This window comes from Nipponia nippon, unplaced genomic scaffold (assembly GCF_047370975.1).
Source record: "Nipponia nippon isolate SJK-2023a ecotype South Korea unplaced genomic scaffold, ASM4737097v1 scaffold_5, whole genome shotgun sequence".
Taxonomy (NCBI): domain Eukaryota; kingdom Metazoa; phylum Chordata; class Aves; order Pelecaniformes; family Threskiornithidae; genus Nipponia; species Nipponia nippon.
In genome coordinates, this window is record NW_028262369.1 from 57,564,691 (window position 1) to 57,704,462 (window position 139,772).

At 55.1% G+C, this 139,772-nt stretch overlaps 3 protein-coding genes across 12 annotated transcripts; 1 reads left to right on the plus strand and 2 right to left on the minus strand.

Moving 5' to 3' along the window:
* Positions 1-2,229: 2,229 nt before the first annotated feature.
* PCBP3 (poly(rC) binding protein 3) lies at positions 2,230-65,373 on the minus strand. 7 transcript variants are annotated; one of them, XM_087731478.1, is made up of 16 exons: positions 65,339-65,373; positions 53,783-53,863; positions 52,556-52,661; positions 33,810-33,881; positions 33,480-33,503; positions 32,451-32,483; positions 31,608-31,724; positions 31,070-31,201; positions 30,634-30,762; positions 27,792-27,866; positions 24,728-24,769; positions 20,407-20,485; positions 19,575-19,634; positions 16,592-16,644; positions 13,441-13,610; positions 2,230-2,340 (listed from the first exon to the last, which is right to left on the minus strand). In XM_087731478.1, exons 3-16 carry the CDS (start codon positions 52,619-52,621, stop codon positions 2,295-2,297), a joined length of 1,098 nt encoding a protein of 365 aa, XP_087587604.1. In that variant the 5' UTR covers positions 52,622-52,661; positions 53,783-53,863; positions 65,339-65,373; the 3' UTR covers positions 2,230-2,294. The 7 variants fall into 7 exon arrangements, with proteins under 7 accessions (XP_087587604.1, XP_087587598.1, XP_087587601.1 ...); XM_087731472.1 differs by lacking the exons at positions 53,783-53,863; positions 65,339-65,373 and adding an exon at positions 47,725-47,815 and having other exon boundaries at positions 33,810-33,959; positions 52,551-52,566; XM_009461073.2 differs by lacking the exons at positions 2,230-2,340; positions 65,339-65,373 and adding an exon at positions 11,611-11,654 and having other exon boundaries at positions 53,783-53,858.
* A 2,867-nt stretch (positions 65,374-68,240) lies between these two features.
* SLC19A1 (solute carrier family 19 member 1) lies at positions 68,241-73,755 on the plus strand. The gene is made up of 6 exons (XM_087732454.1): positions 68,241-68,325; positions 70,847-71,157; positions 71,902-72,649; positions 72,922-73,114; positions 73,197-73,338; positions 73,441-73,755. The coding sequence occupies exons 2-6, from the start codon at positions 70,981-70,983 to the stop codon at positions 73,627-73,629; spliced, it is 1,449 nt and encodes a 482-aa protein (XP_087588580.1). The 5' UTR covers positions 68,241-68,325; positions 70,847-70,980; the 3' UTR covers positions 73,630-73,755.
* A 151-nt stretch (positions 73,756-73,906) lies between these two features.
* Positions 73,907-114,882, minus strand: COL18A1 (collagen type XVIII alpha 1 chain). 4 transcript variants are annotated; one of them, XM_087732453.1, is made up of 43 exons: positions 114,806-114,882; positions 114,365-114,432; positions 87,601-88,145; positions 84,624-84,707; positions 84,471-84,530; positions 84,150-84,288; positions 83,927-84,030; positions 83,812-83,838; positions 83,545-83,715; positions 83,409-83,435; positions 83,252-83,314; positions 83,059-83,145; positions 82,847-82,900; positions 82,623-82,772; positions 82,411-82,473; positions 82,153-82,197; positions 81,050-81,190; positions 80,892-80,963; positions 80,750-80,776; positions 80,576-80,620; positions 80,368-80,430; positions 79,917-79,952; positions 79,762-79,851; positions 79,549-79,578; positions 79,416-79,442; positions 79,131-79,193; positions 78,904-78,978; positions 78,775-78,810; positions 78,599-78,652; positions 78,330-78,404; positions 78,040-78,111; positions 77,787-77,829; positions 77,585-77,647; positions 77,444-77,487; positions 77,214-77,336; positions 76,976-77,120; positions 76,761-76,834; positions 76,552-76,680; positions 76,333-76,368; positions 75,956-76,228; positions 75,675-75,872; positions 75,369-75,484; positions 73,907-75,275 (listed from the first exon to the last, which is right to left on the minus strand). In XM_087732453.1, exons 1-43 carry the CDS (start codon positions 114,814-114,816, stop codon positions 75,062-75,064), a joined length of 4,062 nt encoding a protein of 1,353 aa, XP_087588579.1. In that variant the 5' UTR covers positions 114,817-114,882; the 3' UTR covers positions 73,907-75,061. The 4 variants fall into 4 exon arrangements, with proteins under 4 accessions (XP_087588579.1, XP_087588578.1, XP_087588576.1 ...); XM_087732452.1 differs by lacking the exons at positions 114,365-114,432; positions 114,806-114,882 and adding an exon at positions 92,614-93,299; XM_087732450.1 differs by lacking the exons at positions 114,365-114,432; positions 114,806-114,882 and adding an exon at positions 91,918-93,299.
* Positions 114,883-139,772: the final 24,890 nt, after the last annotated feature.

Sequence of the window (139,772 nt, forward strand, 5' to 3'; positions counted from 1 at the left end):
TGGCCCGTGGCTTGCAGGGAGGCCGGAAGGGAGCCCTGAGCCAGGCTGGCCCATGTTTCCCAGAGCATCGGTCTCAGTTGGTGACACCCTGCTTTGGGAGGGTCTCCATGGTGCTGCTGCTCTGAGGAATGGGACAGGGGTTTTTCTCTAAACCAAAGCATATGACCAGCTGCTGGGGCACAAGAAACCCAGAAAACCTGTTTTTTAGTGAAAAGTGGGTGCCAGGCCTGGCACTGCATGTTGCGGGTTGCTTTGTGGCTTGCCTGAGCCAGGCACCGAGCCGGGCTGGCTGCTGGCACCCCGGGCACTGACACACCACAGGAGCCAACACAGGTAGCAGTGTGCATCCTCAGTCCCTGGCAGACATTACCTTCACTGTGTCACGTCATCTAAAATAAAGAGATTTGTGAAGGAGAGCAGGAGCAAAATAACTTTTTCTAGGCAAATTCCCATGTTGGGCATGATAACAGCGTGCTTTTAAGGATGGCACCAGCTGACTTTTTACTGCAGAAGCTCCCTGGCTTTCTGCAAGCTGGCAAGGGTGGCTTTTCCTCCTGAGGATGTTCTGGGGTACAGATGCTGGGATGATGGCACGTTTTTTGCCTGTGGGCCCATAATGCTAACTACGAACTGACTGAGACATCCCCAGATGGTGCCACAGGCTGACACCTCTATATAGGGCCAGTGCGATCTGCCATGGGGCTGGGCCCCCAGTGAAGGGAGTACCAGGGATGACACAGATGAGGGGAGGACAACTTCCCACTCGGAGGCACTTGAGGCAAGCACCAGTGTCCATACAGAATTGGGGCTTCTGCTCCCTGGGGAGCAGGTTTAGCAGGGGTGAAAAGCAGGCTCCAGCAGCAGCACTTGGACTCGGCCTGCTGCTGAAACCAGAGGGCCTTCCTGCCTGCCCGCAGCCCCTTTGCAGTGCCAAATGGGAGCAGGGGTGATGTGCACTGTGGAAAATACAACCCCAAATGGAGAAAAAGGTCTAAATGGGCATTTTTGCCTTTGTTTTCCCACAGGGCAGAGGCCTGGGCAGGTGGCGCTGGCTTCTCCTTGCTGCCTGGCTGCATTTCAGACCCGGGGCTGGACCAGCTGGGGATGGAGACCCCCAGCTGCGTCGGGGTACTAGGCAGAGTGGGGAGCTGAGCTGGCAGCTCCATTTCTGATCATCACGGGGCGACACCCCCTGCTCAGGGCTGGCTTTACCCAAGGCTGTGGGCACGGGTGGGCATGGAGGGGCACTGCTGGGGCTGGTCACGTGGCAGGGAGGGACAGCACTCTGGCATCGCTTCTCAAGTGAGAAATGAAGCATCCCAGAGAAAACACATGCCCCGATGTGGCCCAAAATAGCGCTGGGTCTGCTCCAAGGTCCAGGGCTGGTGCGTGGCGGCCCGGGGGGGGCTAGCTTGAGAGCTGCCATTCTGTGGGGCTGGATGGGCAGCCTGTACCCTGTCCGAATTGCTGGCGGCCCCCACCATGGACTGCTCCCTTCCAGGGGCCCAGCAGTGACTCACGCCTGCTATAAACACATCTCCCGACGGATAATGAATCCTGGCCGTCGCCGCCTTCAGGGAAAGCTCTGTATTTTCTTCACAGTGCTCCCCCCGTCCCGCTCCCCCTCACCTCCTGGCAGCCCCGCTCTCGCACGCGGGATCATTTCCTGATGCCGAGCAGAGCCAGGGCTCTGAGGCCTTTTTTCCAGGCAGTTGTGGTTTGCTTTGCGGGCTGTGTGGGCTGAGTTTCCCCATTAACCCTTCTGGGGGGACAGAGGCCCTGTGCTGCTGGGCATCCCACAGCATCCCACCACCCTCCCTGTGGACGCCCCGCTGCCCAAGCCACGGCTGTGCCAGCTGAGCAGCGTGTGCACCCACTGGGGACCGACCGCCTTTTTTCCCTCACCCCAGCCTCTTCCTGCTAACCATGGAGGGTACCTCAAGCAACAAAAGCTTTATTGCAATTACACAAATAAGCCACGAGATACATTGCAAAACGACAGGGGAATGAGGGGTGATAAAGAAGCGCAGAGAGGGGCAATGGGGAAATGCTTGCTTGCAGAAGCAGGTACTGCTGCACGCTGGCTGCAAGCTGCTGTCCTCCTGAGAGCTGCTGCTCAAGCCCCCTGGTCCCACTGCTGCCCCATACCACAGCCAAGGGAGCAGGGTCTGTGCAGCCATGGGCAGGAGGCTTTGGGCAGCCGGCCTGAAGGGAGCCATGGAGGAGAGGGAGAAGCTCACGGGAAGCCAGCAGCGTCTTCTGAGGAGGCTCAAGCATCCACTGCGGCACTCCGGTCAGGCGGTGAAGGTGTTCCTCCCATGGGGATCAGGGTCTGGAGAGCTAGGGGGACAATCCAGGGAGATGGTCAGGGCTCAGCTGAGGCTCCGGCACTGGTGTCTCCCCCTCCCAGCCCCAGCCATGCTTTGGGCTACGCAGACACGTGGTCCCGCACAACACCCTGAGCAACTCTTCAGCATGATGCTGAAATCACCCACACGCTGAAGCCAAGCCTGGGCTCTGCTACACCAACACAAACCTGCCTTTGCCACTGGAGCTCGCACCCGAACACATCCTATGCGAGCACCCTGGGCTGCTGGGTAAGCGGGGGTGGTTGCCCAGCGTGCTGCGGGTTTGTCTTGTGGGCTCTCACTGGGTGCTGAGAGCAGCTTTTTGGGAGCTCCAGAGGAGCCATCTGAATGTATCAAGGCCACAGGCTCTGTGCAGGGAAAACAGCTTGACTCCATGCTGCATACAGTGGGCTGTCCCGAGGCTGAGCATTGCCCCTGCCTGCCTGCCTGCATCTCTCTACCTGCATCTCTCTGCCCCGCAAATGTGGCTGCGAGGATGGTAACTGAGGAGAGCTGGTGCTGCTGGTCCCCATCAGCCCAGGCAGCGAGGTTTGGGAGTGATGGTCAAGGGTGAGTGCATCAAGGGGCTCGGGGTGATGGGCAGGAGTCAGCAGCCGGGAGAGAAGCACTGGGGAAGGGTGCACACCCTTGCCCCACCTCTGCCTGTGAACAGCAGAAAGCCTGTGTATAGATTTTGTGTTTGGTGTTGTGCTAAGCGAAAAAAAGCACACCCTGCCTGTGTTCTAGCCGACAAGGAGCCGCGGTCACGCAGCCCCAGGCTGTCCCAGCACAGGGGGGATGAGCATCACAGGTTGAATCTTGCATCCCAGGTACACGAGCACACGAACATGAGCCAATGCTTTTTTCAGTCCAAAAAACCCCTCTGAGTATTGCTGCATTTAAAGATGCACTGCACCATCCTATGCATCTTGAAATCATTGCATTTCAGCCTGAAATATTTGGAGGGGCAATCTACTTTAAGCAAGAAAAGAAATATTAGTATGCAACTGAAAATTTGTTTTAAACACAGAGATGGCCATTTCTCTGGGGTGTCACGTTTGCATCTTTAACTGGCTTTTTATAGGCAGTGAGAAGCAGCGCATCGTTCCTCTGCAGTGCTCCCGTAAGAGATTCGGGAGCATGGCTGCGTGCTAAGTAGCACACACCAACGTCCCTTGGGAAAACCACAGCACCGGCTGCAGCAGTAGCCTCAGGTTACGTCATTGCAATGTCTGGGTGGGAGCTCTTCCCTGAAGGACCCCACCAAGAAAAACCCCACACCACTAAATGAGAGCTTTTGGGTGAGCGTGTCATGAAGCTGTCTTGCTCTCCTTTGCCCTGGGAAATCCTGTTGGATTTCCATCGTGGTTTGACCCTAAGCCATGCACGCAACCCTGAATTCAGGAGTAATACTACTCCATCCCTTCAGCCCACTCTCCCCGAGCTCTTTGTGCTTGGCCATGCTGCCAGCTGCCTGGTGGCCCACCACTGCCGCGCCACTATGCCTGTGCTTCCTGGAGCATCCCGCTCCCCGGAGTCTCATCTGAAGCATCAAAACCCAGAGAGGCTCTAGAGCCAAGTGTCACTTGTCCCCTGTTTGGTCCAGACGCAATTGCTCTTAGACACAGGCTTTCCTCCAGGAATAAATAATGCCGTTGAGATGCTGCCCACAGGGAGCCAGAATACAGTGCTCTGGGAGTGCTTCAAATACTCGAGTCCTCATGCACATCCCGCCTTTCCCTTTCGGGATCAAAGCAGTTCCTTCTAGAAACAGCATGCGTGTTTTAAATCACCGACAGGCCACAGTTCAGCATGGGGCTCAGCAGCAAAGCCTCCTCCTGCTGCTCCATTTTTAACTCGCTTGTCTCTGAGCTGGTTTTGTTCCCCATGTGTGGAGCCAGCATGAGCATCATTTCTGGGCAGGGACATGCTTGCGGTTAAACTGCCTAAACACGGGTGTGGGAATCCAGAGCCAGTCTGGTTTCGCACTTGGCTAGATTTAGTCTGCAGAATGCTTTCTGAGCAATCTGGTATCTCTTGTTCCTCTTTGCAGGACAACTGTGCTGAGGCGGAGCAGGAGGGGGCGGTTGCACATCTGGAGTCAGCGGAGTTGCACATCTGGTACATTCAGTACTTCCTAAAAGTCACTGCCACGTTACCCTTTGGATAGAGGCCTGGGGCTCGATGCATAGCACAGCGGATTAAGATCCGCAGCTGCATTTTTTTTGAAGGGAAAGCAAAAATAACCCTTTCAGCAGAGGCCCAGCTCCCTGTGATGTCTGACATGGGAGCAGGGGAATTGCACCGAGAACGTGACCTTTCTGCAAGTCATTCCACCCTAAGCTCTGGGCTTGTGCCAGCTGCAGACACTCCTGCCGCGAGCCGAGGCACAGCGCTCCCTGCCTGTGCACACCGACCTCCTTGGGGACAGCGAGGGCTGAAGACCCTCGGGACCTCTCCGGCAAAGCCTTGTCCTTCTGTTGCGAAACGCTGGGCCAGGGAGACTGAATGGGCTTGGGCCAGTGTAAGGTGTGGGGGCTTGTGCCACCAACCTCGTTCCTTGGTGCCACCGGTATAACTAGAGAGTGTGGGAATGCCCATGGCCAAGGGAGCTGCTAGCCATGGTGCTTGCCCAGATGGGCTAGGTTGTCTCCATGAAGGTCCTAGCACTGATGGAACCGTTCCTGCAGCGGGACACAGTGCCAGCCACCTGCTAGGTGGACATCACCGATGGTCACTGGTGGGGGGAACACAAATACCCACCCCCTTCTCAAGTCCAGCAGCATGGCACGGCTTCTGCAAGCGGGTGGAGCAGAGGCTGGGAGCACCCCACACCCAAATGCTGCCCACAGCCTGGCTGGAGCAGGATGTCTGCAAAAAGCTGGTCAAGAGGGACATCTAGTGACCAGCCTGGGGGAGCCCAGGGCCGGGGAGCAGGGGTACCTCCCCGGAACTGGGGGCTACAGGCCCACGGTGTTAGAGGAGATGGGCTGTGGGGCTCAGCTTCTGCAAACAGCTTGAGAAAGGTGTCAGAGAGGGTTTGTGCTGAGCCTGCACCATCCTTCCACCCCTGTGGGCAAGAAGAAAATGAGATTAAGGATTCATCCCTTCCACAGCACAGAGTGATCCCCCACCTCTACCCACCCTACCTCTGCTGGCACTGGAAGGGGGAAATTACCCTTGCTAATGAACCATGAGCTCAAAATTAGCATAATTAAAAGTGACTAACATGAATACATAAAAAAACCTGAATTACAACTAAAAGAGGTATTAAATTTAAAGAGTCTCCCTGGTGAAAGTCACTTTCCCTTAGGGCAAACAATCTATTTTTTCCAACCCCATTTTGCAAATCTAGTGATTTGCAAATACAGTCTAGGAAAAAAATGCACATAACAATACTCCAAACACTTAATTTTGGGGTCATGACCTGGGAAGGATATGAGGGGGAGTGAAGACCTCCAGCTGAAGCCCACGGGGCCGAGCATGGTCTTCAGCTGGCCCCTCTCTGATGGAGAGCCACCGTGCTCCAGGGGCAGGGGGAGGCATTGGACCAATACTTTCCTGCCAAAGTAACAATTTCCCACAAAAATAACACATTCCTAAAGAGTTTGACTTAGTGATACCGAGTTGGTTACTTCCAGAAATGTTGAATCATTCTGTATGGATATAATGAGAGAGAGAAAAGCAATGCATTAAAGCTATTCTGTTGATTAACTGGGACGTTCACCTTGTATTGGATATTCATTCCAATATTAGAGATGTGCATGTATTTTCCCAGTGGTATGGCTGTGGATGCATCACTGGAGCATTTTAAGTTCATATAAAACATAAACCCGAGACACATGACAAGTAAAAGCAAAACATTGAGGCTCCTTCCAAAGAAAACAGCAAATCTCCTTTTGAGCAATACCAAAGAAATCAAAGCTGAATTTGATACATTCTTTGTGATTTTGTTGTTGTTGTCATCAACATGTTCCCAGGACATGTTGCAATTGTTTAAACACCTCTTTCTCCAGGCCTCGCTCAAGTCCAGATAATGATGGATAAGCTGCTAGATTCCCACATAACACTGGAGTTTTGTTTCTTTTTTTTTTTTTTTAATTTGCAAAATAACCTGGGAAATGTGACCCCAAAGAGAAGTCGCAAAGTCAAAGGTAATGTCAGAAGGAGGGATGCCTCAGCCACGCCAGTGTGACTGCATTCTTCACTGCACCCTCTCCTTCAGGATCCCACCCGATGCTTTCCACAGGCTCCCCTCTCTCCAGCCCTACAGCAAAGGGCTCAGCTCCTTCCCACTCCCTCTAAAACCTAAATTCACAGGGAGAAGAGGCAGCAGGCTGGGCTGTATCTCTCCCTCTGCCAAGGAGGGGATTCCTAAGCAATGGGAGACAAATAAGCATTTGCTTTGTAGGGGCCCAGTATAGATTTATCATTTTTTGCATGCCCAGTTTGAGAAATTCCTGGCTTCCTTTGCAGGAGGACTGGCATTTCCCAGCTAGAGCTGCTCAAGTGGCTTTTTCTATAATAAATGGTATCCAGATAGTTAAAACAAAAAAGAATCATAGAATCATAGAATCATAGAATCATAGAATCATAGAATTGTTACGGTTGAAAAAGACCCTTAAGATCATCGAGTCCGACCGTTAACCTATCACTACCAAGTCCACCACTAAACTATGTCCTCGAGCACCACGTCTACCCGTCTTTTAAATACCTCCAGGGATGGGGACTCAACCACTTCCCTGGGCAGCCTGTTCCAATGCCTGACTACCCTTTCAGTGAAGAAGTTTTCCCTAATATCCAACGTAAACCTCCCCTGGTGCAACTTGAGGCCATTTCCTCTCGTCCTATCGCTTGTTACTTGGGAGAAGAGACCGACCCCCACCTCGCTACAACCTCCTTTCAGGTAGTTGTAGAGAGCAATAATGTCTCCCCTCAGACTCCTCTTCTCCAGTCTAAACAACCCCAGTTCCCTCAGCCGCTCCTTATAAGACTTGTGCTCTAGACCCTGCACCAACTTCATTGCCCTTCTTTGGACATGCTCCAGCACCTCGATGTCTTTCTTGTAGTGAGGGGCCCAAAACTGAACACAGTACTTGAGGTGCGGCCTCACCAGTGCTGAGTACAGGGGCACTATCACCTCCCTGGTCCTGCTGGCCACACTCTTCCTGATACAAGCCAGGATGCCATTGGCCCTCTTGGCCACCTGAGCACACTGCTGGCTCATGTTCAGGTGGCTGTCAGCCAACACCCCCAGGTCCTTTTCTGCCAGGCAGCTCTCCAGCCACTCTTCCCCAAGCCTGTAGTGTTGCATGGGGTTGTTGTGACCTAAGTGCAGGACCCGGCACTTAGCCTTGTTGAATCTCATGCAGTTGGCCCCGGCCCAATGATCCAGCCTGTCCAGGTCCCTCTGTAGGGCCTTCCTACCCTCCAGCATTAGAGCAAAAAGCAGAATTGTGATCAGTTTGGTACATTGAGGCTCCTTTGCCTGCTCAAGTCCCTTGGAAATACCTCGAGATTTAACGATCAAGCAAGCAGACATCATTTGGAAAAAGTGAGCTGAAATATCATGGGGAGAAGGCAAAACCCAGGCCCAGGCTCTGACCTCCAGGATGGCACATTTCAGCAACAGTCCTTAAAAACCACGTCCTGAGCAGCGTTGTTTTTATCTAGGTGCTGGAAGATTTGTAAGACTCTCCCGCTGCTCCACGCCAAGCCGAAGCAGCAAGGACACAGTGCTCCTGTAAGGTGGCCGCTACTGCTGGGACTGTCCCTTTCCCCCCCATGGCCCCATGCACTGTTCCCCAGAGCGCTCCCACAAGCCCAGGTCCTTGCTGCAGTGTGTGGCTTGACACAACAGCTCGGATACCTGGCTGATGCCAGACCGATGCTCGTATCTGACCTCCGCCCCTTCACCATCGATTCCTGTGGTGGCTTTACTGGCAGGCCCAGTCTCGCTGGGTGATGGACATATCGCAGAGGGCTGGGATGGGGATGGTACCCAGAGGGGGATGTTATCTGTGGGTTCACTGGCATGGAGATGGGTGTAGAGGTATTGCTGCAGTCTGCTCCTCCTCTCTAGTAGCCTCTGAGCTTGGTTGCATCTGGCAGACCCAATCTGGCATTTGCTATTTTGGGCAGTGCTGTCTCAGGGGAGGTGGCGAATAGCACAGGGAGCCCGACACACACACAGCAAAGAAATTCAGGGCAACCATGATCTGCAGAAACCACAGGTCCCTGTGCAAAGCCATTTCCACATTCATTGAAATTAGCACACTATTAAGGTCTATTACGTTCAGGGCATAAGCATACAACAGATGTACAAGCCGCACAAATGCGTTGGCTTGTGACGGATTTCTCAGTCTTGGTCGACATGCTGCTGCTGCTGATTTCTGACGGCACCCTATGTGCCAGTGCTTTAAAGTGCTCCTATGTGTCAAGAAAGCAGTGCAAGAAGAGGCAGGCTGCTTTCTATGTGCCTCCATCCCCTGCAAGATCTGCTCATGCTCCAGCTTGTCCTACAGCCCCATGGGAGAGCTGAGCCACAGCAGGACAGGCTGGCTCCCTCCGTGCACCATTGCTGTCCAAGGGGGGCATCACCCGAGGCCGCTGGCTGCCATTGCTTTGCTTGGGGGTGGTGGCAGTGGGCTGTGGAGCTTTTGCTGGCTGGCACGTGCCCGGGCTCACCACCCAGGCTGCCGTGGTGGCTCTGGCATGCTGACAGTTGAGTATTTTCATGCTGGGTCTCACACACAGATATTTTGTTCTTTCAACAGGAAAAATACTTGGCTAGATCAGAGTGAGGAACAGGAGAAGATGAGGAATGCCAGTTGCCCACAGATGACTTACCACCTTGGCAGGTGGCCCTGTGCTTGCTGTGGCCAGTCTGCAACTTGGGGGAGGCAATATTTGGTGCCTGAGCCCCCTCCCTGCTCCAGCATCAGCACAAATACAAGGGAGGATGCTGCCCCTCCCTGGGGGAGCTTACCAGCTCCACCTGAGCCCCAGTAGCACTGCCCAAAGCACTTGCGCTCCCTGGACAGGGAATAAGAGGATGCTCTTGAGCATGTTTAGATGTTGAACCACATGGAAGGCATGGCTGAATCCAAACTGCCAGGGAGAGCAGAGCAACAGGTTGGGAACAGGCAGCAAAGCATCTTATGAAGTAGCTGGAAGCACCTTTAAATGCAGAGGCTCGAAACGCTCCAGCGAGCTGAGCACACATGGGTTTTATGACACCTAGGCTGAGTGACTTGCTGATGCTCAGCGGCAGGGGCTGGCAGCCACCTCCACCTTTCCAGAGCTTTGCCAGCAGTGGACTCCTGGGCTGGGGGAAGGGACCTCTAAACAGAGGTGACAATGCTGCCTGCTACATGCAGGGAGCAGGCACGTGCTGTCTTGCTCAAGCAAACTCTCTCTGCCCTCTTTGAGCTGTGCTATCATCCCTGCCAGCTGCTGAGCAGCTGCACTGGCCCCTGCACTGGGGCTGGAGGCCATAACCCCCTGCCCATCCCTGGATGCACTGATGCAGTGGCATCACCTGGGGTCCGCACCGTAGCCCAGGGGAGCTCCGAGTGTGCTGCATGAGTGCCAGGCAGTCAGCACTTAGAGCCAGGAGGAGAAGTCGCCTAGCATCCCAGCAGGAGAAGGGAGGGGAGCTGTCAGTGGTGCCTGCCGGCACTAGGGGAAGAGGAGAGGGAAAGACCATGAAGTCTTGGGGCTCAACTGGAAAAACAATGTATTTCCCATGTGGTACAGTGCAAAAATGTATTGTGTGGCTGCTTTAGCCGCCTGGGGACATGGTGTATCACGATCCCCTCATTTGCAATATGGGAAAAACAGGTACCATACATTTTGTACAGTAGGAAATTAACTGATGGAAAATATATTTGGTTTCCCACTTGAGAGGCAGGAGAGAGATGTAAAGCCTGGAAGCAGAAGGCAGGGCTGGGTATAGAGGGTCCTGGGGAAGGGTGTGGGGCACAGACATGGCAGATCTGTCCAGACAAGGGGACAGTGGAGGATGTTTGTTGTCATACTGTAACTTGTAAATTAATCTCAGGGAAAACCAAAGCATTGTGCAAGTCAAGCACCCTCCCCTTCAAAAAAAAAGCAAGCCTAGAATCACTCAGGAAGTGCATTGCGCAATGGGGACCTTCTCTAAATAAAATAACAGATGATGATGACAATAATATTAATAATATTAATATTAATATTAATAATAATAATAACAACAACAACAACAACAGCAACGAAGGTTTTGTATACAACCCCCACTTTCCCTCCAAGCAGCTGAAGAGGTGTGGAAGGATGCAGAGGGAAGGATGGGGCTGGACACAGCGGGGCGACCCAGGAGAAGAACAGTCGGAGCCCATCGGTAGCAGAGCTGCACAGACATTTATTGAACACAAACAATGACAAACACAGCTGGCTCACAGAGCTTCCTGAGCTATTGTCCAAAGGTTTTGCTTGTTGGGGATTGTCAAAAGAATGCTTTCAAAGGCCCCTGGGGGTGTGAATCCGGTAGAGCTGAATTCTTCTCACTTCCAGTTGCTCGCTAGTTAAAAAAGAGGACCATTTGTGTGTGTGTGATTCCCTTCATTTAGTATGAAAATGACTTGTCTGGACTCTGCCACATTGCAAAGACAGATGTCTGCATGCGCATCGGCTTGGCTCCCACACATTCTGCTTCCCAAACAACATGGGGTGAAAACTACACCTTACCCTGAGGGCAGGGATGGGAGGTTGCAAAGGTGAGCCAGGACAAGCAAAGCGAACGAAGCAGGAGCATCAAAGGAAGAAGGGTGAGAAAAGTAAGTACTCTGAAGCACGCACAGCTCTGAGCGGCGTCACACATCCATAGGCTACAGCAAGTACCGCCAACGTCAACCCCAATGTGTAAGTAGCTACGCTAGACTGACACTAGAGACCCCATCATCTTCTGAAGTCTTGCCAGCAGAAAAAAAACAACCCCCCCTTCCTACTCCGAAAAGCAGATGAAGTAATAACACCATACGCTGAAAACAAGGACCATAACCAAAGAGTTTGGGAGCAGCCTCAGGAGCACAGTAAGGAGCTTGTAAAGAAACGTTCCACTGTGTGCATATGCATGTGTATTTTTATATATATATATATATATTCATTAGTAAAGAAAAGAGTATCTGTGGAGGCAAAGGGAAGACGGTAAATGTACAGGCAGTACAGGCTGGGTGGAGTGCCGGTGGCTGGAGAGGGTCGGGTGGTGCGGAGTGGAGGATGGTGGGTGGAAATTAGAGTGCGCCCATTCCAGTGACCTCAGACGTCAGCCTAGAATAGACAGGGGCAGAGAGAGGGGTGGGAGGGAGACAAAAACAAGCACTTAATATCTGGAGCAGAAAAGAAGACCCTGGGAGGGGCATGAAGACCCTGCAGGGCAGCGCTCCTCCTCTTGCCTACGCCCCGCTCAGACGGGGGGCAGAGCATCACTGCGTGGCTTGAGTGCATGGGGCTTGGGGGTCCCAGTGGAGGGCATGAGGGGCTGGAGCATAGAGCCAGCTCAATGGCTGGCTGACTTCCCCTCTCATCACTGCTGCCAGGTAGTGCCCATCCCTGGCACTGCGCTGTGGCAGAGGTGCCACCCAGCAGGGGTGCTGGCAGGAGACATCCCAGCACACGGCTTCTCTTCTACCAGCATCCCTCCCATGCAGGACAGGCAGCTGTTCCAGCTCCTCCGGCTTCTTCGTTTTGTTCTGGTTTCTGAAACTATGGGAGAGGCTGAGCTATGCCCATCCTGCCCCGCCATTGGGTCATCTCTGCCTCCGCCACAGCACAGGCTGCAGCTCAGCCAGCTCTTCCCAGTAATGAAGAGCCACTCGTTTTTCTTTTCTTTCTCTTGTCTCAGGAGGTGGGGAGGATTTTCAAGGAGCTGCAGGGAAAGCTGCTCAACCATGCCTGCGGGCACGGGGCTGGCCCTGTCCCTCTCCTGAGTGGCTGGAGAGGTGCCATGGGTGTGGGCAGCGGGACAGGATGGGATGGTGGAGGTCTGTTGCAGGTCGGGGCTGAGGTGGGTTGGGTGCAAGGAGGAGAAAGCACGTACAGACCTCACTGGTGCTCCTAGTCCACACACCAACGAACATCAGAGTCACTGCCAACAGCCCCCCATCCTCAGGACCCTGCCAGCAGCCTCCCTCAGCCGCACACGTCCTGGGCTGGTGGCAGTCTGGCATGGCACCAACTCTGCCCGTGGCAGAGGGCATGGACAGGCAGATGGCCTCAGCTTGCACAGCTGTGCCAGGCACGCACGAAGCCAGCGAAAGGCCCTGTCTCCCCTTAAGCTCCCCAGCCACGAGTCTGTAGATGCAGGCATACAGGTCTGCATGAGCACCCTGGACACGGCTCACCGCCAGCACAGAGTTGGTCCCCCACCCCTCTCCAGCTATGCCTCCCCTATACACTCCTCTCACAGTCCCTTGCTGGACCGCCGGTCTGCCACGGCACAGGAAGCATCGCATCCCAGCTGGAGGCATCGTCAGGAGCACTCGGCCCCTGCAAAGTCCTGATGTGCCAAGCTTTTTAGCATGAAAAGGAAGCAATCAGGCTGTTCCCATGTCTTGTGTTTATTGGACTGATTATTTTCATTGGATGGAGGAAAGCCTTTGGGAGGCCTGGAAGCACGCGGAAGAGGCTTTGAGGCAGCAACAAGCAATGCTGGGATCCCAGAAAGCAGGTCCCAAGTGATGCCTCCCCACCACCAGCTCAGCTCTGTCCCCGTCCCTTGCCTTGTCCACACGGAAAGACAGCAGCAATTTTGCCCACCCACGAACAAAATCCTCAAATGAGGGTGACAGGTGGGCAGGCGACTGGCGCAACCCGTGGCTGCTCCACTGGCAGCGAAGCATCTCCCGGTCCCCAGCCAAAGCACCAGTGGGGTCAGAGGTCCTGCTGGTGACATCTGGTCCCCACTCAAAGGTCTCAGCAAGCCACCATCCGTCCCAGCTGGCCTCAGGAAGCCCCTCCTCGCCTGTGGTGCCAGGAGCGAGTGCTGCTCCCACCACACTGGCAGGATGTGTTCGGCCGTGGTGGGAGGTGGTGGAGTTCGGCGGGGGGGTCTCACCTGGCGTTGATGAGGTACTGCGCGAGGCTGATGTTTGCAGGGGTTCCTGTGATGGTAATTTGGCGCTCTGATGACCCTTCCGTAGCATTGGCGATTTTGATCTGCGCTCCTGACATCTGCCGAATTTCATTGATTTTGGTCCCTTGGCGTCCGATTATGCAGCCTATTAGCTAGAAAAAAAGCACGGAGGGAACGTCTGAGAAGCAGCAGCTCTGGCAGCCACCGGCCACCAGCAGGACGCGAGCACAACTGCACAGCGCTGGCCAGAAGCCCTCCTCCCTCTGCCCTGGAGCACGAGTGACCTTAATGCTCATGAAAACAGGAGAGGGACAGCCTCCCACCTGCATGGGAGCACAGTCCTCCCAAGACACGTCCAACAGCCTGCCCTGCTCTGCTCCTCGTGGGGCAAATTTCAATTATCCACACATGATGTCTGGCATCTCAGAGGGCTTCAGTAAGGATGAGGCATTATACCGGGCTCATTTCAGCAATAATAATTTTCATGGTCTAATAGTTGGTCCCTGTTTTGCAAGGGTCTAAGGATGGGAATAAATCATGTTTCAGACTGTGCTCCGCACTTATCCCCTCACTAATCACAGCGAACCTGAAAATGGTTATACAGGACGCGTTACTGGAAGAAAACAAGCCTGCTGCCTTCCCTGGGGACAGCCCAACCCCAAGTGCCCCCTCATCAGCCAGTGCAGCCACACATCATTGATAGCTTCATGTTGTTCACCCCATCCCAGACTTCTTCTATCTTGCTGGGACACCCTTGCTGCCTCTGTTACCCACTTCAGCTCTTTCAGTGCAATGCAAGGGCTCACTGGCATTCACACCATTGACAGGAGAGCTCCATGTGGCTGTGGCACCAGCAGAAGAGGAGAATCCTACTTAAAAACATGTCTTTCACACTCTTGTGAAAAAATTAGAGCCAGCTGGAGGCTTGAATTTCCTCAGTTGCCTGCCCCTTGAATTTCCTCAATGGTCCTCAATGGCTTGAATTTCCTCAGTCGTCTTCATCTTTGCTTTCACTCATTTGTGCATCAAACTATGGTTCCCTGAAGCACCTCCGCACCTTGGTAACATATACCGAGATGTTCAGCTTTACCAGCACAGGCATGAGGTGTTTCTGTATACCTTTCTTGGCCATCAGCATTTGAGCTCCTTTCCAAGGTTGCACTTGGGAATTTTATATGTGGGACATTAATTTTGGCAGCTGCTAGATTTCTGTCACTGTAGAAGTGGAGACAACTACTCCTTCAAATGTTCACTGGTCCTGTTGTCAGACCATGGGGCTACCTTAGTGGTTTGTCCCATATGGACCTGAATATACACCCCACTGCAGTGCTGGAAGGGTATCAACTATCTCAGGGGCTGCAGCATGATGTTCAGCCCAACAGCCACCCAGTCTGGTCTTCACTGCACAGAAATAACTCAGAGATGCTTCAGCAAATTAAAATCCCTTACAGCTGGAACCTGCTGGAGAGCCCTGAGGAGCCAAACCTATTTGGAGAGATGTTCAGCAACATCCAAGCAACTCTGCACAGCGTTCAAGTTTCTCCTGACAGTCAGAGGAGTGACAAGATGAATTTCATCATCAGCTTTCCTCCAACTCTCCTCTCTCTGCAGCACAACCACAAGCTGATCTACACCACTAAAACACACCTGTAGACCCTTTGCCTTACAAAACCCAAACCTGTCCTCTGCTTCCTAGGAAGGTGGGAATGAGAAGTTAAAGAGCCTTCAAAATGACAGAAAGCAGAACCGAAGAGGCATTTTTCAGCAGGCAGAAAGATGCAGGCGATGACATTTAACACTGTGCAGGCCTGATGAGAGCCGGGCTTTTAGTGAGCGAACGCTCTGGGTGCTTCTGGGTCCCATGGTGGGTCCCATGGTGGGTCCCTCGGCATGTTAAAGGGGAGGAAAGGCCCCTTTCCAAGGGGTCACTTGATATTCCTGAAGATGCTCTCATTGCTGCCAGGGCCACAGTCCCCCACACTTGACAGACATGGCTGTGGTAACCTTGGGAGTGCTTGCAGAGCTCCCCACAGCCTGCCAGAGGCGGCTCCTCGCTGGATGGACAGAAGCAGACCCGGGATCAGCCCTGCTGCCATCTCCCACGGGTTCCTCTGCAGAGCCCTTCTGCAGCGGGTTGACCCTGGGGTGAAGCATCTCTGAGGGCTTCAGCTGGCAGATGCTCAGAAGCTGTTTCACTGCCACATCTCTCGGGTGGAAGGAGGCCTCACAAGTGCCCTGGAGGAGCCGAGGTGCCTGGCAGCCGCAGCCAGGCTCACTGCCCTTCCCTTGCACTGCTGCGCGTGGGTGAACAGCAGGAAGAAGTCGCAACAGCTGCCAGACCCGATCCAGATACTCCTGATGAAGATGGGCTGAAGGTGTTTGTAGGTGATGGAGACAGGGACAGAGACTGGAAGTCATCCCTCCGTTTGCCCTGATCCTAATTTGAGTGCCCGCTGGTTATCAACTCATGGAAACTGGTAGGCCAGTCCAGAAGCAAGTGAAACCCTTGGATCCAGGTGCTGGCTGTGTTAGGCTCTCCATGCCACCTCCTCCCACCTGAGCATCCCCAAGCAACCTTTCTCGCACCGCTCAGTGCCCAGCGTGACTCCAGCCTCCTCCCAGTGAATATCCCAGTCCAACATCCAGTTTACCACGATGCCTCCATCTATAAGACCCAAAAGCTGCCTGCCACTCATACTAAGGTGAGACGCACCATCCTTCAGATGCTTGTGTGGCACTTTGTGGCATCAGAAACACTATTTACTTACCTCTTCTTCACCACCACCCACAGTAACTATGCTTGAGCTAGATTAAGCAATTATAGTTTAATCAGGGCCAGCTTGGGAGCTCTCTCCCCTTCCCAGTGCTGTCAACTGGGCATGTTTCATGAGCACTGAGTTCACTTGGAAAGGGAAAAGGAGCATTAAGGAGGATTGTACCTAGGAAAGCTATCAGTGGGGTAAAATCCAATGGGTGATTTTGTGCTGCAGGCCGATCTTCGACAGGCTGCATATGGCATGAGTGAACCTGATGAAGGGGTACCTCTAAACATATTTAACAAAGTCATATGCCTGCTGCTTATACACACACACACACAGAGACACATGCTGAGGAAGCACTTGGATTTACTTACATCATTGGGAATGGTGAGTTCATGAGTACTGGCCGGGGGACTGGCATCCAAACCTGGGCATATGCAAGGGAAAGTGGTTATAGCTTGCAAAGGCAGCATGGTGGAGCTCCGCTGCTTTCCCGCAACAGTCAACACTGCAAAGGCTGCGTCCTGCTCCGGGGCTGGGAGGGGAAGGGGATCACACACTCTGGTACAAGGAGGAGGAATACAGTTGCTACCTGACTCTTCTGGAGCTGGGTCCCACCTTCCCCTGCATCCCTCGAGCTGGCCTCGCAGGTGCTGCCCCATGAGTGCCTCGCTTCCCACCCTCCATCGTCCCACTGGGAATGGCTTCAGAGGAGGGTGTGTGACAGCGCAAGGATGCAGCATCGCTGGGGAGGGTCTGACAGAGGTGGGAAAAGCACCTTCCCTCCTCCACACAGCAGCAGACAACCTGCTGGCTGGGAAACCCAACCCTAGAGGCAGACAGCCTGCTAGCGGGAGGGTTGTCCACACACCCTCCAGCCCTCTCTCGATACAGCAGTGCAGAGCTGTTTGGTTACAACAGCAGCTTGGTGCCCCAAAACCGATTTCCCCAGGGGATCCAGTGGTGCTAAGCACAGGGCAGCCTGCAAAGAACTGTGCAAGTGAAAGCCCCACAGACTTGCACGCTGAATTTAAGCCAGACTGCTAAGACATGCATGCTAGCTGGACCCAGGACTGATGGTCCCTCTTACTCTCAAGGTAAAGCATGGCAAACAGTACGCAGCCAGCAGACTACCCTGTGTGTGCAGCTCCAGAGGCAAGAGGACAGCATGCCGCAATGCTCCTAGGCCAGGCTGAAGCCTGCCTCTCCCACAGGTTTCCATATTAAATCACCTCAATGCTGAAGCAGGGATGTCCTATTGCAAATCTGCCAGACAGAAGCTGTCTACTGGCTAACAGGAGTTTGCAGTAACCTCAAAAAAACCCTTATCCATATGATATGAACTACCAAGGAAGGCTTTTAAGAGCAGTGTGTGCAGAGTAAGGGGGTGCAGAGAAAAGAAGCACAAGGAGACTGGAAGTGCTGGGCTACTACAACACAAGACAGCAGCAGCACTGAATTCCTAGTCACCCAGTCCAGCAGGGCCTTCTCACGCTGCATGGCGCTATGCTGCTGCCTTAACCATGCTGAGCAACTCCTCCAAACAATGGCCAAGTTTTGATGGTCTGCATTTCCACTGAGGCTCTCTGTAGCGTGGAAGAGGAGCTCCCGTCCAGTTTTGCCAGCAACAGCTGCCCAGGTTTTAAAACCCAGCAGGTCTGACCTGATGTTGGTTTGGGTACTGGCACTGTCAAAGCAAGATTTCTAACATACTAAAATGAAGCCTTAGGTTGCAATCTCGTTTGGGCATCACCCCTAGAAAGGAGAATATCAGGTATCCTTGATTTGCTCTTGCATGATTCCTGCCCTTTCCCACATACGCCTCCCTTACCGAGATGCAATGCCTGGGTACACCACCCAGGCACCTGCTTGCAGGAGGTCTCCCTACCACATTTTTCACTGAGCAGCACACAGAAAGGCAGGGAATAGGGACGCAAATCCTCCACTCAGCAGCCCTACACCCTCCTTCACCCCTGCTGGGTGCAATAATGCCAAAGCCTGCACAAAACAGCTCCTGCCCAGGTTTTACACAGCCCACAGTTTTACAATGCTTAATGCTGACTTTATACACACTGCACTGGAAGAGACATTTTACCAGCCCCGGACCATCTTTCACACTAAGCCTCCTCGCGGTCTAGGGCAAGAGGGACTGCACCTAACACAGACATGTCCCCCAGGGTGCAGATGTCCCCACCTCTCAGCCATGTGTTACAAGGCTCAGCTCAGTAGCAGCTTGAGTATGGCAGAAAATGTCTTCTGAAGATACCAGAGCACTGGGGATGGGCTCAGAGCAACACTGAGGCACCCAGGGGTCTTTGGAAAGGCAGGCTGGGCTCTTCAGATTCATAGATAGGGGTCTCCACCCCAGGCTCAGATGCCGCAGGTGCTGCTAAAAGCCCTTGGGGCACGTGGTGCCATGGTACTGCATCACCCCCTGCATCATGATGGCCATCGAGGAATGGCCACATCCTTCTCCATTTCCTGGAGATTGTTTACTTTAGCATACCAGACCTTCCTTCTCTGCTATGCACATGCAGTCCCCACGGCTGTTATGCAGGGGGGCCAGGGCAGGATTAGTCCCATGGGTGATTGCAAAGGGCAAAGCAGGGCATGCAAAAAAGAAGGCTGTGGAGGTTGGTATCATGATTTTTTTTTTGCTTTAGTCTTGTGGGGTCTTGGGCTACATTTGCTTTCATAGTTAGGAGATGTCCCCAAACTCTTTTGAGGCATGCATGTGATGCACCTCAGCTGGCTGCAGAGCACGTGTGTGCCCCAGGTACATCCAAAGGAGGTCTGGCTCACATCGCCTATGAACCTCCAGGTCTTAGGATAACCCCTCTAAGCAATGGTAGGTTATAAAAGATAAGCATGCTCAGCACATATGAATGCATGTGAGGGACATTTGACATCAAAATTACTCCAGGATTACAGACATGCTTTGGCTCCTCAGGGTCCTGTCCCACTAAAAATGCAGCTCACTCTGAATGGCTTAGCGATGGCTAAAATTGTGTCGTTTCCCTTGCCACAGGCATTTTTCTACTGTTCTGAGCAAAGTTTATACAAAATTAAATGAAAGAATAAGGGCAATGACTCTGACGTCTTTCTGTTATATGGATGGCAGTTATACGCAAACATCAAAAACCTAGGCAATAAACTCCAGACATTTTTCTTTTGACATGCTGTACAAAGGAGAATGGCAGGCACAGTGCTGCCCAGTCTCTCCCTGCCAACCAAGAAAACCTCCCATCTTCTCCACAAATATCACAATTTATCTAGGAGCACAACAATGGCACAGTCCTATTTAAGAAATATATTTCAACAGAAGCCTGCTTATTTCCCTGTATCTTTGTATTTTACCTGATGATTGGCCCATCAGATTTTGAGCTTCTTCGGAGGAATGTAAGGGCAGCTTTTCTCCTGAAGAGCAAAGAAGAAACAGGTTTAATGCTTTTGCCTTCAAGGAGATAAGCAATGTCACTTCATCTAGGAAGCTCAAAATATGATGAACATACTGTCAGAAAAGGCATTTCCAACTGGCATTTTGACCACCGAGTAAACAAAGGTACTTTAAGTATCTCCATCCCCTGCACTCTATCTGCTTTACAGGTCACCGTGAAATGCGTTAACTGCAACGCCAGCCTTGGGGACAAGGCTGCTGAGCCACGCTGGGGCTGGCTGTCCTCCCATCAACACGGCTCCCTACAGCCGCAGCTCCTTCCCATCGCTTTCCCTAGCACACGGGTGCCATCCTGCCCAGCTCAGCACCACTCCCCGCAGACACCGGGGCAGCATCCCCGGCTGGTGCTGAGCCGTTCCCCCTGGGAAAGTGGGGATGTCCCACTGGGGTCCGGATTTGTGCACAGCAGGGGATGCTACCTCCTCTGGGCAGGGAAGGATGGGAGACTGGCACTCACCACTTCCGCTGGGAAAGCCAGCAAAGCTGGTAGCAATGTAAGTGCGGCTCGCAGGAGCAGTCCAGGCGTGCACAGATAACGGCTGAGAGCTCACCCGTGATGACTGTAACTCCCAAACATCCATCCTGTCTCCCTGTTAACCTTTCCCCGTGGACATTGCAACTTCTGTTTTACTTGCCCTGCCTGTTTCCATTAAATAGCACGAGTTTAGACAGAGAGAGAAACTCTACAGGTAAGAAGAGAAGGATATCTAGAAAGGGCGTGTGGGTACGTACCAGGGAAAGCGGGGGTGGTCTGTCCAAGGGGAGTAAAGGGGGTTTGCTGCATAGCCAACTGGTGGAGCTTGGTCAACTGCTGAGGGGTAGGAGGGACATTAGAGCTAAGAAGGTTATTGTCATAGAGTACAACAAGTCACACTGAAAATCAAGAACAAAATTATAACGGAAGAAAAAAAAAGAAAAGAAAAAAAAAACAAACCAGGAAGCCATGGTGAGACATGGCAAAAACATTAGCAGAAGGACTTGGCCTGGGTAAAATGCAACAAAGCCCAAATCTTTTGCAGAAGTGCTTGGTCAGGGTCTGAAGTACGATACCAGCACGAAGCCCATTCTTAGTTTCCGCCCCTCATCAAACGGTTCAGCTCCTTCGTGGTGAGTGAGCGGCCGCCTCAGCGCACGGCCGGCTGCTGCAGCAGCACCAGGGCTGCTGCCTACGGTGCTTCCAGCCCGCTGCCTTCCCCTCCTGGGCTTCGCAACCTGCAACCAGAGGCTGCTGCTCGTTTCAGGGTAGCTTTAGAGCAGACGAGCCATCTCAAAGGCACTGCCAGGCTGGTGGCCATCATGTGCCAGCAGCCAGAAGACCCTCTTTGTGCTGCTAAAGCCGCATCGTGACTGCTTGTCCCCGCAGCAAACGCTCTTGTGCTGCGCCTCCGATGGGAAACGTCTCTGGGAGACGGACAGACTGCGGCTCTTAATGTCAGCTCGTTACGAGTTCAAGCTCCTTAGCAGTGCATGAAAATATGGGCTTCAGCCATGACCAGTAGGTATTTCAGATCCTTGTATCCCTTGTTGTGCTGGGTGGGTTTTCGTGCCCCGTCAGGAAGTGGTTGCATAGAGGACTTTGGAATACATTTTGTGCTCTGTTTTACTGCTCCAAATTAAAAAAAAAACAAAAACAACAAAACAAAAGAAAACAAAACAAACTGAGCTGAAGTCTAGCAGTGAGCAGGAGGGAGGGTCTTTATCACCTCCTGCTCAGTGATTTCACAGGTGCTCAGAGGGCTGCCAGGATCACATCATCCCCCAAACACAAACCGTTGGTTGCACCCATCCCCTCCCCGGCAAGGGAGAGGCAGGAGTTACAATTTCCACGTTTGGGGGAAAACAATACTCAAAAAACTCCTTGCTCCTGCAGCATGGCTGGGGAGGGAGCGCAGGGAAGTCTGGCTGGCAGCAGTGAGGGGGAAGCACTGGAGAGAGCAGACCTGGGGGGCTGAGCGCACCATGGGAGAGACTGGAGGGCAGCAGTGGGGAGGAGAAACGTCTGCAAGTCCCCGGAGAGGTACCCGAGGGAGCCCTGCCCGGCAGAGGCGTGAGGACTTCCAGCCTCCTCCAACTCGGGGGAGAGGTCTCACCGCCCTGTGAGAAGAGGCGCCTGCACACATCTCCCTGTGCAGCACCGAAAATAAGCCGAAGACAGCCTACAGAGCGTTCCTGCCGAAACACAGTCACCTATGGATAGGACTGGGCACGCCACCGCTCCTGCAGGTAGCAGGGACATCAGCATCCACCTCTTTTTAATTTAAGAACTTTCCTGTTTTCTACAGGAAAATTAAGCCCAGGCACACCCTGTTTGCGGAACTCCTCGTTACAACCGGTCCCACCGGCAGGACTCCAGATGAGACCTCCTGCCTCTTTGCCAGCACTGCTGAAGAGCACCAGGAAGGCAGAGCCCCTCGGGCTCCAACCATGCGCCTTTCTAATGCTGATCTAGCGTATTTTTAAGACATAGTTTGGATAGTGCTATTTAGCAAACACCCATAATTACAGCAATGAAAAAAAGCCTGCAAGAGGAGAGGATGGCCATGCCATCCTTTAACACACTTTATGTGTTAAAGTGAAAGGTGTTACGTGAACACTTGCAGTGCATGAAACACCTCCTCTCCCGTTTCCTGGAAAACACTGAAAGCAAAAACCTGAGACCATTTCTTTAAACTCTGGTTTTCCACGCAGACCAGAGGGGAATTCCTCTACTGGTGCTGCTGGGAGGGACAGGACAGGGCAGGACAGCAGCGCTGGGACCAACATACAGTCACGCCGAGCATCGCTAGGCACCCACAGTAATGCCTGGTTACATCTCATCGGCTGCCAGCCTGGTGCGTACCCAGAAGCGGTGCCCTGGTTGGGGAGCTTTCCTGTGCTTGACATCTATTTCACTCCCAAATGCCCCTGACTCCCAGCTGCCACAGCTGTCCTTCCATCTCCCACTGCAAATTTTGTGAAAGCAGGTAGTTACACACCACATCCTGAACGGCTTACGAGTGCCCGAGCAATGCTGAAGCCCTTCATAAGCCAGAACTCCTATTGACCTGGGTTTTTTCCCCAGGGGAGAACATCAAGACAGGAGCTTGCATTTTAGCTTTGGCATTCAAAATTCTGACCACTCTGCAGCCACGGGTCTGCAAAAGGCATCTGCTAAACACAGATACCTGTGAGAGTGAGGGCAATGCCCTAAAATCACGTTCAAGACTGGTTTCTGCACTGAGCAGTGTTTTAAATGACCGATCCTTGTAAGAGAGCTACAAGAGTAAGGATGAAGTGTGTGGCCCACACACAAACAACCTTTTCCAGGTCTCAGCAAATCTGCTGGGAGTAGGGCAGAGTGCAGCCAGCAAATGTATTAAATGTATTTTATTCCTGTCAAACAGAGGAGTATAATAACAAGGACAACACTAAGCTGTCGCCACCACTTGCAAAGGAAAACTGGGACAAAGCATATATTGATCTATGCTCTCTAAATATGCAGGTGTGTTTATTTATATTCCACTTAGGGAGAAAAAGTGAAGCGCACACAATTATGAATATTTCTGAACAACCATCACAGCAGGCTGTTCAAAGTACATGCATGCTGGTGTCACATGGAAAGCCAAAGCCTGGCCTCCACTAAATTGGGTGAAATCACTGCTCCTAAGATCAAAATCCTGCCTACAACTCCTAATCATTCCCATCGGGAGCGTGCATTCGTGGTATCGAACAGCCTTGCTCTGTTCTAAATTATGCAAAAAGTATCCCATGATTTAATACCCAATGCACCCATCAGAAAGAGGAATACTGAGCCATGTCAAACTCTTCCCGTGTGTGGGATGGCTGGAGAGGGCTTTCCACCCAGACCACGCCGCTTACAATTAAGCCGTATCCCCAGCGTGGCACGTTGTGCTCAGCTCCCACTACGGATCCGACTCACAGGCGTGCCAGCAAGAAGGGGCCTCTGCAATGGGACTCACTGGGTATTTTATCCCCACTGAAACACATTTAGAAAATCCCAGCTTTTTCCAAGAGGTCCCCAACACATGTCAGCCGTGACAACCCCAGAAGCCGAGCAGCTGTCTGCTGCTGGCAAGGAGCTGCTGGCATTGCAGTGCTTCACTGCTGCTTTTGATGGAGAAATCCTTTAAAATAGACTCATTTTCTATTTCTGTTGGTAGTTTCATGCACAGACATGCCAGCAGATGTTCCCTACACATCCCCCTGCAAACATCCTGTGGCTCCCTGACCCACCCGAGGCACGGGAGCCTGGCACGAGCAGGAGGATCCAAGCATCAGCAAAACCCATCTGTGCTGCAAGCCTTAGCGGCGCCTGTCTCCACACCAAGGAGCGCGAGATGAAGCGGGGACCAGGGACCGTGCCCACGATGCCCCCCCGGGGCGACAGAGAGCCAAACCCAGCGAGACAGCCGTCAAACCCAGCGTGACTGCTTCAGTCTGGGGTCCAGCTCCCGTGGGGAGGCACAGAGCCATCAGCAAGGTGAGACCCAGCAGTGTGGCAGACGGCCAGCCTCTCCATCCCTCCGGGGGATGTAGGTCGCATTTTGCCCAGCCTCAGGGCCTGCTTCCGAGTCAGCCAGAGGAGGACCCCCATAAAGGCACATCCCCCTGCCCAAGCTTCAAGCAAGAAACCATGCACCGCTGCAGCTCCGCCTTCTCCCCACCCCACCAAGGCACTCAGCACCTAAAGAAGCCCTTGGCTTATGAATACTTAAGGATAAGGGGGAAAATAGAGGGGAAAGTCTTTTTTTTTTCCCTTTCTTTGTGCGTTTTGATCATTTTGAGGCACAAAATGCATAGAGTATAGTTTGTCTCAGAACAAAGGGATAGCACTGAACAATGCAAACAATTTAGCATCAGGCCAAGTCCTCAGAATTAATCAAGTTTAGTGCTAACAGGTTAAAAGGCTATTCAAGGTATTACAGATACTACACACGGCCAGTTACTTTGAAAATGTGCTATTAATATTATTGTCTAATATTAATATTATGTGAATTAACAGTAGCATGCAGGTGACATAAAAGGGTATAAGAAAAATTAGGGTAAAACTCACATCCGGGTGTGGAATAGCGTATTGTCCCTGAATTGTATAGGCCTGCAAAAGAAAAAAACAGACGTTATTAGGGCTGGCAGGAGATGGCAGCAAAGCCCTTCGCCTCTGCAGGGACTGCTCTCCCCAGGCTTTGCTCCTTTCTGCCTGACGTGGGGTAAATGTTGTGAATGCAGGGGCTAAAGAGGAGCTCAGCCCCCACCCTGGTCTGGCCAGGACCCTGTGCTGGTGAAAGCCGGGTGCGGGATCTTGAATTTTGACTTAACCTGCTTAATTTTGAGGCTGGAGGGGATGAGGGAAGCACTTTCTGTGCAGCAAGCAGTTGCCCCCCCCACACCCCTGGCTAGCCCAGGGAAAGAGCCACCCTGTGCTGCATTAAATTTGCTGGCTCAGCAAGTCCTTGGGGAGGGAGGGAGACGTACCCCTCTGATCAAAGCCGGAGCACACTGAGCTACCTAGCTTGAAGGGCTTGGGCTCATTTTGGCTTTTCCAAAAGGAAGGAGACAGCTCTTTAAAGGTGCCAGAAGCGCATGGAGTGGGAAGACTGGGCTTCGCTGTACAAAACATATTCATCACACCAGAATTATCTGTGTAGCAGATGCACAGTAACATCACCACTGCCCTCTGCACCTAAACGTGATCTTAGAAAGCAAGCCAGTGCAGTGAGTCTCTCCACATTTTCAGGTGCACAACTCAACATGCTTTACATCTACCCAGTATATTCCAGTGCCTTCCTGGGGGGAAAGGCATTGCCATGCAGAAAGCCAGCTGGTGCTGATGTCTCACCAAGTGTGGCGAGGGCTCAGGGACAGGCTGCCTGCACTGCAATGCCTTTCACCAGCAATAACTGACAAATCCATGCAAATGTCTGCTAGGCAAATTGTTTAGTGTTTTTCCCATTGTTTGTAGCAATTCTTTCTTTTTTGTAAATAACCTGACAATAAGCACTGCTGTGGGTAAAGAGCCAGACACTAGAGAGCCCAATATTTTGGACCTAACCAACTAGCAAAACGTATCTCATTGGTTGACACATTATTCAGATGATTCTGAAAGAAATGGCAAAAGAGATGGATAACACTTTAAAAAGGGAGAGTAAAGATAGCCAAGAAAAAGAAAAAAACCACTCTGAACCTCCTGCAAATTCGCCATGTTGTTTGCAAACAGCAAAGTGCTTTGTGTGAGGAAACCCCAAAAATACTGGAGGAGGAAGGAGGCAAAGCCCTGCACGCAGAAACAGCAGTCCCAGTGCCTGCTGGCATCCCGGTGCAATGGGGACTGGTGTGCCCGTGGGGACGTGGCAGAGGTTGCTCTAAGAAGTTCACTCTTTCCTGGCAGTTTAATTTGGTCGTTGTTTTTTGATTAGAACAATTGATTAGAAAAAACTAATTAAAGGCAGGAAGGTGTCTTGGACAGATGCAACCCAACTCTGACAGCACCCGCCTGTGTGACGCCCAGCTTTCCGCAGAGGCTGACATTGCACATGGACGACACAGCTGAACCCTTTGGCAGCTGCCACTGGCCACCGCGTCCCTCAGCCTGCTGAGCTCTTGCAGGTTCAACCCACCCCAAAGCATCTCGCAGTACCACTGACTGTCACCTGCTGTCCTCTGCCCACCCGCCCCCTGCCACCCCTTGGGCAGAGCCAAGGGGCTCACCAGTGCTCCCTCAGGGGTGGCAGGGAAGAGGTCTCATTTCAGAGATGCTTGCTTCTTCCCATGATGTCACTTCTGTGCAAGACACCAACTGTTCGCCAGCAGGAGAAACACTACCTCCATTTTACTCTCCCTTTTGAGAAGATAAGTCCACCAAGCAGCTGGACTCAAAGCTCTTTTCCAGGATGGCTGCTAAGACCAAATGACACACTCCTCCTGATGCTGGCAATGACTAAGAGATACTAATTCAGCACGCTGCCTGAAATAACCTGTGCTTCGGGCTTTGCTCCCATCCTTAGTTTGTCCCTCTGCTATTTATTATGATTGGGGAGAAACAAAATAACTCGTGTGGAGCTGCTCTGGATGGCATTAGCTGTAGCTTCCTTGGTGCTGGCTCTACCTGGCTGCTGGAGCTCCTGGGAAAGTACCTCTCCTGCTAGATACTGGTGCACGATGGCATGCTGGCAGGTACAGGCAGGTCCTCGGTCATGAGGCGAGGTGAGTGGATGAAGTAGAAAAAGCAATGGTTCAAGTCCCCTCTTTAAAAGCAGCTGCCTGCTCAACTGCTCGTTTCATAAATCACATGCTGCGAGAGCTGATTTTTGTTTGCAGAACAACCGCCAGCTCCCATGGCAAGTGCGTGTGATGGTTATCCTGCAAAGAAAAAAATCTGCCATGGCTTCCCAAGGGTCGCTAGAAATACCACATCATGACTGCAAGCCTGCAGATTGAGAACTGTGCAATGTCACCAAAGGCAATGCAATGCAGGCTCTCCTGCAGGCAGAGCCGAGACCAGCTTTGCAGCAGATGTTATGGCATTTTGGGGGGAAGCAGCACCCCAAAACCAGCCGAGCACCAGTGATGGGGATGACCCTTTCATGGAGGCTGCCCTGAACAGAGGCTCAGCATGGTCCTGGAGTAGCTGGGATGAGCCCTTCCTATCGCAGATCAATTACAACTATGCAAAGTTATTTTTAATTGGACTAGAGATGCCAGAAAATAAACACTTGCAGCCACTGTGAGAGCATGGTCACAGCCTCTTCTTCAATGAGGCTTTTCTCATTTTGTCCTTCACACTGGTAACTGTTGGCAAATACTGAATTTGGGTCTAATGAAGCAAACTCCAGCCTTTTCTTGGTGCACGAGTGCCTGGCAGAGGTAACACCCTGTTTCCCCGGGCTGGCCCTTTCTTTATCCTCCAGCAGCCATCACAGGAGTTAAGCAGTCTGCCCGGGCTTGCAAACTTCTAGCGGTTCTGCAAAGAGCTTTTAGTCCACCTGCCGTGGGACACAACGGATGGGATGACACCATGCAAGTCAGAAGGCAAGAAACCTGAGTGCACTAACGGGCAGCGGCTGGTGCTGCAGTAAAAGGCTGAGGTTGGCAGTGGAGGCTGCAAGCGGGTCGGCTCTTACCTGACCACCTGCAAAAATGACAGGGGTGGAGGCGGGCTTTGGGCGGTAGGGAATGGTGGCACCTTTTGGTGGGGACTAGGAAAAGGGACAAGGAGAGGGAGAGAGAACATTAGAACAGCTTTCCTGAAACAGCGGCAAAAAGAGCGTTAGAAAGCACCCGACGGAGCACGGCCCCCGGGGCCGCCACCAGCAACACCCGCACCAGACAAACCGTGTTTCTGGACAGGAGGACACAGGGGAAATCAGTGTTTAATGGACAACGAGGACAACCTGGGGTACAGGAGATCCCCTGCCAAAGCACACGACCCTAAATCGCTTCTCGAACCTCTGCTGCCTCCGTTGCCTTTGCTCTGCTCTCTGCAAACTGCATCACCTGGTCTAGACTCGAGCCTGACACTGGAACACAGCGCCCTCCTCAAAACACCCCAAGGAGACTCTCAAGGTGCAGCAAGATGGGGAAGTACACCCATGGACCAGACTTTTCATTCCTGGCTGCCAGGAGCCTCCTCGTGCAGTGTGGCTTTCTTTGCAGCCTGAGAGCTCTTGCACATCAACAGCCCTCCCCGGAGTTGTACCAGCCCTGCCGAGCACAAGGAGCTGTGGCATGGCATCGTGAGCACTGGCATCAGAAGGAGTGAGCAGCCCATCTGAGCGACCCGGCATGATGCTCAAGGTCTTTGACCACTCTCATCTTCCTCACCACCAGAACAAGGTCACCTACAGGACTTGGTTTGGTCTATCACCATCCAAGCTGGGAGGTGGATGTGATCAAGACCTCCCATGCCCTTGTGGGACAAGTGGCAGTGATCACTTTGGCCAGCATGCTGAGCTCTGGAGGAGCCAGATGCTGGAAACCCTTCTCAGATGGCAACACCAGCGTTTCCAGAGATCTTATCCTATAGCTGCATCGTGGTAGCAGTCCATGTGAGCAGCCAGACAGACGCCAGCATCAGAGGCACCGACCCGTATGCACTCCCAGTCCTCCTCCTGTGGCAGTGTGACCTGGGGCAGACTTGCTCCAGCTGGCCAGGACATCTTGCTCCTCCCTGCTGTGGCCTGACTGGTACCTGGGTAGGGCCAAGCAGAAGCTGTAGTGATGCACATCAAACTGTAGTGATGCACATCAAGCTGTAGTGATGCATCCCACTGCGCGGTGCATGGGATCTTCTTACCCAAGTTATCTCTATTGGTTTTCTCTTGAACATAACTAACAGGCCATAGAAGAGATTTTTGAGGTTTCTAGAGATCAGGAGAGATATCAGATAAAAACTTCCTGGTTCTACCCGAAGTGAAATGACCCAGTTACTGCTATGTAAAGTTAGGCAATATAAATTACCCTATCTCATGGAAAATTCTTCATTTTTTTCTGTACTTTCTTTGAGATGTCCGCTTGTAGCCAAGTGGCACATCCAAATCTTCCTGCTAAGCACAGGTCTGCAGGAAAGCTGTATGATCAAAGCACAGCCTCTATAATCACAAACTTGCTTTTTCTTTTATTGCATTATAAATCTTGGAGGGGATGAGTGAGGATTTCTGCAGTAAGATAATTTAAGACTGAAAGGTTATAAGGAGCATCTCTGCGAACTGTCAAAGTCAGGGGACTTCCCAATTTCAGACTGCAAGAAAACTCATGGGGTTTTCTCTTTCCCGTTGCTGAGTCGTGCAGAGGAGCAGCAACCCTTGCTTTGGTCGATGAGAACAGCAGCTACCAAAGACTTTATAACACACCTGCAAGCATCACCTGGGGCCCATCTCTGCCACAGTCCAGAGCATAACCTGGAGTCCCCATGCAGCTAAAATTGCTCTCCTCTGGCAGCAGAGTGTACCTGCCTGAGCATCACTATGAGCAGCACCGGGTAATGTGGCTCATGGAAATTCCTCCTTAGCCATGCTGCTGCCAGACTGAAGTTGCTTACATTTTGATTTGCTTCACCTCCACTAAGCCTTGGCATCCTCATCTGAAGCTCTTGCAGCGGCAAACGCACTCCTCCCTGCCATGAAAGAGCAGTGGTGGGTGGGCTGTGCAGCAAGGCAGAGAGGCCTGATGTGGGTCTGTGCGGGTCCACCTCTGGGAGGCACCAGAAGCGGAGGGTGTCACCGTACTGTGTCCCAGGGGGTTTCCTCCTGGAGCTTCTCCCATCTGAGATGGCAGGTGTGGATGTGGGGTATGTGGCTCTGGTCATCCCTGGCAATAAGCCATTGTTACAGCAGCATCTCTCTATAGCAGAGATCTTCAAGCTCTGCTCATTAGCATGTCTCCCAGAAAACAGCACCCTGGACACATGTCCATGCACCCTATGGGGCCTGCTCTCCACCAGCCTTCCTCACTACCTTTCCCGCTGTGCCTCGCTGGAGCCTGGGTTTGCACTCCCAGCCCTGGCTCCCCCAGCACAGCAGATGCACCGGCGTCCTCCTCCCATCCGTGGTCCTCATGGGGCACTGTAAGCCCCGTGCAGAGGGGGCCAGGTGCTTGGTCAAGTGGCTGCAGCCCCCATCCCCTTCCCACGGCACCCTTGGCACTGCTGAGACACCAGGCTATGGCTGTCCCAGCCCATCTGACCTCCTCTGGCACCCTTCTCTCCTGAAGCCACCCTGTGCTACGATACAAACCATCTCCTTTGGGGCACCTGACCAGGCAGGTTTCCAGTGTGGGAATCTAGAAACAATGTACGAAGATGGTGGGCAAAACACACTGGGTGGGTTTCAGAGGTACCAGGAAATGAGTGGTCCAACAACATGTGGTGAAGGGTATGAGCGACACGCTCCACAGCTCCCAGCATTGTTGTGGTGCCAGCTGTTTTTTTTTTCCTATGTACTTTACCCCCTTTGTTACAGACTGTACCTCCAGCATCACCACACAGATCTGTTTGACACACTGGATAATTGCGTCGGGTGTCCCCGAGATTGTCACCGCCCGCTCCGTGGAGTTGGGGAGCATGTCCCCCGCCACTTGAACCTGAGCACCTGTTGACTGAAGACAGAAAGAGAGAGGAGGAGAAATCCCACAGCTGAATGCCTTGCAGCCAGCTCCAACTCTGACGCCACACGCTTCCCGAGAGCTGCACTGCCCCGTGCGAGCTCAGATGCGGCAACCTGCCTGCGTCCACAGGAGCATGCTGGCAAGGTCCCATGGGATGCTGCTTGTCAGCAGGACCATCCTGGGAAGCAACGTGATGCATGATGCTTGCAACATAAGGATCCCCCTTTCCAAGGCAGCTCCCGCTCCTCCTTGGTTGGAGGTGAGATTACATGCAATAACAAAACCAGGTCTGCCTTACCTCCCTGATTTCCTTGATCTTGGAGCCTCCTTTGCCGATCAGCGAGCCGCACTGACTAGCTGGCACGACCAGTCTCAGCGTCACCGGAGGTTTGCTGGTAGCAGTGCTGTTGCTCATTGAATTGGTTATGTCCTTGGGAAGGAAGAATGCAAACACATCAGCCCTTGGTACCCAACCAGACGCCTGCCATCCAGGCCAACCCAAATGCCCTGGGCCAGAGAAGAGGGGTCATGTCCCCAGACCCTGGCTGGTCTGCAGCTGCATCCCTGCAGTTAATTAACTGCAAGACCTCTGGGACACTTCACTGAAGCTCAGTTGTTGCCTAGTTAGAGATGTCTGGAAGGTTTTGTGCTGAGGTTGTGTACCAGTTAGGCAAGTCCAACCAGACATGCAAGGGTTGGAGGTACCCAGGCCCATCTGCACTGCTGGCCCTGGCAGTGGGCATGCCGGAGCTCTGCTTGGCCGGTTGGCCACCCAAGGGTCTGGATGCAGACCATTTTACTCTGCCCTCCTGGGGCAAAGGGCTTACATTGCTTACCTCCTCAAATTTGTAGGCAATCATGGCGAAAGCCTTGAAGATGGCATCAGTGGGGCCGGTGATGGTCACAATTCGCTCAGGGCAGTTCCCCTCTGAGATGTTGATCCTTGCCCCGCTCTGGAAAGAGAAGGGCAGCCCTGGAATAACGACAGCCAAGCAACCAGCGGGGATGCACCAGAGGTGCAGCCCTTCCTCCAGGTTGGATCCTGTCCCAGCCTGGGAAGGTTCAGCACCCAACAGCAGAAGCTCAGAGAGTCCCAGGTGACCAGCAAATACATCACTCACGTGGTCCCTGGTCATCACCTCTGCCAGCCTCTCAACATCCCATCTAACCTTAAAAACTCCCACTCCTTCCCCCTTTGGTGCTTCCAGCACTGTCTTACCCCAACCATCTGAAAGGGTCTCCGAGCAACCACTTTGGGTCTTTTACTGCAGCGCAAACCCATGCGATCAAGGCAAGACCAGCTCACAGGGTCATTGCTTGTAAAAAGAAGTGTTGCTTACTGAGCTGGTAACTTCTTGGTAGCTGCAGGCACAAAGACCTTGGGCAAACTCAAGCATCTTACGAGTGACTTCATTTCACTGTTTCATTAAGAGCAAATTCTTGGCTCTGGAAAATTCCCATTAAATGTTATAGGAGTTTGTTTCAGTGTGGAGTGAGAAAACTGGGCCAAAGAGCTCTGGGCATGGCCAGCTTGTGTGTCCTGACCCTAGGGGTTACTGCACATACTGCACAGGGCAATGTGCAGCTCTGGCTGCTGCTGCTGGGCAGGAGAGTCTGACGGCCCTTCCCGCTCCTCTCCCCTCCTCCTACAAATCCTTCTACAGAGCAGGGTTGCTCACCTCCTCACGCATCTTCTTCACAGTCTCTCCTTTCTGAAAAAGGAAGCAGAAACACAGGCTATTATTAAAAACTCAAGACTTTCACCTTCAAAACAACCCTTCTGAACATGCATCTCTCTAATACGTGGCAACATGTAGCCAAACATTTGGGCAGCTCTGTGATGCCTGGCCCTCCGTCCTCACACGATGGGCAGGCTGAAGAGCTGAGGGTGTAAGCCATTGCAGCCCTGCTCTCCGTGTCTGTAAGACATGACAGACAAACCAGCTACACAACTGCAGCTTCCACCTCCATTTCTATGTTTTCCATTAGGAGGAAAACTGCATGGAAAAAGCTCAGAAACTGATCAGATGTTGAGAAAAGCTGGCACTTCAGAGTGATTTCGAAGGGCAGTTACCTAGTATCTACAGAGACATCTAATATCTTTATATTCAGATATAAAGCAGGTACAACTGTGAATCTTTCCAGGGCTGGACAGGGTGATGGAAAAATAAGATGCAAGCATATATGAGAAGGTGTTCATGCTACAAATCTCTGCTGCCACAAACCTGCCTTTTAAAAACACCAAAAACCCAATCCTGTATAGCCAGGAATTTCCAAACCACCACGGCAAGCGCCAAGGAGCAGAGCACCTCATGAAGCTTTTCTGCACAAGCTAAATGATATCCTGTGGCCTCAGAGACAAGTGCTGTAGAATTTAAATGGGTCTGCATGACAGTTCTTAATCTCTCTTAGTGAATCTATTTGATTAAAATGTCAGGGCAACATGATCATAAACACCTATTCATCACCGCAGTGAAGGAGCTGGAAATGGCACTAGATAAGTTTGGTGGTTGGGGTTTTTTTAGGGGAATAGTCTTTAATCCCTCTGTGGGTCTCTCATAATTTCTGTCTCACAAATGCAGCAACAAGCTCATGCACACCAAACATTTAAGGATATCACAGGGAAGAGGTGACTGGCATCTACCACACCATAGGCAGCAAATGGTGCAGGCAATAGCATTAAATACACATTCAAAAGACATCCTTACCTTTCCAATGATGCTTCCAACTTCCTACAAAAAAAGGCCAAACACAAAGGAATTGACATTACAAAATATGAAGACAATCTAGCCCAACCCCATAATGAAGGAAAGACCTGGTGCACACTCCCTCCAGCAGAAGGGCAAGGCGGGGGGCGGGCATAAGAGGGGCCACGAGCACCGTGCCACCATGCCACCCTCCCCATCAGCAAGAGGACACCTACTTCCGGCAGCCCGGGGCTGTGGAGGCAGTGTGTGGGGCTGGCCGGACTCGGGCACAGCCAGAGTGGAGGCGGGAGAAGTAGCTGTGAGGAATCCCCTTTGCAGGGAGCCCCTTACCTTGCCATGCATCAGCAGCCGGATGGTGAGGGTGACGTTCAGGCCGCCTTCGGAGACTTTTGACTCCATTTCCTACCGAGGGATGGGAGACGTGTGTTAGCTGGGAGGGCAGCCCCAACGCAGAAGGAGACAGCACAACGGCCTTATCACCTGGGGACAGAGAGGGGGAAAGGTTTTCTCTCAAAACAGGCAAGTTCCTCAACATGGGATGGACCCTGCAGAGCAGCCAGGGCATGAGAAAGCCACAGCTGGAGGAACTGCGGGGAGATGTCATGGGCTGAGCACTTCATGGGTGCAGATGGCGCTGCAGGGACCATGTTGGGTGCGAGCCTGGGAACAGCCCGAAGCTCTGCCACGGCTTTGCCACCAGCTTTATGCAAAAGCCATCATGGGATCAAAGACTCAATTGTCCAAGGTGGCACAGCTAGATGGCTAGCCCACACCTGCATGAGCCAAAAAGCAGCCATGCCCAGCTGAATGTGTGGATGTGGGAGCAGGGAGTTGGCAGAGCAGCCTGGCCAAAGACCAATGGCTGAACTGGGACTTTAAAAGACCCAGGGCACCTATCTAGCAAACCAAAATTCACCATTTCAAGTGTGAATGGGTACTCAGAAAATCAAAAGCCATTTTTTCAGTAACTAGGGTATCTATCTGACCCCAGGAGCACAGAGCAGGAAGAATGGAGCTGGTGTCCCGACTGCTAAACATCTGCGTTTTTCATCTCGACCTGTGAACACCCTAGCTGGGCACTGCGTCTCAGGACCACGCCATTTCCAGCCATTCATGCTTTGCATGTATCTAATGAAACCTCTGCGAGTTTTCCTGGTGCTGTTGTGTTCCTTTCCCTTCCTATTCTCTCTCTTTCCTCCTCCGCCCTCTAGAGGCAAGAATGCCACTGATATTTTGAAGGCGGGGGGAGAAAAATCACAGAACGGCAACAAATTCTTTCCTGAAACCTCTTTAGTAGCATGTCTGCGTGAGGACCAGGCATGTGAAATGTCTCTGCAGCCTACTGCATGGGGAGACCAGTCCTGTCTCAGAGGGAGGTGCCAGCATCCTTCTACATGCAATGCGGAGAGACTTGCAGCAATTCTCCCCCATGTTATTTAATCCCTCAGTATATATCGGATGGGAGATTCTTCATCCTGGTCACGAGCATCCGGCATTTTCCTTTGCTCAGACGGGGACTTATGTGACCAAAAAATGGGAGGTAAACCAGTTTTTAAGTATTATTTTAACGCAAAGAGGCAGTTGGGATGAATAAACAGGCAGAAATGTACAAATCATGGCTGGGAGATAGGTTTGATGTAAAACCTCCTCTTCCAAGAGGTTCTTATGAAACCCAAAATGGATAAAACATACGTGGTTAGCAGGGAGATGGTGTTCCCACTGAGCTAACAGGAGACAGGCTCATTGGGAATGAGGTTGCTTATAACCTACTTGCAAATGCTGAGCTTGAGGCTGCTGGATGTTACAAATGAAAAAAAAGTAAAATCCTCCCAAGAAGGATAAGAAATGGAATGCGTTGAAGATGTCAAGCCAAAAGGCACTGTTAAGGGTGGGGAGGAGGAGAATGTTTCAGAGGAAGAAGGTGATGATGTTGGGGACCAGAGCAATGGGAGTGGCCTGACACACAATAGCACAACACGCGAGATCAGGAACTTTCTCTTTCAAGAATGAGCCCACTGCAGGCAAACAATAAAGGAAAATAAATAACTGGTTGTGTTGGTTAACCCAGTGCTGATTTCTGTGCATGGGAAGCAATGCTGAAAAGGATGAACGTGCTGATTTGTGGAGGTCAGCGTTGCTGGTGCTTCTGGTGTGCCAGGAGATAAAGTGCCTGCATGGAAGAGGTGCCCCATCACACAGGGGCACAGCCATCCCCAGGGATGTCCTGTCCCAGGAGCAATCTAGCCCTGCCACAGGGAAAGAAACAAAGCCATGACACCACTGCAGCCACCCATGAGGCTGGTGCATGCCCATATAGAGGCGCAGCTCCCTTTCCCAGCTGCTCATCCTCTGACAGCAGAGCTAGAGGAGGGTAGAGGCTGTTCACAGCTGATGGTCAAGGCATATGCTCAGGCAGTGGCTTTCATGACTTGCAGAGGCAGTACTCACAAAGCCATCCCACTCTGCACACCACTCCGAGGGCTTTCTTTTGTAAACTGCCCAACCGTGGGCAGCTACAGCCCAGGTGCCAGCCCCACGGCTGGGAGCTGGCAGGTGAGGTTGGGACCCTGGAGCAGTCTGGGCTTTGCCACTGGGGCGATGGACCCCAAAGCCCAGCTGGGTAGCTGAGGTGCTCTAAACCTGGGCACATCCTTGTGGCAGTGGGAGAGCTGGCAGTCCCAGTGAGGTGGGTCACAACTTGCCCACTAAGGACTGGCCAAATTCGCCGTTTTGCTTTCACCAAATGTCCTACAGTGGCAGTGCTTAGTGCAGGGGTGTCTGCCATCCCCTGCTCCACATCCCTCACAGGAGGAACCCTGCATCAGGCCATTATGTAAATGTTTCCAATTGATTGAAAAAGTGGGTCATGTGTTAGCCAAATGCTCCTGGCTTTAAGATTTATCAGCATTATTAAATTAAACACGCTTCACGCTCCAGTGAGCGGGAAAGCTACATTGGCCTTTTCTTAATCATACTAGTGAAAGGTAAGTCTTTTATATGGGAGTTCATAAACTCAATGGAAATGACGGGAACAATAGAGCTGAGGCATTTACCCTGGGCGTGTGCCTCCCTCCACAGCTCTCATTCTTCACGGACAAAGGGCTGGGAAAAATTATCCCCCAAACGCCATTTTGAGCATTTCCAAGCACTCCCTGCCTAGAGAGAGACCCATCTTGGACCCTTCCTCTTTACCGTCTCATTCTGCCTAGTTTACAGCAGCTTTGAAATGGCTTCTTTGTCCATCTACTTGAAAGCCCTGAAGACACTATTACATCCAGTCCAATGGACAGAGTAGATCCAGAGCCCAACTCCAGCCCAGTGCAAAGCAGGTGCAGCCCCGCAGAGGTCAGAGACGCAGCATTAGGAGACAGAAGTGTTGAGTTTGGCCCCGAAATGGAAGCTGCACAGTGAGCCAAGCAAGGCCCTGCCGAGTATCATGCCTGGGCAACCGCAGATGGAGGACTGGAGCAGCACCCTGCCACAGGCGGCCATCGCGGGGAGCAGCCAAACGTCTTTGCACCACAGTGAGGGGAGCTCTGCAGGGTGGGGAGCACGGTGCCTGGTGCTGAGCTGTCCCAAAACAGCTGAGTAACATCTTTCCAAAGGATGATTCCGTTGCAGAGTACATAGATCTTTAAAACGCACCTGCCTTTTGGGAGAGTGCTTGGAGGAGGCATCGTCATTACTCAGAGCAATTCAGTTCTTCCCTCTCCCTTGGTTTTGAGATTAAATATATTAAATTCTGGGAAATTTCCTTAATCTATCAGGAATTCCCCGTGTCTGAAAAAGCAGGTCAGGCACCAGTGACCATGGAGAAGAAGGAGAAGAGGAAAGAACATGGAAACCCAGAATAGCAGAAAGACTCCTGTTCCCCACACGCGAACATACACACTCCAATTTTCCTCCTTTCCAGTTTTTTGAAAGTTGGAGCAACTGCCTAAGCTGGCGCTCTTGCCCTTATACTTGCTGATACCTCAACAAAAACTGACACTCTCCTAAAATTTGAGCAAAATCTTCTAATTAAGGGAATTCTCAACACCATGTAGTAAATTAATTTAATACCGTGATTGTCTCCCAGATGGGAGACAGCACATGAAGCAGAATAGGGGGAGGGAGACCAAGCTCTGGGCTGGACTTTGTTCTCCAGCCTGGTTTCCAAACAGGAGCTGGAAAAGCGGATGCTGGGATCCCCGCAGCCCCCTCTGGACAGGCGATAGCAGGGGGCTCAGTTGAGCTCTGGCAGAGCTGGTGTCCCTGCAGGGGCTGGGAGACATTGCTGGCTCCACGCTTGCTGATGCCAGCCCTCCTCCTCCTCCTCTTCCTTCTCCCATGCATCCTCCTGGGCTCCCCAGGCACATTAGCCACACGTGAGTGAGTCCTGAAGCGGAGCTCCAGCAAACGCTGCCTATGCCTCCTCTGCAAATGCCCAGCAGAGAGCCAAGGCATCTGCTGCCAGTACTGGGGGGCAGCTCCCTCGAGACAGCCCCTGCCACCACAGGGCGCAGTAGCAGCAGCTTGCGTTTTGGAGAAGGTGGTTCAGGCTCCATCACAAAACTGTTCTTGTCTTGGCACTAGCATTGCAGACCCCAACTCCAAAGGGAGGGTCTCTCTTATCTGCACTAAAGTCACCCTGGTGCCTCTGAGATGGACGGTCCTGCCAGAAGACAGACACACAAGGTAGAGTTTATTTGGTAGATCTTGTCATGGAATATTCTCATCAGCATTACGGAGATCAAATTTCATTGCTTTATCTAGGTATTTGTTTTGGGAGACAGCAACTCTTTGTTTAAGCTGTCTGAAAACAAATAGAGAGGACAACTCAGTACAAAAACATCCCACAGGCATAACCACCCCCTCCCTGAAAGGTTTGGATGGAAAGTTCACAGGCACTACCAAGCAAACTCAATGAACAAAGTCTCCATCACCCCCCTCACCCATCACATGGCCTCCGGAAAATCACACATTCTTGACAGGTTTGGTCAGTGCAGGCTGATAAACTCCAACACCTTGGAGCCCTGTTGACCAAGAGCCCTTGCCAGCCCATGCAGATAAAGTGCAGGGTGGGTGGGGCACCGGTCTGGTCAGGGATGTTGTGCCACCTGCCCAGAGGACCACCCCTGAGACCCTAACCGGGAGCATCTGGACAGTTGCTCAATGGCAATGCTATCCTGAAAAGCATCCAACACGCTTCCCGGGCTCTTTGGTGCTTCAGGAGCCCCACCAACAGAAAGCCAAGTGTTAAAGATGGACCACAAAGCTTCAATGTCCTTCAGTGTCCACCGCAACAGGCGATGGCATGGCCCAGATTTCTAATGTGGTTGGCAGACTTTCATGTTGGGGATTAATATCTTGGCCAGAAAGTCCATCACTCAAGACAACATTTTCCACTGCGAGGGAGGAAATGTTTAAACACCTCTGACCTCTCAATATCCCCTTCACAAAACTCAAGCCAGTATTTTCTTACCCTTGGAAAATGAAAGATGTGCTAAATGTAGAGAAAAGCAGGGGAAGCCAAGAAAGAAGCTGCTTTTCCGACATTTTATGCTTTCTAGCTTGCTTTCCCAAGAAGCACTGCCTGTCCACCTGCGTAAGCAGGAGCTTTCTCCCCACTCATCTCCCAGCAGCTTGATCCTGCCATTAAGACCTAATCCGGTGATTTTCAGCATTGAGTTTTAGCGGCTGGGAAGCACCGCAATGCAGCCAGCTCAGGATTATGACGACAACGCAGTCTGTCCCGGTCAGGATGGGGGTGGAAGGAGAAAAAATGTTACAGCAGAAAACCAAAGTCAAGCATTCCCTTAAACCCAGGCTCCAAATGGAAATGCATCCGCCACCGGCAGGCTTCAGCTGTCATAAGATGAAGCCGTGAGAGGACAGTAGCACCATCTACATGAGTGACACCAAATGCCATTTTGCAATACAGCTGCATTTCCAGCTGCTGCCATTTTCCACAGACTGTAGTCATTTTGGTTGATGTTTCCTCTGCTTACTCTTCAGCTTGAGTGGAAATATTTTAGATATCCCTAACCAAAAAAGAAAAAAAAGACACCCCATGATACCTGGGTACATCAGCTAGCAGTATATCGCTGCTTGTCATCTGCCCTTGATCTTTTCAAGGATCATGGGAGACAAATGTCCCTGCTCTTGTCCTCACAGCAGGCATCTCTGGAGGCTTCATTCTCAGTCACCTGCTCCCATTTCCCTGCACTCCTCTAGGTGAGATGTCTCTGCTCATGGCCCAGGATGTCACTCGTTGGCTGCTGACAAGCAATTATAACCTGCCTTCCCCTCCTTGCTCACGTGCACCACAGGGCTCTTCCAGTCTCACTCACCTCTACACCAATTACCCCAATTACTATTGTGGGGATGCAAATGCACCTTCCTCTGGAGCCTCTGCTCCCTCCATTCCCCTCTCTCTTCTGCTGGCTCCTCTGCCCACAAATTCAGTCCCAGGGCCATCAGAGCAACCTCTCCTGCTGCCTTGTTTGTACCTCCGTGCTTCAGGTGGTCTTGTAACTCCTGCTTCTACCACCAACCTCTTTGCTGGCTGCAACTCTTGCAAGCTCTTCTCTATTTCTAAACAATCATTTCCTACCACGCTTCATGTCAGCATGGCTTTCTCCCTAGATCCTTTGCCTGCTAGAGAGCAGGGTTGGTTTTTTACACTGGGTGGCCCTCCAGCGAGAGATATTGGCTCTAGATATTGGTATTAGCTAGAGTTCAGGAGCAACTGGTATGATGACCCATAGCTCCAGCCCTGTCACAGCGTGGTAGGCTCAGCCACATCCCAACCAAATGCACAGCTCTGCTCTCAGACCAGCCCAAAGCTGTGCTAAGCCTGCTCTCCCCTCCAGGAAATTCCCTGCTGCTTTCCTGGGTTTCTACTTCATCTGCTGCACCCACAAGCCGGTATCAGGCTGTGCATCCTGCTTTGGGTGTCGACTGTACCAGCCTCATTTGCCTCTGCTGAACCCACCTTACATTTGTAGGTTTTCAGAGGGGTTTCACGCATTTCAGAGCAATTTCTGACCTGATGGATAAAGCAAGAGGAATAGCAATGCAGCACCACATTCCTCCAGCACAGACCTGTCCCAGAGGGCGAGGAAAGCTGGCAAGTCTCTACAATGACGAGCAGAACAAACCCCTGACTTCAGCCTGTGCACAGTGGAAACCCAGGGAGGGATGTCCAGTAAGAGTCCCTGCTCATCCACTGAGCACTGTGTAGTTCATCACAGCCTACTGCACCTCAACAGTTAACCAAGACAAGCAGCAGCCACCCACAGAAGTGCAACCCTGGCATGGCTGGTGCACGGATGCACAATCACGCGTGAAATCAGAATCGGGCCCTGCATGTCAGATGGTGTTAATCTCCACTGTCTCTACAGCAAGCCTGGTCTGAGGAGAACGACTGGTTTTGTCACAATGGCAGTGCTGTCATCGCAATCTTTTGTGTGAAGGCTAGCAAACGAAGCTGCAGCTTTTCCCTACCAATCACCCCAGGATGAAGGTCTTGCATGCAATAACTTCATCCCACACCACAGGCCAGCAGAATGATAGCATCTACCTCTTGCCCTGACACATCTGCAGAAGACATAAAACCTGGAGGCTTATGATAGTTACCAGGTTTAGGGAAAATTTAGGTAGCTGAACCTGAGATATTATCTGCGGAGATCTACAGGATGCAGAATTTCCATTCATTCACACGAGCTGCTGCTGTGTTGCAAGCAGAGGCTGGACACACGACAGTGAGAGAAATTCAGTTTAGCAGGAGCAGGCTATTAGATGCCCTTGTGCAACCTAGAAAACCCTGTCTGGGCTGGTTTCAGGGCTCATTGATTGTGGGACCCTGAGCAAAATCAGTGATTGGAACCTGTTACACCACTGTCTTGACTGAGACAACCCTGCTTGGAATAATAATGGGTCTTCATTGGATTTGTTTAATTCTGTAGTGAATTAAAGCTTCTTTTGGAAGGCTGGGGTGAGCGGGTGGGTGGGAAAAATGCACTTTAATTCAGCCACTTCCAATTCACCCCGTTAGTTATTTTTGGAACAATTTGCCAATAAAAATAGTATTTTCAGTGAATGTCAAACTGCTTAAGTAGATTGGAGATTTTGACCCATTAGGTGATGAGAGGCAATGCTCTTGGCACTACTCAGTTGGCTCCATTACAACTCAGTGACCAAGAGCATCCTCAGATGTCTGTGAGCCTTTAGCAAGTGCTGGGTGGACTCAAGACCCTGTGCGCTGAGAAAATAACATTTCCTGGGATAAGAAAGGTCACTCTGTCTCCTCCATCACAGCTTTTTGGTCTGCCAGCAGATTAAAGAACAGATTAAAATGATCCATTACAGTTTTTCCTGCAATACTGGCTGTTCCTCCATACCCAAGCCAAATTTTTGGAGAGGCTGGGAGTGAAGGCCCCAGAGGAGCTGCTGATGGACCAGCAAGGACCAAGTGTTGGCTTGGTCTCCTCTCAGCGTAGGTGCCCTGGTTGTCTCAGGAAGGCAGAGCCAGCAGCACTGCATTGCAACTCCAGCCTGGACCCTGCCGTGCAGCTCAGTACTGCAGAGTGGGGTAAATTCTGCAGCAGCAACTGAGAGACAGAAAAAAATTCCAAAGCTTTCCTGAATTAGCTGAAACGGCACTGCCTTCCACTGTGGAGGCCGGGAAAATGACTACTTCAGTGCCACGCTCCACATCTGCACCCCTGAATGTGTGGTGGGACACACGGAAACACCACTAGCAGTAGTGCTGCAGAGGGTGGCTGGACCAAGCTGCTGGAGAATGGAGAAAGCCATGTGATGTGAAGGGAGCCAGGGCAGCTCATCCAGCATTTCTGCAAGCACCAGCAATAAACAACCCTTGAGACGAGTCTTCATAGAGGGGGGATATGCCCTAACTGGTAGTACAGGGGTGGCAGTAACAAGGCTATTCATACTGTCCTACGTGGCATTGTCCTGAAAGAGCCAGGGAAGCCCGGGGCAGATGGAACCATTTGAAGATGGCTGGGAAATTCTCTAAACCCCCCCAAAACATTTATCAGTGGCACTCCTGTTAAACTGCCAGGTGACTGCCCAAGTGGGGGAAGCCAATATAATGGAGAGCAGGGCAAGAAGCCAAAAGAAGCTTGGCAAAGGGGAGAAAATAAGACACAGTTCAGCAAGGCAAAGCATTGAGCTTGGCTGTGTGCAATTAAGTGCACAGAAACAGAGGAAGAGCTCCCCATCCACCTGAAAAGGGATGGGAGAACAACTCAACTTGCAAACTCAGGATCTGCAGAAGGAAACCAGGAATGACAAGGTGGGTCTTCACAGGAGATCCAGCCAGCAGAGAGCAACTCCAGATCCCTGGGGCCAGCAAACATGCCCCACCCACGGGAAAGAGCTAGAGGAACCAAGACTCTGCAGGACAGGAGAGTGGGGGGAGACAGGGCAACAATCTTGAGTGAGAGGCTTAAACTGCAGTGAAGAAGATCCAGGTCAGGTACTGGAAAACAGCTTCCCCACAGCCATGTGCTGTTGGTGCCAATGTCATTCTGCCAGTCATTGTTGTTTAAATCTTAAAATATTAGCGTATTTGCAAATAAAGCTCATCTCTGTTGGACAACTGCACTTCTAACCTTGACAGAGCTATGCCCAGGGTCAGTCATGCTTCAGGGATGCACCTAATTTAGCCCTTTTCCCCCTAGCCAGAGGCTGAGGTACGGGAGCCAGGAGACACCACCTCACACTGGGAGATGCCTCAACAGATGCCCCAGGGATGCTCTGCTGGGGCCATGGACCAGCTCTGAAGCACCCACATCTTCCCCAAAGGATGCCAGTGCAGCCAGCATTGGAAACACACCCCTCCGGAGATTGAGGGGTGAGACAATCAGACAGCAGTCCCCTATGTGCCAGTTTTTACATGCCATTTTTCAGGGGAAGGCCAAAGGACACCCAAAAAAGGATGCTCATACCCATAGGTCCATGTCAGCTGCTCGTAAAGGACGAGAGACCACGGAGAGCTGTGTGGACCTTGGAGGACAAGCGGCTTGTCCTCCAGCAGCCTGGAAATGACAGAGCACAGCTCTGCAAAAAGTGCTCCAGGCACACTCCTGGCATCCTTTTAACTGAGGGTGCAGCTGAGAGGAGAGCACCTCCGGGGCCTCAGGAAAGCAGAAAGCAACGGGCATGTTTATCCCACTGCTGTGCCAGAGACTGTACAACCTTAACCGTAACCTCGAGGAGGTTAAGTCAGTCCTCACCTAAAAGGGCTGAATGGACTTAACCAGCACAAGACTTTTGCCCATCCTGTTTCTACACCACTGCTGCATGGATGCACGTGTGGCCGCAACACCTGCAGACACTTTCAGGCATCCTGGAGAGCTGGGGCCAGGGGGTATCCACTTCCAGTGCATCCTCCAAAACAGATGAGGATGCAACCAGGAGCATCTCCCACAGCTCAGAGCAGCAGGCATCCTGCAGTCCCCCTATCCACAACCCCCCCTCTTTCCCCTCCTCCAGAGCCTGCTGGCTGCCCTGGCTTTAATCCCACAGGCAGCATCATCCCAACAATTTCCCTCCAGTTTCAATCTACTGATCTGGGGGCAGTCCACAAATCCCTTCATCCTGAGAGCGAAGCAATCTACTGCCTCATCTCATCCTATCTCCATTTCTCTCTCTCTAATCCTTGGAAACAGGGATGAGGCTCTCAGTGCATGGGCTGCCCTGGAGGGGTCTGTCCAGGTGCCAGTGGACAGACAGACTGACTGACCCAGAGCACATGGGGGCAAACAGGAGGTGCCAGGTCAAGACAGACAAGAAGCATGTTATTTTGACCATGCTCAGTCTCTACAAAACCCACATGATTTAGCTGATGATTTATTTAAAAAAAAAAAAAAAAAAAAGTAGATGGCAGCCCAATGTCAGGCTGAGCAGGATGAAAGATGAGGAGTTTGGGACTACTCTCATGAATGCCACCAAATTTCTCAAAGAACCTGGGGTAGGTCCTAGCCCCTCCTGATCCAGGGATGGGGGAACAGGCAGGTCTTCTCATTCCCCCCTCCCTCCCCACCCAGGCTGGGGACATAAGGGACAGACTGGGTACAGCATCATTCTGCTGGTCCCCTCCACATTTAGGAAAATGCATGGCGACCAAGCGAGACCAATGGGGGAACCACGACCAGCCTGGTCCCATAAATCCCAGCTCCTCCGGGCATAGGGCTGGATCCAGTGCTCTGCCTGTGCCGTTTCTCCACAAGCCTAAACCCGTGACTTAACAAAACCTAAAACCTAATCAGCCTGAATCCTGGCCATAGATGGGAATGGGAGACTGATGGGAGACATGGGAAGGGAGACCCTTGGGGTCTCTCCCTGCCCTGGAGAAGCAACTCGGAATCGCTCAATCAGGACCGAGTGGATCGGTCAGGATGCAGCAGTAACCCCATCCTTCCTTTTTCAAGCATCCATTTGCTAAAGGCTGGAGAAGGCAGGGGTGAATACACGCTCAGTGGCCACCACAAGGCCATGTCCTGCCTGAAACTGTTCCCAGCCAAAAGCACCGCAAGGAAGGAAGATGCAGGGATGGTGTGTGACAAAGCCAGCCAGCGGCCGTGCCAGCAGTGGAGCCGAGATGCACGGCCCCTGTCCCACACTCGGTGGTGGTGGCTTTCCCTGCATTCGGCTGGTGAGGAGGAGGAAAGGGGCCCTCGGCAGCCAGGGGTGGATCGCTGCCATGCCACGCTCAGACCCTGACAGCAGGCTCCAAAACTGTCATTCCCGATCTGTTTTCACTTCAGCTAAACCTCAACCCTGATTAAAATCAAGGAGAACCGCCGCCTTCTCTCTCCTTCTCCCCGTGGTAGGTCCTCTGTAACCTCGGGTCTAAACACTGAGAAAAATGCACCAGCGAGGGAATCAGTGAATTTGCTTGGCTGGAAATCAGAACTGCTGGGGAAGGGCCATGACCACCCCTGTCCCCAAACCTGGCCCTGGCTGCGAGGGCATGGCCACTGCAGTGGTCTCATCCCTGTGGGGCTGCGGGTCCCTGCTGAAATCCAGGGTGGGATGCGCCACCAACACCCTGAGCTGCCTCTGCCGTGGGTGGGTGGTACCTTGGCAGCTCCAGTGGATGATGCATCCATGGGGTGGAGCAGGTCTGGTGTCAGTGGGGTGCCCTGTACTGGCACCCGCTGCACGCTACCAAGGCCAGAAAAGCATCCTCTGCTTCACCAAAAGCAGATACGTTGCTTCGCTACAGATAGGAGCTGAGGCTGCAAGTGCTCCATTGCCAGTGGGATTGAGCATGAGCCCCCCTGCTGCAGGGAGCCACGCTGGCCAGCACCGTGCCGCCAGCAAGGTGCCCACTCCCCTTGCTGCACAGACAATGCCCATTTCCCAAGCGGGTGTGCAACTTGGAGGAAAAAAAATAATCACCGCCTGAGAAAAGCAGTCCTGGGACCACCAAACCATGGAGGGTAAAAGCATCGTTGGTAGTTACCCAGAAGAGCATCCTACAAGGTGGTGAGCATCTCCCCGTGGAGGCATCCAGGACCCCTCCGCTTCCACCTCAAATCGGTGCTGGACACCACGGAGGCAGTTTCCTAGGTCTGCTCTGCACAACCCATGCCACCCATTCTGACAGCATTTGTATTTTCTGATACTTTGCACTAAAATCCCACAGCTTCTGTAATGCATTCTGAAGGCAGAATTTGCACCCATTGCAATATGAACATTAAAATAATTTTGAAACCACTTAAAGAGGTTATTTTTCCCTTGGTCATGATCAGTAGCCTTTTTTTCCTCACCCCAAAATGATTGATTTTCTTCAGAAAGAAATGTCCTCTTAAGTCAGCAAGATTAAAAGAACATTTTTTACAGCTATTTCTCAGGAAGAAAGAATTTCAAATTTACTTTTGTATCTGAGAATACTAAATATGTTTATATAAATTAATCCATAAAAGAGGGGGAAAGTCTGAGATTAAGATCTTCAGAAATATTACTGAATTATTTTGAAATTCTGTATTAAAAGCAAAACCCCAGATATTAGGAAAAACTGCTGTTTTTCAGGGTTTGGTTTCTGTATCAAAATGCAGGCTAGCATCTGTCTTTGCATCTGTCAAAACAAAGGTCAATCATTTTATGGAAACTTAAACACAACACCCTTGATTCACTGTTTCTGGTTTATTTTTAAGCTGGACATGACTTCTGACTAATAAAATAAGATTTTCTAATATGGTTCACATTAAAATTACATTATCCCGGAAAATTCAGATTACAAGAAAAATACGTCCAAGAACATTTTCCCTTTATAATAAAGAGATGATAGTTTGGGATTGATTTCAACAGCATTTACGTCCTCTATAACCTTTGCAACTAATATTTCACTTTTCTACTTATAAAGCAATGGTGTAACCAAAGAAGATGCAACAGAAATGCGACAATATAAGAAAGAATTTAGCCACCCTGAGTAAAATGGTTATCTGAAGGCAAACTGAAAAGAAAACAAAGCGACCCTCATAATAAAAGGTATTCCTCTCTCCAAATCAAATTTTCTCATCGCAAGGAAAAAAATTAATGGAAATAATAGAACCAAAAGGTAAAAATTAAATCAAATAGGGTTGGGGGTTTTATCATTGTTGCCAGACTAAGATGTGATTAACATCTATGTTATTTCAGTATCAATTTCTTTAAGGCTATTTGATTTGTACTATTCCCACTCTGAGCGCATACATAAACAATACTGTCCAAAGCCTGCACTGTAAATCACACAAATTAGGAATGGCTGAATATTCTGGTTAACGCAGAGATGAACGGTTCCCTACCCAGAGATACGATCTTTGGCGTTAGCCACAAGGCACAGGTAAAACTGAATGTTATCAAAATAAAGCACACACTATAACAGACAACAACAATTTTGCAAAAATATTTTGCAAAACAATTTTGCAAAAATATTTTTCAAAACAATTTTGCAAAAATTTTTTTGCAAATATTTTATAGGACAGAATTGAGGAGCAGCCGTTAACTTAAGCTAACCCCCTTGCTCACGAACCTATTTCTCCCATAAGCCCACCTCCCTCTGACACAGACCTAAATTTCCTCTACAAGAGATTCACTTAAGATGGCTCTTAAGTGTCCAAAGCTCTTTTAACCCATACTGGAGCCCCAGACCCAACTCATTTCATGATTCTTGCCTGATTATCATTGGTAGGAAAAGTTGCACGCGGCAGGTGGTCTTCCACCAACACAACATTTTAAATCTTCTTACCTTCCCCAAAGAGCCGCTTTAGTGCCTATTTGGCGTGAGGGGGGTCCGGACAGATGGCCCGTCTTTTCACGTTTGGAAAGGATGAAAAATGCTACGAGGGAAAAAAAAACCCAGTGATTTTTTCACTGTACGGCGCAGAGGGCTCCAAACCTCATTGGCCCTGGGAGAGCCACCACGTGGCATGGGATGAAGAGCACGTGACCCATTTTCTCCCAAATCCCTCGGTTTGCTGGAAAGGGGGATGCACCCACCGCTGATGTTCTTGTCATTGCAGTGGGCTTTGATTTTTTTTTTTATTTTTTTAAAGGCCACTGAGCAAATCAGGTTGCCTCAAGGCAATGAGGGCAAACCAGCCAACGCTTTCAACATGAAGGAGAAAGGAGGTCGGGTACGAGACGAGCACTGGGGTGCTGCCCGTGTGCACAGGGAAATTTGGAGATGCTTTAGCAGGGTACTGGCAGAGCAGTGCCTGCCCACCTGCTCCAGGGACAGAGCCTCTGGGAGGGAGAGGATGCACAGCAACAATTTGGCTGCTGGTGATGGGCTGTGCTAAACCATGCATCTCAGAGGCAGGCAGCAGTAGAAGGAAGGACCAGGCTGAAGCCCTGACTGCAGACCCCAGAACTCGGCTGGCTCACTGAGCCTTGGAGGAAGGGGATGTGTTACAACTGCTCCATCACTAAAAAAGCGATTGCTCCTGACGCCCCCGCAGGCTGATCCCATCCTCTGCTGCCCTCCCGGCTAATGCACAGTGGTTGCACCAACCACCTGCTGCAAGAGATGACAAGTCTCCTGCTTTGGAGGCAGAGGGTCCGCTGAAACAGCTTTCTTGGAAGAAGGACCAAGTGCAGTGGAGGGAGCATGGCACACTCCGGGTGGGCATCACCTGCTCCCACCGCGGTATGGCCATGCCAGGCTCCCTTTGAGCATTTCAAAGTGTCCCCCGCAGACACTCACCAAACCTAAAATGCAGCACAATTCTGGGGACGTTCTGCTCCAGAAGGGGCCCTGAGGCCCCATGGAGCAAGGCAAGAAAAGCCACAGCTCCCAGTGCCTGGGGGTCTGTCCTTGCCCCAGCTCTGTATTTCCCAGGGGACAGCAGCTCTGAGCCACCACATCCCAGACAGCCATGGTCCACAGGCCAAGCAGCTCCTGGCCTCCCCTTGGTAACCGCAGGTACCAGCCCATCAGCGTCAGAACACTCAGTTTGGGGAAGGGAAAAGGAATTTTTGTAGCCCAAGACATCCTCTTGTTTTTCCTGTCAAAGCTCAAGCCCATAGGTCGCACCAGTCAGAAGCTGCATTTTTCTGGCAACCTGAGTCTCCACCTGGAAAATCCCTCAGCTGTGCCATCTTGTCGTGCCAGTGACATTCGTCCAGCCTGTTCATCACCCCTGCCAATGGAAAGCCCCAGGCAAATCTACCTCTGGCATCTGCCCTTGAATTTCAGTGATGTTACTTCTGCAGAGCAGCTGTCCCCAGCCATCCTATCATCCAAGGGCTTGAGTTCTTCTTATCTAAGGGTAACTCCTAAGGCTCCTCAAAGAACCAGCTGAGCTTGGGCTTTGGTGAGAAAGCACAGCTCTGGCCACCTCCATGCCTTCTTGGCATCACCACCACGTCCCGACCTGGTACTCAGCCTGGCTGCTGGTTCTCCATCACAGCTCTTCTGCACGGGGATGGGAGGCATCAGGAGCACAGTCCCTATTTCCAGGTCCTTCCTGAGGCTGGACTGTCTCACCACGCTGTTATCGAAGACAGAAGTACAGCTATAAAACGCCCCAACGGTGTAGAGGAGTGCAGGGTTTCACCTGAAATCCTCTCTGGCTCAGAGGGTTACACTTCTCCAGCCACCAGCCAGATGATCGGGCATTTTATTCCAACAAATACAAGCTGAGGGAGAAACTTGCCATACTCAAATACAAACTACAGGCACAGCAAAAAGAGCTTAGCTCACTGCTTTCCCCTCTCACATTTTGTGATGGCCAACATGCAAAGGGAGAGAAGAAATGCCCCCCACCTTCACAGCCCCCTCATCCTTCCCCAGCAATGCCCAGCTAAATCTGGCTCCCAAGTAATCTTCTGAATAATTACATAATAGAAAGGCAGGCGGAGAAATAATTTTAGGCTGCTCTGTCGATAGAAAGCAAGCTGGATTAAAAGATCAGAACAAGCAATACTTAGATTAAAATGGTTTGTTATTTTCAGCTGCGTAAAATCTGTGGCTAAAGCACAGAAGATGTTGAGGGAAGGCACATCATCTTTCTTTCCCCAAAAAGAGCTGTGTACGTATTAGCCAAGGCAAGTTCTAGTTTTCCAACCTACGCTCAGGTTTTGCTTCCCAATGGGTCAAAGAAATACAATTTGCCAGTTTTATCTAAAGACGTAAGAGCACCGCAGAGATGCTTCAAGTTACATTTTGCTCTGCAAGCCAAGTTTGAATTGAACACCATCAACGCATCACTGCTTGTTAAGACATCAGACCCCTTGACTCAGGAGAATCGGCATGTGGCTCGGCAGACAACTTCATTACCTATGAGAAACGTGCCTCCTGGCACGGAGCATGTGTTTTATTGGCACCAACACCTTTGCCTTTAGCATGTGCCTCCCTGCACCCCTGAGCTGATGGCAGGCAGATGACAGGGTTCCTGGTGGTGGGGAGGTGTCCGTGCCAGGGAGAAGCCCATTAGACAGTGGGGTCACTCTCTGCAGGCGCCTATATGGCGTCCCCCTGGCCCCTAGCAAGGTCGGTGGTGCGGGGTGCGGTGCCAGGCCCCTCTCTGACTGATGGCTTTGGAAAGGCGTGAAGGGGAGGCAGGAAAGAAATGGTGAAAAGGGGACCCAGCATTGGGGGCCAAGCTCTCCGCAGGGCACGGCCGCTCATCAGCCGCATCCCGGATCAATGCCGCTAGCTTTGCTCATTCACCTTGAAGTTCAGATTAAGCAGAAGGGTCAAACTGGGAAATCATTTGCTGCTCGCAGGCACGTCCCCCTCACCACCCAGCAGCCTCATGTTGCACTGTGGCTAGCTTTTCCCCTTGCCAGCATGGTCAGTTCCCACCCGAGCACCTTGCTTGCCCCACAGCACCTCCAGCCCCCAGCATCAGCCGTGACCACTCATTGCATTGCCTGGATGTGTGATGGAGCAGCAGCAGTTTCCCAGTGCCAAGTGGTCTCCAAAAACAGAGTCCTCTTCCAGGTGTCCTTCACACCTGTAGTTTTTCTATAAAATAGTCATGGTCCTACATGCACAGGATCAGCTCTGAGTTCAAAGGATGAAATCCCATGGGGCAAGAGGTCCAAGACACAGCCTTGAAAGGGGCTTACCATTTAAAATGGAAACCAAACCTTCCTTTGCATTTTGAGCTGCTGGCTTGCACAGAGCTGGGCACCAGGCTCCTCTCCTGCCTGAGGATGTGGGAGAGGGGCCAGGGCACAGGTCTGGGTGAAGGGATGGGACGTTGGACAGGGAGCACAGGAAGGCAGAAAAATAAGGTCAGAGACCTTCCTGGAGGGAGGTGCGAGCTGTGGGATGTCATGATGTTCATCTAAATGATGCTTTAATAACCACTTATTGCAGAAAAGTGTCTTCACTAAAGCCAGAGAATAAAACGCACTTGCTGGACAGACTGGGGTTATGAGCACTTGTGGGAGGACAGTTTGGGGACTTGGTGCCAGGCTGGACACTCAGTCCCCCCAGCAAGGCCATGCCCTGGTTTTCCTGGAGTTGGCTATGGGGAGCCCTTCCCCAAGACCTGCTGTGCTCAGAGGGATGCCAGCAAGCGAGGAAGAAGCAGAGCCCTCCCTTCATTCAGCTTGTGGCCTCCAAGCTACCAGCAGGAAAGCCAAAACCGCCCTCCACTCCCCCAAAAACCCCTCTATAGATGGACATGTATGTAAGAAGCTGCCCATAGCACACAGGATCCGGAGACGGTGACAACAGAGACCTCAGATGATGTGCACTCAAAACCAGGCACAACCGGTACCCACCACATCACCAGTGACCTTGGACAAGCTTCTTCACAGGTTGTTGGGCAAGTTCTACCCTTGCTGCCCCTTACTGGGTCACCTGCAGCTCCTCTGAGAAACCCTCCATCCCCTTATCCAAAATGCACCATCTTGTCACAGGTACAGGGTGTTGCTCTGGCTGGTGTCTCCCAGGGTTTTAGGTGTGGAAAACAAGGATTAGCAACATTTTTAAAATGAAAGGGAGAGAGGAGAGGTGGGTTTGTCTGTCGCTACAGCATTTCTGCTTTATGGAGCTGTCTTCTCACTCAGAGATGTGTGTCCTCTTCGCTAATGGAAAATGTTGTCCCGCCATCCATTTGCGATAGTCAATGCCTAGGACAACACGATAGCCCCAGGCCAAAGCAGATCTATTTTAGTAACAAAAGCAGAATGGCTGATGAAAATGACCCTGTCTATGCACTTCCCAGCTTAGCTCTTTAGCTGGTTTTAATGGACCCCTGTGACCAACAGTGGAAAGCGGGCAGTTGAGTGCAAGGAGGGCAGAGGCAGCAGGATGGGAGACCTGCACGGATGCAGGACTGTGCTGGCCCCTTCGCAGAGAGAGGTCCCAGCAGCAAAACACACCTCTCATAGAAGCCATTAGCAGGATTGCACTGTGCAGGGAGCAAAACCCCCTTCCCTTTTTTGCCCACGTCACAGTATTGCCCCTCACATGGGGCTGGGTCGCTGCAGTGCAGCAATATCCCTGTCTGCAGAGCCCAACCACATCCTCCCTGCAGGCATTTTATAGCCTAAGAGAGACTGTGGTGCACCTGCAAAGAACCCACAGGATTTGGAAAGGGACTGATCTCACCTTACCTTACCCTGCAGGCTGGCCTCGAGCTCCAGAGTGATTCCTCAGAGGGTCCGGTTGCACCAGAAAAGGGCATGCTGAGCACAGGGTGGAAACTGGGGGTCCACGGCACAAGCCTGCAGACCAGGACACGGCAGAGGTTAGGCACAGCACAGAGGAAGGACACCTGATTACCATCCAGGAAAAGATTTTCAGAGAGAAATAAAACATGTTTTGGGTTGGGGGGGACAAAACGATCAGGAGCATCACCTCCAAGTTGTTTATGGGGCAGGCAGCACAGCCCTGTCTATACTTTTCTCTACATTCAGACCAAGTTTGGGCAGGTCCTGCCCCAGCATCTACTGACCAAAGGAAGTCATTCAAAGAGCCAGGCTGTGGAGGAGGGGGGTCCCTGGGACACAACCCCAGCAAGACCCCTGAGGTGACCACAGACCACCGGTCCAGCTGTGGGAACTGCCCTCACGGGGGGAGCGCAAACCCCAGGTCTCCTTCATCCAGAAATCACACCACCACAGCAATGGAAATAATCCAGCTTGTTTCCGTGACATGGGCGCAGGGCTATTTTTATTGCTTTATTTTTTCTGCTGCTCCCAATAAGTTAACTGGGGCATGCATTACCCGTCAATAAAATCAATTGAGCAGCCTGAGCCGTTAATAAGCTGAAGGCCAGAGGGCAGAAAAACCTCTCCATCACCCAAAATATTCTTCAGGCAGTGGGGTGGGCGAGCTGCAGGCCCCACACATCGCTCTGACTCGGTGCTGTTCTTGATGTGCCGGGGCACCTTGTGCATTACAAGAGGAAACCTTCCTCTTCCCGGTGACTTGGCAGCCACCGCGCTCATCCCCAGCAACCTGGGCACAAGGGGCTGATGCCACTGCCATGGGAAGCAGCTCATCGGTGGGAGGGGAGACCATGGGACCCCTGAGGTCAGTCTTCAGTCCTGCCTGCTGCTCACAGCAGTGTCAGCACTAAGATCAGACCAAGTTGCCCAAGGCTTTATCCTTTTGGAGCTTGAAAACCTCCCAGGATGGAGACTGCGCAGCCTCTCTCAGTGACCAACTATCCTCAGAATTAATGTTTTTTCCCCTACAAAATCTTATATGTCTCTCTGAACAGCAGACATGTCATCCAAGGTAGCAACTGCATCCCCAGCTGGTGTCACCAGCAAGCAGGACAGGTCCCAAACAAATTGCCAAAAAAATTTGGAAAGGATGGAAAACCCAAACGGTGACTCACCGTTGGAGGAGCCGCGGGGGCAGGTCTGGGAGGCCGCGGGGCAGAGGGCCGGGGTCAGCAGTGCAGGCAGCAGGGTAGGACCTGAAAGGCAGCACAACTTCTCAGCACCCCAGGGTGCCCAGCCAGCACCCTACCCGAGAACCCGCAAGAGCATCCTCCTGGCACTGCCGCCGTGGCCGAGGGAAACCTGGGAGATGGGGAAGCACATGGGTAAAACAGCCCCAAGCAGAGGAATCCTTGGTAATTTTTTTATGCTGATTAGCACAAACTTCTGGTCACTGATTCCAGTATTGAGAAAAAGAAGGAAAACCCCCGACCATGGCACCAGCTTCATCAAAATACGTGTGAACAAGGGGGCTTAGACAAGGATTCAGGATGCTGGAAGGACAAGGGGTCGCAAGAAAACCCCCCGTCCTGCTCCCCAGCGCCAGTGCAGGTGCAAACCCCTCTGTCCCAGCCCCACGGGCACATCCTGCCTCCCCGCTGCCCACACAGACGCAGAGCAGTGACCCACAGCAACGCAGCCCATGAATTCACGAGGAAAGGAACTTTTGTCTTTCAGGTCACAGGTTTGAGTTCATCTCCAGAAAAGGCTTAGCATTCAGGAAATGCGTCATTAAAGAATTTGTCAGCAGTTTTCTTAATCAAATATTGGTCCATCTCCCAGCAGCTCTGCTTCTTGTTATGTTACAATTCTTCCGCCCTTACACTAACATGCTGCACGGTAAGATCCCAACTGCAACCCCATGGTCTTGCACTGTGCACCATGTGCACACCCATGCACAGAAACTCCTGCTTCCAGCACAGCTTTTTCCTCTAAATATTTGGTGTAGATAGAATTGTAAGCCAGTCTCAAAACCTGCTATTTCTATGTCTTGCAGCCCCCTGAGATGCACAGGAGCAGGTCAGTCAAACCGCACACTTGTCTAGCCATGTAACTCTTGTTTTCTGCAATTAAGGTGCAGGTCACCACCAGGTACGGACACGCTTGCGTTTCCCAGAGGGCTGGTGCAGTGATGGGTGCAAACCTCAGTTCCAGCACGAGTACGAGTGCACCTCAAATAATCCCAAAGCTGCCTTCAAGCGGAAACCTCAGCACTGCAAAGCACGTCTTGACGACAGCTGCTTTAAGCATCCCCCAACACCTCCTGCAGGGCTGTTTCCAGAAGACCTCTGCCAGGCGCAGCCATCCAGCAGCAACACCACAGCTGTGGCGGCTGCCTGTGTCCCTACATCACACAACAGCGGGGTCTTGCTCATCAGTGGCCAATGCAGGGCAGTCAGTTGTCGTCTTAAAAGGCATCATGACAAACTTATGGACAAGCAACTTTTTGGTCTGCTGGTAGACTATCATCCTTGCCATCATCTCCCAAATCCTCTCTCCAGCATGGCTATAGCCCCTGCACCTTGTGTCTGCTCTGGCAGTACAAGCAGAGGAGTCAATTATTTTTTTTCCTGGTTGTTTCTCTCCAGTGAAACACACATTGGTGCTGCAAGAAAGACACCAGCAAGCTTATCACACCAAAAGCTTTCTGTCTCCTGATCCATGGCAGTGGAGAGCATGGCTCCATCCCTGCATGGCCAGCTTGCCTGCTAGCTCTCGTGGACTAAGTCCCATTAGCAAATTTGGTCAGCAATGTTCACGAGGGATCACCCAGGATGCTGAAGGAGTCATCTGTGAACAGCTGAGCAGCAGAGGTGTCCAGATCCCAGCAAAATCGCACCTATTGCTCCCAGATAAAAGTACCTGAGGATGCAATGAATTCCAACGCACTGATGTGGCCAGTCACCCCAAAAGTCAGCCTTTGTAGACTATGACATTTCAACATCCTTAACTCATCCCAGAGAGGCACCAAGCACCCTCAGCTTGACGCCACCCGTGCGTGCTGGAGGACTCGGCCACCTTGTTCCAGCGGGCTCGAAATTTCACATTTCTTCTTGAGTGGGTAAGGAGGAATCACAGAGATGTGGTCAAAAGTTCTCTGAAGAGGGTTTGGCCACATGGCATCAATAGGATGCAAAGGTGAACAAACTGTGTGCAGCTCCCTGCTGGTGCCTGGCCTTGGAGGTGAGCTGCCGGGTGCTTCCACATGTGAGCAGGTCCTGTGAGGCTGTGATAACTCCTCCACTTTCACTCAGTCTGAGCAAGCTGGTAAGCACTGCCCTTGAGGACATCTGCAGTCATCCAAAGCTGCACCTAGGCATGGGGGCTGCCCCTGGCACTGTCTTGGTGGGTGTCCAGAGCACCCCAGCTCACACGCTGCCCTGCTCCCCAGCCCAACCCAGCAGATCACACTGGGAATCACTTTTAAGGGTCCCTCAAAGCAAAGCTTGCTCAGGCAAAACCAGATTTTCAGCAGCCCTGCCCAGAGTCTCCCCATCTCTGCACCTGCTCTGGGCTGGAGATGCAGAAGCAGCCCCCTCTGGACCCTGGCATGCTGCCCTATCCCACCATCCCAAATAGCAGCAGGTCATCCTGTATCCCCTACTACATACCAGCCCCTCCAAAAAAAAAAGCCTGCTCCAAAACCCAGCCTGCCTCTCCTGAAAACTCAGCCAGCAAAGCTGGACTTCAGCTTCCCTTCACCTTTGAGTACTCGGCTGTTTGTGCCCATAGGACACCTTGCTTTCCCCTGTGTTTGGGACCATGGGGCACCTGTGTGGGGTCCAAGGTCTGCAGAGAGCATGGAGAGCTTGCAGGTGTCCTCTTGCTTTGCTGCAACCCCCCAGGGAAAACTCAAGCTCTTTGGGAAAACATGCTGTGCAGCTGGTAAGGAATGCACCAGATGGGATGGGATGGGATGGGGTGGGATGGGGATGTTCTCCCACTGTATCACCAAATCCCTGAGTTATAGTACACCTTATAGACGGGAACCTCAGCAAGACGGCTCCATCTCCATTGCTCCTCCAAGGCTGCTGGCCCCCTTCATGTCGGAGAGGACCCTGCTCACATCCAGTCCGGGTGCACCAGCCCCTGCGCTGGTGGGATCCACTTTGTTCTGCTGCTTGGGGTTTTCAGCACTGCCGTCCATCGCATAGGGGAGAGAACGATCCTCCCCTGACCCGTGTTCCCATCATCCGCCTTACTGGGTGTTTTACGCAGACAGAGGCAATGATTTTAATGTCCCAGTGAACAAGCTGTCGGAACGCATCAGCCTCAAAGGGCAGGCTTCAGCGATGGCTTCTCCTCCCAGGCGCTGCCTGGGCACAAAAAAGCGATTCCAGCTCTACACACACGTGTGCGCACGCCATGCATGTGCCACCAGTGCCCGTTGTTTTCCGGCCTTTTAACAAAACATCCTTCAAAACCCCACTCCTCAAGAGGGGGAGGTGGTGAGCCCGGGCAGGGGGGCCCGTAGGTGAGCCGCCGCCGGGATGGCATGGCTGCCGGGCAGGCAGAGCAGGCAGCTCTGCGGGCAGGAGCCGGCATGATGTGATGGGACCTGAGCGCTCTGAAGCCATCAAGAGTCTCAGCAGAGATGAGCTGAGAAAAGCCATGAGCGGAGCTGACATCTGCCCCCTGGGCGGGTACCTAATGAGCGGAGACATTGTCCATTTGGGGAGATGAGGTAAAGTTAAAAGATTTCTGAGCTGACACCTGGCAGCCTCCATCGGTATTCCTGATGAAACAGCAAGGAGAATGGAGATGGGGGGCCGAAACTGGTCCCCCCCCAAGCTCTGCAGCTGTGTGTGAGCAGGATGGGCATGGTGCTGGCATCTCAGCATCTCGTCTCTGCTGCCTGGAGTTCCCCTCTGTGTGATTTTCTGCCACGTTAGAAGAGAAACCAGTGCTTTCTGAGAGCTGCCCCACCGGGAGCATCTCCAGGGGGGCCCGGCAGGGTCCCACATGGCCCCATGCCTGCCGAAAAGGCAGGGGCATAAGGAGCGCATGTTCCTGGGTCCAGCAGCATGCCAGACTTGCTCTTCGCTGAGATCTGGGCATGGGCAAAGGCTTCCATGTCCCACAGTCCCCGCAGCCTGGGAGCAGGATGGCACTCAGCAAAGCCCTGGGCCCCTGGCATCACCCAGCAGCCTCCCCCCCACCACTTCCACAAACCTAGTTCAGTCAGTCCCTATAAATCCAGTGTCTGTAAGTCTGCTTGTCATCAACTCTTCCCTAACTTACCTCCAGCCTCTTTGCTACCCACCACCTTCAAACAGCGCCTGGTGATGAGACTGGAGCGATGGAGCGGGAGAGGGGAGAGCCCCACATCACCCCTATCACCTCCCGGTTTTCCTCTCGGGAAAACCTGGCTCTAAAAGCGCTTGTGAGCCAGCAAACCTCCTCCCATTTACCCCCAAAGCCCCAGTAGGCATGTCGTGGGTTTGCCTGGGAAAGTCTGCACCAAGATGCTTTCCTCCTCACTCACCCACCTGCTTTCTGAAAGGCCAAGGGAGTTTTATGGGGCAATCATCTCCTTGGGACCATCCTGGGTAGAAGGGGAGGTCCTTGAGCATACTCAAGACTTTCTACCAGCCAACAGCTTAAAAAACTTGCTATTGTTCCGCACAGTTTTCATCAGCTCCTTTGACAAATGCCCTTGGGTCTAAACCACATCGCAAGCGTGATTTTTACCCACGTAGCTCCAGGGGTTTTTGCTCCCTTCTGGCAGATATAGCCAGAAATGCCCAACCCAGGGTGCAAACCCAAGGGTGGCTTTGCCCAGGATGCCCGGGAGCGGGGACAGCAGTTGGGCTCCAGCGGCTCCTCCCCGGCACATGGTGACCGGCTGGGCTCGAGCAGATGGAACAGCCGCAAATCCCCCCGTAAGCCAGGGAAGGGGACTAATCTCCTAGAGGACAAATCAGTTGGCAAGGGGGGGGAAGCTCAGCATTTCGCCTTTTCCTCCCTCTTCCTGCAAACACCAGCAGCATCCAGCAGGCCTGGAGGGACTCCAGCATCCCCGAGGGCAGAGGAGGCAGCGCCGGGTCCTTGGGTACCCAGTGGAGACCTGGTTTTGGGACAAGCAGACATTTCATTTAGGTCACAGCAAGCTATGCCATAAGTGCCCTACCCAGGGAAACAGAGCAACTGGTGTCTCCTTGGGGAAAACCACATCTGGTGAGTTTTTAAAACTTCCAGAGTGCTCCCCAGCCACGAAGGGCTGAGACTTTGCTGCACACAAGAAGTCCTTGGTGCGCTTAGGAAGCCTTAGGAACAGCCACCGGGATGAGACGGACCATCCACAGTGGAATCCCTGGCCCTTCCTCACCTTTGGGGAAGGACAGGGATTAGGTCCATTGGAGTGGGTTAGTTTAGGTCCTCAGGATTTGGAGAGCCAAACATGCTCTCTCCAAAACCTAAACATCTCTAAAAGGATTAGGAGTGATGTAACGTACTGATGTCAAAGCACTTGAGCTGGAGCTGAGCCCCAGCAGCAGATGCCACCAGCAGCTCTCCAGGACATCACCCATGGCCAAGCCCACCCCATGCCTTTCAGAAAAGTGTTTCTGCTCAAAAGACTGGGGTCTTTTTGAGCAGAGGTCAGCCCAAGGAGACCCCAGGATCTGCACAGCTCGGTCCTGCTCCTGGGGTCATTTGCAAGCAGCCAACACCCTCCAATTCATTTTGTTTCTGCTCCAGAGGCAACTGAAAGCAAGGAGGTCAGCAAATTTGGTGCCATCCCCCTTCTTCTGTGTTGTGTTTTTTTCCTTCCATCCTTTCTTTATCATTGCCCCTCTTCCCTTGCTTAAGGGCTGGCAAAACTACTCCTGCATGCTTGCAAGGGAGAAACGTCTCACCAGATATTGTCAGCTCTACTCGCAAAACTCTGGGGTGTTTTCTAGACGCGGCAGGGAGAGCTGTCGATGACAGGCACGTTAGCTCTCATAAATGCTTGAAAGAAGGAGGCTGCAACCCAGAGCAAGGACAGAGACTGTACAGCCCAGGATGCGTGGCATCTGGGCACGATTTGCACCCTGGTCCTCTGACAGAGGAGCATGGATGGCCAGCAGAGCCTGGTGAAAACCTGGCTGAGGTGTAACACACATCGGCATGGCACAGCATCACTTTTGCCGCTCATCTGGGGAGCCAGACCCCCAGCACAAAGGCCGCATGCAAGGAAATGTCCTGGGAGATAGAGGGTGAGCTATCGGTGTGTGTCCCTGGGGACCACGGCCACCCAAGCTGTGCAGTAAAAACAGGAAACTTCAGGTCCCTCACTTGTCCATCCCCTGCCATGCGCTGATGTCCAAAATCCCCTGGAGGGGTAACACATTTTCCAGGTGGGGAAACTGAATCACAGAGGTGTCCAGACCAGCGAGGTGCCTGAAGAGGTCCCCCTAGGTGGATTTTTCAGTGGACACTAAAACCCCAATGATGCTACAGGGCTGCTTCTCTGCACCTCACCATGCACTCGCCATCCTCCCCATCACAGCCTTGTGTGTCCTGCAAGATCCCTCGCCCTGCACAAGCTCAGGGAGCCCACCCTGGGCATCCCCGAGGCATCCTCCTCCCATGACAAAAAGCATCCAACATAGCCAGATCAGGAGAATCTCTCCCAAAGCTATGAGATGTCAGAAACATATGGATTTTGCCCACTGGCTTTGGGCTTTGAAGCTTCCCAAGATTCCCAAGGTGTGTTTCACGGAGTGGCCATGGGCAACCACAGCAGAGAGGCTCGCCTGCCCCATGGAGCCACACAATCACAGGGAAGGGCTTTGCTTCACAGATACCCTGGGGTCTCCTCTCTACGGCTCCCCAAAACATTGCCTTCATGTCATCAGTCAAATAAAAGCCTTTAAATACTGAATCGTTTCCATATTTGAAGGAAGGCCAGAGGCACAGAGCGAGTCAGGCTCTGAGCATCTCTGGAGGTCTCTGGTCCAGCTCCTGCCCCAAGCAGGGTCACTCCAGAGATGGATTAGGCTGCCTGGCATGAAATAATTTCACCCTGAAACCTCAAAACTTTTTCCAAGCCCTCCCTCTTTTGCCTGCACACTGGGAGGGGCTCTCCTGTGGGCTTTCCCAAGACACACAAAAGGGAGGAGATGTTTGCTTCAGGGACTGAAAGCTGGATGCCCTCATCCACTGCTATCGCCAAAAGTCCTCATTTTTATCATTTCAGGAGCACAATGGGCAGTGGGGAACCTCATCATAGATCGTCCAGCTTCCTATCATCACCTAGGTAAGAGGGGACGGAGTGGCCACACACCACCCCTTGGCAGCACAGAGCCGGTCTGGCCTGGCTTTGCCACCAGCCAGCGTGACCTGTGCCGGGGAGGGGCATGCCACCATCATGCCTGGAGTCCCCTGGGCAGCCCTGGACCTGTGGCGGGGCCGTTCCTGCCTCCTTACCCCCGGGGCCGGTCCCCTGTGCAGCGCGACTCGGAGGCACATCTGGAGGTGTTGGGAAGGTGATGGTGCAGCTGGCTGGGCGGCTCTTGCCCTGTGGACAAAAGGGATGAGAGTCAGGCTGCGCTGGGGCAAAAGCATCCTCCAAATAACATGCCCCAATGCAATGCAAGGCACATGGCTGCCCAGTGGCAAACCCCCCAAGATCCTCGCAACGGTGATGGAGCAAAGATGTCTCAACCAGAGATGTGTAACTCTGTCATGAGAGGGACCTGGGGGGCAAAGCCCACATCATGGCGTGTCTGCACAAGTGGGAAGATTTCAAGGTCTCACGATTTAAAGGTTTCAAGGCAGAGACCCCTGGCAGCACCCCCAGCCCCATGCCAGCTGTGGTTCCATGAGTCCTGTGTTCATGCAGTGTTCACTATGAACACATTGGGGGGAGCTCCAAACCATGCAGAGAGCAAAGCCACATGTTGCAGATGAGAAACCCCTCCAGGAGCAGCAGCTCAGCCGCTAATGTCAGGAATGAGCAAAGCATTGGCTACCTCTACTCACAGCAGCATGTCGCTTATGTTTCCAAATGCATTGCTCAAGTTACTATCATTTAGTGGCTTTTAAGAAAAGATCCTGCTCCCTTCCCACTCGGAGCCAAGCATGGGCAGGCTGTGCTGGTGCTGGTTGCTCACCCTGCACCTGCCACAGCAGGTCCTCATCCTGGGGACACCCGCACAGGCACTTCAGCATCACCCAGCACTCATGCTGGAGATGCTGCCGCCCCCCCAGTTCCCTAAGGACAAGCCAGTCCTAGCACTGCTGGGAAGCAGCTTTTCCCAAACCCCAGGCCAGCAGACCGGGGCCCTCCAGGGCACTTGGATTTTCAGGAAACCATCACCTTGCACTGGGAAAGTCTGGACAAGAGGGTATACTCCTTGGTGGCAGGGATGCATGAGTCATCCTCCTGCCACTGCCCTTGAAACCAAGCCAAAAAGGCTTTTACCCAAAGCAGCCAGCAATAGGATACCAGATCTGGAGCTCCAGGATTAACCCCTTCCTGAGAGATGCTGGCTGGTTGCCCTTGCATGCGGACCCTCTTTCTCCTCCTCTGGTTGACCCTGGGTTTCCCCACCGCATGTGCCCACCTGGCTGGTGGACATGACGCCAATGCTCCCATGGCAAGGCTGGGGGGGCACACGCCGTGAGACCCTGGTGATGGGCTGCTGCCAGACCAAAGGGGCTGGAAACACATTTCCCCTAAGCTGGGGAATTACTCTTCTGCGTGTCTCGTTGCAAAGCCTGCCCAAACAGGCCAGAGTTTGGGGTTCAGCAAAGGGAAGAAGCAACCAAAAAAACAAGGTGGAAAATTCAAAAAGTGCTCCATTTTGCCATTTTCAGAGTAAAGCGTTTCGTTTTTGCACTCTTGAGTGCTTGCTTCATTTAGGAAGTCACCAACTGTCCACAGCTCCTGCAAAGGGCTCCCCATCAATTGGTGTGCCGAGTCTCGATGGGCTTTCCCCAAAATGGGGGGAACCTGCCCACTGGAAGATCCCATATTCTCTTCTTGACAGAAAGCAGCCCCTTCGGGACACTCAAAGGAGGGACCTTCTGTGTTTAAAAGAGCTTTTCTTCTTCGTGTTTTCCCAGCAGGCAGTCAGAGAGGCGCTAGCACCTAGCTTGCCTGCCAGCCTGATGAAAAGTGGATGTATTTCTGCATCGCTGTGCTGGGACAGGGCAGGAAGATGAAGAATGTCCCTGTCACTGCCCCAGGTATCACTGCCCCAGGGCTGGAAGGAAAGGGTCCACCGTGGGGACACGAACGCTGTCCCCCAGCCTGGCATGCATCTCCGGCATCCCTGCAGCCTCTGTGCAGGGAAGGACAGCCAGCAGGCACCGCATGGGATCCCAGCCACATCTTTGCACTGCTAATTCACCTCCCCAATTAGGAGGGCGAAGAAGCAGAGCTTCTGTCCGTTCACCAAGGCCGAGAGGAAACACTGCCATTAGCGCTGCCGGCAGCTGCCTGAACCGTGCCCGCTTCCCGCGGGGCCGGACCAGGGCACTGCAGGCAGCCCTGCGGCAGCTGGGGGGGTAGCTGGGGACATTTGTTCCCCCTCCCCAGGCTCTGCCCCGTGGGAGGGACACCATGCATGCAGGGGTGGCTGCAGCACCCCAGCCTTGCTGTGCAGGCATGCCAACCAGGTGGGTGGGAGGCAGCTCCAGCCCCAAAATAAGCCCATGCTCTCCTGGGGCCATTGAAAACAGAAGGAAAAGGAGCTGGGGGTTATATTTATACCCGCTAACCTGGGCTGGAGCCTCCTTCCACAGGCCCATGGACCCTGGGCTCAGGCAGCACAGGAGCTGAGCATCGCTCGACCCACCCCAGCAGTGTCTGGCAGCAGTTTCGGCACCCAGATGGGCCTGCCCTGAACTTCATAACAGAGCTACGCCTCCTTGGCCATCATTTAAAATGAGCTCAGACAGGGGTTTCCCTCTCGCATCCTCCCAGAGGCCGCTATGGAAATGCTCCTAGAAAGCACGGAATAAATCGCAGAGATTTTGGGTGCCTTCTTCACCTCCCACGGGGCTCTCCATCCCCAGGCTGCTTGCTTATAGTGGGAGCTGGTCTGCACTAGGTGCTGCTATCCATGCCCTCCACCCTCCAGGACCCCTGTGCACCTCCCAGCTCCCCTCAGACCTCAGCACACAGCAGTGTCCAGTGCATCTCCCACCAGGACCAGCCAGTTCCTTGCTATGGCATCCCTTGGGATGCGCAGACACTCTCCTCTCACAAGGATGAAGAGTGAGCGTGCACCGTCCATGGCTGCAGGCTGGGAAAGCCTGGGTCCCCTGCACCACACCGCATGGCTGCAGCACCCAGCTTCACCCCCTGCCCCCAGCACTGTGGGAGCCCCTGGGGCATCATGGCCTGGAGCTGCCCCATCTGTCCCGGGCTTGCCGTGCTGCAAGCTGGGGGAGGATGCCCTGAGCTGCGGTGCTCTGTGCCATTCCCAGGGGGGCCATGCAGCATCTGCACCGGGGTAGGGATGCTCTGCAGTGCGGCGGCCGCTGGAGGAGGCTGCACAGGGCTGGGCTGCTGCAGGGAGAGGGCATGGGCCCCCCCGCTCCCCAGGATGGGTCAGCAAGGCCTCACCCACACCCCGGGGGGACTCACCAGGAGGAGCTGGGCAATAAATGCTGCCCACTGCTCTGGGGGTGATACGCAAATAAACCTACGCCTCTCGACCCAGCTCCATGCTATTGGTAGTGATGGCGCCAGTGGCAAGGGGGGAGCAACCCCAGCGCAGGGCACCCTGTGCTTCTTCGGGGCATGTGCTGATGAACCAGCCCAATTTTGGAGGAAGGACACAAAGGTCCCGGCTGGGGAAATGGGCTCCCAGGAGATGATATGCCCGACTGTGGGGGATGCTTGGAAGCATGTGCTCCAGAAACAAGGCCTGGCCCCCCTTTCTACCCCCAGCAGTGATGCTGGGGCTGCATCTGCCCCAGCTGGGTGCACTGATGAGCTGCTTGGTGGGTGCTTGGTGACCGGCACACCCAGAGCTGGGGCTCAGAAATGACCGCTAGACCGACAGCAGTGGGACCCCTTGGGATGCTTGCACCCAAAAGCCACCGCCCGAAAGCCAGCGGCCAGGGCTTGCCTGTGCAGCATCCCTGCCATCACCCGTCCTCATGCACGCTTCTCCCTGCAGCGGCGGGCGGGGGGGTTGGCAAGCTGTCTCCCTGGGGGACCCCCGCTTGTGGGCCAGGGCCACGGGGACAGCGCTTTGGGGCTCGTTTCGGCAGAGGCCAGCCCTTGCCGAGCCAGGCAGCATCCCGGGCTGGGAGTCAGGGACGGAAAACTCTCAGCAGCCTCGCAGAGACGCACAGCCGGGGAGGTGGGAGGGCACGGGGGGGCGGCCCTCGGGATGGGGACGGGGGGACCCACAGCTCTGCGGAGCCACCCTGGGTTTGGAGGGTGCTCGCCTCCTGCTCCCGGGCTGGTTCCCGGAGTGATGCCGCACCGGGAGCCGCCTCCTCGTCGCAGGGGCTGCGTCCCCCTCCCCGCCACCACCCCCCACCCGGGTCCCTGCGCGGGGGACCCGCTCCCGCGCCCCACGGGTGGATCCGGCCGGAGCAGGGCGAGGGCAGCGTGCGCCGGCCGGTGCCGGGCAGCCCCTGCGGCACCGATGGCTCCGTCCCGGGCCCCCTCCGAGCCCGCCCCCGCCCAGAAAACAACGCCCCGAGCGAAGGCAAAGCCCTACCTGCCCCCGGACGGACAGACGGACGGTCGGACGGAGCGACGGGCTGTGCAGAGCGGGGAGGGGTCGGGCAGGGGCAGGCAGGGCTGGGCAGGAGGAGAGGAGCGGCGGAGTTGGGGGCCGGGAGGGCGCGGCGGGGCTCGCTCCGAGGGAGGCGGCAGCCGGAGCCGAGCGTGTGCGCCCTGCCCGGCCCCGCAGCCCTGCCCGGCCCCCTCGGCTCTGCCCGGCCCGCCCGCCGCCCCCTGCCTGCTCCACCCGCGCCCTGCCCCTGCCCAAGCTCCTGCTCCTGCCCCTACCCCTGCCTGGCCCCTGCCGCTACCCCAGCTCCAGCCCCTGCCCCGACCCTTACCTTACCTTACCTTACCTTGCCCTACCCCAGCCCCTGTCCCTGCCCCAGACCCCTCCCCAGACCCCGCCCCTGCCCCAGCTCCTGCCAGGTCCCAGCTCCTGCCCATGCCTCAGTTCTTGCCCCAGCCCCTGCCCCTGCCCTAGGCCTAGCTCCTGCCCTGCCCCTGCTCCTGCCCCTGCCCCAACTCCTGCCTTGCCCCTGCTCCTGCCCATGCTCCTCCCCTGCCTCTGTCCAGTCCTAGCCCGTGTTCCTGCCTTGACCCTGCCCCTGCTCCTACCCCTACCCACACCCCTGCCCCAGCCCCTGACCTTTCCCTTTCCCTGCCCTTCTCTGCCACAGCCGCTGCCCATTTCCCAGCCCCAGTTCCTGCCCTGCCCCAGCCTCTGGTCCTGCCCTGCCCTTGCCCCTGCCCCTGCTCAAGCCCATGCCAGTGTCCCAGACCCTGGTCAAGACCCTGTCCCTTCCCCAGCGCCAGCACCAGACCTTGACACTGGCCCTGCCCCAGCCCCTGGCTCTGATTCTGGCTCTAAACCTGCCCTGCCCCAGCCCCTGCCACAGCTCCTGCCCTTGCCCCTACCTGGTCCCTGCTCCTGCCCCAGTCCCTGCCTTGCCCTCCCCCTGCTACAGCCCCTGCTCCTCTTCCTGCCCCTAAACTTGCTCTGCCCCTGCCCTGCCCTGCTCCAGCCCCTGCCCAAGCCCTTGCCCCACTTTCTGCCCCTGCCCCAGCCCCATCCTTCATGCCGAAACCAAGTCCCAGCCCCAGCCCCGAGCCCCAACAGCCGGGCACCAGGAGATGCCAGCCCTCGGGCCTGGGGGGGTTGCCCCCACTGCGTGAGCCAACCGATGGGAGGCTGGGGTGCTCTGTGCTGCCAGCACCCTACCCTCTGCACAAATGCATCTGACAGCCCGGCCCTTGCACCCCTGGGTGCTATCCCAGGCTGGGGGCAGTCTGGCCAGTGCCCGGGGCTGGTAGCGGAAGCATGACTTTGCCAGGGGACGCACATTGGGGTGGGTGGGTGGGGTCCCAGGTGACACTGCTCAGGGTGACACTGCTCAGGGTCATTAAGGCCCACCAGCGGCCCCAGGGTGCACAGCATCACCCTGGACCCACACCCTGGGGTGCTCCTGCGCCCAGGTCCTGCTGCACATAGGGAAGAGACACAACCCTGCCACTGTCCTGGCAATCAGGGGATGGAGAGACAGGTGCCACCAAGGGCTGTGCTCCTGCCCGGGGGAGGTACACGGTGGGCACAGGGACCCTGCGGACACATCTGCTGTGGTCTTGCCATCCTCCCCAGGAGCAGCGACTGCCTGGGAGGAGACAGGAGCCGGCTCCTTCTGCAGCACCAAAGCTGTCCTGCTGTCCTGGATTCCTCTGCAGGAAGGGAACTGCTTCAGGGAGCAAATGTGCTGTCATTAAAGAAAGGACCTGGGATGTTCCCCACCTGAATAACACACCCTGGCTCTACCCATTTGGTTGAGAAAAGGAGGAGAAAACCCCAAATGAAATAAATGCTGGTCCAGCCGCTACCGCGGTGGTTTGGCGGTGAGCATCTTTGCAGGGTGTTGGGGGGCTCAGTGGAATGGGAGGCCTCTGGGTGGGAAGACCCCAGGCTGAGGTGTGGCTGCCTGGACCGCTCACAGCCCTGGCCGGGGGGGGGGGCGATGATTCCCGGATATCTGGGATCCCGCTGCCGCACTTCCAGGCGGGAACATATAAATATTTCAGTGGAGTAGCCGAGCCCTGTCAGGTTGCATTTGCTTCTGGCAGGGTGAGTGCTGGGAGAGGGGGAGGAAAGGAGGGAGAGAAGATGCTCTCAGAAGATCCGTCATCTCCCGGGAGACGGGATGCTCTTGCCTCCGGGACCGGTGCAGGGCGGTGGTTCGGCCCCTGTTGTCCTGATGGCCGGGTCTCACCCCATAAGCAGATCTCGGGGGCTGCTGCCAGGCTGTGCCGAGGGGAAGACGGGATTCGGCAATTTTGCTCTGAGCGCAGCGGGCAGCGGCACAACCCAGACTGTAACAAATCCCCTCCCCCCCCGTAAAAAATGGGGGCCAGAAATAAATCCAAGCAGCTCTGGGCAGCGAGGCGTTAAATCGCTGGGGGGAGCCAAGGCGGTGGGCAGCGCCTCCCCGGGGATGCTGCCGAGCCGGCCCGGCGGGATGCAGGGCGAGGGGCCCCGCAGCCCAGAGGCGACGGTAGATGGGCGGGGAGCTGACCCCGGCGGGCAGGAGCCGGAGAAGGGCTCCCCCCGGCGGGGGCTGCGCGGGCAGGATGCCCAGGCGAGACTTTCGGGGGGACAAATTCCCCCCGTCTCACAACCACCGGCTGCCAACGGGGCTCTGGCACGGGGGCGGCCGGGCTCCTCCTCCTTCTCCTCCTCTTCCTCTGCCTCCTCCTCCTCTTCCTCCTGCCCGCTGCACTGTGGGGCTAGTAGTCCCCCCGCCGCCGGGCACATGGGGCACGACTACATTTCCCGAGGGCCCCCCACACTCTCCTCCTCCTCCTCCTCCTCCTCCTCCTCCTTTTGGGGTTGCTGCGGCTCCGGCTCCGGCGGCGGCGGGGCCGCGGGGAGCCCCGGGACCCCCGCCCTGCGCCCGACCGCGTGCTGCCCGCCGCCCCCATGCCCGCCCCCCCCAGGTACGGCCCGGGCTGCGGGGCTACGGGGTGCTGGGGTACCCCCGGTGCTAGGGTGGCTGGGGTACCTGGGGTACCGGGGATGTGGGGTGTCCCCGGGGTGCTGAGGTGCCCGGGCTACCTGGGATGCCGGGGATGTGGGTGCGCCCCGAGTGCCCTGTCTCAGGATGAGCTGGTGCCGCGCACCCCCCAAAACCCTCCTCTACCACGTGCACCCCGAACTACCCCCCAGCACCTGAAGGAGCCACCCATCCCTTGGGTGCTGGGGGGGGAGGCAGATAGGTGCCCGCACGGTGGGTGAGGGTGTATTTTGGGGAGCTTCCCCCCCTGTTTTGAGGAAGGTGCCCCAGGGAGTCGCAAACCCCCATCCCCTGCCCACTCGGCGACTCCCCACAAAATGCATTGTGCTTCTGTGGCATCACTTCTGTGCTACCGACATGTGGCTGCAGGGAGAGTATCCCCCCGGGGCTGTCCCCTCCAGACCGTGGTGGCCGTGGCTCCCCAGGGAGCTGTGCCTGAGCTCAGCCGCCCGAATTGCTTGTGGCCACTACACGTTGACAACTACGTAGTGTGACAGCGATCTCTTGTCAAGGTCACACCACAATAACCCGGCCATAACCAGGTTCACACAGTGATAACAGCCTGTGCTCTGCTCCTTCTCTGTGCCTGGCTTGCACCGGGGCAGAGAGATGACAGCACTGAGCTGGGAGCATCCCCTGGGGCTTGTGCCTGCTCACCTCGAGTGGTGGCAGCTCCATGCATGGTCTGGAGAGGTGGAGCTGGGTCTGGCCAGATGGGTTTGGGGCTGGGGTCCCTGCATGTGTGGGGACACACATGCCAGGAGTTAGGAGCCAGTGCTCCCGGGGACGGTGACACTGGGACAGCAGCACCGAATTGTATCCCAGGTTTAATGTGGATGGTTTCCTTTGGGCCAGGGATGAGCAGTTGTAGCCATCCTAGATGGACACAAAAGGAAACAGGGAGCATCTGCTTCCCAAATGGGTTTAGAGCAGAGGGTGGAAAACAGCCGTCGGGGTCCCAGAGCACGTGGCGGGGGGCTGCCCCACAGAGAGCGGCTGCTGGAGGTGACGATCGCTCACATCTGCAGCCCGGCTCGGGGACGAGCCGGAGATGGGGCATAGTCCAGGCAGTCACGGCTTGCAGGAGGCCCAGGTGGGCACGGCACAGCGCAGTGCTGGGGTGGGCGTTTGGGGGGTGTTTAACCCCCACTCATTGCCCCTTGCCCTTCCTAGCACAGCGAGGGGGCTGCGCCTGCCACCGGCTCTGGGCGATAGCTGGCTGGCAGTAAGTGAACACCAAATCCCTGTCCCGCCCCCAGGGATCTATTTAAGAGGTAGGGGCTGTTGGCCCAGCTGTGAGCTCTGAGATGTGCATGTTTTGGTGATGCTCAGGCACCAGTGCTGAAATCCCATGGGAATGCTGGTGAGTCCTCGCTGGGGTGAATGGGCAGCCCACTGCCCACTGCTGCTTTTGGCTTCAACTATGACTGGCTCTCCCCTGCTGGCACCGGCGCTGGCTTGTTTCCCTATTAGCCGCCTGCGTTATCTCACCTCTGAAGAGCCCCCCAGTCTGGCCACACAGGATGGCAGAGGGGGGGCACAGACTGGGACCATGGACTTACTTTTTAATGACTGTGATTAGTCATTCTGCAATTAGCAGGGTAATCGGGTTTCTAGACCTTGCTCCCACGGCATGGATTGGCACACGTGGATTTTTATGGCTTGAAAAGTGCTGTCAGTGACTTGTCATGGGAGTGGGGAGCACTGGGAGGACACCCGGGCCAGGCCTTCTCCCTTCCCTGCCTTCATCCCGTGACTGCTAATTGGGCCTCCACAGCGCTGCCAGCTTTTCTGTGGCCAAACCTTAGGATTTGAGCATTTAATCCCCCTCTGGACCGTGAACCTCATGGCATTTTGCATTCTCCCCAGGCTGGGGGATGCCGCCCGAGCATCAAGTCCTGCCAGGGGAGAGCCAAGGGGCAGGCACTTGCCGGTGGCTCGGCTAAAGTCCCACCGACTGCCCAGCTAATGTATAACACAGGTGGCCTCGTGCCCAGTGTGCACATTAACTTGCTTTCACAACCAGTGCGGTCCCTGTGGCTGCTGCCGTCTCCTTCCAGAGCATCCCCGGCACAGGGTGTCTGCATCCCTCTGCTTCTGGGTCTGCATCCCTCTGCCTCTGGGTCTGCAGCAGAGCAACTTGGCTCAGAGGGAAGTGTTGCTTCGGGGAGGGGGTAAAACCCCACTGACTCTTAAAAGGGAGAAAAAGGAGGTGATGGGAGCCAAGGATGCCCCGCTGCAGAGCCGGGCACTTCATGCATCCAGGCTCTTTTATACGGGATTTACAAATGCTGCCTGAAATGGCCCCCCCCACTTTTGCACAGCAAGACATGCAGCTGCTTTTATTCTTGCAAGAACATCTCCTGGGGAGAAGGTAGTGGTATTTATTTGCCTTGCGATTATGGAGGAATTTGAGCCCGTGCCAAATGCTGCTTTCTCCCCAGAAACTGCAGCGACGTAGCTTTCAATGTCTCAGAGAGCGCTTGCGGCCAGAGAGGTGCTGCCTGGCCCAGCAAAGCCCATCTAGCTGACAGTCCCCAGGATAACGCTGCCGTCCTGCTGCAGAGCCGGTGGAGCCATGCCCAAGAAGAATGATGACACCAAAAAGCCAGCATCGGAGACGGTGCTGGACCAGCACTGGAAACTACAAGTCTTCTACCTCTGCTTCTATGGCTTCATGACACAGATCCGGCCCGGGGAGAGCTTCATCACCCCCTATCTCCTGGGGCCCAACAAGAACTTCACACAGGCAGAGGTGAGCCACGGGTCCCCCTTGGTGTCCCCCTTTCTGGACATGATCACCACCCTGGGGCTGGCTAGAGCATCCTCCTGTGGTCCTGGGGTGTGGAGGGGTGCAGGCGTGCCACATCCCAGGCAAGGCAGCGTGTGGTGACACATAGCAGTGCTTTTTGGGGGGGAGAAGGTGGTGTGGTATGGGTCCAGCTGGCAGCATGTCCCTGTCTCACTAGGCTGCGAGGTCACCCTGTCCCCTAAGTCCCAGGCTCAACTTTCCCCAGCATAAGACCTCGCGCCCAGGCTGGCAACAGATTTTGGGGGGTGATACCTGACCTGTGCCTGCCTGGGCAGCCAGTGGGATGCCAGGAGGGTGCTGGGCTGGGAGAAGCCCTGACCCATCCCACCAGGGAGACTCTCCCATGCTGGTGCGGTGCACAGTGGGGGGCACAGGGCTGGGCACTGCCAGGCTGCTGGTAACGATGGGGTTAGACGAGGGGCCACATGTCGTTGTCCCCCAATGAAGAGATGCTGGCCCTGGTCCCAGCAGGCTGCTGCGTCCGTGGGAACGCTGTGTTCCCGGCACAGGAGGGGGCCGGGGGCTCAGCCAAGGCCCCGGCTGAGCGCACCATGGGCCACATTCCTTCCCGAGGAGGTGCTGTGATGAGGGTCAGTGGCTGCTGCCCACCCAAACCGTGCTCCTCCAGACTGGGGATGTCCCCCAGGGACGTCCCCCATGCTTAGCCCCTCCTTGCATGCATGGCAGGTGACCAACGTGATCATGCCGGTGCTGACCTACTCCTACATGGCTGTGCTGGTGCCCATCTTCCTGCTGACGGACTACCTGCGCTACAAGCCTGTGCTGGTGCTGCAGAGCCTGAGCCATGTCTCCATCTGGCTGCTGCTGGTGTTCGGCACCTCTGTCCTGGCCATGCAGCTGATGGAGTTCTTCTACGGTGTCACCATGGCTGCCCGCATCGCCTACTCCTCCTACATCTTCTCCCTTGTTGCCCCATCCCGCTACCAGCGTATGGCCAGCTATTCCCGCTCCGCTGTCCTCCTGGGCGTCTTCACCAGCTCGGTGCTGGGCCAGCTCTGCGTCACCTTGGGCGACGTCTCCTTCCTCACCCTCAATTACGTCTCGTTGGGCTTTGTCAGCTTCGGCCTCGTCCTCACCCTCTTCCTTGAGCGGCCCCGGCGCAGCCTCTTCTTCAACCGGCCCAAGGAGGCTGGTGACGGGGTTGTGCCCGCTGAGCTGGACAAGATAGCCGGGGGGGATGGTGGTGGGGGGACAGGGGGCTGGCGGGAGGCGGTGCTGTGCCGTATGCTGCGAGAGGTGGGAGCGTTGGCTGGGCAACCCCAGCTCCGGCTCTGGTCCTTGTGGTGGGTCTTCAACTCAGCTGGTTACTACTTGATGCTGTACTATGTGCAGATCCTCTGGAATGAGATCTACCCCGCCACAGACAACTACCGGGTATACAACGGAGGGGTGGACGCCGCCTCCACACTGCTGGGTATGCTCGCCTGGGCTGGGGACGCCGGGTATGCAGGGGGACACCCCCGTCCCACTACATCCCCTGGGAATGGCTATGGAAACCGGGGATATGGGAGGACCCCCCATCCCACTACGTCCCCTGGGAATGGCAATTCTTACATTTTTGGGGATGCAGCGGGTAGTTTGGCAGTGGTAATGAGCATCACTAGAGATGAGCATCACTAGGTTGGGAGATGCAAGGTAGGTCCCATGCTGTTGAGGTCTTTACAACGTCCTTCATCCCCTCCCCAGGGGCTGGTGCCTCCTTTGCCGCCGGGTACGTGAAGATCCGCTGGACGCTGTGGTCGGAGCTGGTGATTGGAGTGGTGACGGCTTTCCAGGCAGGGCTGCTCCTGCTCATGACCACCACCAGCAACATCTGGCTGTGCTACACTGCCTACGTCCTCTTCCGTGGCTCCTACCAGTTCCTGGTGCCTGTCGCCATGTGCGTGCTACCCCTGGGGACCTGCTCCCACCCCAGCAACCGGGCTGGCACCAGGGGCTCACCGGTTACCCCTCTGTCACAGTTTCCAGATCGCTACCTCCCTCTCCAAAGAGCTCTGCGCACTGGTCTTTGGGGTTAACACCTTCTTCGCCACTGTGTTGAAGACCATCATCACCATCATCGTGGCTGACAAGAGGGGCTTGGGCTTGTCTGTGCATCCCCAGGTAGGGATGTAGGGCACCTAGCATGGAGGTGGTCCCCTAATGATGTGGGATGAAGTGGGGCGGGGCGCTGCAAGCATCACTTTCTCCCCACCTCTCTTGCAGTTTTACGTGTATTTCGGCTACTTCACGCTGCTGGCGGTGGTCTACCTGCTGGCAGCCGTCAGTGTGGGCATCCGGCACATCCGCTGCAAGCAGCCAGGGGAGCTGGCCTTGGCCAAGGAGCCGTGCCAGCTCCCCACCGAGGTGCCGGCACAGGAGAAGAGCGCGGAGGCAGGCGCCGTGCAAGCCTGAGCACCAGCACCGTGACCACTGCAGCCGGGTCTTGGCTCCGTAAGTCAGAGTCAACATCACCATGTGCTTTGTCTCCCATTCTGCTGGTGGTCTGGCCCGTTGAGGACATACTCCTTGGGACCCGTTTTCTGCTCCATAGGGGCAGGGCTGTGCCCCCCCGAGCCACAAACACAACCAGAGCAGGGGCAGGACGCCCACCAGGTACTACACAGGGGTACGGATGGAGTCCGGGGGGGTCTCCCAGCCACCAGCTGCCCATCATCGTGCGGAGCCAGGCTACAAGAGGATAACGTGTCTTTATTCAGTGCCTTTAGAAAATGGTTTATAGGACACACAAACAAACAAAAAAAAAAGATCCACAGGCTGCATTAATTACACAAAATACAGTAGACTGTAAGAAATACGTGTGACTCGCACAGCTTTTATGGTAATAATTTCCATACAATAATAAAAAGCTAGGTACGGATTTACCTTTTTTTCTTTCTTTTTTGTTTTTTAGCACCTTGGATTTGCCCACACCAATTCAAACCAGCTTTGTTGCGCCTTGGCCCTTAGAGCGCTGCAAGGGTGGCACGGGGAAGGGGGTTGATGGCAGTGCCTGCCCTCGGTACCATGCATGTTCAACACGCACACCCTCGTAAACACACACCAAGGGCACGCCTGGCCCCACGCTGGGGCCTCCCCATTGCCTCGGTCCCCGTGCTGGCCTGGGTGTGGCTGTACCCGGAGTGAGGGGCGCAGCGGGGATGGGGGGGACCAGACCCCCCCCAGGACTCATGAGCTGCTGGCCAGGGGGTGGAGGTGAGGATGATTATTGGAGGCTGGGTGGGATGGTCCTTACCTGGGGAGGATGGAGACCATCTCGGGGGGAGCCCCGGCACTGCCATAGGATGGTCCCTTGCTTGGTGGGATGCCAGGGTTTTGGCTGGAGAAGACCCCGTGGCCCCAGCAGTGGGGATTTGGGTCTGGCCCTGAGCTCCTGGTGAGGACAGAGCAGGGCTGGGCGGGGGGGGGGTGTCAGAGAAACCCCTCCAAGGCTTTCCAGGAGGGCACACCGCGTGGCCGTGCTGAAATCTCCCTGCCGAGCATCCTCCTGCCCAGCCACCCCAAAAAGAGCATCCAAGTGGGTGGTGGATGCAAGCTGAAGTGGTTAAATATCAGGGGTTAGAAGAGAAATGGAGCGAGAGGAGGAGGAGGAAGGCAGCCAGCCCATGGCTGCCCTGCCCCAGAGTGGGACGTGAGCCCCTGCCGACCCAGGGCAGGGGCGATGGTAATATTCTTTGGCTTCAGGTCTGCGGGAGAAGAAAATCCTGCGGGGCAAGGGCAGGAGATGGAGGGCTGAGAACCACGGGGGTGCTGGGGTGCAGGCTGGCTCGACCCTCCCCGGGGAGATGTGAGGTACCCAGGGGACGGGGTGGGGGACAGGGGGGTGTCACTTTTTGGCAGCAGTCATGAAGCTGTTCTCGATGCAGAGGACAATGAAGGCATGCTGGCAGCTGCTGGCCACCTGCTCCAGCAGCTTGCCGGAGCCCAGCGAAGAAGCCTGGCCAGTGGCAGTGCGCTCCTCTGTCCGCCACGTCTCACAGTAGCTCTCGGGCAAGCGCCGGCCCTTGGCATCCGAGCCGTGCCACATGCTCTTCTGCGGCCTGGAAAGGAGAAAGGCAGGGGGATGCTGCTGCCCCTACCGCAGTCCAGACCCCCATCTCCCCTCCTTCCCCATCACTCGATCCCATGCTCACCATCCTGCATCCCTCAGGACATCTCGGCCGTCAAAGGAGAGGATGCGGGCACCAGCTCGCAGCGGGGCCCCGCTGCCCGTGAAAAGGGCTTCCCAGTTACTGAAGAGCACTTCGTCCTGATGCGGGGGTGGAAAAAGAGGGGGGAGGTCAGCCCTGCCTGCTCCCTGAGAGCATCACAGGAGGTCCGAGCCCCGGCAGCCCCCAGGGAGGGGATGCTCCATGGTCACTGACGTGCAGATGGATGGGTGCTCTGGGATGCTCTGCGTCCCTTGGAGCTTGTGGGGTCTCAGGAAAGGACACACATACCCGGAGGTTGACGATTGGCACGGTGGCGCGGTCGGCCCTGCGCACGATGCTGTAGAGGTCCTGAAGGCGGGAGGAGAGGAAGGCGCGGAAGGTGCCGGTCAGCCCGACCTGCCGGGCTTGCTGGAAGCACTGGAAGTCAGCGCCCCTGATACCACGCATGCCACCGCTCAGCGGGGCGTTCAGGGCCACCAGGTGAAGCTGCCAAGAGGGGACAACAAGGATTGAGGTACACAGCTTTGGCCACCATCATTGCCTCCCCTTGGCCGGAACGCAGCACTCACGGCGGGCTGGAAGTCCTCGTGCACGTGGGCGGCCACGGGGGCTGGATCCGGCCGGCGGTGGATGTAGTAGCTGTTGAGGAGTTCATGCTGGTGGTGGAGCAGGGGTTGTTCAGGCAGGTGGTGCTGGTTGGCCACCACCTCATCCCCGCGCCAGGGTCGGGCGGTGGGAGGGGGGCTGTGGTTGCGGAGGGGGTGCAGAGGTCCGTGGGGCTGGAGGGGGGGCTGGGGGCCGGCGTAGTGGACGCTGGGGAGCTTGTCATACACCTCATTGTCCTGGGGAGGGGGGAGAGACAGGCAGAGGGTTGGTGCTGTCTTGGGCAGGGATTGGGATGGTTAGGGATGGGGATGGCGACGGGGATGGGGGACAGGGGACTCACCAGAGCTGAGCTGGGAACCAGGGTGTGCTCCTCCAGCTGCAAGTACATGGCACATCAGATCCCAGCCACCCCTCCTCCTCTTTCTTGTGCAAGGGTGGGGGGAAGCCCGAGCATCCCCAAAAGATGCCACTGAAACCCCAGGGTGATGCTGCCTGCATCCCCTCAGAGCCGGGCAGTGCAACCCAAGATGGGGTGCCCCCCTCGCACCCCCCAACTCACCAGCACCCGGCGGAAGCCCCCACGCAAGCGGACGTAGAGCTCTTGCCGGTCGGTCAGGAAGACGAGGCAGCCCTCGGGCAGCTCGTGTGCGGCACTCAGCATCGCCTGGTAGGTCGGCAGGGTGTGCAGCTGCGGGCACAGCCCAACGGGCAGCTCAGGGCTTGTCCAGCCAGCCCGCGGGTAACCCCCTGTCCAGAGCCCCAACTCACCCCCAAGGATGTCCCGCTGGTGCCTGGTGGTCCAGGGGGTCCCGGTGGCCCAGGGGGTCCAGGGATGCTGATAGCTGGGAGGAAGAAGGGTGAGATGGAGAGTGCTGCAGCACGGGGCATGTGGAGGGGCGCAGGGGGTGTAGAGAGGGATACAGGGGGTGCAGGGAGAGATGCAGGGTTAGCAGGCCTCTCCCTGCAGGGGCACAGGTACTCACCTTGTCTGTGGGGGCCTGGGAAGGAGGGTGGACCAGGGGGGCCAGGAGGGCCGGGGGGGCCCTGCCGCCCCTCATATCCGATACCGGGGGGGCCCTGAGGTCCGGGAGGCCCCGGTGGCCCAACGATACTGTCCCCCTTGGGACCCTAGGCAGTGTGAGAGAACATCCCTGGAGCAAAGCACCCAGGGATGCTGCCCTCCCCATGCCCCCCTCATCCCCCATGCTGTGGTGTACTCACCGGCAGTCCAGGATAGCCCTGGGGCCCCGGAGGCCCTGGCAGCCCGGAGATGCTGGGACCATAGAGCGGGGTGCTGCCTGGCTCGCCCTTCTCGCCCTTGGGACCTGCCTCCCCTTTGTCACCCTGCAGGATGGCACAGTCTTAGGGTAAGCAGCCAGGGTGCACCCCAGTACCCCAAACCGTGCCAGGTGCCGGCTCTGTGAGCTGCTGCTGGCGGGCAAAGGGCTTACCCGCAGGTTAGCACTGAAGTGACTCAGGTCGTAGGGGAAGTGGCCTGTGGAAAGGGAGAGGGGAGAAGAGGGGAGAGGAGAGCTGGGGTGGGCACAAGCCACCCCCGGCCTGCCCTCTGCCTGCAGGGATGGGTCACCCACCTGGGGGTCCCGGGGCTCCGGCATCGCCTTTCTCTCCCTTTTGTCCTGGAAACTGGTGGAAACCTGTGGGGAGCAGCAGAGAGAGGCCATCTCAGTACTGCAGCATCCTGGTTTTAATGGAGGGGGTTCTGTGTCCCCCCGCCAGCCTTGGTGGGGGTCCTTGAACTGCCCCGAGGAGGCTGGGAGAGGGACACCCCCTTACCAGGGAAGGCTGGCAGCGCAGGATGGCTGGAGTCGCTGAAGGCCTGCGGGGATGCAAAGGAAGCAGCTGCAGAGACGGCAGCATCCTCAGGGACCCCCACCTTGATGTGATGCTGATGGCAGCCCCACATGCCAGCCCTGGCCAGGATGCCACCGGAGTGTCCCCCGTCCCCTCCAGCCAAGCAGCGGGCACTGGGGCAAACCGGTCACCAGCCCTCAGCTCTCCTCATCACAGTGACCGTGTTGTTACTCACATTGCTGTTGTCGTAGACAATGCTGCCAGGCGGCCCAGGGGGCCCTGGGGGGCCTGGGGGTCCTGGGGGACCCTGTGGTGGGAGAGAAGATGAGTCAGGGTCCTGCAAAGTGGACAGTCCCCATGGCAGGGGGACACCAGGGCCATGCCCTGCCCCAGAGGGGCAACCAGCTCTTGAGAGAGGGAGGCATGTGCCCTTTGCCAGAGGGATTTAGGTCCCCAGGGAGATCCTCAGTGTGTGTGTCCCCATCGGCTGGGCCAGCAGCCCGGAGGGACTGCAGCAGTGCTCACCCGCAAGCCCAGCACGCTACTGACATCCACGGGGTCACCCTTCTCGCCCTTCAGCCCGTTCATGCCGGGACGTCCCTGTGGATGAGCAGCACAGATGAGCCTCGTCCCTGGAATCACTGCTGGCACCCCGGAATCACCCCACCCCTCGGCACCGCAGGGACACGATGGGGTTTGGGGTTCAGTGGGTGCAAGACATGCAAACCAAGTGGGGGGGACGCGGTGGAGGAGGTGATGGCCGAGGGGACAAACAAACCGGGAGAGGGTCTTACAGGTCTGCCCGGAAAGCCGATCTCTCCTTTCATCCCTGCTCGTCCCTGGGGACCCTGGAGGGGAGAGAAGACGAGGATGGGGGTGCTCAGAGTGGGGGCACCCCCCATCCCCCTCTGCCCTGGATCAGCTCCATCCCTCCCTGTGGGATACGAGGAGGACAGCGATGGTGACTTACCGAGGGTCCCATCGGTCCCTGCAGCCCTGGCTCCCCCTGCAGACAGTGGAGACAGAAAGGGCATCACCACCAGGACCACCTGGCATCCGTCGCATGGGGACATGCCCCCAGTTCCCGTGGCACACCCACCTTTTCTCCTTTCACCTTTGCAGTGACCACGGTCCCATCAGGGCTGATGATGACGCCAGGCTCCCCCTTCTCTCCCTGCAAGAGAGGAGGAGGCGCGAGGGGAGATGGAGGGACCAGGGTCCCTCCCATGGCAGGGCTGGCATCACCACTGGGACCTGGTGGTCAGGCAGGATTGGGGACCAGGAGCGTGACCACCCCACAGAGTGGAGCTGGCCTGGAGCAGTTACCTTCGAGCCTGGGGAGCCCTGGGGACCAGATGATCCCCGCTCTCCTTTCGGTCCCACTGGTCCCTGGAGGGAGGAGCGCAGAGCCCATATCAGCTCCGACCAACCAAGAGCAGACCCCAATGACCACCCTGGCATTGCTGCAGCAGGATCAGCAACCAGAGGTTTCACCAAAGCATGCCCAGAGCTTTCATTCTGACTCCCGTTTCTGGTGCCCAGGCACTGCCCCATGCCCCACTGCGGGCACCAGTGCCACCCCTGTGGTCCCCAGCCCCGCCACCAACTCACCGGGAAGCCGGCGTGACCCGGTCTACCCTGCAGAAAGAAGCAGAGCTGCTTGTATGAGCAAACCCCCTCTTTCCAAGAACCCCGGTGCCCTCTGGGCACTGCCAGGGGTTGCGGGTGGCAGGGGGGCACCTACCTCTGGACCGGGCAAAGCCGCCAAAGACTTCTGGAAGAAGACAAAACAAGGTTTTTCACCCTAATCTTTGCTCTGAAGAGGTCAGAGCTCCTGGAGAAGTCTCTCTTGGTCCCCCCGCATGATGGGTGCTGGGCAGGCCCCTTCCCCACCCCCCCCCCCCCACCCCCATTTTAGCACCCCCAAGCTGCAGTGAAGCCAGGACCCATCACTTACATCTTCACTCGAGACAGTGATGACCTGTCCAGGGGGACCAGGTGGACCAGGGGGGCCAGGCAGCCCCACACCATCTTGGCCTCGATCGCCCTGGAAGACACAAGCCATCAGCCCCAGGGCGGACCGGTCCCTGTCCCCAGCCCAGCGGCACCTACCTTCTCACCAGGGCTGCCTCTGTCACCTTTGGGTCCCTGGAAGGAGGAGCAGGCAGGGGTGAGCTTCCCATTTGGCACCACAGACAGCTGGACCCTGGCTCACAGGTGAAGACCCTCTCCTGCCTGCAGCTCAGTAAAACTTTTCAGGCCACCCTCCCTGCCGTAAGGCCCAGGCAGTGAGCCAGGGTGGGACACTTTTGGGCGGAGCTGATGGCGAGCAGAGTGGCAAGCTGATACATATGGGGTCCCAAGCAGCGTAGGCACCCCCGGCACATGGTGAGCCTGGTCCCAGAGCAGAGGAACAGCCGAAGGCACGGGGGGGTGGATTTTGGCTTCTGGGATGGATTTTGGCTGGTGGGGACGGAGCTGCTGCAAGTGGCCCTGCAGCATGCAAGGGTGCCCTGCCTGGAGGGAGGGGGTGCTTCTGGAAAGGGGGGACCAATGCTCCTACCTGCGGTCCGGGGAAGCCCTCCAGTCCAGGGCGGCCGTCCACACCGGGCACACCAGCATCTCCCTGCAACAAGGTGCGGGAAAGGGTGAGATGCAGTACAGAGCATCCTCCCAACAGCCCCAGGTTGGGGAGCACAGGGGTCCTCCCCAGCAGCCCACCAACCCCAGAGGCTCACACACAGCCCGCCCTGACCTCTCAGTGCTCCTACCTTTGGTCCTGGCAAGCCGGGCTGCCCAGGGCTGCCGACCTCCCCCTGCAAGGAAAGAGTTGTCAGAGCAGGAGCATCCCCACGAGCTGCCTGTGGCCATACTGCAAGGATGGAGCCAGGCTCCTGCAGCTGGCTGCATTAAAGGGCAAGGAAGGCATTTGAAGGTCTCCTCACCTTCACTCCTGGCAGTCCCGGCACCCCCTGCAAGCAACAAGAAGGGGGCTATGAGTGTGGGGTAATGGCAGGGGACACAATGGCAGAGGATGCCCTGGGAAGCCCAGGATGGAGGGGAGGGAAGGAGCAAGAGCAGAGTTACCTGTGGTCCTTCAGGTCCGGGTGAGCCAGGGGAGCTGGCGGCGAATGGCAGCCCTGAGCCCTCCATGTCACCCTAGGCAGGAGGAGAGAAGGGGCTGAGCTGCATCTGTCCCCCAGTCCAGTTTATCCCACCCCCCCATCACAGGGGTGATCACTTACAAATCCAGCCTCGTAGCCTGGCCCTGGTGGTCCCGGGAGACCAGGGGGCCCTGGCTGCCCTCGGGGTCCAATGGGCCCAGGAAGGCCAGCTAACCCCATTTCTCCTGGGGCTCCTGCTGGTCCCATTTCTCCCTTGCTGCCCTGCAAAGGAGAGAAGAAAAAAAAGGGGACAGATGGGATGAGGTGGCAATGGTCCCTGCCTGGAGCCTGCAAGTGGGAAGCAGCCCATCCCCTCCCACATCCCCAAACCGCCCCCTGGGACAGGGCATGGATGCTTCCCTGTCTCCAGGGCAGAGGGGCTTTGTGGGACAGGGCATCGCCCAGCTCCAGCTTTCCTCGTCCTGGCTGTCCTCGCATGGCCCTGGCTCCCTGTGCGATGTGCACAGTGGCCACCAGAGGCTCGTCTAAAATCATAAATGGGATTTTTTTTTTTTTTTTTGCATGCATTGCCAGCTTCGATGCAGCGGCAGAACTCAGCACCGAGGGGAGATGCTCACAGGCACCCTTGCACTTTGCTATGGGTCTCCAAGTGGCAGGATCAGTCCTTACACCCACTGCCACCCCATCTACCCTCTCAGTATCGGCAGCGTTAATAAACCTTAACTCTTGAGGCTCTTGCCCCCAGCTCAGGCTGCGATGGATGGGTCATCCTAAGAGGCATCCTGGCCCCTGAGGGAGGGGAGGGTGATCATGCGCATCCCAGCAAGCCTTCGCTTCCACCCTTGGGAATGTGGGGCAGAAAGAAGCTTGTGCAGGCAGGCAGAAGAGTAATGCGCAGAAGATGAGGTGTTTCCCAGGGGGGTGCGGGCACCCAAAACCCCCCCAGCAAACCCTCTTCCGTGCCTTGAAACACCTGCTTTGCCTTGCCTGCTCACTTCTGGAGGCAGCAGTACCTGGACCAAAGCCAAGCAAGGGTGGTGGGAGCATCCCGGGGGTGGGCGGCGGCTCCACACACACTCGAGCCACAGTACTGCTCTGCTCTGGGAGGAACCCAAATGCCAGCATCCCCCTCCCCGCTTTGGCACGAGGTGGCCCCCTGAGCAGCATCCCTGCCTCCAGTCTGCAATGACCCCCTGCAGAGAAACCTGCTCCAGGCACAGTACCTTGGGTCCCGGTGCACCGGGGAGGCCGAGGTCACCCACATCACCCTGGGGAGGAGGAGGAAGGAGAAGTGGGTGTGAAGAAGCTGCCTTGCTCCAAGAGCAGGTTGATGCTCTCCAGTCTGGGGATGGAGGAAGCTGGGACCTCCCAGAGATGTGCCAGGGGACCGAGCATCAGCTGCTGTGGCCCCCCGGGGTGCCAGCTGCCCCACGGGGGAGCCATGATGTGCTCCCAGGGGACATAGGACAGGGGACACTCACCCGCTCTCCTTTCGGCCCCGGCTGCCCAGCCGCCCCGTCTCTTCCAGGAGGACCCTGAGGACCCTGCAAGATGCCCAGGAGCTGGCTCCAGCGCAGGGAAACCCTGTGGGGCTGGTGGGCACGGAGCCCCTCACCACCACAGGAGGCAGTTACGGCCCCACCACCACGGGGTGGCCCTGGGTTGTGTCCCCTTGGCCACCCCATACACTTACCACTGGTCCCGGGGGCCCAGGGGTCCCATCCCTGCCCGGCAGCCCTGGAGGTCCTGGCAGGTCTGTGCGGTTCATCCCAAACCGTCCTGGTTCCCCTGGCAAACCAGGCACACCGGGTGGCCCTGGAGGACCGGGTGGCCCTCGGGGACCCTACAAGAGAAGGAGAGGATGATGGCTGAGCATGTCCCCCCACTCCCTGCTGGCAGGAGGGGACCTGCACTCACCCGCAGGCTCTCCAGGTCGCCGCCGAAACCAGAGCCCTCCATGTCGATGAAGGTCTGGGGGAGAAGCAGAAGGGTGATGTCAGACACCGACAGCCAGGGCTGGGGTGCTCAGCGGCGCAGGGATGCTGCCTGGGGCCTGGTGGCAGCATCCCACTCCTCCATGCCTCCCCCATGCCTCCCCCCTCCAAACCCATGTCCCAGGGGGCACCTACCAGTTTGTCATGCTTGGAGGAGGGTCCTGGTGGTCCTGGGGGACCAGGTGGTCCAGGGGGTCCCCTTGGCCCCACGCCTGGGTCACCCTGGCACAGAGGAGAGAGCGTGGTTTGCAAGCGTAGCCCAGCCGCTGGTGAGAGGACGGGGGGGCAGCAGCGTGTGCTATCCCCCCACACCAGCACTGGCACTCACCTTCTCCCCCTTCAGACCGGGCTCCCCTGGCATCCCGGGGAACCCCTGTGGTCCCATATCACCCTGCGAAGGGGAGCAGTGGGGGGTCAGCAGGCAGCGAGGCAAGGGGGTGGCTGGCACCCATTGCCCTGCCACATCCCCCCCCCCCGCCACTTACAGGTTTGCCATCCTCGCCGGGATCACCCTAGGGATGGCAGAGAGGGGAGAGGTCAGTGTGCAGGCAGGCAGGCAGGCAGGCAAGCAGGCAGGGGTGGGGGAGAGGGGATACCCAAGGGGTGGGGGGCTTGACTCACAGGCTCGCCGTCCCTGCCAGGGGCTCCGTCCTTCCCCGGCAGCCCTGGGGGACCGGTGACTTGCTCCACCACCAAGCCGTCGGTGTGATGTGAGAGGGTCCCGGGGGGGCCAGGATCGCCCGGCTCCCCTTTCTGGCCCTTGGAGCCCGGGTAGCCAAATCCAGCACTGCCCTGGGGAGCGGACAGAAATGGGGATGGGTGGCACATCCCCAGGGGTGGCAGCCCAGGCAGGCATGGCTTTGCCCCAGCTCCCCCTGAGATGCTCACCTTAACGCCCAGTTCTCCTTTCTCCCCCTGAGGGACAGAAACAAAGAGAAGCAGGTGTCAAACATGGTCAGGTCAGTGGCATCCTCGAGCCCCTGGGATCCCCCCTCTCACCCACCTTTTCACCCTTGACACTGCCTGTACCCATGATGCTGCCGGTCCCTGAGTCCCCTTTCAGGCCACGCTCACCCTTCTCCCCCTTTTCGCCTTTGGGGCCGGTGCCTGTGGAAAGGGAAAAGGGACCCGGTCATGCTCGGGGACAATCACCCCGCCACATCCCCACTGGTGTGCCCCACGGCCAGCTGGCATGGCGGGGAAGGGGATGCTGCTGTCGGCATTACCTCCTGTGGAGACCTGCAGTGTCTCCTCTCCTCTGGTCCTCTCGGCTTGCTGCGGGGAGCCCCCGCCGCTCCTCGGCCCGCTGCCCACTGCCACAGGGGGAGAGGTGACAGGGACAGCATCCACCAGTCCCGGAACACCCTGTGCCAACAATAAGGGGACACTGCAGTGCTGTTCACCTCCTGGCGCCCTCTCAAAAGGGACAGGTGCTGGGACACCATCGGGCATCCCGGGACCTCGACCACGGAGGGCACGCAGCCCTCCTCATCCCTAAAATCTTGGGGTCCTGCCACTGAGTGCAACACCCGCGGGCACTAACTCACCCTGTCTTTCCCCAAGGTTTGGTGTCCACCTTCTGCCCCGCTGCCAAAATCACCAGAGACCTGCATTTGCCCGGCAAAAAGGGGACAGGGGTCAGCCGGGAGCATTGGGACAGCAGCCCCCCAGCCTGCCCCAGACGGGCTTCCAGCGCTCACCTCCTCAGTGTCATCCTCCTCTTCCTCACACTGGCGCTCGGCTGCCCGTGGGTCCCCTTGCAGCTTCAAGTCGGCAATCACCCCCTGGAGGGAAACCACATTGAGGGCTGCCACAGATGGGCATGCACCATGGACAGACACATGCCACGAGCCACCCCGCAGTGTGATGTGACCTGCTCTGCCACCCAGCCATCACATCCCTGAGTGCCCTGCGTACATCAGGCTCTTTCGCCCGGTGTGGACAGTGCTTCCCATTTGAACATCCATGTCCAGGCACAGCGAGGTTTAGCCTTGCAGCCCCGGTCCCCAGCGCCACCAGCATGGCTCGGCAAGCCATGGGGAAAAGCCCTGTGCCAGCAGCAGCACCAGGCCGGCCAAGCAGATGTGGCGGCCAGGATCTGGCCAGCCAGACAGCAACGCTTTGTCCGTGGTCCTCATTCCCCATCTCCAGAGGGCTTCCCTGCTGCAGACAGCTTCTCTGCCGCAAGCAAGGGCCGCTGGCAGGTCCCAGTCCACTGCAGCCCTGGTTTTGTATTTCTTAGGCTAATCTGCACTTCCTTATCATTTATTTGGGTTTTGCAAGCACTGTGTGCATCCAAACTGCTTGTTTATACAAGTAACTGCCACAAATTCCTTCCTAAGGCTGCTGCCTCCAGACAAACCCCCGCAGCCAAGCTACCTGCACTGCCCGGGAGGGAAGCATCCCTGTATTGACCGGGGAGGGTGTGTGGCTACCACCCTGAATCTCACGGCTCCCACAGCGAGCGGGGTCACCCAGCGCATCTCACCCAGCCCAGGTCCTTGCTGCTGGGATGGGGCATGGGGACACTGCTGGGATGGGATGCTGCCAGGATGGGATGCTGCCCATCCCTCTGATCTTGGTGGGAAGGTGCCGGGGACCATGCTGGGAAGCGAGCTCAGAGAAGGCAGATACCTCCTGCTTGGTGTCTCTTCTCTGGGCAAGACACCTAAAACAATAGTTGGGCTCTCTTGGAAGCACAGCACACCACAGCCAGGAAAGAGCCGCGCTCAGGAAACACAATGGGTTTAAGAAAACAAGAATCAGGGGCAGTTGCAGTTCAGCCAGGCTGGCTGTGATATTATAATATGAATATATTATAAATACATTATATTATAGATATATAATAAATATATTATAAATATATTTTATTTTTATATCTATATCATAAATATATATATATAAATCCCTCCCACAAGCAAATGCCCCCGAGGTGCGTTGTGACCTCCTCCAGCTGGCTGCCCTGGTGACAGCCGGCTCTAATCCATCCCTCTCCTCCCCGCTGAGCACCAGCATCAAGCACAAGCTTTGATAAATGCAACACTCCAGCCTGGCCTTCCTGGTCCTGGGGCTTGCTAGAGGCATCAGAAATAATCTGGTTCCAGCCCTGAACCAAGGCATTCCCATGAGGGATGGTTATACAGGCCCTTTGCAGCCCTTTTGCCCCAATAAAGGGGGCAGCAGCACTGTAGGTCTTATCATGCATCCAGCTGCAAACCAACCTTCCTGCCAGACCCCCACTGAGACCCCATTTACAGTAACCCCCTTGATATCTGCTGTCCCAGGGGCTTCTGCATTACCTGCAGGCTTCACCCCTTCAGGTTTCATCCCAGTGACACAAAAGCAACTTGGGAAGAAGCACAGATGCCAGCTGGGAGCCCACCAGCAGCCCTCCAGCTCCCCATGAGCAGCTTGTCTCGCGGCTTGACTGAGGGCCAGATTTTAATCAGCTTGACGCCCTGTTAGTTCTAGATAATGCAAGCCTGGGCTGGTCGGCGATGGAAATACAGTCAGATGGAATGGCAGTCAGATGCCAAGGAGACATCCAAGCCCGTGCTCCCTGCTCCCATCTCGGCTGGCCGAGGCAGTCAGCCTCCATCCCTCAATGGCCAGCTATTCCCCGTGGGAAAACCGGGGGTGGGAGGTGGGATCAGGTGTTTGGCAAGCTCGGGAACATCATATGCTAGAAAGGCAGGAGTGCTTTGCTCTGCTTCGAGCTGTTGCTTTGCCTTCCAACTGGTGCCAAACCCTCTCCAGCTGGGGAGAGGAGTTCCTCCACGGCCATGACCTGGCCCTCCCAGCAGATTCAAGAGCAAAAAATTGCTCTTCAAGAGCAAAAGGGACCAACCCAAATCCCGGCACAAACTGGTCCCCAGCCCATCAATCATTAACCCTTCCGAGAGGAACTTTCGCTGCCCGAAGCAGTTTAACTGGGACTGCTGCAGCACTGCTCATTAGTCAAGATGATGTTTAAGCTCAGAAACATGCTTTGCAAAGCTCCCTGGGAAAAGCATTGCTCCACTCAGCAGAGTGTTGCTGGGCAAACCATGCTCAACCCATGAGAAACCCGGGGGTGCAATCCTGAACTTTCTTCTCCTCAAGCACAGTGGGGGATTTCCACATCAGCTGAGCATTTTCCCCACACTTTCCATAAACCTTATCTAGAGCATGTCATGCTCAAATCACTGGCTGAGCCTATCACCTTCTCTCCTTGCTCTCCAAAGTCTTCCTGTAGATACCGCCCAACGTCAGCCAACAAAGATATGCTCTGGCCCAAGCATTTTTTCCAGCTAAGAGAGACATTTTACCTGCCAAACCAGCTCCTCCACCAAAGGAGTTGGGTATTTTTAGCAAAGGAGAGACTCGAGGAGGCTCAGCGTTTGCTGGAAAAGGTACAGGCAATGGTGGCTGCTGTAGCACAACCCCGTCTCCTCCTGCTAGCCCACCTTGAGAGCTTTGCCTGGGTGAGTCCCAAGACAATAAAGTTGGTGGCATCTGAAGCTACCTTTCCCCGCCATCTCAAGCACCTCCTTCCCCAGTGACGCATATGGAGCGTGGCCACTGGTTTGTCTTCTGGGCAAAGAGGTTGGTTCAACAGGCACAGGCTGGTGTCATGTCCCTCCAGCCTCAGCCAGGATTCTCCTTGGAAAAGCTCCTTGGAGTGACGCAAGGCCTTACCTGGTATTTATCTGGGTCAGCTCCTCCAGCCTGAGCAACAAAGAGCCCTGAGCCATCTTCCAGCTCCATCTCATCTGGGGAGCGCTCGAAGTGGACCCGCTCATGCTCCTCACAGTCCAGGTAGAGAATGACTTCGTCCTCCTCCACGCTGATGGCAAAGCGCGTCCACTGGTTGAGCAAGGTGGGCACGGTGAAGGTGGCTGCTACATATGAGCTTGGCGAGCCCGGCTCTGTGTAGTAGAAGATGATCTGCTGCTTGCCCAGCCACAGCTCTGAGAGCTTGACGCCCACATAGATGATGCTCTGCGAGGAGTCCGTGATGGCAAAGAGCACGCCGGCCCGGGGGGTGGTGGGCTGGATGTGGAACAGGAGGGAAAAGTCCCGGTAGAAAGGGCTTGGCAGGTGGTACCGGGCCACCTGGCCCGTGTTGGCATTGGGGCCAAAGACGTAGCCGGGGTTGTTGTCGGGGCCATAAATTTTGAGGATCTCCTCTGGCGGGGGGTCTCCAATCAGCTCCAGGAGGCTGACCTCAGTGCTCAGGTTCTCTGCAAGAGGAAGGGAAAGGGGATGGTCACAACCAGCCCGGCAAGGATGGTCACCCTCAGCAAGGTGCCTTGGGAGGACACCACTGGCCATGCCTCCCCCAAATGGCACTCTTCAGCCGCTCCCTCTGCTCATCCTCCCCAGGGCCTGGGATTTTCCTTCAGGCTGCAGGTTGGCCAAGGCACCAAAGCTCCTTGAGCCACTCCCACCACACAGTTGGGATGCGGCTCCCAGAACCTCACCCTCTCCCTGCTGCTGACCCTCTGACCATGGCCAGGACATCCCTGAGATGGGAGAAAACCAAAGGGATCTTGTACATGGTAGCAACATGGTGCAGGCAGTGGGGGATGCTGCCAGAGCACTGGGATGCTGAACAACCACAGAGCCCCATGGAAGTGTGTTGCATCCGTACCTGCTCGGGGGTCACGGTGACCCCCCACGTAATCCCAGGACAACCTCAAGGGGTCACCCTGGCTGGGAATAAATCAGAGCCATCCCCTTGCAACACGCTGGGAATGGGGCTCAAGCCAGCGTGCCCCGTCAGCTTCCCAGATGATCTCAGTTTGGAGCTCGCCTCCTTTCCCAACTCCTTTTTCTCAAGGCGCCTGGGGAAGTTCTGCTCAGGACGGTCTCTCCTACCCGACGCAGCTGAACATCTGGCCGGGGCGAGCCAGCCCTCTGTACGCCAGCTCCTGTTGTTTTGGCAGCAGGCACATCCCCTCATCGCCCACACACCGGGCGCTGGATTCCTCCTCTCCTATGTCAACTGCTCGGGGCGGGTGCCAACTCGATGGGATTGAGCACACCGGGTGCTTTTTAACTCTGCGTTTCCCGGGAGTGAGGAAATCCAACCACCCCAGCTCCGAAACAGCCAAGGGCTCCACACTGAGAACAGATGCCTGGTGCCGATTTTAGCCCCATCCCGAGTCAGGAGCTGAGACAATTCAATGTCCCCAACTCCATCCCTGGTGTTTCATGTGAGCAATGGGGGGTTATCAGAGGTGTGTTGAGCCTGGGAGGACCAGCCAGGAACCTCCACCCTGCTCTGGAGCCAGGCATTCTCCTCCAGAGCTCTTTAAAAAAATAAAAAGAAGGGGGGTGGGGGGGATAATAAGAAGAAATCAGCCCAGCCTTGTCCAGCCTGGAAGGAAAACACATCTCTTGGGACGGTGGCAGGAGATGAAACCCTGGGTGCCTTTTCCAAAGCCCGGGGGTACCTGCACACACGGAGCAGCCCCAACCTCCCCCTGCTGCTGAGCCCCAGTGCCAGTGCCAGCCCCATGACAGGGACTAGGCAGCGGGGACATTAGAAATGCCACCAATTAGAGGTGGGGGCAAGTTTTCTCTCTGCCAGACCCCAGACCCACTGATCTTCTCCTGAGCTTGCTGCTCTGAAACTACTCTGTGCCCACCCTGCTCCCTCAAGCCCCCAGTCCCTCCCAAGTTTGGCATCCCAAAACTGAGCACCTAGCTGGGAGAAAACCTCCCTGCCAGTCTTGAACCAGCCCTAACGCCCTCATCTGCCCTGCATTAGGATTGGGCTTCCCCATGGGGCATCCCCAACCCACTCGGAGGGGAAGGGCTCAGCGCATCCCCTCTGCCTCACTGGCCACAGGGACCCCTGGATCTGGGAGCCCAGCATCCTTTCGCACCCAGATGTGTGCAGCCCTACACCAGAAATGATGGGGCAAGCGAGTGGGGCTCCCCTGGACCTGCAATGAGCCCCAGCCTGGCACCCACTTTTGAGACACCCCATGCTCAGGCACCCCAGAAGGTCGCTCCCACTGTCCCATCCCCAGCCGCACCGTCCCCAGCCACACCAGCCACCCTGCAGCAGGCAGCTGTGGCCAAGCCGATCACAAACACCAGGATGCAAGGATGGAGCTTATCTTGGGCTGGAGGAAGCCAAATTCACAGCAGCTTTAAGGGAAGAGGAAACCAGACCTTCCTCCCAGGGGTCTGCACTAGCGTAAGAGCTGGTGCTGCAATTTCTGCAGCCAGACAAGCCATCCTCTGCCCCCAGGGCTCAGGATGACGGGGACAGGCTGAAAGAGGCTTTTGTTAGCAATGCAATTTTCAACCATGCTCCCCTTGGTGTTTCAGCTGGTTCTGGGGTCCTCCCTCCTCTCCAAACATGCCACTCGCCCCTAAGCCCTGAAGGGGAGCTGGGTTCCAGCGCTTCCCAAAGCAAATGGGGACACATCTTTCCCCTGCGCAACATGCAAAGCAGGCAGAGGCCAGGGCTGTGAGGCCACATGGGGTCTGGGGATGGGGGGGGTAAGGGGAGACACCTTCAAATGGCTGCTTCCCTGCAAAAGCCAAGTGGCCCTTCTCAACCCCAGACCTTTCAGGCCATGCCTGCTTTTTCCAAAGGGCACCCCCTCCGCCCTGCAGCAAACTGGCAGCACCTACCATGGAGCACAGAGTCAGAGACGGCTGATGCTGCAGTGGTTTTGGGATGGGTGCTGGCACGAGATGGCTGTGGGGATGCCTCTGGCTGCAGCAACCCAGCCATTTGCTCCTGTTGCTGTCGGAAAGGCCTCAGGGGTGCTCCAAGCCACCTTCCCACTCTGCCATGAGCCTCCTGGCTAGCCCGAGCCAGGGCTGCCAGTGTGGCCCCACGCATCCCATCCCAGCTGGGATGCAAGGGACCCCCGGCACTCAGGAGCATCTCAAGTCACTCCATGGGGTGCACCACAGTCCCCATGTCCCCCACCCATTCCCAACACTGCCCATCTGGGAGCGCACGCCTGCCCCTGAGCATCCCCATGTCCCGCCGCACCCGCCTGGGGTTGGCCAGCGAACAGAGCTGCTTTGATGCCACAGGGACCATGTGTGCAACCCTTGTCCACTGGCCCCCAGATAAATTGCCCCTCTGATGGCAGTGGGTGTCTCGCCGCTCCTGGTCGGCAGCGCCAGGCCATCACCCGAGGGCGCAGGGGGCCGGCGTGGGAACACAGCCCCATTCAGAGGGCTTGGCGGGGGGAGCAGGGGGAGCAGGGGGAGCTCCTGCTTTCATCCCAAACTGTGTTCTTGCTTACACCCTGACATGCATTTCTCTGAGTGCCAGCTCTCCCCCACTCCCTCCCCCCCCCCAGCCCCACAAAAAGGCACATCTTGGTCCCTGGCTGACTTGCATGAGGGTCACAACCACCTAATGATGAAGCCTGAGGCAAAGCAACCTCTCCTGCCTGCCAAGCAGGGGGGGATCAAACATTAGCTGTTGGGTAAATCATTAACCCCAAGGCAAAGGGCCACTCTGGGAGAGGGAAGCGTGCAAGCACGGCCGCAGGTCACCTTGAAGCCTCCTCACCGCCACAGTCCCTGATGCTACTGTGGTTGGGCGGGTGCAGGGTCCTGGTCCTTCCCCCATCCCTGCAGGGAGCTGCCAGCTCTGCGAGTGCCCCACTCCTGGGAGGGGCACCCCACAGCCCTTTGGCTTTGCCACACTCTGCAAACCAGCCCCGAATCCCAGCACAATGCTCTTGGGAAGCATCTCTTGTCCTGGCCACTAGGACATTGCCTTTTAACCAGGCCACTGTGTTTCACTGGGGGTGAAACAGCCCGAGAAGGGGATGGTGATGCTCAGCCTTGTGGAGGGAGCCAAAACCTGCTGGTGGTCCCTGTTTGAAGAAGCCAAGGCTGGATGGAAAGTGATTTTGGACTCAGCAGCATCCCATGGGGACAAGGCAGAAGCATCCCTCGTCGCCTAAAAACCCAGAGGAGTTTGAGGAGGGGAGACACACACACATGGACATCATCCAGCCACATTACCTGCAGAAGCATTAATAAAGACACAAGAATACCCTTCATCCTCCTCGGGGAGAGCATCACAAGGCAGAGGCAGGCGCCCGCTGGCCAAGTGCGTCCAACACTGGTCTCTGATGGCCTCGCAGAAGCCCTGGCACGGCGGGGGGGTTACGGGGACCGAGGCGCTACACCCAGGGAGCAGGAGCAAGCAGAGAAACCACTCCACGTAGCGATGGCACCGCGATTCAAGCAACCCCTCCCACTCATGCAAAGCCGCCCGAATTTCCGCCTCGCTGCCATGGCGGAGGTAATTCGGTAATCTGAAATGGTCGGTGCCCAGCACACTGCAGAAGGGCAGGTGGGTCGGGATGGGCAGGCAATGGCCAGCTGGTGGCATCAGTCTGGGTAAGAAGGATGCAAGCCCTGCGCCACTACTGTAGAGCTGCGCAGTGGCAGTTAGTAAATCAAACTCGCGAGCACCAGAGTTATTGGCAAGAGGAGGATCCACAGTGTTAGCCACCCTCCTGTTAGGCAAAGGAGGGCTCCGGCTCCTGTTCACACCAGCCAGCACCAGCCCCCAGCGGCCAGTGTCGTGCCGCAGGTTCGGTGGGGCAGGTGATGCTCCATGGTGGCGGTGTGGCATTTGCGCCATGGGGTCCCAGGGAGGCACCGCCTGCTTGTGGGTACCATCACCTGGTGAGAAAGGGAAAGGGGCACTACCTGGCCGGGGACCCGCCGGTCTCTGCAAAGACACCCATGTCCCTGTCGCTGTAGGGGGCCCCGTCCCCAGGAGCTGCAGGTCCTCCGTGCTCCCTGTCCCCAGGAGCTGCGGGTCCTCGGTGGAGCTGCTGCCCACATCCTGGCCACGGGCAGGTGACGTGCTGCGGGGAGGAGCGATGCTTGACCATGCCGTGCTCTCCGCCAGTCCTGTGGCATTCCTGTCCCACTGCTTGGTGGTTTTGGCCTCAGTCCCCTCACCCGCAGGTGCTGCTGTGCCAGAATCCAGCTCCTGGCGCTGTGGGGTGGTGACGTCCCCCACCACCTGGCCACCCCACGTCCCTGTGGACGTGCTGGGGGTGGGAGCAGCCACAGATGCAAGCAGCTCTGGTGCCATGGTTCCCTCGCCGGGTGCCGCTGGGCTTCCTGTGGTCTTCGTGCTGTCCCAAATCCAGTCCAGGAGCTGCGTTTTGGAGGAGGAGAAGCAGCAAGCCAGGAGGAGGAGAAACCCCAAGCAAGGTGGGGACGGAGCCATTAGGAAGGGAAAACAAGCCCCGTTGCTTCGGAGGACTAAACAGAGAGGCCAGAGGAGGGAAAGGAGGGAAGAGGCAGGAGTTTTGCCCCGGCCAGACTCCTGGAGCGCTCACATTGCTCTCTCTCCTCCCCGGCTCCAGCAAACAACCCTTCAAACCCAAGCAGAGAGGGAGGAGTGGCCGCGTCGCTGGCCCTGCCAAACCCTCCTCTCCCGAGCGCCAGCCTCCTTGCACCCGGCACGGCCCCCCCACGGACCCTGCCGCCCAGCTGGGGACCCACCTGAGTCCCCCAAAACCTCTGGGAACCAAGCCAGCCCTCAGACGCACCCTGTTCCCTGTCCCAGCTGCTGCTTCCAGCTTTTTAACTCCTTCCTGCCCAGAAAATCCTACATCCTTTCTCCCTGCTTGGTGGCTCTGGTTATATTACCGGTGTCGAGAGCCATACATGGCGGGGTCACACATGGACATGGTCCCCACAGATGCCCAGCTTCGGTGAGATACACAAGTCACCCTGTCCAGGTCTCAGGGAAGGGTTATAACCTCAGAGCAAAACCAAGTGAGCAGGGAAAAAAAATCCCAGAAAACATTTCCAAGATTTCCAGCGGCCGGAAACACAACAAGTCCCAAAAGTGAAGTGCTTTTGAGCCATTTTCCCAGCTCGGTTACAGGGCCAGGACCCCCCAGGTGCTGTCTCAGGACGGTGAGTGGAACACTTGTGGTCCCCCCGGCGCCGTGAGCATCACGCGCCAGTGACATCTGCAAGCCAGGAGGTCTGAGCAATTGTAACCTTGAGTACTTGAGTTTTAATGAAGACCGGGATGAAAATCTCCCCAGGCAGTGCTGGCACCCTCCCACGCCCCCAAAAATTCAGTCGCTCTTTGCCAAAGCTTAAAAATAATCACCCAAAATCCACTTATCTGGCCCATTTCCCCACCCCAATGGTGCCCAGCTCTGGAGATGACGAGCCCTCATCCCTAGGGACCACCAAGTCCGTGGTGTCCTGCCAGGATGCAGCATGCCCGTGGACCACACTGCCATGCTGCTTTTGCCGTCATGGCTCAAAAAGTGTCCTCAAGAATGGACATTGACAGGGAGGTGACAATTTCGGCCCCCTAGCCCGGATGCTGCATGGCTGGGAAGCCACAATCTATGGTAATGTGGTCCCACAGCATGGAGCAGGAAGGGATGCAACTCTCCTGATGCTCTAGTTTAAAATATTCAGGAAAAGCACTGAAACGAATGCTCATGTCTATTTTGCTTTACGCAACATTCCCCATGCTACTTTTTAAGCAAAACAGGTGTGTTTTCCCCTTAAAATGGTAGCTGGCACGGCAAGGATGCTGTTGCTAATAGGCTTGCCACACAACTGATGCTGTTAGGGGCGCATGTTGTGGAATAGCCCACGACTAATTGAATGCGCGATGCATTTTTATCCGTATGTCAGAGTTTCCATATGGACCCCCCGAAGCTTATGTGCTCCCATCAACCTGATGAAAGGAGCCAGCCTGCCAACCCGCCCTGGCGTGTTTGGACGGGACCCCGCTGCGCCCGGCTCTGCTCCCCTGGGGCAAGGGTGCGGCATCCCGGCAGGGTGCAGGACTCCCCCTATGTCCTCAGCGCATCCGAAAGGGATGCCGGTGACTGCTACTCCTCTCCCACCTGTGGGGAGGACAGATGGAAAAGATCGGTGTTCCCACAGCCTCTCCCCCAAATTGGGAGGAGATAAGTGGGGTGACAGTGGGCAGCAGGGATGCAATCCAAGCCCCCCAGAGCTGCCCAGCATCCCCAGGGCAGCCCCTGGAGCTGGGGGGCAGCATCATGAACCCTGATGAGCTGCCTCAGCTCAGCTCAGCCAGGAGGGTTTCAGCAGTGGCACCATGCTGGGGTGCCCCAAGCATGTGCAGACACGATGCCCAGCTGGAAAAAATCCCATTTCTCCCTTCTGCTGTGATTAGGCAGCTCATGATAGCGCAGCAGAGGAAAGCAGCAATCCCCCAGGACCTCTGTGTGCATGGGGCCACCGCCGCCAGCCCTCATTAAGTCAATGATCTTCGTTTCATTGCACACCTCTGTGCTGGCAGCTCCTGGGGAAGGAGCCAGGGCTGGGGCATCCCAAAATAAGGGACCCGGGATTTCCAAAATAAGGGCTCAGAGGGTGGCCTGGTGGCACAGGTGGCACTAGAGCATCCCGACCCAGCATGCCCAGCTCTGCCACTGACCAAGTGGCCAGGCAGGGATAGGAAACATACCATCTGGTGAAATATTTTGGAGGGGGGAAATATTTTGGAGCAGGGAAAACCCCTTGTTTTAGCCTCCTCTAGGCTAAAGGTTTGCAAAAAGCACCTTGCATGCTCCAGGGGATGCTGCCAGAAGCTCAACCTGACCTTGCACTTCTTTAAAAGCAAAACTGGACCCTCAATCTGGTCCCAGTTCCCTCCTGAACAGGCTGGCTGCATCTTCTCACTGCTGTCCAGCATCCACTGGTGCAGCCTGGTCCCTCTGGAAAAGGGGGATGAGGCTGCCCTGCTCACTGCGGGCTCAGTTCTGTCCCAGAAGAAAAGAAAAGAGAGGGGGAAAAAGAGAGGGGGGAAAGGAGAAGAGAGAGGAAAAAAGGGGAGGGAAAAAAGGGGAGAGGGAAAAGGGAGAGAGAAAAAGAGGGAGAAGAGAGCACACAAAAAGAGAGGGACAAGAGAGAGCAAAGAGAGAGCGAGCAAAAAAAGGAGGGAAAAAGGGGGGGGGTGAGGAGAAAAAAAAGGAGGGAAAAAAAGAGGAAAAAAGAGAGGGGAAAAAAGAAAAAAAGGGAAAAAAAAGAAGCGGAAAAAAGCCTGTCACGCAGGTTTCAGACCTGCAGCATCCCATCAGTGGTTAAAGAATAACGATGTTATTCTTCGGGAGCTGAAGTGGGGCCGAGTGAATGGGTTTCAAGCGACCCGGCCACGTGTGTCCGCAAGCCAAGGGAGCAGCCTGCGGTGGTGGCCACGGACGGCCATGAACACACCAGGCTTTGCAGCCTGCGCTGCATCCTCAACCCGCATCCTGATCTCTCATTGGGGGCAGCTCCGGGGTGCTCTCCCCTCAGCATTTTGGGAGGGGACAGGGATCCTGCCCCAGCACAGCTCAGCAAACCCCCGCTCCACAGGCCAAGGCTGGGACCCCCCAGCAAGAGCCCAGCAGGCAGAGACGGACAGACAGGCAGACAGACAGCAGAGGGAGCCTCAGGATGAGCAGAGTGCAGAAGCATCCTCAGAAGACCCATTTTGCTGCACCCCATCCCGGTGGCCTATCCCGGCCACGAGCCCAGAGACCCTGGGTCTGAGATGTCCCAAGTGAGAAGCCTTGAGCCCAAAAAGATTAAGTGCAGCTGCAGAAAGGGCTTTAATGCCAACAGTGGATCCCACTGCCACGAGACTGAGCCACGGAGGGAAAGACCCTCCAGGGCACCCCCCCACTCAGCCATGCGCCCCTGCAGCCAGGGAGGAATGGAGCTCACAGCATCCCCATGGCACAGCTCCCAAGGAGCCTTCCTTAGCAATCAAGGGCTTTAATTAACAAATGCGCCTGTTACCAGGATATTTTTACCCATTTTCTCTTTGCCAAATCCAGCCCTGACTTCCTCCAGCCCGCAGGCTGCAAATCACCTCTCGTTTTTGGCCACCACTAAAAATGTCCCTGGTCCCTTTGGAGCAGCTGCACCAAACCACACACAGCATTGCATTGGGGGTACTCCATGAAATGGCCCCCCCGGGACCAGGAGGAAGGATGTCTGGGGTCAGCCCCAGGATGCAAACGCATCGCAACCCCACGACCTTTCCAGAGCCCACTGGCACTTCAGCAGCTTGCCGAAAGCTTGCCGGTTACCACTAGTGATGGCAACATTGCCATAGGGTGCTTGAGAAAGCATTCACCTCCAAAGGGCACAAAACTGCACTTCGGACCACCGCTGATGCCCCATCTGTACATCTCCCCTTCCATGGATGCTGCTGGGGAAGGAAGGAAGGAGACCTTGACACCAGCACAGCCAAAATGCTGGAGGCGGGAGCACTCATGCACCGAGCAGAAAAATTCAGCGACTGCCAGCAGCAGATGGTATCTATAAATCCTATCAATGTTTGGGATTTTAATCCATTCTTCATCTAAAAGCCCAAACAACAGTTAAAAGGCCCTCATCAAGACACATGCCAAGGATATTGCCACATCCCGAGCCGCTGACCTCCCATGCAGAGACAGCCCTCGGGGAGAGACGGTGGGACTCAGCCCATGGACGGGCACTCAGCCAGGGAGATGGGAAGGCAGGGGCTGGGGACAAGGATGCACGGAGGCCAAGCCAGCATGAGTGACGGCACCCATCACAGCCCCAAAAATAATGCAGGTGCCAGTTTGCTGGGACCTGCCTCTGGGCCAGCATTTCCCCCCGCCTCCAGCTACAACACCGCTGAGCCCCCGGGACCACAGCGTTCCTAAACATTTACTCATGGAGAGCCAGAAACATCCTCCCAGCAAATTCCTCGATAAGATAAACCGTGAAAATGTCATGACTGTCTCAGGGAGCCATCAAATAACCCTGGGGGGGAAGAAGGGCAGCCGTGCCCACACCCCTGTCGTTACCTGCATCCTCCTCCTGCTCCCAAACTGAGCAGAGACGGAGGCACCCGCTGCACTGGAGCATCCATCCTACTCATCTAAGGAGTATTTTTGTCAGCCCTCATGGGAAATTATGCAGGCAACAGCAGCGGGCAGGGTGAGCAAACTGCAAAGCAAACAGCCTTCCTTCCAAGTGTGGCTAAAAATACCCGTGGGGGTCGAGCCCCCAGGGAACAGCGTGTCAAGAGGCAGGTCTCACCAAAGGCATCTTGAGTTTGCCTTGTAACTCATTACCCTCCAGTGAAGACCGGGAGCCCCAAGCTGGAGAACACACAGTCAAGAGATGCTGGTGTCCCCCTTTTCTCCATCCGCACGGGCAGGAGGACAAGGCAGCAGGGGCAGGGAATTGGGGCTGGGGTGACTTCAGCCACCCCAGGGGATGCATGGTGGAGAGGGGCCATCAACCTCTGGGCACAGCTGAAACCAAGGGAGGTCTTTAAAAGTGCAAGGAGGTCTTCAAAAACACAGGGTGAGCTTGGTGTGACCTGTAGCCCCCAGCCCCACCACCAGTCCCCCCCCAGCCCTGCCTCTGCAGGAGCCACCGGCTCTGCTTCCCATCACTCGCCTCCCTCCGCAGCTGACCGACAGCCCGACAGCCCAGAGATAAGGCGAGGGGAGGTGAAGGAAAGAATGCGACCCCCTCACTCACTCCCTGCCGTGTTAATAAATCACCTTGCAGACTAATTGCTCCTTGGAGGGGGCAGACTCACCCCCCCCTCACCCCTGACCAAGATCCCGGCTCAGCCTGGGAGCCACTCCCAGGAAGCCCCAAATTTCAGTCACGTTCCTGGCATTTCTGCCCCGTCATGCAGCTGAAGGGGCTCCAGCAGTGCCCACGACCACTGTCCAGGCAGGCACGGGGGGCTATCCCAGTTATTGGAGAGGGCGGTTTGTTCCCATCTCTGCGAGGGACTGAGCAGGTCCGTGGCTGGGGTGCGCATCCCTATTCCCAGGCATCTATTTATCTAGAAATACAGGGACCCCAATGCACCTGGCATCCCAGCTCATGGACAGATGCTGTGCCACAGGATGGATGCTGTACCGCGGGCCAAGGGGAGATCAGGGCTGGGATGGAGGGTTTACGAGCTCACTTGATGCCATTGCAACCTGCTCATTTGCACAAAGCAAAGCAGAGAAGAGGAGGACAAGCTACCCAGGTGGGGTATGCTTCCCCAGAGGTCAAATGAAGTCTTCCAGCATCACGCAGCAGAGAAGCCAATAAAGCCCAAAACATCAGGATGTGACTCCCATGAGCATATTCCCAGCCATGGAGAGGGCTGGGCACCAAGAGGGACCAGGAAAGGGTCCATGGGACACCCTGCCCACCCCTCAGCCATGCTTGTGCGCTGCACCATGCCAGAATGTCAGGCCACTGATGTCAAGGGGTTCTGCTGGAGCGTAACCCTGCACCAGCTTTGAAGGCTGCACGACAAAAGCTGGAAGTTGCCCATTCACAGCTGTTTTTCAGGACTTTAGCACAGAGGAAAATATCAGCACAGCTAAAAAGAACCCCAATTCACCATACAAAACACAGAAGAGCTGCCAGACAAAGTAGTACCTGAAGCTATGATGGAGTGGTACAGCATCCATCCTACGATACAGCATCCATCCTGCATCCACCGCGAGCTGGGGATGCCGGGTGCTAGCTGGTCCATGCTGCTGCAAGAGGCAATTGCCATAGCTTGTGGATGCTTTACGGAGCCTCTCCACAGCTTTATGGCGAGAGAAACCCACCCAGCAGTTCATTAACCTCATCCTCAGTGCAGCTCGCAGCCAACAAAATCCAAGCTCATGTGGTTGCTGTGGGGCCAGGTGGTGAGAAACACTATTTTGCTAGGGAATGGAAAGGAAAAGAGGGATTCGGGAGGGGTTTTTGTTTTTGGACTTCAGCTGCAATCTCCCGCTTGTCCAACCAGCCTCAGTCTTGTCAGCGCTGCCCCCCTGCAGTGCAGGGGACTTTGTTTAGCTTGGAGCCTCTGGAAGCCCCCGGCTGTGCTTGTAATAAGACTCCTTGTCCCCTCCATGGTCCTTCCACCTCTCTGCACTCCTCAGACAATAGTTCGCCTGTTCTGCTGACTTTGGCATCATTTCCCTGCTCTTGCCAAACTTTTCTCTGCACCAGGCAGCTGAGCTTGGACATTCTGCTTTGGCATCCCATCCCATCCCAGGGTTGTCTGCTGGGCACCACGCTTCATGCCAGACCTTGCCACAGCTTTCAGTCCCCCAAGGTGGGGGAATACAAAGGGGCAAGATGCCCAGCAGACCCTTTGGGGGTGGATGCTGGGGTCAAAGCTATTTAATGCCTTCGTTAGCAGCCTGAATGAGGGGCCACTTCAACAGGGAAAGTGTCGTGTGTCCCTTGAACCCATGCAGCTGCCCATGTCCCAATGCTAAAGAAAAAACAGATCAGTTGACCGCCTTGAAATTAAGTTGAGCGATGACAACTTGATGTTAGCCAAGGCTGAAATCCCCGGCTCCCTACCAGGATGACAGTCTGTGTCTCCACTGGCACAGAAACTAATTAAGCAGCAAAATGTAGATCTTTTGAGAAAGTCCAAGCACCACTGGAGACGGACATCAACAGGGTCAAACAAGTCGATGTTGTCAGTGGCTACTTTGCTGCTGCATGCAAGTGGAGAGAAGGTATGTTATCTTCCTTCAGCACTGGGGAAAGCCAACAGGACCTGGATGAGGCCAGAAAACACATCATCCTTTTCCAAGCAACAACCAAACACCCCAGGCGAGAGATGTACTAGTCCTCAGCACAAGCAGGAGACAGGGACCAAAAGCCATCAGTTGACCAATTATTCCCTTCTTTAGCAAATCACCTGGCTTTAAATATAAACTGTGACGTCAATAAATATCTTTAATGCACTGGAGTTGACCACATATAATGTGACAGATGTCAAGAGCAAGAATGGGGGTAAATTGGGTTCCTGCTCACATGTGGATGGAAATTCAGGAGCAGGTTTGCCCCCTCCTGAGCATTGAGATGGTGCCATGGGGGGGCACTGTCCCCGGCATCAGCATCCCAAAGCAAAGCCGGCCAGCCCATGGGCATGCTGCCACCAGCCATGGACCCACCAGACGAGGACGGCCATGTGGCACAGCGCCACGGAGATGGCTTGCCACAAGCTGTTTTCTGGGATGATAAGGGTTAAAAAAAAAAACAAACCACACAAAAAAAACCAGCAGGCATGCCTGAAGAGGAGGATTAGAGAGAATAGGGCCATTTCTCAGCAAAGACTATGGCAACGTAAATAGAAAAGTATCAAGACGGGCCCTTTCGCTTTGCTCCTGCCCTACAATGCCACTATTGTTTTGCTGACAACTGGTAATTATCCCAAGCTGCACACACTGGTATTCCCACCCTTTAACTGAGAGGGATTTTGCTGCCCCGACCCTCTGACACCAGCAAAAATTCACATACCATAGGGTTCAAAGGGGGGGCGGGCTGGAAAGGCTGGGCGAGCCACATGGGGTACGTCATTCGCACTGTGTACGTCATTCGGGGACCTCCTTTTAGTCATCCCTAAAAAATAACGCTATTAAGGACACTTTTGCTCCTGACGGCCATGCTTGGGGTTCAAGGTGACCCAAATAGCAGGAAGTCTCTTCCCTCATCCCAAGTGAGCAGTACCCATCACCACCCAGGATGAAAAAATATTCACCTCCCAAATATCCAAATCTATGCAATGAGTCCTTTCTCAGCTTGGCAGCAAAGAGGAAACTGCAAAAATATAAATAATCTCATGGAGGCACGGTTTTCTTTCCCTCCTAAAAAGCTCAGGTATCCCTGGGGACCCTGGACACCCGGGATGAGCCCCTGCAAGCAGCCGCTGCCCTGCTGCCCACTGCAAGGGGGCTATAATGGGGATGAGTCAGACCCACCACTTCTCATTTATGGGATGGGGGAGTCACGGTCCCAACTTTCAGTCCCCAGCCCACCAAGAGTCCAGCCCGGTGCCAGCACCAGCTCAGATAAGGTGATAAAAAATGCTGGAAACTGCTTCAAGGTGGACTGAAACACTCCCATGCTCAAAATGTGGATTTTTTTCTGCTTTTGCAGGGTGGTGCATGGGGCAGAAAGATGAGAAAAAGAGCAAAAAAATGCATTTTTTTTTCTGCCACAGGCTGCAGGCAGCACAGCCAAGGACAGAGCAAGGCAGGGGACACACACAGCTGCCAAAGGACCCAGCTACAAGCACCAATATCAGCTGCTCCAGGATTTATTGTTTTTTTTTTTTTTCTTCTGCGTTTTAATTACAGGATCGCAGAAGTTTCTTCCTAACGGGAAGGCTGGAAACCAGTTTTTCCTGCAGCAAGGCCAATTCCATAAATGCTAGCAGTGACCTGTAAAGATAAAAAAAAACCCATAAATCAGCAGAGCAACATCTTTCCTTCCTTGCAGCGTCATTGGCCTGTTTCACTGGGGTGGGTTTTTATTTGTTGTTGTTTTAAGTACCCAAGAGAAAAGAAACTGCTCCTAAAACCCCACTTAACCCATCCCAGCTGCAGATAAAAAACCCCACGTAGGCAGGAGCTATGCTACGGGACTCTGGGCAAGCTCCAGCCTGTCCCCACAGCGCCCGGCCAGGCTTTGAGGGGAACGAAACGCCCCTTCTCCCAACCCTGGAGCCCTGCCAACACCTCGCCTAATTAAAGCGTGTAGCCGCTTGCAGGGCGGAAAGCCGGCAGCAGTAGCATGGAGGCTCCAGCACCTCCGGGGGTGAGCCCCGCCACCGGACCAGCACCCCACTCCCAGGGTTGCGCTAAGAACTGGCCAGCCCCAGCTCCTCTCCACTGCTTGCTTGGCCAGAGCAGCGGCACAACTGGATGGCAAAGATTAAACCCAGATTTTGCTCTTTAAACCACTTTTGGCCAGCGGAGGTTCCTTTGCATCTCCCTTTTGAGGAATATCGAAGCAAAACAGGTCAGGAGGGATAGCAAGGAAGGGACAAAGGCTTGCACGGCTCGCGGGGGAAATGCTCGCCAGCCTCTCTTCAAGGAAGGGAGAGCAGGAGAAAGCCCGGAAGGGGCTGCAGGGAAAGCAGAGGAATGGCTTAAAAGATTAAAATGGGACAATGTTATCAGTGGGCAGCTGTCCCGTGCCCTCATGCCACGTACACAGGTGGCTCCAATGCCGGCTCTGGCTGTGCGGCACCCACCAACACCCTGCAGTACCCACTGGGGTACCACCCATCAGACATTCAGGTGCCAAACGCTGGCACTGGCTGCACCCCTGAACCCAGACATGAGTGGTAAAGCATCACCAGCAACACTCAGAAGCAAACTGGGGTCATCAAGAGATTGAACAGCAACAGTGCAATAAAAAGATTAAACAGCAAAACGGAAGACATGAGAGAGATTTTTACTCCATACCCAAGGAAACTGGTCTTTACTGGTGTTCGTGTAACTGCGGTTCATCAGTCCAAACCACATCAGTCACAACCCAAGGCCAGAGGGATGCTGGTAGCTTAACAGCAACCCCTGCACAGCGACTGTTTGCACAGCCAGAGCATTGGGGATGTACTGGGAGAGCACTGGGATGCCCAACGGGTGACCCATTTCCACTGTGAAAGTCAGATTTACAGCAACACGGGCTGTCCCAAGGTCCCAGTGCAGTCACAGTGGAGCTGGTGCAACCCGGTGGGCTGTACCTGGCCATGGAGCACCCCACCCCAGGGTGCTCCCCAGACCAGGCTTGGTGTTGGTCTGGGGCCAGAGACGCTTCACCACTGACCCACCCATCCCTGGATGGATGAGGGCCAGCCGAAACATTCGTAAGCCTGTTTTATCACCCTTCTCCCAAATTTCCCCACCACTGGACTGAAGGTAACCGCCAGGAGCTGCCAGCAGAGCCTGGGGCAAGTGCTGGGAGTGGGGCCGGGGCTGCCCCCAGAGCCCAGCCCACCTCTCCCCCCTGCCGGCCATGTGGAGCGGCACGCATCCGGACCACCAGCCCGCGATGGAGCAGGAGCTAGCCAATGTCCGCCTTACACCATTGCATTAATCCTGTTGCTAGGACACCGCGGGTGAAGAAATACAACACTTGACGGATTAGCGTCTAGACTGGCTGACCTTTTCCTCCGCTCACTAGGTGGAACCGGGGTGAAAATCCGGCACCATTGGCTAAAAGGAGGGGGTTTTGTAGTTGTTTTCTTTTTTAGATGGGAGCCAGGGAGGGAGGGAGATCACTGTCACTGAAAGAGCCATTTCACTACCTGCCACCGGAGAGGGATGTGCAGGAGACGGACCTGGGTCTTGCAACCTGCTGCCAAGCCTGGGCTTTGCCCAGCAACCCAGCTGACAAAAGAGCCTTTCATGAGAGGGGACGATGTCAACTCTGCAATTAGCAGGGGAAAAGAAAAAAGAGCCGAAAGAAGATTACCTCCAGCAGTTGCCTCTGGGGGCCCCTCTCAAATGGTTTCGTTAACTCTTTCAGCTGAGCCCAAGGAGAAGGTGGGGAAGGAGACACCAACATCAGCAGCAGCTGGTGGCTGGGTGGACCCAGGGTGGCATCCCAGCCTCACAGGATGCCATGAGGCGAACCGTCCCCTTGGACGCTGTTGGGACAGGCTGGCAGCAAGTGATGTCTCTGCCCCTGAGCTCCAGTGCTGGATCGGACCCAGCAGGAACCACGACCACCACCCTCTCGCATCCTGTCTGGGAGGGAACCACGCTATCTCCAGCCCAGCCCTCTGAGAGTCCCTGCAAGATCAGACGCTGACCTTGGTGAGCAGCATCCTCGCTCAAGCCATCAAGCGGCCACAGGGTATGCCACGAACCAAACCTCTTCCACCTCCTGCCTTGCTAAGTAATGTGATGAAGAGCCCAGCCCAGCCCACTGGGTACCACGTGCCAGGGGGGATGACAGGACACTCCCACATCCTCCACCTTCACAGACTAACATCTCCATCTCCCCACCAAAAAGATGCAATAGCTTGTTAAAATAAAAAACCACATGTTTTTATCAGATGGTGCCCTGGTTACCTGGTGGGAAGAGGTTAGAAACCTCCCTCCAGGCATCTTTTCACTTCCTGATGCCAACATGTCCCACAGCTTTCCCTTTTTTCACTCACCCCAAGGAAACCCAGGACGGGTCAACCAGAGGAGAGTGGCTCGCCCTGACGGTGCCACTGTCCCCCACCCCAGGTACATCACCCGACGCAAGTTGTCCCTGCAAAAAGCCATGCGGAGAGCAAATCCCCAACCTGGCCTCCAGCGGCTTTGGCAGACAAGATGCCAGCCTAAGTGCAGTCACGGGATGGGGACACACAGGGACAGCTCGCCCTTCTGCCAGGAGTGGCCCTGTGACCGCTGCTTTCCAGGCTCACCGCAGGTCTGCGGCACTCGCTCCTGAGGAGCCAGCCCCGGCGTCCCCACACCCCAAGGATACCCTTGGGGGATGAAGCATTGTCCTTGTCCCTGCGCAGAGACTTAACAGCAAGCCCCCAGCACAGAGGCCCTGAAGCAGCTGCAGAAATAACAACTGGTTAATCGAGTCCTACATTAAAAGCCAAAAACCCACACATGCTGCTGCCACATACCTTCCTCCATCCACAAAGTCAGGGACTTTCTCCCACTCCCCAATATTCAAGGGGATTTAGTACCAGCCAAAATCATTGCAGATCTCTTCCATGCCATCTCCCACACATCAATGCCTCCTCTGAGCACGAGCTCTCAGCAAGATGGGGCACATCTTCCTGGAGGGCAGCTGCACCACTGCCCCACACATGTTGGTACCCAGGGGACGGGAAGGGCGGCTGGAGGACAGGAGAGCTAGTGAGAGCACCCCACAGAGGGCAGAGAACAGATGGAGCAATGGGGTGAAGGAGAGCCCAGCATTGGCCCCCCATTCATCACAGAAGATGCTGCCTCCAGGCTGCATACAGAGAGATGTGTAGGATGCTCTTGGAAAGGGTCCAATCTCCCTCGATAAGGCTGCAGGGAGCTGAGCCATTGTGTCCGTGCCTGCCCCAGAGCAGGCCTCTCCAGCAGGCTTGCTGGTGCTGGCATCTCCCGGGAGGGCAATGGCCATGCCGTGTGCTCCACACCGGGGCTCTGGGGAGAGAAACCCTGCTCATGATGCAGCAAGGTAATCTCCTTACAAAACACGAGGCCTCCTGGCTCCCAAAGTGCCCATCCGCTCCCCAGGGCGAACAACCTGGAGCTCAATAGCAGAGCACAAATTCATCTCGTGAGTGAGGCAAGCAGTTATTAATCATGAGCATGCGCTAACGAATGCTGGATTGAAGGCTTATGGTCCTGACACGTGGAAGAGTAGCTACTATGAGCCCTTTGCCTGTTTCAGTACTCGGCTGGGGAGATGCTGGCATCAGGGAGATGGTAACATGAGGTGTTCTGGAGCTCTGTGTCACCCGTGGGTCTCAAGTGTGGGCAAGCCCACTTCCCTTGCCACAGCATAGCCCCCTGCCCAAAGGGAGGGATGGGCAGCGGCTACAGGTGCCCCATCCCTGGGGATGATGCTGAGAGCAGGTGGGTGTCCTAGGGGGGCTCCCCAGGAGGGAGCAGGGAGATGACCCCATGCTGGGGTTTGGCGGGGAACCTCAGGAGTTGCTGCCATCCCCAGATCAGGCTGGCCATGTGAGTGCTCACCACTGAGGCTGAGCCCACGGTCTCCATCTGCACCCAGCCCCCTGCCAAGGTTTCCCCAAATGAGGGTCCTGACCCCTCTGGAGAGCAGTTCAGGGCCAGAGGGGAAGGACCAAGCCAAAAAGATGCCTTTCCACCCTGGGGAGCTGGTTTAGAGCAAGACAAAATGTAATTTCACCTTCACCCTAATACGCTGAGGGGTTCCTTGCTACCCTGATTTGCATGCATCACCCCCACAACCTGGACCATAGGTGCATAGGAGGGGGGTCCACATCACCCCTTCCCTGGGGACCCTGCTAATCCTGCTGCTGGCAAGCACAGCAGAACATGCAACACCCCAGCACCACCCATCTCACCAGAGGCATGGGTCCCACATGGGCACTGAGGGGAAAGCCCCTGGCTTTTGGCAACCCCTTGCCTTCCCCCATCCTGCATCGCCACCCGTTTAATGAATTACAGCCTATTGTAAACCAGAACAAACGCAGAGCCCCTGATCCGACAGCAGCAGCCTGGGGACCTGCCGGCAGGAGCGATGGCCAAAGCCTCACACACCCATCAGACACTGACCTCCTTGACCTCCCTCCCTGGGAGATGCACCCTGGTGCGGCACCGCCTTGGCTGGGAACGCCACCAGGCTGGATGGAAAAGTGGATGGGACCCAGGCCACCATCTACAGCATGGGCGTAGCCAGCGAGCTCTGCTGGCTTATCTGGGGTTATCGACAAGGTGCTGTTTATCCAAAAGTCAACAATCCCCGACTCAATTAAGTTAAACTAATGAGGAAGCTGGAAAAAAAAATAATTTGACTACAGCGTTTACTGGAGGGGAGGCAGGTGGCTTACTTCTGAATTATAAAATCAGAGATAGCTTCCAGGGTCATCAAGCTGATGGGAGTTTTATGCCAGTGGTGATGGTGGGAAGAGCATGGGGGTGGTGATGCTGGGCTGGCGAGCTGCAGAATCCAGGTGCCCTGGCCGCTATTCCCACCCCAGGCTGTTTGAACAGACTCCCACAACCTGGGGACAGGGTCAGAGGAACAGCCAGATCTTCCAGTCCCCCAGGAGGAAGAAAACAGCAGATTGAGCTTGGGAATAAAATAAAAATACAATAAAATCCACTAATGACCAATTTCCATCTTAGAAAAGGGTTGGGAGGCTATGCCAAAAAAAGCAATAAAAATTCCACAAAAGCAACCTTTTCAACTGAAAACCAGCAGACATGGGATGTTCCGGACCAGATGTTGCTCACTGAGAAAGCCCCCGGCGCCGGGGATGCTCCTGCCAAACAGTGCTGCTGGTCAGAGCTGAGAGAACAGCAAGTCTCTGGAGCCTTGTCCCCAGAGCAGCCCCATCCTGCAGCTCCTGGTGACTGGGAGGGATGTGGGACATGAGGCTGTGACATCGCAACAAGATACACAATGGCTTTCTCTTTAACAAAGGCTTCTCACTCATTAATAGCGGAGCCAAGGTTTCCAAGCACAGGAGATGGCCTCACAAGTGTCTGAGCAACTCTGCATTAACCCAAATCCAGACGGACGGCACCCAGAGTGTATCAGCCACAAGCTTCCCAATTTCTGCTAGTTCCCCCTCATCATGTCCTTCCCTCTCCACTCTTTGCTCGCTCCCACCCAATACGACCCAGTTTTGCCCTCGAGCCTGCTCCAGCTCTCCCCACGCCTGCAGCCTCCGCTCTCACGTTTCTCCCAATGGCTCCAAATCCACATTAAGGCAATGCCGGAAGCCCCCGTTAGCTATACAAATGTCCAAACCATTTTCTAATCCTGTTCAGCTCCTTGCTTCAATTATATCTTTGGCAACAAGCTCTCTAGGCTCATCAAGTCCTATGTTAAAAGCCAAAAACCACACATGTGCTGCTACCACATACCTTCCTCCATCCACAAAGTCAAAGACTTTCTCCCACTCCCCAATATTCAAGGGGATTTAGTACCAGTCAAAATCATTGCAAGTTTCTTCTCCACCACCTCCACCCATCAGTGCCTCCTCTGAGCATCAGCTCTCAGCAGGACAGGGCACATCTTCCTGGAGGGCAGCAGTATCACTGCTCCACACACATTGGTACCCAAGGGATGAGGAATGTGGCTGGAGGACAGGAGAGCCAGTGAGAGCACCCCACCAATGGCAGAGAAGAGATGGAGCCATGGGGCGATGTGGAGCCAGCACTGCCCCACCATTCATCGCAGAAGATGCTGCCTCCAGGCTGTGTATGCAGCCAGAGATGTGCAGGACGCTCTTGGAAAGAGTTCATCTCCAGCACTTTCTCAAATGTCATCAGATACCTTAGAAGATCATTAAAATGCTTTATTAATCCCATACCTCTGGGCTGCTTATATACATCCGATACTTAATCCCAGATGTCTCCTTCAGTGCTTTGAACTCTCTACTGAAATGCCAGAATTAATTCTTTTCTTGGTAAACTATCAGAGTTTGGAAGAGACACAGCGCACTGGCTGGGACTGTTATTTCAGGGATTAGAGCATCATCTCTAACAGTCGCCGCAGACCAGACCAGTGTGGGAGAGAAGTTGGCACTGCACACATGTGACAACAGTGGGAGCAGCGAGGTGTAGACAAGCTCCTGCCAGCAAAGATGCATGGCAGCCCCTGCCAGCCTCACGCAAGCAGCTAGCATGGCATGGCTCCTTCCCTCCTCTGCCTCCTCCAGCTCCCTCTCTCCACGCATCCTCCCAGAGACACTGCCCTCTGTAAAGCATCCCCAAGCTCAGAGCACCTCTTAAGGCAGGGAAGCATTAGCTGGAATAACATGGGAAGGTCGTCTACAGATGGAGGATCTTCTCCTTCTGCTCTCCAGACATCGGGCGAGTACCCCTCCTTGAACCCACCTCCCTAGTATGTCTCTCCTGGCTGAACAGGGCTCTGCGTGGACCCCACTGAACTGGAGTGTTGCTTGGGCCCTACTGAGCTGGTTACAGTGGATGCCTGTCTGTCACGGCCATGGGAGACCAGGGAGCCCCCAGGCAGCAGGAGGCAGCCCAGGTGAGAAGCATCAGGACTCCAGTGCAGGAAGGATGCACTGTTGAGTCGCACACCAGCATGGACCATGGGGCTTCCCATGCGGCTGGGCAACAGGTACCCCAGATACCCATCCTCTAGGCAGTGCTCAGAAGGAAGGGGGTATGTCAATGGTGGGATAACCTAAACCAAGACCACAAACCAGAGCAGGAGCAGCTAGAAAGCATGGCCAGCAGGTCAAGGGAGGTGATTCTCCCCCTCTGCTCTCTTGAGACTCCACCTGGAGCACTGTGTCCAGCTCTGTGGTCTCCAGCACAAGACATGGACCTGTTAGAGTGGGTCCAGGGGAGGCCATGAAAATGATCCGAGGGCTGGAACACCTCTCCTATGAGGAAAGGCTGAGAGAGTAGGGGTTGTTCAGTCTGGAGAACAGAAGGCTCCAGGGAGACCTTACTGAAGCCTTTCAATATATAAAGGGACCTTATAAGAAAGACAGAGAGAGACTTTTTAGCAAGGCCTGTAGTGACAGGACATGGGGCAATGGTTTTAAACAAAGATGGTAGGTTTAAATTGGACATAAGGAAGACATTTTTTTATGATGAGGGTGGTGAGACACAGGAACAGGTTGCCCAAATAAGCTGTGGATGCCCCATCACTGGAAGTGTTCAAGGTCAGGTTGGACAGGACTTTGAGCAACCTGATCTAGTGCAAGATGTCCCTGTCCATGGCAGGGGGGCTGGACTAGGTGATCTTCAAAGGCCCCTTCCAACCCAAACCATTCTGTTACTCTATGATAAAGCAAAAGTGGGTAAGTTAGTAAGACTGCAGACGCGCAGGGTGAGACGCCTTGGGCTCGCGTAGAAGAGCAGGTTGCCCCAGGAGCTTCCTCTCAGAGCCACTGCGACAAGCCCCAGATGTGCTGGAGGACACAACAGCGGCATCCCATGGCACAAGCTGGGGTGAGAACAGCCCTCCCTATCCCAAAGGACAGAGGACAGACCTCAGCTCCACCAGACACCCCCTGGGCTGCCCAGGAGGCTGGTTTGCAAACAGTGGTGGCTGTGCACCTGGGTCCTCAGCATCCTCTGCAGGCTCTGTGCTCATGGGAGGATGCAGCTTTGGATCAGTCCTCACCAACCCCCCCTGCCCTCCACTCGCTCCTGCCTCCTCAAAGAAGCAGTGACATCCCCTCACTACAGAAAACTCTTTCCCAGCAGCAGTTATCTGCTTGGGGTTTTTTAAGCCTTGTGATAACACTTGAAACAGGATTGCAAAACGTGTTCCTCTGTCTTCTCCAAGTGCTCAAGGTTTGCTATTTAACAGCACCCAAAATCGTATCGTCATAAACAGTGCAAGAAGAGGTTATTCCAGGTGCAGGCCAAAATAAATAAGAAGCAATGTCACAAAGAGGCTGCTATTCAGAGCAGAAACCCCACTTCTCTGGGATCTGGTAGTGTGTGTGCAGGATCTTCCAGCGGCCACAGGGAAATGCAGCTCAGACCTCTGTCCTCCCAGGAACATGCACCAGTGGGGAGGGAGCTGCCAAGCACCCATGGACATGCAGGGCCAGGAGGCACCTGGGCTGCTCCCTTTCCCCACCTAGAAACCTAAAATCAAGTCAGAGCTCTGGGAGAAGGATGCTGTGGATGGACTGAGTCCAGGTACAGAGCTGCAAAACCACTGAGAAAATTAGGAGTGGGGCTTGAAAAGGTTGCTTGCATCAAGGGAAGTGAAGAAAACTCCTGCCTCGGAACGCAGCCGCTCTGCAATACTACTCGGTCTCTTTTTAAACTAAGTTTCCAGCTCCAAAGTGCCATCCAAGTGGGGCCACTTCATCTCCGCTGTCTCCTCCTCAGGATGGGCAGGAGGGATGGGATCCATCTGCCAGGGGACGGACCAGGAGCCCTGGGAGCATCCAGCAGTGCTGCAGGGAGACTTCCACAGGCTTGGCTCCTTCCAGCTGCCGGCAGCCCAGGGCAGCTCTCCCTCCCCACCAGCTCCCACGGCAGAAAGCAGCAGCCCAGATAAGGTTTTGCAAACAGAAGTGCCTCCAGCTGATAAGGAGATGAAGAGTTCACAGAGCCTCCTGAGCACAGCATCCTCCCCAGTCGCTCCAGCCCATCCCAGGGGCCTCAGCAGCCAAACGATGCTGTTGGAGCTGAGAGGTGCCAACTTGCCCTAAGCCGAACCCATGCTGATGGGTGCTGCCCGTGGCCAATTCCCCACAGCCCTTCTCCTAGTCTTTAGACAAAATTCTTAAAATAATGTTTGCGAAAGCTCCGATCCACCTGTCAAAAATCCCCAGGCACCAATGCCAAAGCAGTTATGTCACAGGCTGTAAATCGCTTTGCACGGCACCTGTTTCATCTTTGAAGGCACGTGCTTGCAAGGAATCCCAGCCATTGAGACTGACAAGCCATTGAAGGTGGAAACAAAATCAGGCATGAGCCTGTACGCCAGCAGCAAGCAGCTCCGGCACCTGCTATATTTAACAGCAGGAGGAGACAGCATGGCTTCCCAGGTGCTGCCTGCATCCTCCTCATCATCACCAGCCAAGACCTGGATGTACCGGCCCATCCCAGCCCCAAACTGATGCCGAGAAACTCAGTGTGAGTTAGAAGATGAATGAAGTCAGGCCATCTCCACCACCAGATTGGGGCAACCCTGGCCAGCTTTGTAAACCCCTACTGGTGGGGAACCCCCATCTCCAGGGACCTATCCCAGGGTTGTCCCCCTTACCGGGAATGGGGATTTCCCCAGCGGCTGACCCAGCCCAGGCTGCTGCCCTGTGCATGGGGGACATCCACAGCCCTACGCGTGCCCCAATTCCCCCATGCTCTCAGGACTGGGACCCACAGCAGCATCCCTGCAGCATCCCCATCCCCTGCACGGCTACGTGCCCTTGCTGAGGAATCCCAGAGATCCGGTGATAAGAGGTAAGACCAGCTCCGGGCAGCTAAGCCCCCAAATTTGCAAGGCAGGCAGATAAACAGACAGGTTATCTCCATGCCAGGACAGCCTTCAGAGCAAACATTCCCCAGGAGCCATCACAAAGGAGGGCTGGCAGAACAGGCCCTGCAGTCCTTGGACATTGAACCAAGGAAAGGAAAAAAAAAAAACAAAGAAAGAAAGAAAAAAAAGCCACACCAACCCTCTTGCAAATTCTTTTAAAACCTGATTCGAAGCCTGCCTTTGGGAGACAGCCAAGTCAGCTGGGTGAAACGGGCACCTCCCTGCCAGTGGTGACCAGCGCCAGCGGTGCTCCTCTAACATTTAACCCATCTGCGTGCCACGTGAAACCTCCTTGGGGTCCCCTGGCATGGCTGCTCAAAGGTGGGGGGATGCAGCTTCAGGTCGCAAAGGGTCCTGGCCAGCCCTGTGCGTCCAATGCCGTGCTGGGAGCCGGGACACGGGCAGAGAGGGGGTTGGGAAGGGCACGAATAGCTCTGAGTAACTGCTGTTAAACCAGCTCCCAGCCCTCCAGCTCAGCTCGGCCGCACTGGACAGTCTCCAGGGACCTAAAATAGTCAATTCAGGATTTCACATGGAAATGATGTTCCCATCTCTGAAGACCTCCAAGGGGATCTTTGTTCCCATGGTCCCCGGGGAGGCACCCATGACACGGAAAGCAATGTCACAAACCCAGCCCGGGGCACTTCGAGAGCTTCTCCAAGCATTTCCAGACACGCTCTGGGAGTGCTGGGCATCCCTCCTGCCCAGGCCACCCTCTTTCCTTCCACAGTGTGACCCAGCCGCCAGCAGAGCCAGCCTCCATGCAGCCTTGCCCGAGCTGTTCCTAGATGACATGAAGCCTTGCTCCAGTAAATAATCCATCGATTTCATGGCCCAGCGCCTGTCTGACTTCCAGCTTGCCTGTACCTGGAGCAGCCACTTACCAACATGTCTCACCCAGCCTACGATGACAGAGAGGGGCACGAGCCATGCCTTGTAACGTGCTGGCAAGCTGACAACGCTCAGCGCAAGCAGAAGAAAACCAGAACATCACCTAGCAGAAAAGCCACCCTCGCCTGGTTTTGGGTCATCACTTGCAGCTCAGCTGCTTTTGCAAACGGGGTTCCTGGGCCGCAAATGGGGTCAAGGGCTCCCTGTGTCAGCCATGGCTCTGTCTGCTGCCTCACGCTGGGCACGCATCCAGAGACTGGCTGCAAGGGGAGGAGGGCTTTCACCCGGCTTCCCCGGCGGGGAGGTAAAGTTCACCAGGAAAATAGGCAGCTCGTGCACTCAGGCAGTGGGAGAACTGGCTCGTGTGCTCCGTGGGGAAAGAAGGGCTGGAAAGCTGAGTCAGCCCCGAATTCCCCTCTCCTGGGGCACAAGCAGCTTGAGAGCGAGATGAGCGGGTTGTTTCGCAGAGCCCTGAAGGCAGGGGAAAGCCGGTGAGTGGCGTGGGAGGTGTTGCCTCCCCAGGGCACACATTCGAGGCTTCCTACCACTCTCAACGCTTCCAAGGACACGCAGTCACGAGGAGGACTTCTGCAGGCGCGGCAGAAACCACTAACACATGGAGCATGGCCACGTTGAGGTAATACCATCCTGTCTGCCCACAACCAGAATGGACCAGACAAACCACTTTCACCCCAGTAAAGCCTCCAAGCGCACTGCAGCCAGGCATCTCTCAAGGGTTGCCTGGCACAGCATTTCCCCATCATCCTTCCCTAGTGGCCCATTGATGAGATGGGGCACATGGGACCCCAACCCTGCCACCCCCAGCAGCCATGAGGGATGTGGCCATTGAAGGGGTGCATGGGGGGAAACTCCCCCCATCACCCTTTTCTTTGGGGACTTCTCTTTGGATGCAGCATTTGGCCCGGGGGGAGACGCAACCCCATGCCCGCTGGGGAGCAGGGCTGCGTTCACAGAGCATCCCAGGGGACACAGGGCTTCAGGACAGGGAGGGGGTCCGTGATGGCGGGCACGGCGGCAGGGACCCCCCTCCCCAGCATCCCGCGCACGTTACCCGGCTCCTGGGAAGCAGCAGGAATCAGCAGGACAAAGAGCCCGAGCAGCAGCCGCCACGGGGGGCACCTGCGGGAAGGGGAGAGCAAGAGGTTACCCACCCTCCCGCCGGCTCCGGGGCGCCCCCCGACCGGAGGGCTGCAGCCACTCTCCCGCAGTCCCGCGGCTCCCCCGCAGCTCGGGGGTCCCCATGGCATACCGGCACCCCTCCAGCCTCGGCGGCACCGTTGCACCGGAGTCTCGGTGAACCCCAGCCCCGGTAGCTCCGGGGTCGCCGCCGTGCCGGTACCCCCGGAGTCCCCACGGCATACCGGTGCCCCCCAGCCCCGCCAGCTCCGGTGTCCCCACGGTACCGGTGTCCCCAGGGTCCCCCCACAGTGTACCGGTGCCCCCCAGCCCCGGCGGCTCCGGGGTCCCGGTGCGCCCCGGCCCCGCCGCTCACCCTGGGCGCATGGTGCCCGCTCGGTGCCGGAGCGCGGCTCGGCGCGGCGCGGCTCGGCGCGGCCCGAGGGGCGGGGAGGGGAGGGACGGGGAGGGGAGGGGCGGCCCGGGCGGGCGGTGGAGCGGGCGCGCCGGGGCCGGGGCTCAGCCCGCCCCCAGCCCCCGGTCCCGCGGCTTGCGCGGCCGCCGGGCTCCTGTAGCCGGGAGGGGGTCGGGGACACCCCCCCGGGGCGCCCGGGCTCTGCGCCAGCCCTAGTGCAGCCGGTGTGCGGGGGGCACGGCCCGGCTCCCCGAGGAGCATCCCCTCAGCAGGAGCATCCCCTCCCCGGGGCGCCGGGGTGCGCCCTCGCCCCCAAAGGGCACCGGCAGCCCGGACCTGCCCCGGCATCGCCTGCTCCACCAAGCCCATGGGTTTCGGCTCGCAGGCCAGGCCTGGTCTTGAAGGAGGGAGTGAATCAGTGAGCTGAGCTCATTCCCTCTCCTCTCCCCTCCCCTATCCAAGCCCCAGGGGCACCAAGCAGGGAAGGGTGCTCCCATCTGGGCACCCCACGCCCTCCTCTCCTGGGCCTTCCCTACCCCAGCAGCCTCTCGCTCCTCCGTGCTGCAGTGGAGGGGCTTGGGAACCCCAGGAGCCTTGCTCGCCGCTATGGACCTTCATGCAATGAACCTGGCCCAGCCCGGCAGGACGGGGGGCCTGGGGGTCCCTGCGCACCCTCCCGGGACAGCCCTTGCCGGGGGGCTGCAGTGCCAGAGCCCAGGCGGCAGCACACCTCACCTCAGCTTTCCCGTGCAGGGAAAGGAGTTAAAGCTGGTGCTGCCGCCCACTTCTACCTCCTCCTCTTACCCCAGCTTTCATCTCCCTCCAGCCCCAGCCCCGTGGAGGGCAGGATAATCCCCAGGAAACCTGCCACACCTTGCTTTGTCTTCCGCAGCATTTTAGTGCCCCGCGGCAGTAAGCTTCTGAAATCAAGCCCTGGAAACTTCCAGGGGATCTAGAAGTGATTCACTGATGGCAGAGGCAGTGTTTAGTCTAAGCCACAGTTTGGATCTAGCAGAATAAACCATGACATCCAGCTGCTCGGCTCTGTGCTCGCAGAGGTGCACGCTATCACTATTGGTCTTTTAGCAATAAATCTTTTAACTGTGCCTTGCACCACAGAGCCAAAGGCAGGCAGCCCCTCCACACAACCCCAGTCTGGGGGCGATGAATAGACACCGAATCTGCCTTTTGTTTGGGTGCAGAATGATTTCACGCAGTCGGGACTGTTAAATTTACACTTTCCTGGTTGGATGCCGAGTGATTTACCGCCCCTTTCTTCTCCTGCAGCTGGATTCCTTTCCTCCAGGTAGACACTGATGTGTGTTGCTGAGTACCTGAGCTGCACAAAAGGCAGCACGTGGCAGCCCTGAGTCACCGGGCTGCCATTTTGCGCAGGGTTTTCAGAGGGTTGAAGGGGCTGCAGGAGGAGTCGCGATGGCACTGGGCCTGGAGAGCATGGAGCAAGTAGGAGAAGAGTCCAGAGGCAAGGATAGTGCTTGAAAAAATCTCCTTGAAAACAGAAAATGATCCTCCCGAATAGCAATGGCCTCTTCAAAGTGAGCTGGCTTTTAATGGGCTTGATAGGAGCGGGCGGGTAAACGCTCCCGTGGGGTGGGAGAGGCCATTGGCAGCTCCAGGGCAGCTGCTCCGGGCGTTGCTCTAGCTCAGCGGGGAAATGCAGCGCTGGCCCTTCCTATCATTATCTGCAGCGCATGGCCCAGGAGGTGCAAACCTGGTCGGGGCTACCCTGACCGCCTGCCTGGACCTTCCCACGCACTGACGCAGCGGGTGCGTCACTGAGAGCAGAGATGTTATCGCTGGGTGCTGCAAGCGCCAAGGTGTAGGTAAATGTGGAGCTGCTTTACAGCCCTGACTTCCTCCTCGCTGCACCTTTGGGCTCTGCCTGGCCTGACTGTGCTCCCCAGCTCCTGCTGTGCTTGTTCTCCAGGGAGAGACAGGGGGCAGGTTCAAGTGCATCACCTTTTCCCCACTCTCCTGCCTTCCCTGTGCCTGCCAGTGGGTCTCTGCCCCAATGCCAGCCCCACCGCCGCGGGGCCGTCTCCCACCAGCAGACCTCCATGCAAAGTGCCTGGCTGACACCAGGGCAGTTTCCCATCGTAAAATTTCCTCCTGCTGTGCTTTAAAGTTTGAGAGCCACAAAGGACAGATAATGAGACTCATCTTCTCCCAAGCAAACAAACACTGCCCGCGGCAGGGGGGGACATGCTGCCAGGGAGGCAGCTCTTTCAAAAGCCGACCAAATGGAAACCAGTGGTGCTCTGATGGTGGCTCGGCCGCTCGCAGCCATGACTTCCCAAACTCCAGCCAAAAAGGCCCTCCTGACCCACAGGCTTCAAGCTCCAGCAAAACTTTGGCATTTTTCATCTCTGCACAGCTCCTCCAGGGTCCCCCTGCCCCCCCCCACCCCTGCACCTGGCTCCCACCCGCTCCCTCCCGGCTGTATCCCATGGCTAGTTATCCCACACTGCTGGGTGGCCCTGGGCAGGGGCACCCCGGTGCGGGGACAGAGGGGCTGCCCCAGCTCCCAGCACACAGGCCCTGCCAGCTCAGCGGCTGGGACAGCGTGGCGGCCGAAAAAATGTCACCCTGGCAACCCTGCGGGATGACTGACCTGTTTTTCCCTCCTTTGGGCAGAGGGGAGGAGTTGGAAACGCTGGCCGCGCAGCCTAGGCGCGGCCCTGGCAGTGGCTCCAGGGCTGGCACACATAGCCTGCGTCGACGTCCCCCTCCCAAAGTGGCTTTGGCGCGACAGCTGCCCCTGCACTGTGAAGGGCAGCATGTCCCCAGGCTGTCAGGCGGCCCGGGGAGCCATGACTCGTGTGCTGTGGGAGCGGCGGGGGTGCCAGCAGACACCGTGAACCGTCGCCACCACTGAAAAACAGTTGCTTGTGCATGGTTGCCTTGAAATGTGCCTGTGACTTGCAGCTAGGATGCGGGCAGGGGGCTTAGTCCCGCTGCCACCGTGCTTTTTCACGAGGGGCTTAGGCAGGAGGTTGGGGAGCAGCGGGAGCCATAGGACTGGGGCCAAGGGGGCAATAAGGGACAAGAAGGCAAAGGACAATATTTGGCAAGTGTCTGTGCAGAAAAACAAAGGCTGCAGCAAGCAGAGGGGGCAGAAAACCACTGGGCTGTCCTATCTGCGCCAATCCCCAATCAGTGGCTGTAGCCAGTCCTGCCACTTTGGTGTGCCATATCTGTGTTAAAGCCACCTTCTCCCAGCTGCAGTCCCTGGAGTGAGAGCTCAGGACCACTGACACCAGCCAGTTTTGCATCTCTCTGCCCCATCCATTGTTCTGGCTCAGAAGTCCGTGTCTGCTGATGGCCCAGACCCTCCAGGACAGTGGTGGAGGAGCTGGTCCAGGAGGGATGTCCCCTGCAAAGGGCAGCACCATGCCCTCCCTTCAGCTGACGCCTTCCGTGAGGATCCGGCAAAGGACAACGTGACAGCATCTTGGTCTGTGAAAGGCATCCCCCCTTTCCGGAGGTGAAGCACGCAGAGCTGCAAAGGTGGGCGTTTGGGAAGGACCCAAGGAGCTCAGGCAGGGAGTGGGAATAATCGGAAATCCAGATATTCCCCCAAAGAGGAAAGCTGGAAAGCACAAGAGCTTGGCTGAGTGGGGAGCACGTTACCGGCCCATGTAGGCGGGGAGTGAGCTAAGCCAGGTTGGGAGTGTAGCAGCACCACGGCATAGCAGCACCACGGCATAGCAGCACCGTGCCTGGCCCCAGCAGCCAGATCTGGCAGCCGTTAGTGAGGGGCTGCAGAGGACAGAAGGAGGTGTTACAGGGGTGGCCAGAGGCCTGGCCAGCAGCAGAAATGCTCCAGGATCCGGAGCCCACCCGCATCTCTCCTGCAGATGCAAGGAGGACAGGACAACATGGATTGCTGTGGCTCGGCAGGGAGGTGAGCCACGGCCAGGGGACCACCGCACCATCACCTGCTACCTCAGCAGGGACAGGACAGACTCCTGTCCGCAGCTCCCCACATCACGTGGCACAGCCCCACCACCACCACAGAGCCTGGAGCCCCGCACATAGAGCTGAGTGGGCAGGGGACCCCAGCCCCGGCCACGTCCCAGAGCTGCTGCCTCTCTCCCTGGGCTGTGGAGAGCTCTCATCTGGTGGAGTCGTGATGTGATGGAGATGGCCTGGCCTGTTCCCAAGCTGGATATCGGCAATAAAAGAGCCGAGTGACACAAGAGAGAGAAGGGCAAGGGAGAGCATTTGCTCCAGAGCCAGCAGATACACAGCTGCTAATTCATCAGAGGAACAGCTGAGAGCTCACCCCCCTACGCACAGTAACCTCCTCCCCAGGGAAGGAGGAGGGGGACCAGAGGAGGGATCCCCCTTCCTATCCTAGGGCTGGGGAGCCCCATGCAGTGTCGGCAGGGACAGAGCCAGCCCCAGACCCCCAGACCATGTGCCTCATTCCTGGTCTCTCCCCGCACCCCTGGGCAGTGCCTGCTCCCACCCGTGCAGCCTCCCGACCAGACACAGGCACCTGGGGTGTCCCAGCAGCCCCCACTCTCTCCCAGCTTCTCCATGACTCATCCACTCCAGGGGAAAATCAGTACTTCAGCACACATCAGATGAAGGACTGAGAGAAGCATTTCATGGGAAAGGGGACGAGGCGAATGCTTCTCGCATGCCTCATCCCAGCGGCTGGCACTTGGGTCTCTGCCTCTTGGCTGGCTGTGGGAAATGGCACTTGTTTCCCTTCCCGCCGCGCAGTCATGCTCATGCACCACCAGTGGAAGATAAGAAAGGTAGAACTCTGGAGCTGCGTGAAACCTTGATGCATCTGCATCCCAGGTACGAGGTGCAGGTCTGGTCCCCCATAGCTGCAGAGGGATCTGTTGGAGCTGGGGTGAGGAGCATCTGCAATGATGGAGGGGATAGAGCAGCTGCCTGAGGGGTGAGACCACCTGGCGGGGGCTCTGGGAGGGGAGGAGGGGGTGGAAGTGGGGCATGATGGAGGGCTACACGCTCACAGAACTGGTGGGCAAGGTGGATGCAGAGCTGCTACTCACTGCAGCCTGCAACACCAGCATCGGGGGCACTTGCTGAGGCTCAGCGGAGAGAGGCTGAGAGCAGATCCCAGCAGGCATTTCTGTCTCCAGCCACAGCAGTTGCTGCTGGGGTAGGATTGGGAGGTGGATAGGACCAGCTAGAAAGTGGGGAGATAAATTCATGGTCGTGAACAGGTCCTGAAGAGCCTGGACAGGCACAGCCCCACTGATATCCCTGATGCGATGACTACAGACACTACGCAGAGTACAAGGGGACCAGCCCACAGAGTTGGCCAGGCTCACGGCATCCCCCTGGCCCATGTCCCCATCACCCTCCCAGGGGAGGACACCGGGTCCCCCTCTGCCTCTTCCCACTGTACTCCCTGCCCAAAGCCCCCATCCCGCTGCAGGACTGGGGCTCGCCGTGAGCACCGGCAGTCCCTGGCTCTGCCAACCCAGCAAGGCTGGGAGAGCTCCCTAAGTCTTTCCCCAAATGCTCTGGTTGGCTGTGATGCCTAAATTGCTCATGCAAGGGAGGAGTCCTCCCACATTGGGACACCCTGGCTGCCAGCTCCAGCCCCTTCATGTCCCTCCTATGGCTGATGGGGGCCACCCACAGCCTCAGCTCCCGGCTGGGACAGGTCCCCCGGGCTCTCCCTCTCCTCGCATGGCCTGCCCGTGGGTGCTGTGCCCCAGCAAGCTCTGCTCACACACCCACCTCCCCATTCTCCCCCAGAAAGGGCAGTTCAATTCAAATCAACACCCACCTGCCCTGTTTGGCGTGAGCCCAGGCCAGCAGCCACAGAGCAAGCAAACTCGTCCAGATTCCTGCTTCCCTTCCCCAGCCCTTTCAGAGACACCTCTTGAAAAGCAGTTTGTTTTTAACGTGATAAAAAGAGCATGTTCCTCTTTCTTCCTGCATTGACAGACAGGTGCTTGCTCAAGGGAGAGCCTTGAAATTGGGCCAGGCAAGACGAGGTCTCCAGGAGAGACCCAGGTCTGGCACAGTAATGGGGCTGAGCCCAGGCTGCCATTTGGGGGAGAGCCCTGTAAGCATCACCATCGGCTTGCCAGGCACAACACTGATGGGCTGTAAGTCATAGAATCATAGCTGTCTCTGGCTCAGGTACACGGAGCGGGATGCAGGCAGGAGGACACGGGTTGCAGTGCAGGGTGGTGGCTGGAGGAGGGACCAGCAGGGCCCTGGGGATGCTGGGTGAAGCATGCCTGCATTTTCCCTGTGTGGAGGTAATGCCGGGAACAAACAGCCCCAAAACTGAAGGTCCTGGCATGTGGCATTGCTGCTTCCTTGGGGAGTCTCCCAGCAGCCCTGAGGTTGTCACCTCCTCTCTCCCAGACTGCACTCAGCAACTCTTCTGGAGAGGAATGGTCAACTTTGACTCAGCTGGAAAAAAGGAAAAAAAAAAAAAAAAAAGAAATCAAAGTCCTTTGCTCCAGCAAGACTCAAAATAGGAGCTGTTTCCTCCCTGGGAAGAGGAAATTCCCAGCTTCCCATAGAGGAGCTTGGGCTGGCTGGCTCTGCAGAACTGGACTGCCCCAGGCTGCTCAGTAGCTGGATGCCCTGAGGTTCTGCCCCAGTTCCCCATGCCAGGATGCACTGAGCTGCCAGGCTTCCGACAGCCTGGGATGGGGTCTGGCCACCAGGAGGGATTGCTCCTGTGAGGATCCCCATGCTCAAGGATCCTTATACGCACCTTGCACAGGGTAGCGCTAGGACCTGACCACGCACCTGCTGACAGTCAATATGCCCCATCCCTTTCTGGCCCAGCTGGTGCTGGCCACCTCTGAGCTGTCCAGGACTGACTAACATTTAGCTTGTCTCTCCAGGATAATCCCGACAGGATTCCTATTCCAATTTATGAGCCCTCCCTACCTATCAGGGGAAAAAAACCGAGCTGGGATGGGTGGGGGTGGGAATGCCCCCAGGGCAAAGACCTGTTTGCTGTGGCCATCCTATCCCTGTGCACCCTGCTCACCTCCTGGTCCCTGCAGTAGATTTGCTGAGCTGTTCACCACTGGTTTGAGCACATTTGGCAGGACAGTTCTCAAGCCTGCTCCTAACCTTCTTGCTTCCCTGTTTATATCCGATTTGCTGCATTTTTTTCAGCTTTCCTGTTCTTCTTTTGGCAGACCTTCTGCTCTTCAGCATCAACATTTTTCCTGTGCTCCCCGTTCTTTCCCATCAGCTGTGCAAGGGCTTTATGAGATTGCCCTGTTTGCTCTTTGCTCCATGTTTTACTGAGGCTTTTAATACGGCATTTTTCCACAGCCTCCAGGCAGCTTGGAGGCCTCTGGCTTTCTGGACCACACCACTGAGACATTTGGGATTGGCCTGTTTTTTTCTTTTTTGACACATTTCCTCATTTTTACACGGTCTCTTGTCTTGAAATCGAATAACCACGTGCTGGATTTATTCAGCCTGCTCTTCCTTACCATAACATTAAAAGCAAGTGGTATTACAGCTGGCCTAGACCCTCCCAAGCTAAGCCCCATGTGTTGTGCAAGAGCAGATCCAGAAAAGCATCTTCTGGTGGTTCTCAGACCGCTTCTGGGGGGATGGCACCATGTACCACATTCAAAGGTTTTATCCTTACATCTTGTCCCCTGACACTTTGATCCAGTCCACAAGTGGGTAGTTGAAGCATCCTTTTATTACAGCCTCCCCTAAAATCCCTAAGTATCTGGCTTTAGGTGTCTGGCTTTGGTGCAGGAGCACTTGTAGGTCTGCCCTTGCTCTCTTGCCCAGACATGCGCTGGCTGCTCTCCTGGCACTGCAAGGCATCTGATTTGCCTTCATTATTTATTGCAGTTACTCTGTTTATTTTCCTGCTGGCATTTTCAGAAGTGTATAGAACACTAGCTGCGTTCCCCACGTCAGTCCCGTCACACCATACCAGGTGCTCTCCCCTAGCCGCCTGCTTCTGGTTTAAATACTCTCTGGCACTGCAGTTGTCAGTGCCAGCAGCCTGCTTCTGTTATGATGAAGGAACAGCATCTCTGCCCTGTGCGTGTCCCTAGCATCCCAAGAGGTGCCCCAGTCCTACCATAGCTAAATGCCCCCTCTCTGACCCACTGCCTCATCCCCACCCGGAGACTCCAGCTCTCCGTGTGTTTCCTGGGTCTCACCCCTGGGACTGGCAGGGTTTCAGAGAGCACCACAGGCAGGTCCTGGGCACTGGTGTCTGGCCAGGCAGCCTGGACGTAGCTGCCAGCTCACCCTCCGATACTCATCTACCACACGGTGTGGCACCATCAGCTTTGCTGTAGTCAGAGCATCTCCCTGGCAGTGTGTGAAGGCAGCGAGCATCACGGCATCCTGGTGGAGTTGCTTACAGCATACGAAGTAACTGCCACCAGGTACCGCTTTCCCCAAAGAGCCTGACCTGCTGCCTAACCCTGGTGATAAGAAAACGGGCCATTTTCTCCCTGCACTTATGAGCTGCCTTTGGCTGGTCTTCACTTGCTCAGCAAACACCCCCGAACAGGTCAGCACTTTCTTCACAGCAAAGCTATGTGAGGAATTTCTCCTAAGGCAGCTGAACCCTTTCCAAAGAGGGCGAGCTGCCAAATTCCCACCGCCCCCAGCCCCCGGCAGAGAAACAAGGTGCAAATTTGGACCCTGAAGGCTTGCTGTGCACTTCCACCCTTGTGTCCGCTGGAGCTGGGGAAGAAGGGGCCCTCTCCACTCCCCTCCCACGCCTGGGTTGACTGTACCAGGGAAAGGACTGGTCCTGCCCCATCTCTCCCAGAGAGACCTTTAGGTGTCACAGCTCTCTGCAAATGAAGCAGCTAGAAGACACAGGTGTGGGTTTGCATCTCTCCACACTCCCCTCTCTGCTCTCAAGTGGTGCCTGGCCCTGCTGGGCGGTGGGTAGCAGGCAAGAGGAGGCTCCTGACATGCAGGCTGCATGGGGCTGGGGGATCCTTGGGCACTTGCTGGTCTCGTTGCCTGCTGTGATTTATTTTTTTTTCATCTCAAATTACTTCTCAAAGCTCCAGCTGTTGGGCTCACGTGCTCAGGTGAGACACTAGGCTTTCCCATAAAAGCCCACCCCTAGCCCTCCCGGCATGAAGAGACACTTGCAGATGTGTCCCCACAGGCATGCTTTCCACCTGCTCCCGCTCAGCGGGTCCTGCAGAGTTTTTGCCAGCAAGGCACAAGAGCCCTGCGGAGCATGGTGACGGCCCTGGCCCGGAGGAGGACAGACAGGCTTAGCAAGCTGGAGAAAAAGCACACCCTCCAGGCACGGATACCAAACCACCCCCTGTGTGTGGCAAAACCAACTGCAGTTCAAATTGCTTATCCTATCCAGGTATCTGAAAATTCCTGCTATTTATGAGCATGGCTGCCGGCTGCAGAAAGAAGGCTGCTTTCCTGAGTTGTGGTGTGGGTTCATGACTTCTCTGCCTTCCACCTCCCCAGCCTCCCCAAGGCCCCTGGAGAAGGTGCAGCCCCCCCTGCCTAGCCCCCAGCCCCTGAAGTTGGCTTTTTGGCACATTGCCCCGTCAGCACAGCTGGACACTCATCATCTTCATTTCTCCGACTACAATTCATGGGTAGGAAAGTTGGCTTTTTTCTCCTGCCTGTCTGCTGGGAAGGCTCTAAGTGTCAGGCCCCTGAGGGCACTAATGGATCTTGATGACCCTGAGTAGCCTCACCTGGAACCCTCCCATACATCCTCCAGCTGTGGGCCCTGCACTCACTTCAGCTCAGCCCTGAGCACCTAGTCCTGGCCTGAGCTCTGTGAGGGTGTCGTTATTGATGCCTCTGTCTCCAGATGGACCTTGGTCCTGTGTAACAGGTAGCTTGTCTCAGGTGCTGTCTCCTGGGCGGACCCCATACTCACAGCTTGTGTTCAGCCCATCTGCTGGATGGCCCTTGGACAGACGTTGCAGGGAGCTGGTCTTTCTATCTGGCCCCGTCTCCTGGATGGAGCCCTCAGGTCCACGCTGCAGCCTTGCTCCTGGTGTTGCCTCCAGCCCCCTCTCCTGCTGCTCCTGTCTGGACCTCAGCCCCAGTCCATCCTCTTGCAGGGGCTGCTGACAGACCCTGTTACCCACATGTAGCACAGCTGGGAGTGAGCTCCTGAAAAGCAGGACAGGGCTGGAGCACAAGAGGCACTGGCTCTCCTGCACTTGCTCTGGAGAGCCTCCGCACGGGCCAGGCCAGCAGCCAGAGCAGGGCTGTGCTGCCTGCCTCTTACCCAGGGTGGGCTTGTTCCCTGTCCCCCAAAGGATGCAGGTTTTAAGCTGGGAGTAGGATCTCTGGCAACTCTGAGAGCAATTTTGTTGGCACCCTGCCTATTTTCTGGCAGGCACCCTGCCCGGCTGGCTGCACCCTCCTTGGGGAGGAGGTCGGCTGGGCACCTGGGCACCCTGGCCTCCTTTTCATCGGCAGCTGCCATCTATGGCGCTGCAGTGGGATGCCCTGGATCCTGGGAATTGTCCTCGGTCACCCTTTGGTGAGATTGCCCTGCCCTCTGCCGATCTTTTCAGCAGCAAGCCGGGAGCTGAGGAACGTGCCGGCAGCCAGCAGCCTAGCTGGGCTCTCAGGCAATGAATGCATGGGAGAAAACCTTTACAGATGCCAGGGGGTGTAAATATTCTGGAAGCAAGCAAGCAAGCAAGATGCACTCTCAGACGCTCGCCTGTCTTGTGCACACTGCAGAGCGGTTGTGTGTCAAAGCAGGCTTCCGCAGCCAGGGACCCCTTTTCCCTGGGTGCTTGCTGCCTTGCTGGAAAATCAGATGGGTTTGATCTCGGGGAGGCAAACAGCAACAGACCCTGACCAGCAACAGAGATGCTTATGCTGCTACTCCAACAAGATGGGTTGCTGCTGTCATAGCTGGGCTGGGAATGACTGCCTGGGGGTGCACCATGCCTCACAGGAGGTGCAGGAGGCTTTGGGGGCAGACTGGATGGCAGCTGTTACTTCTCCCAGCAGCACCACGCAGACTGCAGGGCAGCAAGCCTGGGTCCTGCCAGCTTCTGAGTATGGTGAGGCATTTTCTCAAGACCTACTGGGACAAAATGACTCCGTAGGGCAATTACCTGGTGGGTGATCAGTGAGGCTGTGGGCTCCTGCAGTGCTTTGGGAGTCACTCAAGCCAGGTCTCCAGGAGAGGAGAGTCCAGCTGGGAGAGCTGTGGTCTGAGAGCCAATGTCCCCACGCGGGGATGTGCACCCCACTGTGCCATGCAAACTTGAGCGCCTGAGACCATGTGTTAACATCTCTGACATGGCACCTACCTGATGAGGGCTGAGTTCCTTCATCTGCCCTGGCACAGGGGTCCGGGAAGGATGGACAAGGAGCCCTGCTCCCCTGCCAAGCATCACCTTCCCCTTCCCGCACTGCCTGCTCCAGCCCTGCTGCTGGGGATGCTTCACTATCCCGGCTTGCCATCCATGGGTGGGAGAGGCACACACTGCCCCTTCTTTGGGGAAAGCAGTCCCAGGAGGAGTGCATCAGCCATGGAAGGGCAGGGCAAGTGATAGCCTGAGGAGCTCAGAGGAGCTTTGATCCTGCAGGGTGCTGGGTCTCATGGGGCTGGCACATGCCTCCCTGCATCTGCCCCACGGGCACTGGGAGATGTGCACAGGAGTCGGGCAGGCATGGCAATGGAGTGGCATGGAGGGAACGTGAGCACGCAGGGAGGGAAGTGGGGGGGTAAATGTTCCCATGGCGGAGACCAGATCTGCAAGGTGGGAAAAGAGTTGCACAGACTACTTGAAGGAGAACACAGCTGACGTGAGGGTCATTCTCCTAAAATCTTCTGCCCGCTTTTTCTCTGCAGCATTGAGACCCAGGACAGATGGAGAAAGATCCTCTTGGGTCGCCAAAGGCGACGGGACCTTCAGAACAGGGACCAACCCCACTGGAGGACCTTTTGCTGTGACCTGCCCTCATTCACCTCAGCACTTGTGTCAAAAGACTCTTGCAGCTGCTCTTGCAGCTCCAGAGGCTGTGGGGACAGAAATGGCCCAGAGCTGCGGGCTGTACCACATCCACCCCCTGCCACATGAGATGTGAGCACTGCAGAGCGGGTGCCCAGGAGGCAAAAGATTTTCCTCTCCTTTCCTCTTTCTCTTGCAGGCCGGCAGAGCAGCTGGTGCCTGTGACCACGCCATGGGACGTGGGTATGTCCGATGCTGCTGCTGGCTGCTGGAAACCCTCTCCTGAGGGTCCCAGTTGCTTCAAGACCTGAGTTTTCCACTGTGTAGTTTCCACAAAGGAAAGACATGCAGAAGGCGGCGCCTTCTCCGCAGTCCCGTGCTCAGAGACCATTGCCCTCCACGTGGTTGCAGCAGCTCTGCAGGCCCAGAGCTCTGTGTCAGCAGGGCCGCAGCCACAGTGCTGTGGCCCAGGTAACCCCGGCTCCCGGGCTGGCCACCAGCCCTGCCTCTGTCCCCTGCCCCTTGCCAGCAGCACCCAGCAGACCTGCCCCTGCGGGGCCTCCTTCTCCTCATTCTTCCCCAGCCAGGCCAGCCTAGGCACGTTGAGGGGTACCCCACCATCCTGCTGAGGCCGAGCCTCGAGCACTTCTGCTGCAAGGATGGGAGACACCTCGGGGAAGCACCATGGAAGCAGGGTGGCAAGGAACGAGCTGGCTGCATGGGGGCTCCTTATGGCCTCCTGCCACCCCATCCTCTCAGGGCTTCCCGCCCCCCAACTCCTCAGGGCCTCCCACCACTTCGTCCTCTCAGGGCCTCCCACCACCCTGTCTGCTCGTGGCCTCCTGCCACCCATCCCCTCATGGCTTCCCACCACTGTGTCCCCTCAGGATCTCCTGCTACCCTGTCACCTCAGGGCCTCCCCAGCACCTCATCCCTTCATGGCCTCCTGCCCTCCCCTCAGGGCCTCCAGCTGCCCTGATGCACCTGCAGGCACCCCACTTGCCCTGTCCCCTCAAGGTCTCCCCCCAGCCCAGCAAACCTGCCCTGCAGCAGCACAGCACTGAAGGAGCTCCATAGGACCCGGCTAAAAGGGCACTTCAGACCCCTCAACAACCCAGCCAGCAACACACAGGCAGCAAACAAATGGAGGTTCATGGCTGGGAGAGTATTTGTGGACATCTCCAGGAACAAGTTTTTCACGGATCCCCACACAGGCAGCCAAGTTTGCACAAACGGGAGTCAGCACTGAAGAGGTTACAGAGGACGGCCAACTTGTTTGAAAGCAAACCCAACTTGTAAAATGGGTGGTTTTCTTTGGAGTTGTTCCCAGGATAATATACTGTGTGATTAAATGAACAGCAGTCTGCCTGTGGACTGATAACAAGCTGCACCTGCAGTGTCATCAGTGATCACCCGAGGCCAGCACTGAGGCAGACCGAGAAGTGCCCGTTCCTCCACTGCCCGCTGAAGTAGGCTGATTTGCTTGCTTCTAATGTCGCTGATCCACAACTTCATTTTTGATAAGAACGCCCTGGAGCTGTGATTCTCGCGTCTTCCTCCCTCGGGAAAGAGAGGACCAAAGCACCCAAATCCCATAGGCTTTTCCTCCAAAAATCAAAACTGCATGCGCTTTTCACTTGTGTGTTTCAGTTCCCAGCTTCCAAGGTGCAGGGTCTCAGCTAAGCTGACAAATATTCAGTGTGCTTTGTTGACACTTCCTCCCTTGGTTGATATTCTCCAAACTGGAAGAGATCTAAAGAGTGATAACGAGAACCAGTTGGTGAATATAGCTGGAGAACTACCACTGCTGCCTCAGTGCCAGCAGTCTGCATGCAAGCCTTCCAGCAGATGAGGCTTTAACCTCATCTGTATTTACTTTCTGCAGCTCAACTGACTCAGGAAGACTGGTATTTATCTTCATGTTTTAAAAGGAGGAAAAAAATTATTCAGGATCTTACTTTTTTTTTTGTTTGTTTGATATTGAACCTGACAGTTAGCAAAGGTTTCTGTTAATTTTAATAAGACTTAAAAGCCAGGGTCTGTTCCTGGGGAGGAGGTTGCCATGAACATATGTTTATCAATGGAGAGATCATGTTCATACAGAAGATGTCTGAACTATGGGCATATGTTGCTTTGAGGATGGCTCCAGCCATGTTCTTTACCTGGATTCTCTGTCTGATCCTTTCTCAAGCCCCCATTTCTTCATCCTCCAGGGTTCTCCCCTTTGCCCCAATGGGTCAGACTGCAATCTCCCCACAGGCCTCTCATCCTACACCCCAAAGCAACAAGGAGACAAAGTACAGCAGGTCAAAGTCCCCTCGTTTGTAGCACAATAAAAGCACAACCCGAGAGGCCTGTACCTCCTCAGCAAGGCATCAGCACTGGCAATGATGCCAAAAGTAGGGATACTGCGGGCACAATTGCACATGGTTTGGCAGAAGGCTTGGGGAAAAGTGGCCATAAGGGCTTTATATTGACTTCCCAGCCTCACAGCAACACTTAGCAGCTTCAGGTGCAGCCTGTCATCCTGGCTGCCTTTAATTGCAGTGCTTGAGGTTAGACTCACCTTCCACAGTCAGGTGTCTCAAGCCAGCTGTATTTGTGCCATCATTAGAGGCTGTGATGGGACCCGAGCCTTGAGGTGCATCTGCTGTACCTTTCCTTCATGCAAGCACCTTAAAAACATGTGAACGAGCTTCTAAACGCTAAATCCAAGTCTTACTAGGAATAAACCACAGCAGTGCTGCTTTCAGAGGAACTCTTGGCATACTTTCAGTCATAACTGAGGCTGGTAGCTGCAAGCCCATGTAGCTTTCTCTAGTATTTCCTGATGGTGATCCTTCTCACAGGACCCTTCTTCTCTCCCCAAGCTCCAGAGGGGAATAGGACATGGTTGGGAAGAGGAACCTCACTTTGCCCTTCTGAGTAACTGCACAGTAGGAACATTCCCCAGAAACTGGGATGTTGCACACAACTTCCTTTCCTGAAAACAAGGAAGCCAGCTCTGCAGCAGTGCTAAACCCACAATGTGGATTGCCTGTGGCATCACACAACAAGAGCCGCCAGGCACATAAGAAATGTAGGGGTTTGTATGCCCTAGAAGAGGAAGGGGTAGCAAACACTGAAGAAAAGCAGGGACTCGTGGATGAGATTCAGTGATGGAGGGAAGTAAGCATATTGCTTTGCTCTGCTTGAGATGGGTCACATTGGGGTGCGCTAGAGCCAAAGCCTCTGACAGCAACATGGGGTGAGCTCACAAACCATTCAAAGATGAGCAAGAAAGTATCAGAATTGCCTGTGCATGTGCTGAATTTGGTATCTGCTGAAAAGATGGCCCAGTTCACAATCTCAGACTTTGCTGCTAGAGGATCCTACTCTGGTCTTGCTGGAGGCCATTTCCTGCCAATGTATGGCCATCCATTGTTCCTGGATCAAGTCTTCCACACCCATGGGAACAAGTCTGCCCAGTGCCCATCTGGCAGCAGAAATTGGCAGAACGTGTCTGCTTCCAGCACTTCTCTTGGCTGCTCCTTCAGGATGGTGGCATCATAGTCAGAGACCCAGAACAGGTTCTCATCCCAGAGTTATCCTCATGCTCTGCATTCCTCAACATGTCTCCCTTGTTATTCACTGGGCAACCTCCCTGTCCATGGGTGTACATTTCCTTGCACAGCAGGCATCTAGTTTTGTTTGGATATCAACTGCTAGCAGTAGCCTAATACACAGCAACTGGAGCGTTGGAACACCAGAGACTGGGCTTCTTTTTTTCCACAATGCAAGAAAAAAGACAAAAAAAACACAAGGAAACTTGAAAGTATCTCTGTACAAGTCTAATTGACTTGTGAAACTCAGCAGCTCATGATATTTTTGTGCTGCAGGTAATCAATTCCATAAAAAATCATTCCAGGAAGGAACAACAGCTTCTGTATCCTGACAGATATCAATTATTGCCACTGATTCCTCCAGTTCCACCTGCGAGAGCCCAGACATCAATGCACTTTGACTTTGGCTGACCACTTCTTACAGAGAAGTCACACAGGTGCACAGGTCTTTGGGGCAGGAGATGGGTACCACAGTTCTCAAGAATCAGTGAGGTGGCAGGTCTCCTTCTGCAAGGACACATTCTCCACCATACCTACTGATTTCAGTACATCCGAGGCAAAAGTTGTCAGATGGCCATTTGGGCACTTGTCCATTTGGACACATGTTCCTTGTCCGTGTTACAAACAATGTGTTTATGATTACCACAAGCTATGACTTCTTTCAAGGAGGCCATGCCAGCTTCTTTGTAAGGCCCCATGTCCTTCCTGCTGAGGCTGCTTAGGCAGCCATAGGTGCTCCTTCTGCTGAAATGAGCAGGCAGAGGAGGGCCCCATCACTGAGGTGAGCGTTTACTTATTTTTTGAGCTGTTACTAGGACTCATTTCCAGCTGTCTTAGGCAGTTTTGAGAATGGATCCTTCTCCCAGACACAATGCAGTCAGTGAATTGCAGCCGTATCTCGGCTGTAGCTGGAGGGGATGGGTTGGGGGAGATGGAAGCAGACATTTTGCCTATACTTGGCTTCCTGAGACAGTGTTTAGAGCACTCTGCTGTCACATCAAATCAGAGGAAGATGCCATGAACGTCTCGTGTCATTCTCCTCTTTCCAAGAGGGCAACATGCCGTCTTCTCTCATGTTCACTTCTTAAGGTGCTCCTCAGCCATGGCTGTAAGGAGGACACTGGAGCTGGAGAAAGGCCACCTACTCTTTAAAGTCAGCCAGACTTAAACAGAAGGAAGAACAGCTGTGTGCATCTTGGAGCTCTCCTTCACCTCTTTGCCCTGATGTAATCAGGCTCTTCCTTTTTTCAATAATTAATAGCAACAGTAATAAGAGCAATGCAAGAATAACTGAGGAAACCCACATGAGCATATAGGACCATGCATTAACAACATCTTTTACTGTCCAGTGTGACTTACAGCCCTGTTCTTACCATGACATGCACACAGCCAGGTGAGTGCAGTATTTTGCAAGGCACTATGGTGCCAGCTTTCCAAAGCAACTGATGGTTCTGGTTGGCTCTGGTCTTGGCTGCCCAACTCAGAAAATTTTTAAAGGGCCCCGTTTTGGAAAATCAGAAATAACTTCTCCCATGAAGCAACTTGGGTTGAACACCTAAAACTCACAGGTTCCTCCCTGTTCCCTGTGAACAAGATCAGTCCATATCTCCTCTCATGCTCACAGTCCTCCCTCCTTACCTAAAGCTACCAGAGTCAGGAGGTAGCTAACCCCAAGACTGCTGGTGAGGAGTCTGTCATCATCACTGTCAGGGCCCTGAGGGCACTAATAGGCCTTGATGGTCCTCACCAGCCCCTCCATTGGGACCTCCACCCACAGGCCCAGCTATTGAAGCTCAGCCCTGTATCTTCAGTGTCTGAACTATGTGGTAGGAGTGCCCATTTCCAGCTCAGCCAAGAGAACATGGCTGGAGTGAGTTATCTAGATATCTAGGGTTTCGCTCACCCTCACTGTTTTTCCTCTCCATGATGTTGCTCTGGGAAGCATAGGAAGAGCCTTTGTCCTCTCCTTGTCCCTGTCTTTCTCTCCTCCACTGGATCTGGAGTTCAGCTCTGCCTGTATTTTGGCTATGGCTCTGCCTGCATGGGGGGCCCTTGTTACACTAGATTGCACTGGAGCAATTCACAATTGCTGTGCTCGACCTGCAGTGCCATGTACTGGCCAACACATGTTGATCCATCTAGTTTCATTTCTTCCAAGTCCCATATCCAGTGTCTGCATAACCAGCACTGGGCTACAGTGTTCACACTGGTGATGGTTAGAGGTGCCCCTTCTGGCTGTGATCTTAAAGATCCAGCAAAGCCATATGCATCCAATTTCCCCACACGAGGCTTTTGAAGAATAGCTCCTATGCTTCATGGAGCACCATGTTTTATTTATGAGTCTGCCAAAAGATTCAAGGCTCTTCCAGAGCAACATCAGGGATAATGTGGCTACTTCCAAACAGATGGCCCCATAGGGGTAGGTGCTACTGAATCAGTTAACAACGCCACACAGTAAAGGTGACGCCTTTGGTGAGATTTTCAGGCCAAGCCATATGTCTGGCATCTAACCCTGGAGATCTGACTGCAGCCCCAGGGAGATGGCAGGTTTGGAGCCTGAAAGAGCTTTGCCTCAGGGCAAAATCTCATGGGGAGAAAAGGAAACAACCAATATCAAACTCTTGTGCTGCTCTCTTAGCCCTTGCCCAAATTTCATAGACTGTGAGAGATTTCATTAACCCGTGGGCATGGGTACACCACGGGCACACCATGCCTCATGCCTCCACTGGAAGATGGGAACAACTCAGGGGAAACAGCCGTCCCATGGTGATCAACCCCCCTGACAGTCCAGCTCCAGAAAGGCAGAGAGGTCTAGCAATCTTTGCTTTAAATCACTTGGACTCAGTTCTAACTACTAAGGTGGAAAGACACATTACTCAGGATTTCAAACATGTCTATTAAAAAAGGACTCTAGGAAACAGCACAAGGGAAACATGGAAAGAGCATTGGGACCTTTCCTAGAGGTGGGAGAAACACTTCTGCAGAAAAAAAGGATAAAACCCCATAAAGATCTTCACCTGTAGCTTGCAAAAATATAATGTGCAGGATCTAGAAGAGATCATAAATAAATTTTGAATTCTGGATAGAAAGCCAAAACAACTTCCTTTGAAAAACAAAACATGTTTTAAACGTCCATTTTGACAAAAATGTCAGCATTTTCCCTGGAAACAAGAAACTCCTCATTGAACATTTATTGCATTCGAAACCCAGTTTCCTCTCTGAATTTTTTTAAAGGAAAATATTGTCTAGCCCTGCCAGTCCTGTGTATAAATCGCTTCCAAACGCAGAAAGCAAAGTGTTGGTTGCAAATCAGAATTTTCCCTGCTAAACAGATAAGGCGAAGGGAGAGAAACACAACACCTGCCATCCCCAGAATAAGCTTTCCCCTAGACTATGGTTCAAAAGCACCAAAATGCTTCATTCCCATAAAATCCAAGCAGATCTTAAAGTACCATGGCCACACAATCACATCAATATCAGGTCAAATGGAAGGAAAAGGTTCAGAAAGTCACAACAAAGCACTTTTACCTATGGTATAGCCTAACCTTTGATTAGGTTTAAGGAAACAAAGAAAATTAGAAGTGCTTGATGCAGTGCTTGCTTGTTAATACACAAGACGGCACCGGTGCACTGCAGGGAACACTTCAATGACTTTCTGACAGCAGACGTGTTGCCATGTTGGCACCTGGGAGCTCTCTGCCACATTCCTGTAGGAGATCACCAAGATGCAGCCTTGGCCTTTGGACCTGCATGGAGAAGCTTTGTGAGTGTCTTGTTCGTTATGCCAGCTAACATCTGAATAGCCCTTCATGGTCTGTCTGACACAGCTAGGGACCTGCCTGCAGGCAGATCCTGCATGCGTATCTTTGATGTACAAAATGCAACCAGCTCACCCTGGTTCCCATGTGTGCACTGGATGTGGCTGGTGTCTGAGAATATAACTGGCTTGTCAGTGCATGTCCTGCTTCCCAGGATCTCCAAGGGATGCAGTCTGTAGGGCAAATCATCTTCGGTATTCATACCTTTGTCATCAAATCTGGAGAGCTGCTGAGTTTAACTTAGCACTGTGCTGCCTGGAGACAAGTAAAGAAGGTCGGCAAGGAAGCAACACAGCCTTAATTCTCTGAGAGAACTGCTCATTTCAGGGCTATCAGATGTGCTCTTTCCCCAGGGGTTAGAAAACAGGAGGAGAGAAAATAAAGAGGTGCTTGATAGAAGTTACAGTCCCACCTAGCCTGCTGTAAAATTATCAGAAGGTCGAGTCCATTTGGCTCTGCTCTGGGTGCATCTGCCTTTCTTTTTCCAGCTAGATGTTTTGTAATGAAACAATCTGTTTCATTAGGCTGAATATTTGCTGTGTGCATTTTACTGATGAGCCACAGCTCCCTCCTGCCACAGCCTCCTCTCCCTTTTCCACTTCATGTGGCTTTCTCTCCCTTCCCTCCCTACTCTGCTGGAGTATGGCTCCACTGTATGGCTGAATCTCATGCTGGACCCACGGCATCACCTCACCACACTCCCTAAGAGGGTCTCAGACCAGGGAGGAGATGGCAATGAGGTGGTTCATGGCTGTTGGACAGCCCATCCTCCTGGTTGTGGTGCTTAGGCAGAACTGAGCCAGAGGCAGCACGCAGAGAGGTGCGAGGCCAGGGCAATACATGGCACAAAGAGGAGACTCCCCATGGTGTCCCCATGTGCCTGGCCCAGCGAGGAGCGTGATGGCCCTAGGCATCCTGCGCTGGCCTGTCTGCTCTGCAGTGCCTGGCAGCAGGCTCGGGGATCCCTTTCCATCTCCCCCACCTCAGAGGGCAACGTCTGGCATCGCTGTGTGTCAGGACAGACTGCAACAAAACCCAAACAAGCAGAACAACCAGCCTACGGACAAGGTTATTCATAAAAAACAGAGTTTGTAATTGCCTCTGGCAGCTGTTTGCCCAGGGTTTAGTATAGACGAAGAGACCTGCCCATGTCACAGTTCATTAAGTGCTGCGGCTCGTTAAGTGATAGCCAGTTTACTTACACAGAGGAAAGGCTGTTGCTAGAGCTTCTGTGCTGTTTGCATTTCAGGACTGAGCTGAAGCACATAGATTGCTGCTTTCAATGACACAGGGACCAGTACAGAGGGGAAGCTTGTGGGAAAAGCCAAGGACCACGGAAGGTTATCAGCAGATTTCTCTCTTATTACTTCTGAAGGAGTTTTTGGCTCACTTAGCAGAGGTATTTTGAGCATACATATTAAATAGATGGTTGAAAAATTTGTAAGTGCTAACTACAGAGATCCTGGTACAGATCAGGAGACCAAGGGTTAAAACCCCTCCAGCTGCCAGCTTAAAGCCAGTCACTGAGGCTGGGGACCCTCAGCCACTGGGGGTGACAGCAGGAGTTTAGGGACTGAAATCTCAGCGTAGCCAAACCAAATGTAGACTAAAGCGTAACATGATGGCTATGTTATCACACCAATGGAGGGACCTGCAAGGGGACCTGTGCTCCCATGGAGTGGGAATAGCTGTCCTTTTAAGAAAGCCCCACCGGCTTTCCCAAAATTGTGAGCAGTTTCTTGCTAGAGGCTGGTGCCACAGGAGGAAACTGAGGGCCCTTCCTGTGTTGAATAAAGCCCTCAGTTCCCCCTGGACTGGTCCTTAAAGATAAGAAGCAGTAGAATGGCTGTACTTATTACAGAGACTGCACTGAATGACACGGGATGGCAGTACGCCACATTTGTACAGCTCTGAGCTCACCAGAGGGCTGATCTTGCATCAAGGCGATAAACACAGAGGCTAGGACTAATAAGCTAATAAGGAGCCAGTCTTAGCAACTGCACAAGGCACTCTGCAAGCAACAGCACCAGGCCTTGCAACATGCCACATTTAACTAGACAGCAGAAGACCTCAGCTGTAATTGTTAAGTACGGGAGAAGATACCTTCATCAGCCTATTCCATGCGTATTGCTCTGGGTCTGTTCTAGTCCACTTTGCACCAAAGCAAGTCCTGCTCTTAAGGAGAGGGGGAATAACATCTGGATGAAACGAAGAGCAAACCCTGTGTTGCCCAGGCAGATCCCTTGTAGACTGGGTTCCTACAGGCAGACTGTCAGCTCAAGTTCCAGGAAGCAGATCCTTGAAGTGAGGGCTCATAAGAGCTAAGGCAGCTTCTTTGGCTCACAGACTCAGTAGCACAGAATAAGCCCTCATTTTTCCTGGTTCACACTGGTAATGCTATGGTTCCTAAGGCCATTCTAGGTTGCACACCATCCACTGGACAGTGAAATGGGTTTCCATCTATTCTCATATTCCAATTAACCTATGAGCACTCAGCTGGATTCATTGTTTCTCGAAATTCAGAAGGATGCATTTGGTCCTTGAGGTCACGACACTGTTAACTAATACAGATCCCATTTCTTCCATGCAGGGAGTCAGCAAAAAACCATGTACACCCAATGAGTTTTAAGCAGCTGGACTGAAAGACCACCATTTTGCTTTTTTTTTAGCCACTTCCACATAGGCTCTGGAAAAAAACCAAAGCTTTATTTTTCAGATGGAGGATTTCAGATATTTCCTTTTCCTATTTAAAAAAATCTGGTTTTGGCATCCAATAAGATTTTGTAGTTCTGAGCACTTTGCCTTCTACCTTAGCAAAGGAAAGTCCCTTCCCCTCAAAAAGAAGATAAACTAAAATCCCATGCAGTCAGCCTCCCCCCTCAACCCAAAAAACACAAATGGACTCGCACCATTCCTTTTTCCTTCTCCATAGATTAATAGGGTTTGGTTTCCCAGTATTTACATGCAGGTAACTGTATGCCCTAAGTGAGCTGTTACCACCTGGAGAGCAGGTCCTGGACCATAGCAGCTGACTTGCAGAACAGCAACTGTCAAAGCACACTGAGCAATAGCCCCCAGGCCAATGATGAGGATAACCAGGAGGAAGAGCAGAGACAAGAGGATGCCCCAACGCCCTTGGAAGGGTGCCTGCTGCTTGGTGGCCTCACCACAAAATGGTGAGCCGCTATCTCAGGGCAGGCAAGTCTCCACAGGCATCCAGGGATGCCACAAGCCACAGACACTCAGGATCCCGAAGCTCAGAACCTCAACCCCATCTCAGCAGTGAGCAGAAGGACACCCTGGAAGCCAGACAGGATGTAGCCACCTCCTCTGTGTTTTGCCCTTTTGCAAATTGACTTGCTCTGTGCCCTCTGCTCTGCTTAATTGATCCACTGCCCATCTCCAGCAAACAAATTGTTCTCCTGTCTCATTCGTAATATGCTTCAAATAAAGTGTGCTTCTGCCTGAGCAGACGCCCTTCGGGGGTACTTTAAATTGTCACGGTGCATAAGGCTTTCCCTGAAATCTGCATTTTTACAGTGCTGGGTCTCCACAATGGCCCCTGGAGGCACACTTAATGTATTTCAAGAGACACTTATCTTGCTTAAACAACTTGGCTAGGAAGGCAAAGCTTGCTTTAAACCAAGTTCTTTCCATCCTCCCTTTCCCCCCCAAACCAGTTGAGTTTTGCTTTTTCATCCTGAAAACAAAGAAGAAAACCAACTTCAGAAAGTGCTTCTTGATCCAGCTTTGAGAACACACCAAATCAAAGCATGATTCAATTGAAACTGGGCAAGGATTCAAGTCTTTGTGGGATCTGAGGACCAGCAGCCATTGCAGTTGATCTTGCTGCTTGAGGAGCATCACTGAGGAAATCAGTAAGGTTGAACCCCCAAAACCATGCTTCAAGCAAGTAGCCAGTGTGCCCAGGAGATATGATCCACAACTGTGAAATCTCACTGCAAGCTTGTAATTTTGTCCAGACCTAATGATGGTACAGAAATACTCCTGAAGGAGCAGCCATCACTGCTGATGATCCAGGAGGACCTCAGATTTGACCTTCTTTGCACCTTTCCTATGTATTTCCAGGACACAGACCAAAAGCAAGCAGAAGGTGCCCAAATGCCACCCAGTATGCATTTTGTTAGTGATGCTAGACCCCTTGGAACAGCTTGTGTGTGAAGGAACTCAGTGAAACACACAGAGACAAGGGGATTGGATTTTGCTTTTGTTCGCACAGTTTTACAAAGTAAAGCAGCTCCACCACATGTATTATTAGTACAAGAAAGCCCTCAAATGCTGTCTATTTTTGCTGTCAATCCTGGTAAGAAGCATCTCCCATGAGAGGGAGCTCCCATGTTTGTGCAGGATGGTTTTGGGGAGTGAGGAACTCCTCTGCATCAGGAGGCATGGATCCAACTCCTCTGGTTTTGTCTTTGAATCCACATCTCATTGAAAAAAAAAAGACCAAGACCAAGGTCCCACAGCTTCCCAGGAGCTCTGAGATGGGCAGCAAGGCACAAAATGCACACCCAGCAGCACGGAGCAGTGCAAAAGTCACCTCGATTGATGCTGGCAGCTTCTCGCTGCATGGTCTGCCTTGCTCAGAGCCAGCGAGAGCAGATTTGGAGCATAGGCTTGGCAGGATATCACAAAATCTGGGATCAGAGCTCCTTCTCAGCTGGAGTCTAAAATAACTACTAGATTACTTCCACAGGAGCGCAGCCAGCATGTATAATGTTTGGCCTGTTCCTTTCCCAGCTTGCCACAGTCTTGCCTGGCACCCCTTCCACCTTTCTTCAAAGCCTCCTTCACTGCAGGAACTTTATTCCTGTTGAGGGCAAAGAGAGGGCTGAGCTTTCCCGCTGCCACCCTCCTCCTGCTCTCCCTCTGGTGCCGTGTCCCATGGGGACATGGGACATGCTGCCTTTGCAGACAGCCTCTGGAGGGCCCTTCTCCATGCCTGGCTGCCAGAGGCTGCCCAGTCCCTCTGCACCATCCATACCCCACCACACTCCTGGGCATGCTCCTTTCCTGCCTGCACTGGGAAAAAGATCCCCAAGTCAACTGCTGGCAGGCATATGGACACCTTGGGAAAACAACTCCAAAATCAACTGCAGGCAAATACTTGAAGGGCAGGATCAAATCTGTAAACCCCAGGATAAAATTTATAAACCTTCCTTCTCCAGGGGCAGGAGAGGAGAAGTCTGATTCTACTGAGGCTCCTATTCAGAGGGGAATTAACGGTGTCTTTGGGGGGGTGCGGGGCAGGGAATTCAAAGCAGACATGGAACACCATGACACTAAACAGCCTAGAACAGCTCTGCTCAGTGGAAAGACATCTAGGAGACATACCAGCAACATAACAACAGTACATCTCTTAGCAAAGGTGGGAGCTTCTCACAGTTGCAGAACAACAGGTTGCCCACATGACAGGAGAAGGGGCGAGGACAGCAATACATGGTTTTAGCCAACAAACAGTGTTAAAGTAACCAGGCATGGGTGACTCCAACACCAGCAGATGCTAGTTAGTTTAGCATGAAGCTAATTCTGTTCTGTCCTG

Bases quoted from the DNA above. Each gene is read 5' to 3' on its own strand.
- SLC19A1 (XM_087732454.1), top strand. From the start codon at position 70,981: ATGCCCAAGAAGAATGATGACACCAAAAAGCCAGCATCGGAGACGGTG. The intron at 73,115-73,196 runs GTGCGTGCTACC...CCTCTGTCACAG, and splicing joins TTCCTGGTGCCTGTCGCCAT to TTTCCAGATCGCTACCTCCC. The intron at 73,339-73,440 runs GTAGGGATGTAG...CCTCTCTTGCAG, and splicing joins GCTTGTCTGTGCATCCCCAG to TTTTACGTGTATTTCGGCTA.
- COL18A1 (XM_087732450.1), bottom strand. From the start codon at position 93,145: ATGGCTCCGTCCCCACCTTGCTTGGGGTTTCTCCTCCTCCTGGCTTGC. The intron at 79,579-79,761 runs GTAAGTGATGGG...GTCTTCTTCCAG, and splicing joins TCACTGTCTCGAGTGAAGAT to AAGTCTTTGGCGGCTTTGCC. The intron at 76,835-76,975 runs GTGAGTACCTGT...TCTTCCTCCCAG, and splicing joins CCCAGGCCCCCACAGACAAG to CTATCAGCATCCCTGGACCC.
- PCBP3 (XM_087731478.1), bottom strand. From the start codon at position 52,621: ATGCCCTTTTCTGGTGCAACCGGACCCTCTGAGGAATCACTCTGGAGC. The intron at 20,486-24,727 runs GTGAGTTTTACC...CCTACCCCTCAG, and splicing joins ACGCTATTCCACACCCGGAT to CAGTTGACCAAGCTCCACCA. The intron at 13,611-16,591 runs GTAAGTAAATCC...CTTTTTTTCTAG, and splicing joins AACTCACCATTCCCAATGAT to CTAATAGGCTGCATAATCGG.